This window comes from Sceloporus occidentalis, unplaced genomic scaffold (assembly GCF_023333645.1).
Source record: "Sceloporus occidentalis isolate IW3139 unplaced genomic scaffold, rSceOcc1.0.p SCAF_1, whole genome shotgun sequence".
NCBI classification, from domain to species: domain Eukaryota; kingdom Metazoa; phylum Chordata; class Lepidosauria; order Squamata; family Phrynosomatidae; genus Sceloporus; species Sceloporus occidentalis.
Window position 1 is genome coordinate 83,818,233 of NW_028316981.1, and position 121,896 is coordinate 83,940,128.

A 121,896-nucleotide genomic window follows, 5' to 3' on the forward strand; every position below is an offset into this window, starting at 1 on the left:
TATTTATTTCATTTCTATGTTGCCTTGCTCCCAGAAAGTGACTCAAGGCGGCTCACAAGATAACAAAACACTTTAAAAGCTTCACAATAAAAATGTAAAAAACCCCATGAAAATCAATCATCGATCTTCTAACATTAGTGCGCGTGTGTATTTGGAGAGAGGCTGCTCTGCAGAAAGAGGACAAGGAGCAGTGGGTTCAAGCTACAGGAAAGGATTCCACCTCAACATTAGGAGGAACTTGCTAGTAAGAGCTGTTTGACAGTGGAACACACTTCCTCAGAGTGTACTGGAATCTCTTTCTTTGGAGGTCTTTAAACAGAAGCTGGATGGCCATCTGTTGAGGATGCTTTGATTGTGAGTTCCTGCATGACAGAATGGGGTTGGACTTGATGGCCCTCTCCCAACTCTATGGTTGTCTCTGATAACTAACAAAATAAAGTCCAAAGTATAGACATGAAGGAAGTTAACAACACTCAACAACAAATAGTCAGTGTGGCATAGTGGTTTGAGTGTTGGACCATGACTCTGGAGACCAGGACTCAATTCCCAGCTTGGCTACAAAGCCCAATGGATGGCCCAGAGCAAATCATAGGCGCTGGACAGATTGTCCATAAAGGGCGGTCTCCCAGCGCTTAGCTTTGGTCTGCGGGGAAGCCACAGCCTCCAGACTGTGGGACTTCCCCGTGGACCAAAAAGAACACAGAAAAAGCAGTTTCTTCTTGTGGCGCGATTATGACGCTGCAGTGCGCCAATGGTGCACTCGTAATGTCATAATGGTGCTGCAATGTGTGGATGCTAGGCGTCTGTCACATAATGATGGCGGCACCTATCTGTATATGGCACCGCCATTTTGACGCCCTTGTCGTGTGCGAGGGGTAAGGGGCATCTAGAAGTGCCGCTCCTTGCACATGACAAGGGTATCCTATCGCACCCGTCTGGACTGGACCTTACTCTTTCAGCCTCAGGGGAAGACAAGGACAAACCTCTTCTGAACAAATCATGCCAAGAAAACCCCAGGATATGGTCGCCATAAGTTGGAAACCACTTGAAGTCACACAATAACAACAACAGTAACAACAAAATAACCTCCAAAGCAAGGAGACATGATGGATTCCAAAGGAACCATCTTCTTTGAGTTGCAAATGGACATTAAATTTCCTGGACTGGGGACCTTTTCACACAGGGAAAATGGAAGGTTAAACTGGTCCCAATTCAGGGTCACCCAGGGCATTAGGGACAATTTCGCAATTGCTTTTCAGATGCTGCTGCGCACAAACTGGTCAGACTCCAGACAGAAAGTAAGGTGAATCAGGAAATAAGCATTTCCACAAAAATACCATGTTTTCAAGTCCAGTTCATTCACAAATTCGCTCTCTTCATGTAATTGCAGCAGTCTGAAAACCATGTCCCTGATTCTACCTGATCCCAGATTTCCCAGAGTTCCTTGCTGTGACAATGAGAGGGAGAAAGCCTTGTTATTAAAGGGATACACACCCATACACACACACACCACTTTCCCTTGTGCAGCTGCTCTCTTCCTCAAATGGAGCCTCTAAGCAACCTCTAAGGCAGTGATGGTGAACCTTTTACAGACCGAGGCCTGTTACAGACTGCCAAAATAAAGCTGCTTCAGGTCTCTTTGGAGATGTGCTATTTAAATGATGCATGCATCCTAAGAATCCAGAAGCTGCACCAAAGCTGCACTCCAGTGCTTAGGAATGGAGTGTGACTTTGGCGTGACTTCCGGACTCTTAGGACCCATGCATCATTTAAATAGCATATCTCCAAAGAGACCCAAAGCAGCTTTATTTTGGCAGTCTGTAACAGGCCCGAGTGCCCAAATTGCAACCCAGACCCCACTTATTTATTGCAAAGTGCCATGTCCCTCTGGATTTCTAGTAAGAAACTCTGGCAAACTCTGTGCTAGGGCGACAGCATATGTGCCCACAGAGAGGGCTCTGAGTGCCACCTGTGGCACACGTGCTATAGGTTCGCCATCACTGCTCTAAGGGAACAGATGGTGGAAGAAGGCAGAGAGAAGTTTTAGAATTCCTTCTGTAGAAGAGGGGAAAATGGAGGACATGTCCTGGAAAACAAGGGCATCTGGGAGTTTCAGCCCTCGCTGGAATCAGGCAGGTTTATGGAACAGCCACCTCCTCTTTCTCTCGTGTGTGTGTGTGTGTGTGTGTGTGTGTGTGTGATTGATTTTAAGGGAGATTGCAAAGGGAAACCTCAGCCTGTCTTCTTCTGAAACAGCTTCTGAGGCAAATAAGATTTTCCTCCCTGTTTCCCTTCCCTCTCTGGAGCATGTCTATGTATGCAGTTCTGAAAATGACAGTTTGGAGCATTCACAAAAGTTATTTTCAAGCCAGCAAAAGGATTTGTCCTCATATGTCTGAAACCCAAATTTGTTTTTGACCCACTTACTTGCCTAAGTAATGTGCTTTTAACCCCTTGTTGGGCTCTCTGTGTGATAAGCATTAGCGGATTGGCTTGCTTTTCTGGCATGCCAACATTTTAACCATTTTTGGGATGGAAGTACATAGGTCCCCATGTGAAAAAGTCCTTGGAGAATCTCCCCGTACAGTAATTCATGGCCAAAGGGGGATGTTTGTTGTTCTTAACTGCCCTTGAGTCGATTTCAACTCATGGCAACCCTATGGATGACACATCTCCAAGACCCTCTGTCCTCCACTGCTCTGCTTAATTCCTGCAACCCCATAAAACCCATAGTGACCGCCTTAATAGAGAGATAGAGTCCATCCATCTGACATGTGGCCTTCCTCTCTTTCTGCTTCCCTCCACCTTTCCCAACATTATTGTCTTTTCCGATGAGTCTTTCTTTCGCATGATGTGCCCAAAGTACAGCAGCCTCAGTTTGGTCATCTTGGCTTCCAGGGAGGTTTCTGGCTTGACCTGCTCTAGGACCCATTTGCTTGTCCTTTTGGCTCTCCATGGGATCCTCAGCACTCTTCTCCAGCACCACATCCCAGATGAATGGATTTTCTTCCTATCTTCTTTCTTAACTGTCCAGCTCTCACATCCATACATGGTAATAGGGAATACAGTGGCTTGTATGATTCTAACCTTTGTGCTCAGTTGTATATCTTTGCATTTTATAATATTTTCTAGTTCTTTCATAGCCACTCTCCCCATTCTTAATCTTCTTCTGATTTTCTGACTGAAGTCCTCATTTCTATCAGTGTTTGATCCCAGGTTTGGGAATTCTTTTACTATTTCCCCTTCTTCATTGTCTAGGTTGAACTTACAAAGGTCCTGCAAATAGCCCTTCCTACCATCTGAACTAAGACCAGAAACAGCAAAATTGCTAGCCTAGGACTAACATCTTCCATTTTTTCCCACCTGATGAAGAAGCGAGCGTGACTTCGAAAGCTTGCAACATGTAATTGTACATTTTGGTTGGCCCAAGAAAGGTATCATTGTTGGGATGTTGTTGGATTTACTATATGGCCAACATGACTACCACTAGTTATTCTTCCCCAAAATGTGTGCGTGTGTGTGTTTGTGTGTATACATAGACATTAGGAAGAACCACCTGACAGTAAGGTCTCTTTGACAGTGGAACCCACTCCCTCGGAGAATAGTGGAGTCTCCTTCTTTGGAGGTTTTTAAACAGAGGCTGGATGGCAATTCAAAGTGCTGGTTATGACCTATTAAGCCTTACATGGCTTAGGTCCAGACTATTTGAGAGACCCTATCTCCCCATATGAACCACCTAGAGCCCTAAGATCCTCAGGAGAAGACTTTCTCTCTCGGTTCCATCACCATCCCAGGCTTACCTGATGAGGACATGAAACAGAGTCTTCTCAGTGGCTGCTCCCAACCTCTGGAACTCCCTTCCATGGAAGACTAGGCTGGGCCCCTCACTGCTGGCCTTCCGCAGGCAGGCAAAGGCATTTTTATTGAAACAGGCCTTTGAAGATCTGGCAGTCTCGGTTTTATAGTGGGATGAGGGGGTTGGTTTTAGATTATTATTATTATTTAACTTTATATGTTTTAAATTTTATATTTGTAATTTTATATGATTTTAATTGTTGTTTTAATGTGTTTGATATATGTTGTTAGCCACCTTGGGTCCCACTTTGGGAGAAAGGCGGGATAAACATAAAATAAGTAATAAATATTTGTTGTGGGGGTTGCTTTATGAGTTCCTGCATGGCAGTTTGGGGTTGGAATGGATGGCCCTTGGGGGTCCCTGATAGGATGGCCACCTGTCCCAGGGGTGCTTCGCCTGGGTCTTCCTGCCTGGCAGACTGGGCTTGGTCTGGATGTCCCCTGGGGGAAGCCCTCCCTACTCTAGGCTGCCCTGAGCCTGGGACTCTCTCAGCATCTTCCCTGGCTGCCTTTCCTGAGGAGCTGGGCCCCGGGGCTGATGTGGTGACGTCACCGCTCCACATCTGCCTTGGCAGGGCTTAGGCTGGCTTCCGTCGTGGGCGGGGCCTGGAGGACCCCAGGCTGCCAGGGGCTTTTCTGAAGAAGAGCCAGAGAGAGAGAAGGCGGAGGCGGAGGCAGAGGGAGGGAGGGCATCCTGGGGAAGCCCTGGCTCCTCTTCTTCTTCTTCTTCGCCCAGCAGAGCTGGGGAGGCGGGAGGAGCAGGTCCCTGGTTGCCCTCTCTCTCTCTCTCTGTGTGGCTCCTGCAGGCGCCGAGGGAGGATGGCAGGGAGCTGTCTGCCTGGGGCTGCTGGAAGGAGCCTCCTCTCTGCCCTGCTCTGGCTCTGGCTGAGGCAGGAGGCGGAGGCCGGGGCTGCAGGTAAGCCCGGGAGCAACTCGGGGGACGATGATGCCCTTTCCCCCCAAGGACCCCAGCAGGCCACTGCGGGAGACACCGGCTTCCCAAGTGGAAACACTGCCTTCCTGTGTCAACCTCTGGGCCAAGCATCTTTGGGTTGTGGTTGTGTGCTTTCACTGTCCTTTGTATGCGTGCGTGTGTGCATGTATATATATTATACACATCTATATATCTATATATCTCTCTCTATATATAGTTGTAAGATTTTATATCTCTATATCGATAAAACCTTCTTCTTACTTAAAATAACACACATTTTCTCATTCGTTCCATACCTGACCCTGTCACGCGACACCTCCTAACACCTACATGCAGAAGCAAAAGCATCACACACAAGACAAGGCAATGACCGTCTAAGACACCGAAATGCGTTCATGACAGATCTTTGTCTTGATTGTCTGACCTTGTTGAATTTAGTTTTTATTTATTCATTGGAGTTCCAGAATATAAGGGTTTTTATTGTTGTTATCTGCGCTTTGTTCGTTGCCCTCTGTTTCAGTAATGTCCCCTCTTCTTGATAAGCACATGATATCGTATTAATCAGTTGCTTGGATGTTCAGCCATACATAGCCAGTTCTGACTTATGGATACCCAGTCATGGGGTTTTCCAGGGCTGAGAGTGTGTGACTCACCCAAGGTGGGTTTCCATGGTTGAGCAGGGAATTGGACCCTGGTCTCTTTTATTACTGTTCTTACTGCTGTTATTATTGTATGTCTTCAAGTCATTTTCAACTTATGGAGACTAGCCTAAGATGAAGGTATCACAGGGTTTTCTGGGGCTGAGAGTGTGCGACTTGCCCAAGATCAACCAGTGGATTTCCATGGCTAAGCAGGGAACTGAATCTTAGTCTCTTCTATTGTTGCTGTGTGTCTTCAAGTCATTTTTGACTTATGGCAATCCTATCACAAGATTTTCTTGGCAAGTTTCTTCAGAGGGGGTTTGCCATTGCCATCCTCTGAGGCTGAGAGAGTGTGACTTGCCCAGTGGGTTTCATTGCTGAGCAGGGATTTGAACCTGGTCTCCAGAGTCGTAGTCCAATACTCCAACCGTGACACCACACTGGTTCTCCCAGGTGTCTTTAAGGTTTTTACCTTTTTTGGTTACAGCATGGGATCTTCAATTGGAAGCTTATGCCTTTTGATATGGGAATCTGAATAGGTAGGAAGGTGTTGGCATTTCTGATAAAGAGCCCCCCCCCCACTTTAGCAAATATACAAGATTGTGCTGGTAAATAACAGGTGCCCAATAGATCAGGGTGAATGAGTAGGGAGAAGACAGTATTTTTCACTCCCTAAACTGCTGTTGTTCATTCTGCTTGCAAAGAAGCCTAAATTCAGAGGCAACATGTTTGTTTGTGAAAGGATGTTCAACAGGTATGCCCACAGGGATGTTACAGGAATAGAACAACTGGGTATGATTTTTCTTCTTCCCTTAACAACATGCAGCATCTTGTGTTAGCGGGGCCAGTTAGAGGACCCCCTAATAGGACTAAATGCAGAGCTTTTTTATGGTATGCTATTAATATTTGTCAGAATGCCATGCATGAGACACAGAACGCCATGCATGAGATGAAGAGATTAAAGTAGTATTGAATTAGAAGACCTGGGTTCAAATTCCCATTTATCCCTGATTCTCATTGGGTGGGCTTCAGCTAGTCACAATCTCTTAACCAAAGCTGGGTCTTCAGTGCTGAAGGAAAGGTATTTCCACATATTCAGAGACGTAGTCTAGGACCCAACTCACCCTCGTACTGTAAACCCGTTCTGGGAGTGACTCCTAGCTCCAATGGTTCCTGGCTGGACTGTGATGGAGGTTCTTGGTTGGTTTGACAAGACAGCCTTAATCTATATTCAGCACCCTTTTGAAAGCTGCTTCTGTATGACGGGTGTTAAGTTTTGGCTTAAAAATAGATCCTTCTAGGCTGCACTCCTACACATACTTGCCCATCAGCAACTGCCACTGAAGACTGAATTAAATCAGGCTTACTTCTGTGTACACATATATAGGACCACATTCTTAATTTCAAAACTTAGGACATCGGCAAAAGTGTCTATGAGTAAAACAGACAGAGGTTTCTCAGTCTTGATTCCCTTGTTGACTTCCATGGCCAATGTAAATCTTTCTTAAGTTTTAGCAGAGCATCACAGGACACTCCCTATGTCTTATTCCATTTTTTCCTTTTCTGGCTTTTCTTTCCCTTTTTTTGAGGAGGGGGGCTAAGATATTTTGCTGGGGCAGGCCATTTTTGTGTACATGGATGTACATGACATACAGTCTCTGTTTGATCATCTTGGCTTCCAGGGAGAGTTCAGGCTTCATCTGTTCAAGGACACATATGTCATATTTTTGGCAGTCCATGATATCCTCAGTACACCTCTCCAGTACCACATCTCAAATGAATTGATTTTCTTTTTGTCTGCTTTCTTCACTGTCCAGCTCTCACATCTGTACATGGTAATGAGGAATACAGTGGCTTCGACGATTCTCACCTTTGTGCTCAGTTGCATATCCTTACTCTTTAGGATATTTTCTAGCTCTTTCATGGCTGCCCCTCCCATTCCTAATCTTCTTCTGATTTCTTGAATGCAGTCTCTATCCTGATCAATGTTTGATGCTAGGTATGGGAATTATTTTACAATTTTGATTTCCTCATCGTCTAGGTAGAATATATGTAGGTCCTTGTGGCTATTCTTTTCGTTTTCTTTATGTTCAGCTTTAAGCCTGCCTTTGCACATTCTTCTGTTCCAAGTCCATGATGTTTTCTACTAGTAGCATCATGTCATCTGCCTATCTTAGATTGTTGATATTTATTCCTCCTACTCTTCCTTTTTTTTTTAGCCCAAGTCTGCTCTGGATACCAGGGCATTTTAAAAGTTAGATGACAGAGAATTAATGGGGACTGTTCCTGACAAAATGGGACAGTTGGTAAGCAGACCCTGCTAAGAATGTCATATTGCATATTTTCTGGCATAGCCACTAGGGTTGTCAGATGGCACTTATTATAAAAGGGATGCCCCTTATTTATAGGGTTGGAAAGTGTCTTTTATATAGGCTGAACAAGATGCCAATAACAACAACAACAACAACTATAAATAATACACAACTAGGCAGGAAAGGAACCCTCAGGTTCTGGAGTGATTGCCTCTATTTTGGATCCCAGTGTATGCTCTATAGTGATGTATTCTTTTACTGTTGTAACCCACCCTGATTCTCCATGAATGGGTGGGCTATAAATAAATAAATAAATAAATAAATAAATAGTAGTAGTAGTAGTATTACAGTGGGGTGGGCAACATCAGGTAGCTGCGAGGGCTACATTTGTCTACTATCTATGGGATCTTGGAGAGTTCTTGCTATGCCCCTTAAGGATCATGGGGACTATTTACTTAAAAAAACATTTAAACCAAAAAAAGGTACTGGTAGGCCCTGGGAGGAGTAATGGCACCATGATTTTTTATCCTCCCATGATGTTAAACTGTTTTTTTTCAAACAAACAAACAAAAAGTCAAATTATGTTTCTGTTTTATTTCTTGTCTGGAAAAAAAAATATATCTGGTCCTTAAAAAGCATGAGGACATAGTCAAATTGGCCCCAAACCACCTAGTTGGCACAGGTTGTTTTTTTTTTTTTAAGATCCAAATCCTCCTATTTTTGAAGTGTTGAGACTCATTGAAGATCTCAAAATGGCCTTGGGGGGTCCCAGGTCATACTCCTTCCACCTTTGATATAGAAAGTAACAGTAGAATCTGTAGGGAGCATCTTTTTTTTTTTTTTTTTAGAGAAAAGAGAAATAAAAAATGTTTAATTAAGGTTTGGGGTTATGGAAAAGAATCTGGATCACTGCTGTAACCTTTTTTTTGTTTGTGTGTTATCAGCTATTTTTTCCAGGTGACATGCGTTTTCATGAGTTAAATTTTTCATGAGTTAAATTTTGAGCTGCACCAGAGAATTACATAAAGGATGATGCTGACTGGCAGAGAAAAAGTGTTGTGGGGGGGGGGGGTGCACTAAAAAGGTATGAATAACTAAATGGACCAGATGTTGTTTCACTTTGTGCTGCATTTCTGTGATGACCTTTCAAAAGTTCATGTCAGGGCTTTGAAGAGTTTGCTTGTGTTTCCACAGGGAAGAGGGAGGTAGTCAACATCCAGATGCACCATGAAATCATTATACCTCAGTGGAGAGCATATGGAAGCTCTGGCAAAAATAAGGTAAGGTACTTGTCCTTCCCTCATAAGGTCCTCCAGATCTGATTGTTGGTCGGCATAATTTATCAGTTATTCACTGGCTGAGAAGTACCTCTAAAATTTGTCTTGTCTGAGTACAGTGATGGCCATAAACCCATTTGCATCCCTCGTCAAAACAAGACTGGTGTATGTAATGATGTTCTGCGTCCTTTTGAATTGACATCTGGCAGGAACATTAAAGCTAAAGAAGGAACCCAGCTTGGAATTTCAATGTTCTGGTCTTTTTTTTCTTTTTGCAGTGCTTTTAGAAGAGCCTTAATTGAAAACTGACTTGATTCTAAACATTACTTCCTGTGTATCTGTTGATGGTCCCAGAAACCTATCACATTTTGTGATGTGGATCTGGCGCAAGTACAACATGCAGCTTTAGGTGATACAGGTCAATAAGTCTCACCAAGAAAACCCTGTGAAAGGTTTGTCTCAGGGTATTCATAAGTTGGAAACTACATGAAGGCACACAACACAAACTAAGAAGTATTGGTGGTTGTGTGAGTGTGTGTTTGTGTGTGTTTTAGAACCAGATGGTCTTTTGTGTTTTAGAAACTTCTTCTGTGTGATTGTTCTTGGTGCCTCCTTCTCCTGCCCTAAATTTAGCTGTGGTCATTTGTGGAACAGCTTAACACAATGGTAGCTACTTGTTCTCATTTGGAGCCTTTGATGAAACAGTGCTTTTGATATGAAATAAAGGTTTTATGATAGCTTTAGGAAAACTTTATAAGAATTCTTCATTTGCATTCATTCTGACCTGCAAGGTAGGCCACTATCATTTATTTTTTGAAGATAAGTAAGTGTTGAGACAGATTGTGTGATATGCTTCAAACACTCCACACTTGGGTTAGGAAATATGCAGCCCCCAGTTGTCATTAGACTGGAGGTCTTAGCAGCCTTAGCTTCCAGTGTTTGTGTGTCCAGCGCCAAAATGGGCTCAAACCTTAGCATTTGTTTGAGTCTTACTTTGAGATTGGTTGAGTCCTAGCATGATCAGTGATGCAGGATTATAGGAGTTGTGGCCCAATACATTTAGGGAGCCAAAGATTACTGATTCTTAAAGTAAATTGTGCTATTTGACAAACAAATTGGGAGCAGGTCACATTGTTTTCATACTGAGAGTATCCACTCTTGTGGCAATTGTAATCACATAAATATACATTACTGTAGAAATGAGTAGCATGAGGAAACAGCAGTTCTTGAGGTTGCTGCATCTAGAAAACCTACAGCTGTGGCAATAGTTGCCAGCTATCTCTGTGGGGAGCCTAGCTTTTGTTAATTCTTTCCATTTCTCTGTAGTGTTGGGATGCTTTTGTATGTACAGAAATTTGACTGTTTGAAATGCATGGCTGGAAATGTTCAATAATTCTGTCAGTCTTCCATCTGCCCTGGGCCTCAGTCCAACATTGGGAGTTTCTCCAATCTCTGAAAAGATATTTCCTAAAGGAAAAGAAATGGTACAAATGTGTAGCAGAAATGTCCGAAGAGACAATTCAGTTGTTGTCATTTTTCTCTGTTTTGCTGGGGTGGAAGTACAGACAAGTGTGAAGGTAGGGCAGCCAAGTGTCCTATTTTACAGGGAATAAAGAGGACTATTTAAAGGACTATTCCAAGTTCAGCTAATGTTAAGCAACCATAGGAAGAGAGTGCAGGAGTTTTAAAGCAGTTGGTTAGCACCTTGACAGCAAACTAAGCAGATCGGCATACAGTTCATATAGTATGCTATGACATTTTTTAAAATAATAATAATAGTTTATTCCTAAATTTGCATAGATACATGTAAATTAACATATGCTAGTTTCATATGGATCTGCACCCTCTTTTGTCCTCATTTTGATGACACAGATCCTCTATTTTGATGATGTGTAGGTGGTCACTTTATGTGCAGCAGATCAATTCTAATCAAAGCAAGTACAGGGTTTCCCCCCATTTCTTGGCTGTGTGATGATACAATATGCTCTTGAAAGATGTGGCAAACTTTGTGTAACATAAAGTAACACTATTTCATATTTTTGTTCTTGGTCGCAGAGTGGTTAAGAAGATTGCCCAACAAGGGGACTGTCAAAGTAGGAACTGAACCTGTCTCTTGAGGAGTTACAGGCAGAGCAAACTCCACTAGTGCTCAAATTGCAATTCCATTACCACAAAAGGGGAAATGAGTCCAAATTGTACATCCTACTAAGGATGTGGCATCTCACAAGATTTGATGGAGCCAGTCAGAAGTAGTGTTAGATCTGAATAGCAACTCCCCATGGTGTGAAGGCTCATCCAGACTGACCAGATGTGTCAGGAAGGGGTAGATTTCCTTGCCGAATTTACCACTTTTATTTCAATGTTTCTCTTGCCCCATCCTAATTTCAATGTATACTTCTTGCTAGTTGCTGCAAATTTATACTCCTTAACTAAAGGCAGTACTTTGTCCTGTCTTAGTACAGTCTGGAACACCTTGAATTCAAAATCCACAGGGGCACCTATTGGTATGGTTCGTTTTATTTTGTTTTGCGGTGATGCCTTCCGTGCATGTAACATGGGCTGTAGGTATTTTTTCATGCTCCACCCACAACCTGATTTTCATGCTCCATTTTAAATTAGTTACATTTGTATGAGGGACAAACAAAGAAAAAGAGAAAGAAGGAACTTTGTAGTCTTTCTGGGTTGTGGAGAAAATGGGCAAGTGCTGCAGTCCATAGCCATTTTGCTGACTGCTGACAAGAAATTGAGTTATTGTGGCAAATGGAAAGATAATTGGGGAGCCATCAGGACTGGAATAAATGTGACCAAAGATTTCAAACCTTGATGTCAAAGCAGCTACAGGCAATGTTTTTTCAGCCTCTCTCATGACCCCATTTTATTTCTCCTCTTGACCAGTAAAGGCCCAGAGAGATGCCCTTTCTTGCCATAAAGAGTTTTTTTTTCATTTTAAAAATACCTCTAGAACATAAGTGATAATTCTGTAAACTACTATGGGGGGTATCAGAACAGTGGGCCCTTGATATCCTCTGGGTTTTGTTCCAGGACCCGCTGGGGTAACCAAAATCAGTGGATGCTCAAGTCACATTATATACAATGAAGTTGTAAAATGAATAGCAAAATCAAGGCTTGCTTTTTGGAATTTTTTAAAAAAATACACTTTCAAGCCATGGATGCTTGAATCTGTGGATACAGAATCCTTGGGTATGGAAGGCCAACTGTATATCTGTCCATCTGCCTCTTCCCCATTTTGGCTCCAAATGTGTTTCCACTTTTCAATCATCATGTGGTCTCCTTCTGTTTTTCCCTAGTGCTTCCCAATTGTGTGTATAAACAGTAGAGACATAGTAGTAAACTATAAATTCTATATTGCAAAGTTTGTTTCCTTGGAGCACTAGAGTAATATTGCTGCCAGGAAACAAATACAGGCATAGCACCATTACGGTTTACCACTTTGCCACTATACTTCTATAGTGAGGACAAATGTAAATTGTAAGGAACCCATGGGGGAGAAAGAGAAGACCATGTGAGGAATGCCATGTTTCTGAAGACACATTTGGGATGGGGTGTGAAGGAGCTGGTCACACCCACATCTAATATAGCCCATGTCACAAACAAAATGCCCACAAGTGAACTGAAATATGCCACCTTTCTGCATTTGGATGGAAAAGTGGCAAGAAGTGTTACATGACATGAATCAGCACAAATTGTCAGTCTGGATGAGCCCTGAGTTTTTGCCCCAGCCACCTAGAATGAAGAGAGTGTGTGTTCACATTTCAATGAATGCTTGCTATTTCCCCATATAACAGTGCTTTGACAAGAACTATCAATCCCAGAAGTCCTTCTGCATAGACAGAAGAGAGGGATAGGAGGGCAAAACAGTGTAATAATCAGAAACATTGATCCATGGGACTATGACAGCTAATGCTACAGATTTAAAGGCACCAGATCCCATCTGATCTTGGAAACTAAGCAGGGGTCAGTCCTGGTTAGTACTTGAATGGAAGACCACCAATGGATACCAGATGTTATAGGCAATATTTCAGAGGAAGGTACTGGCAAATACACTTCTGAGTATTCCTTGCCTTTAAAAAAAAACCCCCTATGAACATATTTGGGGGCACCACAAGTTGACTGGTGACTTGAAGGTGCATACACACGCATGCACGCACGCACACACAAATGTTTCCTCAGAAAACATGCGTACTCAATATATTGCCATAAATGCAAATAAAACAGCCAAAAATGGAGAAACCTAAAGGAGCTCATGGTTTGTTTGTTTTTAAAAAAGAGGAGTACGGTGTGACCCGTGTATCTATGGGGGATACATTCCTGGACTTACTGTGGAAACATGGATAACAGCAAATCCTATTGAACTGAATGACTTTCAGAGGAAGTTGACCATATAGTGGCATTAGAGGAAATAGAAATTCCTGGAGAAAACACCTCTCTGGGCATTTCTAGATCCTCCAGTATGAATCTATGGTCAACTTCTGTCAGGAGCATACCATAGAATTTTGTTGGAAGACCTAGAAAATGCCTAGAGAGAACATATTTTTTCAGACGTGAGTAAGTGAAACCACAATAACAATCCTGTGGATATAAGGGTGGCAGGCATACTGTAATTATTCTATATCCTTCTTGTAAAAGTAAAGGGAAAGTTGTGTTTACTGTCTTAGGAAATCCATCCAAGGATAAGAAAGGAAATTTTTAAATAAAATGAAATAGACATGGTTACAGGAACTCCTAAAGCTATCTGTTATAGATGGGCGTAGGCTGGTACCCATCATTCAGGTTTTGATGATTGCCAGCCAGAGAAAGGGAACAAAAATCTGATTATCTTCCTCAAAGGAGTGACAACAAAAGGAAAAAGGGAAGCAAAAGGCCTAAGTACAGCAATTTTTATGTAGATCTAAGAAAAGGTGGGTTAAAAACATCAGGAACCATGTAACTGTCCCTTTTCTCTTTCCACTGAATGTGTGATAACAAGTGTTGATTGTTTAACCAATCAAAACAGACAGCAAACATTGTGGGACTCTTTTTGTGGCGGGATCTTATATTAAACAAAACCTTTGGAAGTTGGAGTAAGTAAAAGTGCAGTAGGAAAGCCTTAGCATGGGCCATGGTGTAATTTCAGAAAGATAGAAAATGTAGTCTCAGAATTAAAATTGTTTTCTTTCATGCCTAATGTAATTTATTGTGTGGGGTGGGACACATATTACAAATTTGTACTATCTGCCACCCTGAGAGCCTCTGTACACACTGATGTTTGGGTCTAGGTTCATGAAGTGCTCTCCCCAATTCCACTTCTCAGATGAATTACTAAATGATTGACACCGAGAAGATGGAATCCTTTGAAAATAGATCAGGAAAGAAAAGTACCTGCTGTGTGCAATCTGAAGGACCATGTGGGTCTGTTAACACCTTATGAAGATGATGTTCCTTATCATATTAATTGCTCCAACCATCTGAGTAGAAGGGAGTCACCAAAATAGTGCAGCTTCAATGGAAGAACCCATTGAAGAAGATGGATCTTGTTGCCCCATGTTGAAGATAACAGCATCCATCTTAGGTTGGTGCAATTTGTGGTTATTAAGTAAGTGTTACTGGGAATCAAAATTACTCATTTTGTTTTCCATTTGGGGGGGGGGGGCGATTAGTGAGAATTTCAATTATTCATTTTGTTTTTTGTTAATTGCCAGTTATGCTATTTATGTCTCAAATGTGTTGGCAGTGGCAAGGAAATGGGAAAATGATTTGTTATGTGTCCGGTATATACCAATTTACATGTTTCTTCCTCCTTAATTGGCCTGTTAGTTAACAGTTGCCAAACATTAGTTGGTAGTTTCTTACACTACAACAACAAAATTATTCTTTTGGTCCTACTCCCCCCTTCTGAGTCAATATCCGTAGCTGTAGTGAAATGACTGTTCTTTTCTTCTTCAAATCATATTTCCTAGTAACTTCAATTGGTCCATACATTAGTGTATTGTAAGAAAAGGCTGTGGTTTATATGAGTCACTTATATTTAATTTCCATGTATTGCTGTAAAAAGTATGGGATCTTAATATCTTCCCTTAATTCACTGAAGTGATACTAACTTGCAAAATTTCTTTTTTAGCCTTCTGCATGTTTGGTATTGTCTCCCCTTATTTATATTGTGGCCACACTGTGGACCAATAAATATGCAATACAGTATATACTTGCATGGGTCCTGTTGAGCTATAAAGAATTTCCATCTAAGTAAAATGCATATTATTGGGCTGCAATCGTTCTGCAGATTATGGCTTTGGAATCACCAAAATACACAAACTCTTGTGTCTGTTTGTTGTTAGTGAATAGATGTTTGCTAAGCTATGCAGCATCCACATCTGCCTGATCCTATCTCAGGCTGTATCTGCACTGCAGAAATAATGTAGTTTGATACTGCTTTAACTGCAATGGCTCAATGCTTTTGAATTGTGGGATTTGTAATTTTGTGAAATATTCACCCTTCTCTGTCACAACAAACTACACATCCTAGTATTCCATAGCATTGAGCCATGGAAGTTAAAGCAGTGCCAAACTGCATTATTTCTGCAGTGCAGGTGCAGCCTTAGTTTTGTTAATAAGCTTTGGTATGAAAAGGCTTTGGGGGAATTACCTTTATGGCAGCAAATAAACAAACAAATCAAAATCAGGGCTAACCTTACCATTAGGAAAGGTTATAGCATCTGCCTTAGGTAGCGGAGTTTAGGAGTCAGGAAAGAGTAGCAAGCAGAGGTGGATGGGGGAAGGGGGGTCCAGACTAAGTACCACCATTATAATGGGGCTTGGGTGCGGTGGTGGGGTGGCACACACCATTCATTGTATCTAACAGAAGGGGGGGGGGTCTGGACCCCATGGACCCCCCCCCCCAACTTGGCTATGTCCCTGATTCACCACCCCAACAACACAGGATCAATCAACTGCCATTAGCAGAAAGTTGTTCATTAGTTAATGTGTTGTCATTGCATTTTGAGAGGTGTTTGAGAAATTTTGTCTCCTGTGCCCAAACAACTTGACTGCCTATGGGCAATAGAGACCCTGAACTGAGTGGAATGCTAATAGCTTTTCTGCCTCAGGCAGCAAAATGCCTTAGACCAGCCCTTGCAGGAAGTCATCCCTTTACTAAAGTTTGTTACTTTAGCTCTGCCTCAAAGCTATCATTAACTGGTAGGGATATGAATCAAAGACACTGTATGAAGCCATAGCTTGAAGCCGCTTACTGTGAATCTGAGGGTTAACTATTATCTTGGTTCACATGGGGCAAGCAAATATCATTAATGGAAGTTTTCTGGTTCACTTCTGCATCAAAGTTTAATAAGCAAAAGGCTTATGTCTGTGAGCACAATATTTATTCATATCCCAGTTTCATCAGCCAAGATATGATTGTTAAATCTGCCATGTATGTGTATTTGTGTGTATGTGTATGTATAACAAAACATTCTTTGCTATTTGCAGCATCCTCCCAGAGCAGAAGTCATTATAACAGCAGAAGGAAGAAACTTCATCTTAGATGTTGAGAAGAACACGTAAGTAAGCTATCTTGAAATTTTGTAAGATAAGAAAAGGTATATGTGTACATGCTGAGTATCCCTTAGTCAGAAATCCAAAGTATTCCAAAATCCAGAATTGCCCACATGGATGGCTGAGATTGTGACACCTTTGCTTTCTGATGGCTCAATGCCATCAGAAGTAGTGTCACGGAGTGTGTGGGTGCAGGCCTCAGTGGGTGACACCCCAGAAGGGCGATGACACCCAGCCACCTCCCTGCCTCCCATGGGTGCTTCTTCACCCCCCGGGCACTGCTCCACCCCTCTGTGGGAGCGCCTCAAGCTATGCTGGTACTGTGCCAGTGCCACCCAGGTCCACACTGCCAAGTGCACCTCAGGCCACATGAGTGCTCCCAGGGCCCACGCTGGCACTCCCTGGGCCTGCGTGGATGCTGCTCATTGGTGTGCGGTGTGGCTCTGGCATGTGGGAGCATGGCTGCAGCCCTCACAGACGTCCTTCCAGCCACAGATTTCCAGAACCCCCACTGGAAGTCCAGGGCTGGAAGTCCCACCCACTCCAGATGTCACCCCTTGTGGGGACACCACTGGCTCAATGTACATAAACTTTATTTCATGCCCCAAATTTTTAAAAATATTACTTATAAAATTACTTTCTTTCTTATAAAACACCCTCAGATGGAACTGATCATCATCAAAAAAGGGGTAGGAGGAAAGGGAATACATAACGTTTCACATGGACATGAATTAGTGTTTTTCTCTGGTATGGACATGTTAGACATCCTGTGGAAGAGACTGAAATTGTCATGGGCTAGATCCTTGATGAAATACTAGTATCAAAATACTGTCAAAACTGGTCAGGTCAGAAACAGTAAATTCTGTGAGAAATGTGAGCATTAATGCATGTAGTTAAGCATCCCCCCCTTGGAATAATTGCAGTAGAATAATTAGAACAAAGGACTGAATATCTAAGCATTGGTAATCAGGTGGTAATGATATTAAGAATACACCCAACATGACACTTGGTCTTTGCTTTACAGCAGGTAGCAGTTGATCTTTCATGAGTATATATATGCATTTAACAAACATTTAGCTAACCAGCTCCCTATGGCAACTCTGTCTGTGTGGACAATTCATAAAGTCATGGGCTCATATTAGAGTCCCTCCCACTGATGCCCTTTATATGCCCTGTTTAAATATTTGAAGGGATGTTATATTGAGGAGGGAGCAAGCTTATTTTCTGTTGCTCCAGAGAACAGGACCCAGAACAATGGTTGCAAGCTACAGGAAAAGAGATTCCATCTCAACATTAGGAGGAACGTCCTGACAGTAAGGGCTGTTTGACAGTGGAACACACTCCCTCGGAGAGTGGTGGAATCTCTCTCCTTGGAAGTCTTTAAGCAGAAGCTGGATGGCCATCTGTTGGGGATGCTTTGATTGAGAGTTCCTGCATGGCAGGGGGTTGGACTGGATGGCCCTTGTGGTCTCTTCTAATTCTACAGTTTTATGATTCTATGATTTATGACTGTATCCCTCAGGAAGAGAACCAACGATGGCATGCTAAGAGGCATGAAGAAAGCTGCCACTCTCCCACTCTATTTTGGCTTTTCCATGTGACAAGGCTCTCAGTCTAATATATAGTTTGACACTGACAAAGGAAGATAAAATGTTGAATCTATTTTTTTTTCTTTTTTTGGTCATTTAGTAATGGAGAAAGCATGATTCACAGATTCTACTTCTTATGAGCCCCTTGTTGCTATGAGTCACTGGCATCTCAAGGTATCATCTTATCATACCTTGTCCTTCAAATAACAATGAGATATTGAGTGAAACCTGTAAAACTCACTTCCCAAATTATTGTGGGAAGAAGAGCAGAAGAAAGAAGAGAAATGCTGTCAAGTTAGGGTTGATTTCTTGAAATCTATACATTCTATGAGTAGAGCTATATACTTAAAAAAATTTCCGTGGTTTTGCTCATAGCTACCTAGACCACTGTTTAAGAATTTGTTTCTCCATTTCTAACAAATCAACAGATGGCATACTTCTTTAGCATCTCATAATTGTACCCAATGCAGTACCATGCCTATCAGAAGGACTTTGATTTCAAAACTTGAAGTATATTGTTACTTTGCTTTGATCAAAGGATGATAATCAGCAACAGGCAGTTCTGGAGCAGAAGACAGCAACTGATTAAAGTGCACAGAAAGTAGTACTGATGAATGGTTTGTAAAATAAGTTTGCTCTGTTTGATTCCAGTGAAAGGAAGGTTTGCACAGGAAGTTCAGGATTGGAATTAAGACATCTGAAATGATTCCCAAATATCATCATAGGAGAGTAATAGAAACTGCACAGTTTATGCAAGCGCTAATTCCCACAGGGCTCCATGTGGTCCCATATTGTATAACATGCCATATAACATTGTATCTCCTTTTGGCAGTGTAAGAATGTCTTGAGGGACTGATGTATGTATAGTGAGAAAAGCAACTATACTCGCTACTTGCATTGGAAATAAAATATTTGTTTCCTTGGAACTAAGGCAAATTTTGTTGACCTCAAAGGAATCCAACTTACATTCTGACTCTAATGAAATACATTTCGTCACCATTGGATTTGGAAAGTGATGGAGCAGTGGTAAATGCATTTAAGACTTCCATGTTACAAAGTCAGAACTAGCTTTAGATCAGAGCCTTTATCAAGAAAAGTCCTAAATCTGTCCCCTTGAGTTGCTTTGGGTCTGCATCCTACTGTAAATAGTACCATTTATGCTTACATTTCCTGCAGCATTTTTGATTGTGCAGAACTACAAAACAAGGTAAGCCTATTAATGGCACAACAGACTGGCAGAAACAGAGTCCTGAGCAAAACATTAGCTGTCGATTAACTCTGAGTATTATGACATAACCTCCTCCAGGTGCCTCCTGGGAACTGTGCTATGCTATTTTCATCTGAGGCCTGCTCTCAACTTACAAAACGGAACACATATATTGTGTTTGTTTCCCCAGTGGGCCCCCCATTCATTCAGACAGGCTCACACTGACATTCAACTGTGTAAGGGAATGCAGGATCAAATGAACTGGATTCCTGATTTTTGTTTGATAAAGTATATAATAAATGCAATCCTTCATCTTTATACTGTTAAGTTCCTAAAACATATATATCTAATACCAGTAGGAATACCTCTATTATTTGAACTAATTTTTATTACGGTAAGTTTCCAAATCATATATCTTTATACCTGTAGGAATAATGCTGTTATTTTATCTAAGTTTTATAGTGTTTGAAATGATATATAATAGTTGTTCTTCACCTGATGGGTAGCACTCCAATCAAAAAAAGAAAAAAAAGAAGGGAAGGTCATGTATCCAATTTTATAATTTCTAGAATAGTATCTTATTGCGGTAATAACAGAAAGTCTTGTAGCCCCACTGTTAAAGACTTAACATTTTATATCACATAAGTTTAAAAAAACAAAACAAGAAAAGGATTGTATGGTTATCCTGAGCCAGAGGACACCAATTTGTATGAAACTGGTTAAAAACTGGTACACATATGGTCACGTTGGCAAAAGTAATTAATGAAAAAGGGCACAAACTTTAGGAAAGGTGCTTTTCTGCCCTTTTTTCTCCTTTCCTCCTGTCAAATTAATTAAATGCAAACTACTTTTTCCTTATGAACTCAATCCTTGGGATATATGTTATTTTTGGGGGTATATATTATCTATATGCAGATGCAAAATTAGACTTTTTTTAAAAAAAATAATTGAAACAGAATTACAATAGATCCTACTCAGATGGGGAAAACTATGACTAGGTGGGCTGTGTGCCTTTGAAGAGGAGCCATTAGTGAGCAACCGATTATAGATCAACCTTACAGTACCATTGTCTAGGTCACATTTTACTAGCTTGTTTGAAAGAACATCATGGGGGGCCTTTTCAAAGGCCTTACTGAAATCAAGATACATAGCATTAATTTAATCTGCCAAGTTTTTAACTCTATCAAAAAGGAGCAATAAGGTAAGTCTCATATGACTTGTTTTTGACAAACCCATATTGACTTTTAGTGATCCCAGCATTCCTTTCTAAGTGCTTACAGATTGTCTGTTTACTGATCTGCTCTAGAATCTTTGTTGGCATTGATGTCAATAATTGTTTGGGTCTTCACTGCCCCCCTCCCCGCCCCTTAGAAGAAGGGAACACCATTTGCCCTCCTCCAGTCTGCTGAAATTTCTTCTGTTCTTCAGGAATTCTCAAAGATTATTGCTAGTGATTCTGAGATTACTTAAAGTCCTTTCAGTACTCTTGGATGTAGTTCATCTGGCCCTTGTTACCCAATCAGGTGGAGAGACTTGTCTTCTTAAATGTTGGGGGAATTGTTTAATTCAGAGGAGGTCTGTGAGAGATTGGGTAACCCAAGGGAAAATTTTCACCTATATATACTAATATTAACTGCGGGAGGACTCCAGGTTTGGTGAATAAAGAAGGTTTTTTTTAAAAAGAAATATAATTATTTAGAGAGCACACAGACACACAGTAAAAAAAAAATCAATCTCAGATATACAAGGCTAACTGAAAGGAAGGTATTTAAAATTGGATAATGGAAGCTTAGTGTTGTAAAGAAGGTGATATTTACCAGTCCTAAAGAGGAATCCATGGAAAGCAGGGTGTGGCTCAGATGGTGCCTGAGGGTAATACAAAAAGAGGAGGCTCTGGACAGTTACACAGAGCTCTTATAGGAGGCAGCTGTATGTGCAGAGTGACCATGTGTGTGTTGGACATTTATATCCTGTTTGGTGCTCTCAAAGGGTACTTAACATGAAGTACAAAGAGTTTGAGTTCTTTCTCACAGAACTGACAAAAAGGGTAATTTCAGGAGATGGTCCTAACTCTGGATTAATAAAACAGTGGTTGGATCTAGGACAACAAAAACAAATGAATAGAGAAGTTGGCTGGGAACATAGTAGGGGATAGATAGGAGGTATAGTTTTACTCAACCATGCAGTTGTCTCCACTGCAAGAGCATATGCAGAAAGTGTGGAGAGAGGATGACGTGACCAACGGACCCATTTAACCTTTATCTTGGTATTACCTGGGTCCTTCACATGTCTTTGGGTCAATGGGCTTTTCCCATGGAAAAATGTCCCAACATTCCAAAGGTCATGACGACCTCTTAAAACATGCCTGGCTCCAGATACGGAAAAATATAAAAATATCAGCTTCCTAAAGTTTAGAATGTGTATCTGACTATGCTTGGCTTCCCACTGTAAAATATACTCAAGAAGAACATAGTCACTTCCATCTGAGGATCCTCCCTCTTCCACCCCATTAACCTGACTATTTCTGGTTAGGAACAGTTAAAATAGCTGATCTCCTTAATGCCTCTTCCACCTTCTGAACAATGAAATTGTCTGCAAGGCAAATCAGGAATTAGTTGGACCTTATATTCTTGGCAGAGTTTGACTTCAAACAAATATCTGAATAGTTGAAATCCTCATTACTACTACATGTCTTCCTTATGAATGCTTGGTCATGTGCTCCAGGAAATCATCATCCAAGTCCTCAGTCTGACATCACTGCTGTTTCTGTCCCCCTAAATTTTAATCCAGATGCTCTCAACCTGATTTCCAGGATTTAAGTCATGGATCTCTTTATAGATTTAAATATTCTTGACATATAATGCTATTCCTTTCATGTTTGGTTTATTACTCTTAAATTGTTGTATATCTCTCTTACTGCTTTGAGTCCCTATATTGGGAGAAAGATGAGAAATAAATAAAATAATAAAACAATAATGTTAATAAATTCCAAACATGAGACTCACCCCGCCAGGTTCAGTGATGCTTATTATATTTGCTTTACTGTTTTAAGAGTTCAAGGTCATCTTCTTTATTTCCCATGCTCTGTGTATTAGCAGAGAGACATTTAAGACAATGTATTCCCTTTACTTGCTGCCTGTGCAAGTTTTTTTTTGTCTCCCACTGTTGGGTCCTTGCACTATTTGCCTTGTTCCCTATATGGCAGTTTGACTATTTTCTCCACTTCCAGACTACTGTCTCCCTCCCCCACATAACTCAGTTTAAAGCCCTCCTGAGCACACCTCTCAGGTCACCAGGGAATCCTCTACCACTACCACACATCTCTGAGAATTGTCAGAGGTCATTTCATGCACTGAATCTTACAACATCACCTGCACATTCTCTGAGGACTATCATGTTGCTCTTCTTGCTGCTGCTCATCATCACTGATATGGGAGAGAACTTTGAATCAGTTCTGTAGCGAAAAACTCACAGAATGATCCCTGGTCCTTCTACTTCTTTGTGTCACATACTTCCAATTGTCTACCTCCTGTAACTGACCTGACATCCCCTATGTGCTTCATGCTCCCTAACATACTGAAGAGTAGATACATGGGCTTCAGATTGCTGGATCTTCTCTTTCAGCAGGACAAACACCTTGCACTTGCTTCAGGTGTAACTACCCACATCCTCTGTCAAGAACCCACATCCTCTGACAAGAATGGTATACTTGTGGTATATCAGGGTGGCAGAGTTTATTACAACTAGCAAATGATTCATTTCCATCTTCAGAAGCTTGAATGAAGTTGAATTTCTTTTTAATCAAATAAATAAATAAATAAAATCAAAATCACAAGCTTACCCAGTGTCAGGATGTTTTTGGCAGCAACAACCATTGTTTTATTATTATTTAATAATGTAAAGTAGATTAATGTGTAAGCTGATAGGCCAAGGTAGGGAGAAAAAACAGTTAGAAAGGTGCACCATATCGGGATAAACATATGCCCGGACTTAGAACTACTTCTGTGTAACATGAATAACCTAGATTGGAAAATCAAAATCCATTGGATGAGCCTTTTCTAGATAAAACTATAGTGCCAGGTTTACACCCAAAATCCTGAGGTAAATTAGTTCTTTTGTGTTGGCATTGTAAGAGTACTGATGCTGCAGTTCAAGGAGAGAAAGTCTGTGCAATCCTCACTAGGCCTGAGGATACAGACCCTACTAAACATAGAAGGTTGCTCATTCAAACATACCCTTTGTGGATGAGATAGCATGCTGGTTGTTTCTTCTTCAAGTCAGAAGACTGCAAACCACGTACCTAAATATGGCTTATTTATCATGATGTTTGAATCCAGGACTGTGGCTTGTTTTCCCAAAGACAAGCCAGAGAAGCAAACAGCAATGAAGCAAATTATGGATTATTCCTCTGCTGTACTGGAAAAGCCAAATTGATGGGTTTATATGTTACAAAAAAGACACAACAGATGAGAAAGTCCATGGTTTGTTTAACCCAGGGATGGGGAAATGTGCAGGTCTCAAGATATTGTTGGACTGTAAACCCATCATCCTTTACCATTAGCTAGGCTGGCTAGGCCTTGTGGGACCTGTAGTCTTAACAACATCTGGAGGATCATGCTTTCCCAACCCCTGGTTTATCTACTCCCAAGTACAGTAGAAATAATTGGGCAGCTTGCATAGACATGCAACCTTTGCCATGACAAGATGTTGTTGTTTTTTTGTGTGGCTTATGTCAGTTTCTTTTGAATAACCACAGTGTTGCACTGCAAGTTTCCAGGTTCTCTGAAATTAGCAAATGAAGTGCTTGGTTTCAGCATGCCTGTAAGCAGAACAGGACAACCTCAGTAACTGGATGCTCTGAGCTTCTCAGAGGTGGCAAACTTCTGTATTTTGAAGGAAACCCTATATGGTCTAAAGACTGTGGTCTGGGAGCCAGAAAAATGTGCTGCCATGCAAATAATGTAGATGTCTTAATGGGAGATAGGCTGCACAGTAAAATTGGCAACAACTGGCAGAAAAGGCTCATCAATTTTGGCATGTCAGCCAGCCACAGTGTGTGCTCTCATATTATATGTATATATACAAAACAAATAGAAATGATGCCACAAAGTGTAGGAAATGTGAAGTTTTTAAAATGCAAGAAGGTTTTCATCTCCTTTCTTGTGAAACAGCAGGTTGACTTCATAACGCATCTCAATTAAAAGTTGGCTAGATTGGCCAGAGCATAGGAAAGTTATTTTTTGGGACTACAACTCCCAGGCAGTGGGATGAAACCCAGAACTGGTTGGAGGAAATGGAATGAGATTAAAAAAAAAAATATGTGTGTGTGTGTGTGTCTATCCTGCAGCTTTGGGCCACTGCAGAGATATAGTACTCTGACCCATCTGACTGGAATCCTCAAGGATTGCAGATTCCAAGAGGCTTAATAAGTAATTATGTAAAACAGTGATCAATGTATTTACATAAATACACATAAATACATAGTAAACAATGTGCAGAACATCAGAAACATATCCCACAAATACAAACATTATAAAATATACTCGTTCCACAATACAAAAAATTAAATAACACAAAAGATTTTAAACATGATTTCCTGCTTTCTTGTTAGAAGTGTGAGTGCATACTGAAGCTAAATACCCGACACAATGTGTTAATTTGCTGTCCCACCAATTTACTACATGAATTTATCTAATTCTCACAGCCTGCTCATTCTTGAGGGTCCAGACATCCTGACGGGGCAGCATTGGTCTGTGTAGCCAAGTGGCCTCGCTAAGCTTTTAGAAAGCATTTCTTTTCATACCTTCTGTGGTAATTAGCCTGTATGTTAGTCTGTATGTATTTTTTGTGACAATGAAGTTGTGGCTTTTTTACTTCATCAGCACTGTCCATCTCTTCATTCATGGTACAAATGCATTGTACTGGGACAAATTGCCAGCGAAAACGAAAAACTGATAGATTTCCTGTAGACTCAAGATGAAATCAACAAGACTTCCTTTCAAGTCAATGTAGGATCAAGTTTTGGATGAGATTACTGGCAAACTTCCATATGTTCTTTGAGAGTTTTTTATTTTTAACATCTGTTTTTATTAGTCTTATATGTTTTTGAATTGAGAACTTTAGACTTACATGATGAACAACTGGAATCTTTAATAGAATCCTAAGTGTGTTTAATTAAAACGAAGTACCCTGGCTTTACAAGCTTGCATGGTGTAGTAGTCTGAGTGTTAGACTACGACTCTGGAGACCAGGGTTCAACTCCCAGCTTGGCCATGAAACTCACTGGGTGACTTTGGGCAGGTTGCATGCTCTCAGCCTCAGGGGAAGGCAATGGCTAACCTCCTCTGTTTGCCACCAAAACCCAATGATCGCCATAAGCCAGAAATGACTTGAAATCACATAATAACAACAAAGACTGACTTTGTTCCTCCCTGCCCGATGTGGCTTTACTCACATGTAAAGCCATGCTGGGCAGGGAAAGAGAGGCCCAGGACACCATTTTCTCCCTGCCTGGCATGGCTTTACTTCAGTGTAAAGCCATACCAGGCAGGCAGGTGAATGCCTGCCCTTTTGACCCTGCCCCCAAAGCCCTTTCCTCTGCACTGGGTGATATCTTGGTGTGGAATGGCACTGGCTAGTAGTATTGTGTTATCTTCATATCAAAAGTTGTTAATGTTCCTTCCTCCAAACTTCACTCCTCCTGCCTCTGAGTCTGAGCCTTTTCTGCGTACAATATTTTCTGCATGTCTGTTGAATAAATGGGGTTATCGAATGCAGCCTTGTTAAATGGGGTTATAGAATGCATACCTTTGATGATTGGGAACCATTCTGTTTCTCTGTCTTCAGTTCTGACAGCATCCTCTTATCCTGAGTACATCAGGGCAATCAAGTGTAGTGACACTCTTGTTTCTTTGAGGGCATTTCATAGCTTTTCATGAACTATGCAGGGAAAGGCTTTGCTGTGGTCAATAGAACATATGTAGATTTTCTTTTGGAATTCTCTTGTTCTCTCCATTATCCATTGTATGTCTGCAGTGTTATTCTTAATGCCTCTTCCTTTCCTGAATCCAGCCTGCACCTTTGGAATTTCTCACTCTATATATGGTAGGAGTCTTTGCTGCAGAATTTTGAGCATGGCTTTGCTTGCACAAGCATTTACTGCAGTGGTACTTATTGTTAGGAATGGGAATATAGGATTGTAGCCTTCTTGTGCAATTTTGTGTATGTCTTGTAATAAGTAAGCTCTATTGAGTACATTGCTGACATTTTAAAGTAAATTCAGCATATACTTAAACTCAATCTCCATACATCCAAGAATATATTGAACTTGTTTGCACCCATTCTAATTTGTTTGGGTGGTTACTTTTGCAATACCGAAGAGATGCAAGCCACATGTAATTCCTCAGGAAGTTGCTCTGTTAGATACCATCTCTTCATAGCTTCCCAAACACTTGGTCTAGTCCCATTTATTTTTATAAAATGAGTTGTTGAGGTGCTTAAGCTTGCAGCTGCAAAACAAAACAAAACAAAACAAAAAACAAGACAGATGGATAGCAAAAGTTTTGGACAGGGATACTAAGAATAGCATTGCCGATAACTCAGGAAAGATCTCAAATGTAAACAAAGGTTTTTGAAAGAATGTGAGCAAGAGGAAGAAGTCATCTTTGACTGAACATTGCAAAGTGTTTTTAAGCAAGGGCAGGGGAAATTCAATTTTGGCAGGTATACTGTTGTTCATTTTGTCTGTTGCAGGTACTTGCAGAGGGAGGGCAAATTACATTATCATTGAAATATCCTTGTATGTTATTTGAAGACTCTTACAAGAACAATGGGTACTTAGAAGTACCATCTGTGTGGCCGTGTGGCTTACTTTCAAGTAAGCATGCATCAGATAGACTGGAAACAGCTTTTATTATTCCTGGAAGGGGTCAACAACAATAGTTGTCTTAGTATTTCTTAGTGCTTGATCATTTTGCACCCTTCTGATAATTCCTTGGGTGGCTCAACAACATAGGAATCATGGCAGTCCAATTTTGTCAGATCATTTAAGGGGGCAGCTTGAGTACTTGCCTTCCAGGGTCCATGGATATGATGAAAACATACAATGAGGTTTTAAGACATAGACCCTTTAGGTGAACGCTAGATATTTGCACAAAGCAGCTTGAGACAAATTTCAATGCAAAATGTTTATTTGGTGAAAAATTATTATAGCACTATAATAATATATTTTTGAGAATGAAGATTATTGCTGGTAATCTAAAAACACCATCTTCTATGGTTCACCCATTTTCCAGGCACTTTACTGGGAAATCTGGATCTAGATATTGGCATGGTGTTGTACTAATGAAAAACAGTGAACAATTTTAACACATATTTTACAAGATTAAGTGCAACACGCTTGCCACAAAGGTGTTCAAGCAGTTATTACTCCCACTGAATCTATGGGAACTTACATAATATACATAGGTTGGTCAACACATATGTAAATTTAATTGATTCAGTGTGTTTTTTCTAGTTGAGACAACTGGATTTTGGTCAAAAAGTCGAGTTCATGCTGATATTTATATACTCTTGCTGAACCAATCAAGAACAAAATAGCTTATATTTGTTTCTGTATGGGCCAGATTACATGTAATGTGGGAGTCTATTGTTGGTTTATTTACCATTGTACTTTTAACTGAAGTGCAATTGGAGTTTGGTGCTTTTAATTTAATCATAAACAGGCAGGAAGAATCAGCATGGTGTAGTGCTTTAATTCTTGGACTAGGACTCTGGGAGACCAGAGTTTGAACTCCTCTTTGGCCATGGAATCCCGGTTGGTGACCTTGGGCAACTCTCACTCTCTCAGACTTAGCGGAAGGCAATAGCAACCCATCTCTGAATAATCTTGCAGAGAAAACCTGGTGATAGTGCCACTGTTAGAGCTGACTTGAAGCAAATGACAGCAACAACAGAGAAGAAAATAAAGAGTGGCCTCTTCTATGTGGGAGAGAGCACTTTGTTGCTTCTGGTTTTGGTCAGAAAAATAGCATGTGTCTAAATCTCTTCTTTGAATTATTTGAAAGGAAGAATTACTATCCCTGCCCCTTCCCAAAAAAAAACCTCAATAAAATGCTGGTCTCGGGAAATGCAGTTGTACTTTGCTTGTGCTGTTCTTTGCCTAAATGAATGAACTGGGCACTCAACACTGATAGCATGGCATTTTGTGGGCACAGTGCCTCTTCATATTTTTGTCCAGAATTATCATTTATACTCATTAAAGAGGAATGTCTTTGTGATCATAGTCAAAATAGGCAGTTACTGGCTTGTTAACACATTCAGCTGCTGCAAAAACTGTCCTGTCTCACAGACCAATTCAGAGATCTAATTTGAGAACTACTGTACTGTACCTTGGAAAACAAAACAGTCCCTGCAAAATGCATTGCACTGTATATTCTTGTGTCAGCGCTAACAAGGAAAACCTCCTGCCTGGCCCAAGAATTGACCTGTTGGATATTGGGTCACTTCCTGTTGCTCCTTGGCTGCCTTATCTAGTTTCCTCTGCAGAGCTCATTTAAAGCTTTGGAGAAGGAGAGGGGAGGATTCATTTTAGCTATAGGTAGGAAGGATGGCTAAGAGCCTCTGCATGGTGGATGGCTGCACTGCCATTATCTAGTTAATGTCCTCTGTGCCTGAATGCTAATAGAGACAAATGGCAGAAAGGAGTGACCTTTTCCTGCAGGTCTCAGCAGAGAGTTTCTTAATGGTTAGAAAAACAGCCTTGGCACCTGGGGAATGTCAGTTCATCTTCCCCTGAAAAAAATGACTTCATTCTCAGAGGGTTAGGGAAAGGAAGTGACTCTCTGTAAGTTATCTCTTCCTTGACTCTAAACATTGGACAATTTCCTAGGCAGGAGGGATGCTTCCTTCCTTCTCTCCTGTGTCCGGTCCTCTTTGTATTTATCTTGCAGGAGGATGTGCTGTCCCTTAGGCCCTGTAACTTCACCATACAGTTCTTTGATGTTTGGATACATAAGAGGGGAGAAGGCCTTAGCTGAGCTTCAGATACCTGAAACAGGAAAACTTTCTAGGCAAACTTTCTCCATAGACAGTAGGGTGGGAAGGTAAACAGCATCCAAATCTCTTGCATCAGCAGGACTGAGAGAGTGGTACAGTAGAATCTGAGATGAAAGACCAAAGTTGGAGCTGTATATCTTCAGCTAGTTGTGCAAATGAATGATGCTTTCAGTTCATGAGTTATATGCAAAATCCTCTTAAAATGCTTTTAATCTTAGTCTGTCGGAGAGCAGGCCAAAGAACAGCAAAATGATTTATAGGGATATGTTATTGCTATGTGCTTTCAGGCTAATTATGATTTAGAGCAACCCAATCATAGGGTTTTATTAGCAAGATTAATTTTGAGGACGTTTGCTATTGTCTTTCTCCCTGGCTGAGAGAGTGTGACTTGCCAAAGGTTACCCAGTGAGTTTCCATGGCTGAGCAGGAATACAAACCCTGGTCTCCTGGGGTCCTAGTCTGACCCTCAAGCCATTACTTTGGGTCACCAAGAAAACACTTTAGTTGTGTTTTGTTTTAAATGGTTTTAAGCTGCCTTGACTTCTGTGCAGGGAAAAAGGTGATGTACAAATAAATACCCACATTTTGAGCTATGTCCTGCAGTTCAGATACTCTAACACTGTTGGCTTCAGGTAAGCCTCATAGTAAACTTCATACAAAGGGATGAAAGTCCTGAACTGTTCATCTAAGAGCTATTGTCTTCCATCTTCTTTTTGACTTGGTGGATAAGCATATTCATATCTGTCCCAAGGGTAAGTGTGGTAAATTATGAAGTAAGTGTGATGTTTAACAAGGCTTGTAAGCCAGCTAAAAATCTCAAGCCTTCATTATTTTTTTCAGGATTTGAATATTACCAGTGTCACTTGAGACTGGTAATGCAAAAAGCTGTTCTGATTGTTACAGCTCTCCTAGCCACGTATAGCATGGGTGGGACAGTTTTGTTTCTCATAACAAATAGTCATTGGAGTCATGTGGCTTGAGAAAGTCAGTCTATCACTTACTTGAAGACATTGGTATACGCTCAAAAGAAATGGCAGCAGAATAGGGATGAGGATTTGATTTGGGTCCTAAACCAGCTGTGTATAAAAACATCACAATGAAATATATCCTTCCTCTATTTCCAAGTCTTCTTGTCAAGCCATTTAGACATATACGTATCTTGTTTCAGATTAAGTGTTTGCTGCCAGAAGGCCTTGGCACATGTGACTCATATTGACATGTCCCTAAAGAGATCTGAGGGGTGGTATTGGATTTTCATAGTAATATTTGTATACACATGGATACAGACATTTTAGAAAAGCATTATATTGAGGCAAAGATATCCTCTTTTAAGAGTTTTCTTTAAAAACAAAAATTAATCTGATAACTTGTTGAGATCATTGGAAGGAAGTATCCCAGTATTTAAGGCCATGTACAAACAACCCTGTGTGTTTTTCTAAGATCTGCATTTAGGTATTGGTAAACAGCACAGGGATGTGTCCTCAGCCTAATCTAGATAAATGATGTCTTAATACCAGATAGGCCAGTGTCCTGAATTTTGTTTTAGAGGCAGTTCCTTGTCTCTTCCTTCCATGTAGATACCATGCACCTGAAAAACTGAAAAGACACTGGGGCAGCTGACCAACACCACCTCTCACATTTACATTTACTTATAACTTTCGTTTGCTGAGAGAAGTAGGGCACCTAGAACATCATTTGCGACAATTCTTGCTGAGGAAAAAAAATCAGAGCATTTAAGCTGGCATTATTGTTGATTTCTGCAATAAGGTCAGAAGCCATTATAAATATATAACATCTCCTTTGACCCAACTCTTTGAATTTAGAAAGATCATGTTTCTGAAGTGGAGCCATCTCTGTTATGCAAGAACAGCTTTCTGTTTTAGATCCCAGTTGCCTCTTTGGTGATTCATGGATCTCTTTCTCTGTGTGGAGTTAAGGTGGAAATAAGTTACATCTGAAACAGACAGCTGAATGGCACCTCAAGAATTTTCAAACACAAAGGAAGGAAAACCATAATTTGATTTTCGCTTTAGGGACAAAATTCTCTTGAACTGGGACTTGTTTCTGGAGAAACAAAAGGGCAGATTATTCTGGGGTATAATCTGCCCTTTTGTTTCTCTAGAAGATTCTTCTCAAACCTTTAAATACAGTTTCCTGATAGATGTTTTAATGAGGCAGCTTTGCTATCACCCAGTTCTTCAGATCTTATTGCTATCATACCTCTTATTCTGTACTCCATGTAAACCTCTGTGCAAGGTGATGACTGAAGAATGGTGACTTTGGTAAATTCTTTGAAGCACAGGTTCCCTTCTTTAATCCCCAAGAGATTATTGTTGAATATTTTCCAGCATAGGATGCTCTCAAATAATATTTGATGGTGGTGTTGTTAGTTGGGGAGTGATAGATGAGGGGGTCCATGGTACCAAAGTACATCTAAGGATAAGCCCAAATAAAAAATGCTGCATATTTCTTCTTTCAGGTAGTTATAATGATTTATGTTCATATTAATAGTCATTATTATTTTTTGAAGGGATGGTACTAATTCAAACATCCACATCCATGTTTTTGCAGCTTTAATATGGGAAGTGTCCGTAAACAAGACAGGATTGACCATGTAGGCATAGTGAAAATTTATCTTTAATATCTTTCTGCATGTGGGCTTTAGCTGTGTGGGAGCTGATGAAACTTCCAGAACAGCCATGCAACAAAGAAGATGTGATCTCTCTCTCTCCCCCACTCATCCCTAGTGCTTCCATGTTTATGACATAATGGTTTTTTCTAACCTAAGGTTCTTTCTGTCTCATTCACAAAGTATTTGACACTCTCGGCCTGTAAATAGTACTTAATAGTGCAACATAGAAGCCCCCTTCACTGTGCAGTTGCTTTCACTGATCAGCTCCATGGCCTTAAGATGGAAGCTTTGTTCGAAACAATGGGATCATTGACGAAGTGGAGTCAGGCCAAGAGCGCACTGATGGGAGCTGGAAAGGAAACGCAGTCTTTAGGACATCTGTACGTTATGGCTGTAGGCCAGGCCCTTGCTCACTCTTTGGATCTAACCCTGCTGCTGAGGCTTTCAGCTCAATGAAAACTGGCAACAGCTGCCCATGTTCAGTCATCAAATACACTTCATTAGAAGGACACCCTGGAAATTAAAGGCAGCAGGCCTTCTCCAATTTGGGAATTTCAGATCTGTTGGACTACAGTTCCAACCAGCTACAGCCAACATAATCTCTGTGTTTGGGGATGATGGGAGCTGTAGTCCAATGCCAGGTTGAGAAAGTCAGGATAAGTGCATGGTTTGTGGAAGTAAAAAGGTCAGCTCTCAGTTGCCCAGATCATGATCTTTGTCAGGGTGCATCCTTAAGGATTGATTCTGCAAATTGATCTAAGAATAAACCATACTGAACTTGATATAATTTAATTCCCAGTAAAAATGCATAAGCATAACCTATGTCGTTACTTGGGCATAATCCCACTGATCTTGCTTCTAAGTAAAAGGGCATACGATCATTCTGTAATGTTCAATGGCCTTGGAAAAACTCAAGTACTTAAGATGTTTAAACTAAACATTTATGTACAGTTACCAAATTTATTCTTTAGAGCATCCTTTCCCCCCCAATTTTTTCAGTAGAAATCAATAGAATCATAGAGTTGGAAGAGACCTCAAGGGCCATCCCGTCCAACCCCCTGCCATGCAGGAAATCTAAATTGAAGCATCCCTGACAGATGGCCATCCAGCCTCTGTTTAAAAACCTCTAAGGAAGAAGACTCCACTACACTCCGAGGGATACTCTAAAGTTACCTTCCAGTGCATGCACAACTGAAATAAATCCCACTGAATTTAGTGGGGCTTACCTGTGTGCTAACATGCCTAAACTCAGATACCTGCCAACTGTACTGACTTTGTAGGGACAGTTCCTATTAAACCTCTGTTGTCCCACTTTTTCAAATATTATTAAAATGTCTAATTTATTTCTCCTTTCCCCACTTTTCCCCTTTGGCCGGAGCTTGCTTCATTTGTTGCAAACTGAGTCCAAAGGGTGAAAGTAGTTTTTATTAACTCAGCAGATGGGATTGAGATAGGGGACAGAATCGTGCCCTTCCTAGGAGGCTCAGGCAAAAACAAACTGCTGCCTAGTTTGTGTGTTCTTCCTCATTAATAACTTTTGCAGTCTTGAACACTCTCTAATGTTGTTTGGCCATGTGTTCCCCAGTTTTCATCGCTAAAATGTTGGAGGATCTGGACTCAAGCTCTGTTTATTCTTACCTGTGCTTTGGGCCTGTTTCACAGATACAGGCAATGCTTATTTTCACTGTGTGACATACCGTATATACTCGACTATAAGTCGACTTCATGTATAAGTTGAGGGCAGGTTTTGGGGCCAAAACTATGGATTTTTGTATAACCCGTGGATAAGTCGAGAGTCAGAATTATGGTCATGTAACAAAGGATCTAAAGGATGAAGCAAAGGTAGACAATGCCAAAGAACTAACAAAATTGCAAGAGGCATGACTGTGTTCACACTGAAGGATGGATGCATGAAAGAGTAGAGGGAGGTCAGTGCTTCCAGAAGAGATTCTACTCTTGCGTTTCACCAGGAGATGGTTTCTGTTTTTATGAGAGTTAAGGTATACTTTTTATGAGAGTACTTACACTGGCCCGTGGATAAGTCGACTCAAATTTTTTGGGTCAATTTTTTGACTAAAATTTCTAGACTTATGCATGAGTATATACAGTACACTCAATGCATGATCAGGTCGAAAATGTTGTATGTGAATCTGGTAGAAAAAGAGAGTCAGACCCAATCATTTCTGTGATCACACAGCAGCTGGGAAACATTGCTTCAAATTTGTAGATTAACCTTATCTACACAAGCTGCTTCCTTTCTGAAGCAGTGTAGATAAAATATTAGATTGAAAACAGAACCCAGGAAAAAAAAATGCTGCTATCAGCACTTCACAGAGTTGGGCTAATGCTCAAATGGCCTTTCTCTCTCTCTTCTTTTTGTAATTATCTGAGTAGTCTCCTACAACAAATCCTAATCTATCCGCTTTGCTGCCAGGTATTGTGTATTTGGGTGCTTTTGCACTACATTATTTGTTACTGTAAACTTTCATTTTTTGTGAGGGTTATTAATTGTGAGAGTTAAAGAATTAATCAGCACATTACATAGCAGGACAACTCATCAAAGTTCAGGACTTTAAGCATGAAAAAGTATCTGAGAGAGATCTGAAACATTTTCTGTTATTTATTTTAATATGGTTTCCTTAAATAATAATAAAAGAAGATAATAAAAATAATATTCTTTTATATCCTGCCTTTCCTCCCAACATTGGAACTCTTTATCCATGGGTTCAACCATTCATGGCACGAACATATTTTTAAAATATATACATTCCAAGAAACAAACCTTGATTTTGCCATTTTATATAAGGGACACCATTTTACTTCACCACTGTATTTAATGAGACTAGAGCATCCATGGATTTTGATATCCACAGGGGGTCCTCGAACTAAAACCCAGAAGGGACTACTATATCAACCCAGTACAGATTAAAAACATACAAAAACATCAGTAATATGTTCATTGTTGTGTACCTTCAACTCATTTTCAACTTATGGTGACCCTAAGTTGGGGTTTTCTTGGCAAGATTTATTCAGTGGGGGTTTGCCATTCCCTTCTTCTGAAGCTGAGAGAGAATGACTTGCCTATGATCACACAGTGGTTTTCCAAGGTTGAGTGGGATTCAGACCTTAGTCTCCCAGAGTTCTGGTCCTGGCCAATAATAACCCATGAAAAGTTGACCTTAAGTATACCATAAGCTAGAAATGACTTGAAGGCACACAACAACAACAACGGTACCTTGAGCCTCCATAATGGAGCAATATCGGGATGTGTGGTCCAATAACATTTGGAGGGCAACACATTTCACAGCCCTAGTCTGCAACTACATCCAACCATCATCTACCACAAATTGCTCTCCTGGCTTCTGCCCCACTAACCTCAATGGACACCAGCAGTCATAGATCTAAGGATAGCTCTTGTCTTCATTAAGAGTTCATCAATTGCCTTCAACAGATGTAGAGGAAAGGTGGAATAATGTTCCTTATATTATAATAAAGGACATTCTTTATTCTCTTGAATATGCAGTGTAATTGTTAGCACACAGAACTAAATGTTTAACCTTACCTTTGTCAACATGGACATTGATAACCATTGAAAAAACACACACAAGAGTTTCTTTTTTCAAATTATAACTAATAGCATTTACAAAGAATTCCTTCTTCTGAACTGGCATTGGCCAGGCTTCAACAGAATTATATTGCCATTTCAATCAATATTTTTACCTTGTCTTGCTTGAAGAATAGATCTCTGTTTGTAGCCATTAAACACTTCTTCCTTGTTATGGTTGCTTGATCCCTGTTCTGGACAATACATCTTTAATCTGAAGATTAAAGAGGCATTTTTTTTAAAATAAAAAAAAATAGATTCCTAATAACCTTAAAACAAAAATGTTCCACACAGCATAGTGACACATGCAGCTCCTTGGGTGTATCATGTGCTTTCCTTCTGACACAATAGCAGCCATTTTGGAGACATTTATAGGCATGTAGCCATAGTCAAAGGTAAAACACGTCTAGTTAGGAAGGTACAAAGGAAAGACTATAATGTGTGATTCACTTTGTTTCAGAAAAGTTTCTTTTTGCATCTGCCTTCCATCTGGCTTAGCCCACACTCGTTAGTCATAAGAAGAAACCTTTAGTGATGTTTATAGGGTGGGCTGACACATAAGGAAATTAATGGATTAGTGTAACTGGAATATTCATTTTATTTTTAGAATGTTTTATCTTGCTTTTCTATAAAAGATATCATATGATTGCCTGTATTGCAGCCACATGTATGACTCAGATTGCTATTATGATTTGGCTTGTGGTTTTCACTTAAGGTACAATCTATGCCTATTTTACTTGGAAGGAAGTTCAGTAGGGCTTGTTACTATGAAAGTGTGCATAACCATTGCAGCTATAACTGGGGTCATCTTGATCGAATGCAATATGCACAAAAGATATGTTTCTTACGGATTAATATCTGTAGGCTATAATCAACCTCAAGAGCTGTGGGGTTCTGGAGAATGGCTTTCTAGGTGAATTTTCTTATCCAATAAGAGGCAAGACATACTAATGACGAATTCTCTTAAACTACATCTGGGTACACTGTTCAATGTGGAAATAAATAATAGCACTGTTAGCGATGGGCCTGCGCAAGGTCTGCAGGTCCTGGCAAATGCCCACCTTTGCTAGTCTTGTAAAAAACAAATAAATAATAACAAGAGAATGTGGGTCTATGAGTCTAGACATCTGAACCTTGACACTGATGCTAAAAGAATCCTAGAGCATGCACTATTTTATATTGAACTGGATTTGTTAAAATCTTTCTGTACTTTGTAGTACCACCTTCAGTCACTAGTGTCAAACATTTCTAATTTGCCATAGAGATGAAAATAAAAGCAGGCTTGGAATATTCATTCTCTTCCCCAAAGCACCTGAGGCTAGCTCTCCATAGTAATTCCCTTTGCCCCTTCACATCCAGCTCTTCAAATGTTTCAGAAAAAGTGAGCAAGAGAGAGAAAGAGAATCTCCAGAGAAAGATTGGGGTTGGGGGGATGAGGAGGAAAAACTTCCCAATGGTAAGTGGAACGTGCTGCCTTAGAGTGTGGTGGAGTGTCCTCTGGAGATTTTTGAACAGAGGCTAGATAGCCACCTGTTGGGAGCACTTTGACTGTATAATCTTGCATGGCAGAAGGCTGGACTGGATGGCCCTTGGGGTCTCTTCCAACTCTATGATTCCAAGTGAATAAGAGAAGAGAATGAGCATAAAAGAAAGAGCATCAGTAAGCATTGAGGTGAGATTAGGAACTATTGTGCTTCTATTTCATGTGCAGTTGAATACTTCTGCCAGCAAACAATAGCATACAGTTTGTAGAGTACAATAGATTGTGAGATTTTGTTTGTTCATCGTAAATACTTGCAATATTTCCTGTTCCTTTGGTATTCTAAAGAATGGCAACATAGGTTGGGAAACAATAAGGGGAAATGGAGTGAGAGGCAAACAATAAAGTGAATTCATAAACAATATTCACTGAGTGTACAGTGCTCTTAACATACTTTGCTGGAGTGTAAATTGTAATGGCTAGTCAGATATCCTCTTTTAATCAGAAGCTTGGTGGTGGAAGGAAATCAAAGATAAATTCTTATACAGCAAAATGAAGTTCTGGTGTGCAAGTACCCAAGTGCAATGATATAGCTGAGGATAAATGGAGGATGTGGTACACTAGGATATGCAGAAGATGCAGGTTATGATAGTCTTGATGCACTTTGATGTGCATCCATTAATCTAATGAAGAATGATGTCCTCTCTCCATAGGAGAGCAATGATTCTATAGTGAGCTATATCTCATGTGACCATATTCCAACTCCATGTTCCCTGATAACTCTTTAGGTCCCTTCACACTGCACAATTATAGCACAAATATAAACTGATATCCTATGGGATCCTAGGATGTGAAGTTCAGGGACAGGTAGTTAGAATTCTCAGCCAAAAAGCCTGCATAGTGCATTAACCAAATTACCAGGGAGCCCTGGTGGCGCAGTGGTTAAATGCCTGTACTGCAGCCATTCACTCGAAACCACAAGGTTGCGAGTTCAAGACCAGAAAAAGGGCCCAAGCTCGACTCAGGCTTGCATCCTTCCGAGGTCGCTAAAATGAGTACTCAGACTGTTGGGGGCAAGTTAGCTTACTTGCTAATTAGCTTACTTGCTGTTCACCGCTATGATCTTTGGAATAGCGGTATATAAATAAAACAAATTATTATTATTATTATTATTATTATTATTATTATTACAGAACACAAGATTTCATAGGATGGAGCCATAGGAGTTAAAGTTGAATATAGTGCTATAATGAAAGGGCCCTACATTTTGTAGAAACAAGATTTCACACTGGCGGGATACAAACCGCCGCTTTGCGGCGCTTCCCCGCCGCCGCCGTTTGCTCCGCGCGGGAGCTGCAGCAGCCAAACCGCGCGGCTCCCGCGCGGAGCAAAAAAGAAGCTCCATTTCGGAGCTTCTTCTTGCGGCGCACTGATGACGTCGCGAAGCACCACTGGCGCATTCGCGACGTCATAGGCGCCACGACACGTCTGGACGCTATGCGTCCAGTACGTAAAGATGGCGGCGCCCATGTGGAAGGGGCGCTGCCATCTTGTACGTAGGGGATACGTACTAGGGTTAGGGGGGTGCGGAAGCACTGCCCCTTCCTAACCCTAGTACGTATACAATACGTACTATATGGCGGTTTGTATCCCGCCACTGTCTCAAGTACTCAAGATTTTGTCAACTTCTCTACATGTGTGGATCATGGTTTGCACTTTTTATTCATTTGGGATATGTTTACTTTAGAAGCCTATCTGCCTTATACCAGTGTAAGTATTACAGCTCCCCCCACCAGAATACTGGAAATTGTAGTTTGATGAGGTTCTTGAGAATTTGGTTGATTTCAACTTGTGATCCATACAGAACTAAAGTTCCTAGGGAGAGGTACTTACTATTATTTCTGTTTCCATTTGTTTTACAGACAAGTTGCTTTCAGGTTCTTGTTGCCAACCCAGGTTCAAGAATTAAAGTTTAGTTTAGTTTTTAAATGGCCAAAGGAGGATGGGATAAAAGTGTATGAAGTTGTGGGCAGCATGGAAAAAATAGGTAGTGTTAGTTTTTTCTCATAGTATGTATGTATGTATGTATGATTTAACTTGATTTAATTGGATTTATTTCTCTCAAAATGAAATTCCAAGTTCTAAAGGAACTTGGAGTCACTTCATAAAACTAACTGACCAAAAAAATGTACTATTACATCATTTGGTACATAGTAATAAAAATAAGTGTGATACCCACTTTTTGAATCACAAGAGCTTTAGTGAAAATGAACTGGAAGAGCTCACTATAATCTATTTCAGTGATGTGGAAAGTGTGGCCTTCCAGATACTATTGGACAACATTGATTTTCTTTGTCCTCTTTTTATTCCCTACCCGAAGGGAGAAGCGGGAGATATAAATAAAATTTATTATTATTATTATTATTATTATTATTATTATTTAAACACATTTAGAGCCCCCCCATACCAACCTGCCAAGGCCATTGTTTACTCTGCGTCCCTTCTTACGCCATTTTCTTGGAAGTTAATGCAAGTAAAAATGGAACATGTTACTTGAAGACTCATATTCTCCAGGTCATGATAGCAGAGCAGATAAGATAGGCTTTCTTTGCAGTTTCTTGTAGCTGCTATCTGTAGGAACAGATGCAAGGCCTAAGTGACTTACTGAATTACTGAATGATCTGTAGCAGTGAGAAGCAAAATTAATTTTGCTGGAATACATAAAAGTAAAGATGAAAACTGGCATGATGGCATCAGATAACTTTCATTATCTCTATAGCACATTCATTGTGCTAAGTATTTTTCTGATTTGCTGAAATAACAGAAGCCACTGTTTTGTTTTCCTGGAAGATTGCTTGTCCTTCCCTTCTGCAAAACACCCTGTGGTCTAAGCCAAAGGCCATGGGAGGTTTTGGATTTACCCTCTCAGGACAGTAGAAAAAGTCCTACTTCAGGGAAGGAGATCTTTCAGCCTTCCCCATCCAGCCTATGCGTTTCCATATCCTTTGCTTCTTGAATATTAGAACATTGATGGTGGTGGGGAGGCTGTTATAATGATGTTTACAAATTATATCCAGAAGTGTGCCCCTAGTATTTTATTATATGGCCAGTACAAGAATAAACTTTAATTCTTTTAAACCCACCTTGCTCCACGCTTTAGCAAAAGGGTCACATATCTAGTTACTCCCTAGCAGTGGTGTCCCCACCCTGGTGCCACCCAATGCTGAGGGGGCTACTGAGGGGCAGCAGCCAAAAAGGCATGCTTGCCCTTCTCCTTTGTCATGGTGGCAAACTCTGTCAGGGATGATGGGAGTTGTTGCTCTTCACCTCAGGCTGTAACTCACCACCTTGTTAATGAAGCTGAGCTGACCAGCTTTGGTCAGTGGTTATTGCTTTCTCCCAAAGCAGCAGAGTTTTCTGAGAATAGGCTGAAGACCCTGACAATCTTCTCCAAGCCTTCTCACTCTTCTTCTTCAGATGTCTCCAAACACCATCAGGATTCTGCTGGTTCTTGTATCTTCACTCAAGACACCAACACAACTCAGTAGTCTTAGATAAAAGATCTACTTTATTCTACTATATACAGTTACTATCTCTATATGCCCAACAATTCACAATATCTCTACACTCTACCAATACTCCTCAACTACCCACAAGTTACATTAGTAAAACTAGCAATTATTATAGCAAATGTTTGTTACCACCCACTAGACAATTACCACCCAGTGGGTGTGTACATTCACAATGATTGGTTGACTTTTGTTCATCCCATACTCAAGTCCAACCCATGAACATCATCTGATCACCTTGTACATGTAACAAGTCTCAGGTTTTACCAATGTACATTCCTTAATTTTGTCTTTGGCTCCCAAGACTTCTAAATTATATCATCCTTTACACCTGTGTGATTTCTTAATTGTTCATGCTTAGTCATTCTGACTCTCACATACATATTTTATTTCTATAACTGCATGTCCCATGTTGCATTTCCTTGACAAACTCCTCCTGAGGAGGACACTGTCGCTAAAGTGAATCCAGGAGGGGCACGCTCACCTTTCTCCTTTGCTACTGCCGTGGCTTCTTTCTCCTGGGAGGAAGTTGCCACTTCAGTGAATCTGGGAGGGGTACACTTGCCTCTTCTCACCCCACAGCAGAAAGAGGGCTGAACCAAGTGCCACCTCTCTTCTGTGTTGTCACCTGGTGTAAGCCACACCTCCCATGTCCCCTAGTGATGCCACTGCTCCCTAGTGGAGGGGAGGGAAGCTCTCCAGGAATTTGGAGTGGCATGGGACTCTTTTCTCTTGGTAAAGAGAGAATGGAAGACAATCCAACAGGAATCTCCTTTGCCTTTTATGGGTAGGGGAAAAAAAGAGGCCAGAGAATGAGGAGATTAGATGGGCATGTCAGAGGTACTAGGGAAAGGCTATGGATGCCTCTCACAATTCACCCTTGGATTTAGGAAAAATGAAACTGAAATGGAGTTGGCATATACAGTATAGCTTTTTGTTGTTTTTTGTTATTTGTCATCAGGTTGACCTCGACTGAAGGCAGGAAAATGTGGTGTAATCTTCTGCTAGGTGAAACTATGCAACATATTCTACCACACAGTCTCCAAACTATCATTTAGCTACTAAACCTCCCACCTCGAAATGGCAATTTCCTGTTGGAAAGTAGGGGAGGTGGTGGAAAAGCTTCAGCTACCTGTAGGATGGCATGCTGTGTGTAGGAATATAGCTGGATGCTTCTCCATCATCCCCTGCTCTATACTGGCTGTACTGGGGTTGGGGGAGGTTCAGCAGCTGGAAGATGGGTTTGTGGGGAAGGATGAGTAGTTTTGCCTGGAGGAATTTTATGCTTCATCTTACTGCCCCAGGATCTATTAATATTAAAGGTGTGGATGCCTCATCCCATATTTGAATTGGCAACCCTAATAGGCCTTCAAAGCCTATCTTTTACCTATTGTTTATTTCTTTTATTTCACTTCTTGCTATGTGCCTTCATGTTGTTTCTGGCTTCTGGTGACCCTAAGACAAATCTTGTTTAGCAAGTTTTATTCAGAGGAGATTTGCCTTTGCCTTCCTCAGAGGTAGAGTAGATATATTAAGCTATATCGATATTACACACACACACTCAAAACAGTATATATACTATAAAATACTGTGGTATATCTTTTTAAATATATATTGTCCAAACCATCTCAAAGTTTACTGTTGCTGAACATATTTAGGTAGAGACAACTGAAACGGCAAGCAAATAAACTGAAGGAGTGTGTGTACATTTTTTGTCAGATATTGGGGTAAGCCCATGACTGGTTATTATAGCACAATTTCATAAATGTGGCTTATAGTTTAGAATGGGAAATACTGTGTAACATATAATTCCTCCTTTACTCTCTCCTTGCAGGGACCTCTTTGCACCAAACTACACCGAAATTCATTATACCGAAAGTGGAATTCCACAAACTGTCACACTGAACAATACAGTAAGTGTTCCAGATTTGGGTAAAACAGATTGGGTGCATAAATCCTAGTTTGGACACTTGGTGGATACCACTTAGGACATTGTAAGAATAGTATCCAGCGGTAACTGCAGAAAATCTTGTTTGGGGGAACAAGGGAAAGAAAGGGGAATAAGATTGAAACTGGTACAAATATACTTTGAGTGAACACTGGGGAGCAAATGGGGGAGCAGGAGCTATTGTAGAGGAGCACTTACAGCTCTGGAGAGTCATCCCAGATGAAGCCATAGACAGGTTTGTGACCTGATCGAATCATGTGACTGGGCAGTTGTATGATCTAGCAGCTCTATGTGGGGATCGTAGGTGTGGCTACTTCACAAGGGCAGAAGCCTTTATTCAAACTGTTGCAATAACACTAAATGTAGGGGCTGTATCACCTCTGGTGGAAGAGGTGCTTAATACTATTCTTGCCACATTGCAAGCCTGCTGTTAGCCCTGCATTCCCTGGAAGCCTGACAAGTATAGAAGACTGATGGACAAACACATTTTCTGTGGTAATAAATACCTGTGACTAAATGACACTCAAATCAGTTTTGGCTCTTAGAGCTCTGAGATGGCAGTCCCCTATCATTGGAGGTTTTGTGCTGTGTTCGGTCTTTAAAGTAGGGACAGGACATCTATAGTCTTTCATAAACTGGAAGACTGTAACTCCCATCATCCCCATCCAACATGGTCAGGTGTGTTACAGTCCAAAAACCATTAGATAGGTAATGGTTTTCCACTTCTAGTTTGGATCGGCAGCTCATCTTAAATGAAATGATTAATGGGACAATTAGGATGATTTAATATCAAAAGAAAATTTTAGGACAAATTTGGAACATAGCTTGCTCATATATACAGATCATATATCTTTCAGTTTCAAAATGTAGACAGGCACAGAGACTTCTGGTGTTTGTTTACCTCTGAGAACTCAGCTTTCCTTGCATATGGGGAAGACTTTTCCAAGATTCAGTTCACTTTCATTTGGGGAAACTGTTTAACTGGGCACAGCCTATTTGTTTAGATGAGATTGGTGGAAAACCCCTGGAGATCATATAAGCAGGACTGCCATGCTTCCTCTTCCCATACTTTCCTTTGTATGCCAGTACTAAAGCCTCTTTAAAAGGATATATATATTCCTTTTCCTAAAAGGAAATTTTGGCATAGCTATTTAGGTTTGATAACAAGGGAAATTGCCTAGTTGTTTGGTTCTCCAGCACATTGCTCCTTATGAACAAATGGTGACTTTTGAAAGAATACAAAAACTTATGTACTTTTTTTAGTTTTCCTAAAGCTGTTTCAGATGTTTTATTAAATAAGACTGGACTTTGCTTTTCTATGTAACAAGAAATGGCACCAGGCACTTATTATTAAACCATTGTGATTCATGCCCACTTTATAGTCCTTAATGTCCACTGCAAACTTCCTACTTCAACCTTTGTTTTACTAAGTAAAACTTTCATATCTGCAAATGTCAAGCTCTAAAACTAAGGCATCTGTATATGTGAATATGTGTGCATACACAAACGAATGTCTCTTTTCTAGCCATGGAAGGGCATGGATCTTCTCTAGAAGATCTGTGAATCTAAAACTAAATATCCATGAGTCGTCTGCTCTGTTCCACAGCTAAGAGGATCTGAATGCTTGTTATACTCCCAGTTCTTTGCAAAGGCTATGCCAGCTGGCTCATGCCCAGCAGGTTGTTCGTTATGAACTGCCTGTAAATTCCTTGATTGGTTGTCACTTTGCTGAAATGGCACAAAAATGCACACAGCTAATTATACAGATTTTGAAATAAAAGCTAGTAGAAGCTGAGATCATCCTCCTTGATATTGTTTGTCCTTTTGTTTCTTCCCACCAGGAAGTTTCTTTGGATTGTTGATTGTGATGGGATTTCATCAGTGACTGGATTGTAAAACTCACTTTTTTTGACAATTGTTTTGTTGGAGACCCATCTAATAAGAGCTTTATCACATTGTGCCTTAAAAAAGTGATGATATCACTATCACACTCAGCCCAAGCCTGGCTTAGTGCAAATACTCACAGCCTAACTTCTAGCTGTTGAATGCAACACTCACAGTCTCTAGCTGCCAAGTGTGGGTTCAGAGGGTATGAACAAGTGAAATAATCACTCAGTTCTGGTCTCAAGAAGGTTATTTATTTAAGAAAATGAGGTAGAAAGAAGTAAAAAGCATAGATCCATAGTTTCAAGCAGGTTAACATAAACAAAGACAAAGACATACATACACAAGGCCAGGCAGTCCTGCACATGTGATCTGCAAGGAGGAAAGTTTATTTGTGTGCTAGCACCTTATATATTGTAATCTTTTCCTGCCAACTTAGCATATACTACGTCATCCTGTATCCTACATAGTCTGCACGAAGGGACAGAGGGGGAAAGACATTTGCATGCCCCTCAACAAGGTGTTTATCAAATCAAGGGTCCAAGATGAGCTGGGGACTGTTTATCTCTCCTTTGCAATGTCATTTGGCCTCCCCTCCATACCATCATGGCTAGGGAGAACTTTCCTGGACCATTCTCCTGGCAAGATACATGAAGCCTACTTATTTTTAAGAAACCAAAGTTTTGCTAAAGCTATAAACCTCAGACCATAAGATTTCATTTATAAGGCAAAATGTGCAATGTTACCAGTACTACTGTGAACTCAATAAGCCTAGCCCAAATTATTCTACTTCTTGAGGCAAGCTGCATACCCAACAACTTTCCCAGTTTGGCAGAGAAAGTTCTGATTAATCCTCTGTTGTTCTACTTTTCCAGATTTTTAAAAAATGTCCTGGTTTCCATTGCCTCCTCCCTCTTTCTCACTTTGTACCCAGTTTATCTCAGATGCTGAAAGCTGAGTTCAAAATATAAAAACAGTTTGCACTTAATTAACATGGCAGAGGGGAGAGAAGAGGCAGAAGCTTGCCCTTTCCAGTAGACTCAGGCGAAAGCAAGCTGCTGCAGCATCTCCTAGCTTGTATGTTCTTCCTTATGAATAATTTTTGCTATCTTGACCACACTCTGATACTGGGGAGTTGTGTTGCTTTGACGGTCTCCATTCTCTCCTTACAGGATCATTGCTTTTACCATGGCATAGTGAGGGGGATAGAAGACTCAAGTGTTGTACTCAGCACCTGCAGTGGTCTACGGTAAGGTCCAAGCTCCTTCTTACAAAATTTTATGTTAGTCTCAGTCTTGTATAGTGACCTCCTTATTATGTCATAATCTACTTCTGCAAAATGGGAAGACAGCCAACAGTTTATATGCTTCCTTAAAAAAAAAGTGGACAAATTCATGGTGGAATGATAATGGAGTTCTATGATACCTTTTAACCATCACCTTCAAGTTCTTCTTGTGAACATTTAAGGCAGGGCTGATCAATGTATGCCATCCAAATGTTGTTTCACTTCAGTTCCCAACCTCAGCAGTCAACATACACAATGATGAGGGCACATGAGAATTGCTGTCCAATAATGTTGGGAGGGACAGAATTGCCCATCCTTAATTCACAGGGCGTTTTAAATGTTTTACAATCCAAGACATATCAAAAGACGTTAGTGTGGGATCCCTAGAACTGTACACTCCAAAGGCTATTACCTGCATTTTTGTTTTTGAAATTTCAAATGACAAATGAACAAATGCACATTATGTATCTAAAAACATGGCTGCATGACTTACTATGCCAGTCAGTTGTGGGATGGGGGAGAAGCAATGGTGATGGTGGACCTCCCTAACCCTGCCAGAATTTCCTTCCCATGTGGCATGTGCATCTCCATGTGCCATCAAAATACTTCCATTCTTTTTCCAAAGGAGACAGTAATAGCAATATGCCTTTTGTCACACTGGAAAAATCTATTTGGCAAAAGGCACATTCTTACAACCATCTCTCTGAGGAAGGAGAACGGAAGTGCTATGACAGCATGCGGGGAGGCAAAGAGAAAGAAGCTTCTCTGCCGCTATGTTTTGGCTTTCTTTTATCAAGTGATAAGGCTCAAAGAAAGGATGAATTTATCAATATTCCTTTCTCATTTTCCCAGTGTTTGTTTCTGTCAAATTTTTATTTAGAGTCATAGAGTTAGAAGAGACCACAAGGGCCATCCAGTCCAACCCCCTGCCATGCGAACATCTGTTTGAACTTTAACAAAATATCCACATGAAAATACATCTGTGTATGTCTTTGAATATATATATATATATATTGTGCAAATTTGCTTAATAGCCTCATCCTTGCAAGCAGATTTTATATTTTTTTTTAAAAAAGAAAAAAGCTCTACTATACATACTTTTGTATGCATTTTCCCTTAATATTTTTGTTTCTTGAACTGGGCCAAAAAATTCTGAGAAATGCAAATACCAAAGGATAATTGTGATGTCTTTTGCATATTTTTAAAAGAAACATAAGTACCTTCTTATCAAAATGCATACCAAACAAAATCTCCACCTCTACCACTGTTGGGGACTCACAACAGTTCTCCAGAGTTTCAAGCATCGGTCTTCCCTAGTTGCACCTGGAGATGCCAAGGGTTGAAGCTGGGAGGTTCTGCATTCAAAGCTAATGCTCTGCCATTGAGTTTCAGACTTACTTTATCTTGACTTATTTCAAGATACTCAGGAGTCATCTGTGCTATTAAGTTATTTCAATTTCATACCACTTTAATTGCTTCTGCCTGACACAGTTGTGGGATTTATAGTTTCATGGGCTACTTAGAATTCTCAACTGGAGGTTTCTAGGGCTTGTCTACAGAGAATTCTCTGATGCATCAAATTGCCAGTCCCCAGAATTCCATGAGACAGTATGAAATTGCTGTAAATTGTGCAGTTTTGAGTTATATGCACATTTCTGTGTTCTTATAATACACTTCGAATCTGTTCATTTCTTGTGGTGTCTTAGCATCTGTAGATACTTTTAAAAACACACTTCATTTGCAAAGCTGTTCTCATTTATCCCTTGAGACAATGGAATTCTTCAACATTACTTGTTAGTTATGAGTCTTCAGTGTAGATGTGCACACATTTACTCCATAGTCGGAAGATTTAACCTCCAAATACAATAAATTAAACATAGTGCTTTCATAAACAGGACGCATTGGCTTTTGGTCACCTTTATTCAAAGTCATTTGAAAGCTGGGCTTCTATCCAGTCAGGAAACAGTTTTGGCCAAACTTCTTCTTCTTCTTTTTTTATAAATCCCTCAGTGACCTCAATTTACTTTACTATAAACAAACTGTGCAACAGTGTAAACAAAGTAAACCATGGCCCTTTATGGCTGACAGAATCCACATGGGCCACACAAAATAGGAAGCAATGCAGGTGCAACCTGACCCACTTTCATTCTCCCCATCCTCGCCATTTTCCGGCTTTTATTCTTGGCAGCAATATTCTCATCTGAAAGCTTATTTTTCATTTACAGTAGTGTCTCTCAGTGTAAACTAGTATCCTTCACATTGTCTTAATTTGTATTTTGGGTTAATAGAAGCATTCAGAAGCAATGTGCTTGCAGATGTTTGTACTTCTTCAGTGAGGGAAGCAGGTGGGAAAAGGGGTAACTTTATCCCTACAAACCAGTCCTTCTTTTCCTTCTCCTGAACCTGCCTGAGAAAATGTTCTCAATTTTCTGCATAAAATACAACTAAATCAGTCAGTATCATATATGCATGTTTACACCCAAATGCATTGTCTTGTTCTTCACCGTGCCATACAGACCTTCCTGCAATCTGTGAGTTCCAGTGGATGAGTGCCTTTTCAGTATGTATGTGCCTGACAAGAGTTTTTATTGATTTAATATATTTTAGTCCTCCCAACAACAAAGGTTTTCTGGGCAGATTGCATGATATTAGAAGAAATTTTAAGAGCACAATGCAAAATAAACAACCATGGCACAGAAGATTTTTTTAAAAGACACAATATAAACTGAAGAAAGTCATGGACACTTGTGATGATCCCTGTGGTCCAAGCACCCATCCTGTCTTGGCCCAGAGACCCAGCGGATCCCTTTAATTTCCCCTAGAGTCTCCTAGGTCTCTGTTCCTGCTCCCTGCTGAGCTGAATGAGCCCCTTGAGACCCTCTAGTCAAGCTGCCACCACCCAGTGAATCTCCAGTGAACTCCCCTTAGCATCCGAACACACTGGAACTTGCTAAGGACTTAGGTTCCTTCCCTTGCTAACCTAAGCAAGCAACAACTGAGCTAAGGCTCAGTTGTATAGGAGTATAGAGACAGCAGATACTTTTAAAGAAAGTATTTACTCTAACTAGACAGAATAGAGCAATAAGGTATCATTCATGCAAGGCCTCCGTGCCTTGCAGGTACAGAATACATAGTTACAAGATGTTCATTTCAGGCAAGCCAAAAGATAAACATAACAAAAGCCTAGATGCTCTAGCTAACACATTTCCTAAGCTACTCACACAGAGATGGGATTTGCAGTCCTTAATAGGTTTTGGATGCAAGGAGCTGGCTCCCATTGCCTAGCTCCAACCACATCTCTTAAGTCTGCCCTTTTAGCACAGGCCCAACAGCTGGGCCTCCAAACAAAAGAAGACCCAAAAGGCCACATGGCCTCACAAGGGAAAAGACTCAGACGTATGGTCTCAGAGGCCTTTTTAAAGACCTCTGTTGGAAGGTTCTTGAAACTCCCAGTCCTGCTCAACTGATTGGCCAGTTTGCCAGCTATGATGTAAATCTCATTAGCGTATGATGTAAACTCTCATTAGCATGTACCTCCTCCAGCTTAACCCTTTGTTGTCTGAGAGAAGTCCTCAAATGACTGGTGCCAGTCATTACAACACTTAAAAAACCATAGTTAACTATTAGATCTAACTTCCAAAGCAAAAATGTCCAGGTGAAGAGGCAAGTATTTGTTTGGTGTGGAAAAGATAACCATGTGGACATCAGGCAAACTTTGCTAGGTGTTCTAAAAGAGGAAGCACCACAACCAAGAAGGGCCTTCTCTCTCTCTTAGCCCCATGTCTAACTTAATTTGGTGGGGAAGCCAGAGAAGGACCTCTGCAGTTGATGTAACTGTCAGGGTAGATGTGCAAGGGTGATGGGGTTAGCTACTTTAGACCAGAAGAAGGCCAGCTGTGGTCGTCCAAATGTTTTTGGCCTATAGGCCTAGTTAGCATAGCCAGTGATAAGAGGTTATGGAAATTGCCACCTCAAAACACCCTGCCCACTCCTCCTTTAGATATTCTGGGCCTGATCTATTTGGGGTTTTAAAGATCAGCAAGATCAGCAACCAAGAGGGAGATTATCTGATGAAGCACTGGCACCATATGATCACTTACCATTCAGCCCCTGTTAGTTAACTAGCAGTTCTATTACACAAAGTTGCCAAAAGTATAGTGTATTGCAGTTTTTCAAGATAGTATATTCCAGTAATCCAGTTGTGAGGTTAAAAAGGTCTGCTGTGATGCTTTCAGTGACTTCTTTGCAGATAAAATCTTTCAGATAAGGGCTGATCTTGACACCGGCATTACAAAAGAATCGATAAGAGAGATATCCAGTGATTCCGTGGACGGAATTAAACTGGATCATTTTGAGTTTGTAAATACCAATGACATGAACAAGCTCCTTGGAAGTGTAAGGAAGACGACTTGCCCTCTCAACCCATGCCCATCCTGGCTGACTGTTCAGGGAGGTGATGCAATGAAAATGTCATTACAACTCATAATAAATGCATCCTTTCAGGATGGGATATTTCCATCTTCACTAAAACAAGCTATAGTGAAACCGATATTGAAAAAGCCCTCCCTAGATCCCCAGTTGAGAAACAATTACAGACAGGTCTCCCTTTTACCATTCTTGGGCAAGGTGATCGAGAGGGCAGTCGCCTTCCAACTCCAAGTGGTCTTGAATGAAGCTGATTATCTGGACCCATTTCAAACTGGCTTCAGAGCGGGATACGGAGTTGAGATGGCCATGGTCACCTTAGTCGATGATCTCTGTCTGGACATCGACAGGGGAAGTGTGACCCTGCTGGTGCTCTTGGACATCTCAGCGGCCTTCGATACCATTGACCATGGCATCCTTCTGGAATGCCAGGGGTAGGCAACCTTTTTGAGCCGGGGGCCGGGTTGCTGTCCCTCAGACAACTGGGGGGACGAAGCCAATAAACAAACAAACAAACAAACAAACAAACAAACAAACTGGGACAAATGTAGGACAAAATTTTCAAATGGGGGACACTTTTTTTTTAAAAAAATGGAGGACACGCAAAAAATGTGCTGATTTATAAAAAAAAATGTTAAGATAAATGCATGTTTCTGAGGCTTCTATAGCCAATTGCCCCACCATGCCCCTCCGCAAGAGGCCAAAGGCCCCGGCGGCAATCAGCGGCAGGACCGGGCTGGGGCCGGTCCCAAGGCCTCCCCGGGCCGCATCCGGCCCGCGGGCCACAGGTTGCCTACCCCTGCCTGAGAGAGTTAGGTATTGGGGGCACTGCGCTCCAGTGGTTCCGTTCCTACCTCTCAGGCAGATTCCAGATGGTGAGGCTGGGGTATAGTTGCTCCTCTAAGAGAGAACTGACATCTGGTGTCATTCAAGGTGCCATTCTGTCTCCCATGCTATTTAAGATTTACATGAAGCCACTGGGAGAGATCATCCAGAGACATGGAGCACGGTGTTATCAGTACGCTGATGATATCCAGATCTACCTCTCTATGTCTCCGACTGATACAGTGAATAAGGATAGCATCTCTCCTCTGGATGTCTGTCTGGGCTCAGTAATGGGCTGGATGAGGGAAACCAAACTCAGGCTGAATCCAGAGAAAATGGAGGTACTTGTAATAGGTACCCCAAGTCCAGGGACGGAGATTTGTCACCCAGTCCTGGATGGGGTCACACTTACGCCTAAGGACAAAGTTTGCAGTTTGGGAGTACTCCTGGACCCATCACTACAGTTATCATCTCAAGTGGATGTGATGGCCAGGAGTGCTTGGTACCAGCTTAAGCTGATACGCCACCTGCGTCCCTACCTGGACCGAAAGGACCTTGAAACAGTGGTACACGCATTGGTAATCTCTTGTTTAGATTTCTGCAACGCACTCTACATGGGGCTACCTTCGTACCAGGTTCGGAAGCTTCAATTAATTCAAAATGCAGCAGCCAGATTGATCATTGGAACTTCCAGGTCAGACCATATAACACCTGTCTTAAAATCTTTACACTGGCTACCAATTATCTTCTGGGCGCAATACAAAGTGTTGGTTGTTACCTTTAAAGCCCTACATGGCTTCGGCCCGAGTTACTTGAGGAAACGCCTCTCCCTACACAATCCGCCCCGCACCCTCAGGACGACAGGGAAGAATCTATTAGACTACCCAAGGGTCAGACTAACAGCTACTTCTAAAAGAGCATTAGCCCCCAGGTTATGGAACAATCTGCCAGAGGAGATCCGTTTTATCATGACCCTAGATGCCTTTAAGAAGGGACTAAAGACGGATCTTTTCCGGCGGGCATACCCACCTGACCTTCTATAAAGAATGTGAGGAAACCCCCACTTCTGGTCACAACAGTATAACTTCCTGCTGCCCTTGCGATTATTGTAATTGAAATTTTTATACTCTTTGATGTTTTTATGATATGTATTTTAGACATGATTGCCGCTGTATGGAGATTTTTGGTTGTAATCCCGCTTCAATCTGTTGGAAGAAGCAGGAAAATACAAATAAACTTATTATTATTATTATTATTATTATTATTATTATTATTATTATTAAAAGGTAAAGGTATTCCCCATTGACAAGGTTGTCAAGTCATGTCCGACCATAGTGGGTGGTGCTCATCTCCATTACTAAGCCGAAGAGCCAGCGTTATCAGAGACTACTCTGTGATCTTGTAGCCAGCATGATTGCACAGAATGCCTTCCAACCAAAGCGGTACCTATTTATCTACTTGCATTTGCATGCTTTCAAACTACTAGGTTGGCAGAAGCTGGGACTAGTGATGGGAGCTCACCCCATCATGTGGCACTTGGGCCTTGAACTTCCAACCTGCCGATCTTGCAATCAACAGAGTCAGCGTCTTAACCACTTGACCCACCAAGTAACTATTACCAAGCTATTCAAATACAGTTGTAACTGATATTATTAGTACAAGTTGCCCCTTGGTATCTGCTGGGTTTTGGTTCCAGACCCCCCTGTGGATACCAAAATCTGTGGATATTCAAGTCCCATTAAATACAATGGCATAGTAAAATGGTGCCCCTTGTATAAAATGGCAAAACCAAGCTTTGATTATTGGAATTTATACATTTTAAAAATATTTTCAAGCCTTGGATGCTGGAATTCATGGATAAAAAAATCCATGGATATGGAGGAATGACTGTAATGTATTATATAGCTGTAAAGGCTGCGCCAGCAACACAAATGGCGAAAGGAGCTCCAAAACTGAGCTCCTTCTGGCGCCGCTGAAAGGGCGCCACAAACGCCCTGCAGTGGCCCATGGGCGTCACGCCCGCAGCGCTCCATTTGGAGGTGGCGCGGCAGTGACGTCGTAATGGTGGCACCCATGTAGACAGGGCACCGCCATTACAATGCCAAGGGTACGTGCTAGGGTTGCGGGGTGTCTGGAAAGGACACCCTGAGGCAATCCTAGCATGTATCCAGGCCGGCGCTTTGCGCCGGTCTAGATACTGCCTTAGAAAGTCTCTGTCCAGGAAAATCTCAATTGAAATACCACACTCATGATGTATATAAAATTTTGAAAGCTTGCCAAGATTCTACCTTAGTAAAACACTCCAAATATGTGAAATGGACCTGGGAGTCCAAGTAGACCATAAATTGAACATGAGTCAACAATGCGATGCAGCAGCTAACAAGACCAGTGCGATTTTAGACTGCATCAATAGAAGTATAGTGTCTAGATCAAGGAAAGTAATAGTGCCACTCTATTCTGCTCTGGTCAGGCCCCACCTGGAATATTGTGTCCAGTTCTGGGCACCACAATATAAAAAGGATGTTGAGAAACGAGCTTCTCACCATCAACGAGGGTGACTAAAATGGTGAAGGGTCTTGAAACCATGCCCTGTGAGGAAAGCCTTAGGGAGCTGGGGATGTTTAGCCTGGAGAAGAGAAGGTTAAGAGGTGATATGATAGCCCCGTTTAAATACTTGAAGGGATGTCATATTGAGGAGGGGGCAAGCTTGTTTTCTGCTGGTCCAGAGAACAGGACCCGGAACAATGGATGCAAACTGCAGGAAAAGAGATTCCACTTCAACATTAGGAGGAACTTCCTGACAGTAAGGGCTGTTCGACAGTGGAACACACTCCCTTGGAGTGTAGTGGAGTCTCCTTCCTTAGAGGTCTTTAAGCAGAGGCTGGATGGCCATTTGTCGGGGATGCCTTGATTGAGATTTTCTGCATGGCAGGTGCTTGGACTGGACAGCCCTTGTGGTCTCTTTTAACTCTATGATTCTATGTTTCTTTTATTTCTTTTCCTTTAGAATTCTTTTATATTGCTCAATTAACCACACTATACTTAATCTCTCTTCCCTTATAACTATTCAAAATGTAAAATAGCCCAACTGGTTAGCTGCATGGAGAATCAAAGTCAGATGTATTTCAGGACCTGTTGTCTCTTTCCTTGCTTGCTTCAAGTTTCAGTATTTTCATCTAGATCCTTACAGTTTCAAATCCCAATTGTACTATGTTCAGTTTACAGCTTCCAACTTTATCTTATGCTCAGTATTTTCTTAGGACGAAGATCTTAGGACCTTCACACTATAAGTTAAAATGTTGTATTAAAAGAATTTGCTAAAATTTACATCTGCCATGTCATTTAAAAAAAAGAAAACATTGCAAGTGAAAAAGCCTTGCATGCTAACCACAAAAAATGAGAAACAATTGTATTGTGGCCATAGTTGGAAATAATTTCCACAACATCTTCTGGAAAGAAATGACCAAGTCCTACTCAAAGCCAGTAAAGACACATCTGTGACTTGTTGATTCTCCGTGCAAGTGATCCACAGTTCCTGCTGGTACACCTATCAATAGTAAGCACAGGCAGGTCCTGAGAAAAACAGCACTTTCATGGGATACTTCTGGTTGCTGGTTTGAATGCTGCACTGATGGGCAGTAGAATCGGAAGTTACCAGGTGTTATATTCCTAGTGCCTTTGGAAGCCTTCCCTCAACCTTATGCTCTTGAGATGTGTTTGGAATACAAAGTCCCCCCTGCCCCACCATCCATAACAAGTATGATGGCTGGTGATAATGGGAATTGCAGTTTGAGCTAGAGATGGAAAGAATGTTCATATTTATTCATTTTCACATTGAAAAATAGGGTTTCTGCTAGTCAGGAAACTCCACCAGGAACAATAATAGAGCAGCAAAACTTTTGTGCAGAATCCTCCTGGTATTTGAATGTTTTGAAGTACAACAGAGGAATTATTATACAGATAGAAATGTGTGGTGCTTTGTGTGTGTGTGTGCAAAATATGGGCTTCCTGTGGAGAAAGCCATTTCCTCAACAGAAAACACATTTTCTGTGCAGAAAACACACACACAAAACCTACCATGTGTTTTTCTCCTTGCAGTAATTCATCTGCAGCATATGAATATGGAAAAGATACTGTAGAGACATATTTACTTTCTCTCACAGGAGGGAAGAAAACTATGGCAATTTTTCATCCTTGCCTGTGAAAATTAAATGATGATTTACATCACTAGCCTGAGCACATCTGGATAAGTGTTAGGTTGCTGACTGAAGATATATTTTAGACTGGCATACTATTTCATAATAAGTCTAACTAAGGATGATCCATCCTACATTAACAGGTAATGAAAGTGGAAGCCAAAGAAGTGTATCATGCAAAATATGCACAAGGGACGATAACTATTGATGTATGGTCAAATTGCTTCTATTAAAAAAAGTCATGAAAAAGTATTTTTCTTCTACAGCTTCTCTTATTGTTTTTGTTTTTAGTGGCCTTATAACATTAAGGAACAACTTGAGTTATATCTTGGAACCACTTCCTCACAGCCTGGAGCAACACTTGATCTATAGGTCAGAACATCTCAAGATTCCCAGGGGGAGCTGTGGAAACCAGAATTCAGGGTCTATGGCCATGGACTGGTTTAATGAGTTGACAGGCCAAGCTGAGCCAGGTTATCACAGGGTGAGTCCCTCTAAATTATTTTTTAAGGTGTCACAGAACTCTTGGCTGTTTTCCCATTACATCCCATAAGATATATTTGCTGGGATGCTTAAGAAATTAATACAAACCTCTTTCTAAGTATTCAGCCTGGTTCACACATTTTACCTCAATCTTCCTGACAACAAATATATGAGATAGGATAGTTCATTGCACCCTCGTTGCAGATGGCAGATTGAAGACATGGGATGAAATCATACTGAGGTCATCTCTCAATTGAGAACTGAACCCTGGTTTTCTGTCTCGCCCTAAACATTAGAGAGAACTTTCTGACAGTAAGAGCTGTTCTACAGTGGAACACACTCCCTTGGAGTGTAGTGGAGTTACCTTCTTTGGAGGTTTGTAAATAAAGTTTGCATGACCATCTGCATGGCAGGGGTTGGCTGCATGGCCCTTGTGGTCTCTTTGAACTCTAGGATATTGTGATTCTATGGCCACATGACTATGACTGCTATGTGAGATATTTTTCTGTTACACATTTATTTTAATTATCTTACTGAAAGTTTAGTCACTAATTGTTTAGCTGGGAGAAGGACTGATCAGGTTCAGATAGTTTCAAATTGCTTCACTAGATCACAAAATGCCATATTCTAAAACAGACTTTAAGCCTTGAGAATTGGTATGACACAGCTGTTCATATACCCAAACTTTTCCTTGAAACATTTTCTAATGATCTGGACATTTTGTTTTGTGCGCCTCCAAGTCATTTCTGACTTATGGTGACCCTAAGGTGAATTCTATCATGGGGGTTTCTTCACAAGATTTTGAAGCCTTTTCTTGGAAGGCTATGCCTTTCTCTGAGGCTGAGAGTGTATGATTTGTCAAAGATTATCCAAGGTTTTTTTTTTAAATTGTACCTTTCAAAATGAGGTGTGTGGTTTTTTTTCCTCCAGAAATTATAATTTGTATTTTGACGAGCCTCATAAAATAATTCAGTATGTGTGTTTCTATGCTTCCATCATAGGTAAAGAGGGATGATCAGCAGTCTATGAAATATGTGGAGCTTCTGTTAGTGGCTGATTATGCAGAGGTAAGAACTGTGTGTGACTTTATGCCAGATCATAATCAAACAAGTATCATACAGCTGGTGGACAGTTCAGGACCAAACTAGACATTACACAGGAGATCAGTACTTGGAACCACTTCCAAGTGTATATGTAAGTTTATGTGTGAATGCTAGTGAGAAATGTATGAACAGTGGTCAGTAAATTCTATGTCAGAGTGTGATGGAAAAACCATTCTGGGTTTTATATCAGATTTTAAAGGAGCTCTCCAAGTTGGCTGATGCCCTTCCCCAAACTGGTTCAACACCTTAGACAGCTCCTCCAAAATCTGGAGTTAAAATGTACTGTACTCCTGAAATGGAAGCCACTAGCCACAATCTGTATGTGTCAATATATCTGTATCTGTGTTTTTATAGTATATAGAAATAAAACATTATCTCCAAAAGGGCTGATAGTAAGTTGGAGATGGGGCAGGACTTTTAATAGGCTTGGAGAGAAAAGATCTGAGTCGCAACCTCCAGTTAAATTTGTATTTGTATGTGGCTGTTTTTATCTAAAAATTGTGAACTGGGAGAAGCTCAGGTCATGAATCACTCATGCAAGATATTTTTTGGCCTTGGTGAGCTACCAGCAGTGTCAGTATTGTTTGTTTCAATGCATTTTCGAAAGCCAGCTTTGCAGTGGTGGTCAGCCTAGATTTGCAGTCACCAGTCTCCTTTCCAGTTCATTTAGCTACCAACCCTTCTTCTGAGACATGTACTAAAAGATGAAACTGTGTTGAGACCACCCTTTTGTTTCACGTACTGCATGTAAGCAATTGACAGAGATGTAAAAAACATTCTGTCTTGAAAATGCCTGAAATCTGTTTCTAATCAAGTGACCTGGAACTGGTTGCACCCATGTCTAGCTAACTGTTCCCAGGCACATGAGATCATTTTATTTTGATGGTCCCTCCTCCCTACACACTTCTGGTTCTAAGACATGGCTGCTGCTCATATGACTTATGTAAAGTAACACAAGCCTCTCACTGGGTCTCTTTGTAACATTTGTTTTCGCTTTTCAGATTAGCAATTGAGAGGAGAGTATGTTCTCACCAGGATCACCCCTACCACAAACACACTCACATATGCAAAAATACACACCAGACTTTGATGATGCTATAAATTGTGTCCCTGAGTTTTCTGTGCATAAAATGTTTGCTATCATGCCTAATAATTTCTGATTCCCTATCAAGGAGAGAATAAGCTGTTTAATGGCATACGTCTTACAGGCAGATGGTGCAGACTCTGCTGAGCTGCTGGCTATAATTTATTCTGTGTCAAGGGTGCACAGTGTGAGGCCCTGGGGCCACGTAAACCTTTGTCTGTTGCTTGTGTGGTCCCCGATGTTGATAGGGCCCCCTCTGCTTTCCCTTGAAGCTCAGGGGATCAGAGGTATTATGGAGGAATGGTGGTGACACTTCCTCTTGGCTTCTGAAATCACAGGAGGTTGTCGAAAGTAAAGCTGAACCCACTATGTTCTGCTAGTAGCATATGTGGCCTTGGATGTGCATGGGTGACCTGCAGTCAACCCCAGATGTGGCTGTCAAGGTTGAAAAGTTTTTGCCCCTTTCCTCTAATTGAGACTGGAGTAACATGGCATTTGTCTCTTCCAAAATCATTGAAAAGCTGTGCAAATGTTGTGGCCAAGATATGGCAGATCTTTGTTTAACACAAATCTTAGGCTTCTGGGATTTCCAGATGTCTGTTTTCCTTATAACTGTACTAAATAAATTAAAATATAACAATTTATTTAGGGATCTTGATGAGGATGGGCAAAGGAAAACAAATAAATATCTCATTTTTTTTAAAAAAGAGTGGACAGCTCCATTAATATAGGTATGGGGAAACTGTGGCCCTCCAGATGATGCCATGCTCAAAGGCCTAGTAGTTCCACCCAGCAAGGGCTGTGCTCTGAGATTACAGTTCCTTGGTGTATGGAGGGGCACATATTCCTTGCCTCTAATAATAGTTCCTGGGGTGAAGCAATATACAGTTGGCCCTCCACATTTGCAAATTTGACTTTTGCAGATTTGATTATTCATGGATTATTTGCTTCCACCTCCACTGCTGCCCTATGCCATTTTTAAGAGGGACTGCAAACCACATGAGACTGCAAATGTGTAGCAAGGCTTGCAAATCCCTATTTAAAATTGCATAGGGCAGCAAGTAAGGCAGCGGTAAGCCCCATGAGCCTCCTGCTTCTGCTTTGCGAAGGAACCTTACCACTTTGAAGGCATCCAAGGTGGGTTGAATCTGCAGAGGGCTGACTATATGTTCCATTAATGAACATGCCATTAACACTACTAGTAGATGATATATTTAAAGGGAACTGTGAGGTGTCTATATCTTTTTGCTGTGCTTCTCTCACAGAGGCTGCAAAACTGAAACTTCATCTGTGCTTGTTAGAGTCATGAATTATGGCCAGCATTGTAAATTGCCAAGGTTGCTAAGCAAACAGCTGGAGAGAATGAGTCGCCCTGAGGCTAGTGGGGTGATGTCACTAGATGAGCAGAAGGGAAAGGGATTTAGAACATTGTTGTATATAACACATGCTGTGTGCATGGAGAGAATCCAGGTAATCTCAGCCAAAAACTTCCAGATTCCATGTTCAGGATAATGTTACAACTGTTCTGCATTATGCAGAATGGAAAGATGCTCCCCTGTTGATTTATTTACTATTGTGTATCCATCTGATTCAGATGGATAATTCACATTGATTAATGAGCAATAGGCAGCGGCAGGAACCCTTTAGAATCAGGACCGGATAACTTGCAATCCCCCAGGTTTTGATAGACTACTGCTCCCACCATCCCTCTGCATTGGCCAAACTGGCTGGGACTGGTGGGAACTGATGTCCAATAACATCTGAAGAACCATTGTTTTCAGATTTCTAAACTACTTTGAGCATACATTGAGTCCCACTAATCTGATTTGCATGGACAGTAAAACACCAACAGTTAGGCACTGTGGATGGAGGGTTTGGTGTAGGAGCAATCCAGAATTAATGCTCTTAAGAGATGGTTTTAGAGTTTGGTATATTGTGCTAATATTGTGTACATGGGCATTTCCTGGGTACTCTGTGTTTTTTTTAAAAAACAAACAAACAAACAAAACAAGCCATGTAAAGACTAGCCTGACCTTCCTACCATTCAGGAAACTGGGAGAGTGAAATAATAAAATCAGCCAATGGAAAAAAAGTATGCACGTGATTACTTTGAATAATTTATTCTGATTCATTATTTATCTTAAAAGTTTTCAGCATTTGATTTAAGCATGCTCTGGAAGTGTAGACATCAGTGGCAGAAATTTGTTAGCTGTCTTTTTAAAAACAAGGCATTCACTTGTAAAATGTCCATGGAATAAACTGACATTTATGCATCGTCATTAAATAGCCAGATGCAGTGGATGGCCAGGATGAGGAGAGCATCTTGAGAGAATCAGCCCAGAATTCTACAGAAATTTATTTTTTGTAAAACATAGGAATGACAACAATCTGTTTCAGAATGATTCTGAATTGTTCCTTAATTTTCTTTTCAGTTTCAGAAGAACAATTATGATATCCAAGCAACCAAGAATAAATTAGTGGAGGTTGCAAATTATGTAGACAAGGTGAGATCAGATGTGTAAGTTTAACAAGAAGACTGGCACCCTTAAAAGGGCAAAAATTTAAAAACCTCAATGTCAATCTTATTTTCTGAGAAGACAACAGGTTGGTGGAAAAAAGCAGTCATTGGGAAGGGTGCTTAGCCCTTCCCTTCTCATCATCCTAACACTCTACTATTTGTGAAGTTGAAGGCTTTCATGGCCGGCATCCATAGTTTTTTGTGTTTTTTTGGGGCTATGTGGCCATGTTCTAGAAGATTTTCTTCCTGACGTTTCGCCAGCAGCTGTGGCTGGCATCTTCAGAGAATGCTTGGCTGGAAAAAAGTGGGTATATATATATACTGTGTGAGCCTGGGAATGCAGGAGTGATTTGCATGTGTATTGTTCTGTGCTGATGGCAGGCCTCAGGCTGGGAGGCTAATGCAAAAGAGGATTAATGTCTGCTAATTGGTGATCGTTATCTGCTGGGAAAGCCCCTGACTCTGAGTGGTTTCCCATTTGCATTTTCTGAGTCCTTATTTTGCTATTCCTCAGGACTGGTAGCCAAGTTTTGTTCACACAAGAGACACTGCAGACTGGGCCAGCCAGAAAAATCAGCAATAGCAGAACATGCCATAAACCATCCTAGGCATAAAATACTGTTTGAAAACACCGAAGTTCTGGACCTTGCCAACCATTACCATGTCAGGATGCACAGGCAAGCCATTGAAATCCACAAACACCTGGACAGTTTCAACCGGAAAAAAGAAACCCTTAAAGTGAACAAAATTTGGCTACCAGTCCTGAAGAATAGCAAAATAAGGACTCAGCAAATGCAAATGCGAAACATTCAGACTCAGGGGCTTTACCAGCAGATAATGATCACCAATTAGCAGACACTGATCCTCTTTTGCATTAGCCTCCCAGCCTGAGGCTTGCCATCAGCAACTGAACAATACACATGCAAATCACTCCTGCATTCCCAGGCTCACACAGTACACACACACACACACACACACACACACACACACACACACCTTTTCCAGGCAAGCATTCTCTGAAAATGCCAGCCACAGATGCTGGCGAAACGTCAGGAAGAAAATCTTCTAGAACATGGCCACACAGCCCGAAAAACCACCAAAAAACCTCTACTATTTATATCACTTTTCACTTGTGGACATCTTAGGAGTGCAGCTACATGCTGCATGCTCAGATGATTCTTGGAAGCTGCCCAGATGTGGGTAACTTCAAGATGCTCTGATGGCCTGGCATTTACATGCCACATGCTGCCAGAGCATCTTGAAGCCACCCTGGGGTTGTGGTGGGGCTGGGAAAGCTGGCTCTTTCCCAATCCAAATAGGAGCAGATCTTTTCCGTTCTAATTTGCGCTGGGCTCAAGGTGAATTGGGGCCATGGTATGTTTTTGCCACAGCCCCAATCTGTCTTTGGCAGGGGCAGCTTCTTGCCTGTCTGTTCCAGCCCATAGTTTAGTGGTTTTGAGTTACAGCAGGGTAGATTTTGATTTAACATTAGAAGGAACTTCTTGACAGTGAGAGTAGTTGAGCAATGGAACCAATTCCCTCGAGAGGTAGTGGGGCTTCCTTCTCTGGACGTCTTCAGAAGTAGGTTGGGCAGTTACCTGCTTTGGATGCTCTAGCTGGAAATCCTAATTTAAGTGGGGGATTGGATCTGATGGTCCATAGGGCCCCTTACCAACTCTATGATTCTGTGGTCCAAAAGACACTGCAGAAATAATCCAGTTTGAAACCACTTTAACTGCCTTGTTTCGGTGCTAGGGAATCCTGGGAAGTGTAGTTCTGTGAGACATTTAGCCTTCTCTGTCAGAGAGCTCTGGTGTCACAGTAAACTACAGTTCCCAGGAATCCCTATCACTGAACCAGGGCTGTTACAGCAATCTCAAACTGGATTATTTCTGCAGTGTGTTTTGGACATATGATTCTAACCAGGGCTGGCCTGTTTAGCTTCCAAGATCAGATGGGATGTAGTGCCTTCAGGGTATTTGTGGCTTTAAATGGTTTTATATGTTTTATACTTTAACATTATTTTGAATTGTTTTTAAATGGTTTAAAGTGGCTTTGGTGTCTGTATTTCACTTAAAGGTTTGTGTTATAGTCTGGGATAGATAGACAATTAACCACAGCTCTTCCTTTTGGTTTCAACCTCTCAGTTTTACAAATCTCTAAATATACGGATTGCTCTCGTTGGACTTGAGGTCTGGAATGACCACAATAAGTGTGAGATCTCTGAGAACCCACATTCAACCTTGTGGTCCTTTCTTTCTTGGAGGCGAAAAATACTCAAACATAGGAAGCATGACAATGCCCAGCTGATCACGTAAGTGATTTTAACACAAATACTGTGGCCTTTCTTCTAGTTGTAAGAAATGATTGAACTTATCCTGTTGTTGCTATGCATTATGCTTTGGGTTTCAGTTGAATAGGCTGCAATTATGATTGTAAATCTAGGAGCACTTTTTTAAAAAAGAAAACATTAATGCATGTCTGCACATAAAGAAATGCATCTGAACATATGCCACATCATTTGTTGATTGTAAATGTATTGTAGAGTTATATACCACATTTACAGTGGGTATTACTTCCACAGCCAAGGGAAATAGTGATGTTGTATTCATCTCCAATTGTGAATATGTGTATAATTCCCACAACCATTTATACAATGGTTCTGGAGTATATGGTTTATAAAGAAACAGCCATTGTATACATCCCTTAGTAATTTAACAAAGAAGAGGGACAGTGCTAAAAACTATGTAAAGCTTTTTTCACTTCACCTCAAGTATACTTGAAGTTCTCAAATAGCTAAGTATTTTTCATCTGTTTTTTAATATGTGTCTCGTGAAGGCAAATCAAATAATATTTAAATTTTGCCAAACGGTGAAAGACCTTCTTCCTTTTTTGAGACAAATTCATTTCCTAGAGGTTCCATGAGACACATTTGATTTCCACCATCAGAGAGTAGTACCAACAGAGTCTGTATCTGTTTCATCTTTCTTTGGTGACAGGGTATTCCTTTTTTCTTCTTCTGAACTTGCCTCTGAACTTTGATCAGCTGTAGCCTTAGTTTTGTCATTTCAATTTCCGCTTCTGGAACCATGCAATTCCTTACCATATTTATGCAAAAAAATCAGACCAAACCAAAACAAAACCTTTTGCCTTTTGGATAGTGTTAAGAGTGAATCTTTGCTGAAAATGAAAAATTACTCCTTCCAGTTTCTCCCCCTTCCATAATGCTTAGACTCTGTGAAAAAGTTACAATCCTTTATTTTCTTCAAAAATCTTGCTGGTATGTCCTTGTAAATAAAAAAAAATGTTTTGAAAAAGACCTGTAGCAGCACATTCTTCTGTAGAAATACTCAGTGGCATGTAATTTTCGAGATCAGTGGGAGGGGGGCAGTGACATTCATCTGGGGCTTTATTTCCAGATTTGCTTTTAAAATGTAACTTTTTGATTAGCTGGACATACATTTACAGTGGGAGAACTGATATGGTGTAGTGGTTTGAGTGTTGTACTACAACTGTAGGCAGTTGTGGAGTCCTCTTCTGAGGTTTTTAAACAGAGGCTGGATAGTCATCTGTCAGGAGTGCTTTGATTGTGCTTCCTGCATGGCAGCGGTTGGAATGGATGGCCCTTGAGGTCTCTTCCAACTCTGTGATTCTCTGATTTTAAGTGTCATGATAACCAGCAATGGATTCAAACTACAGGAAAAGAGATTCCACCTAAATGTTAGGAAGAACTTTCTGATGGTAAAAGATGTTCAGCAGTGTCTCAGAGAGTGATGGATTCTCCTTCTTTGGAGGTTTTTAAGCAGAGGCTGGGATGTCATCTATCAGAAGTGCTTTGATTATGTCTTCTTGCATGGCAGGAAGTTGGATTGGATGGCTCTTGTTGTCTCTTCCAACTCTATGATTCTATGAGATCAGGATTCAGTTCCCCACTTGGCCATGAAAACCCACTGGATGATCTTGAGTGAGTCACACACTCTCAGCCCCAGAAAACCATGTGATAGGGTCACCTCAAGATTGCCATAAGTTGGAAATGACTTCCAGGCACACAACACCAACACCAACAAGGCTTTGTGTGAATCTTTTAATGTTCAGAACTGTAATACAACTCTTAAATTTGAAATTTCACTCTGTATTTCAGTGGCATGTCCTTCCATGGTACTACTATAGGCTTGGCCCCTTTGATGGCAATGTGTTCTACCTATCAGTCTGGAGGAGTGAATATGGTGAGTTATTCTTGATCAAATAATAAGAGAGCAATTATTGTTCTTATTTTTATGTCTCTCCAGATTGATTCTTACCTATGGCAAGCCTGTCATAAGGTTGTCCTTGCTTTCCTCTCAGGCTGAGAAAGTATAACTTGCCCAAAGTCACCCAGTAGGTTTGCTTGGCTGAGCAGGTATTCAAACGCTGGTGTCCCAGAGTCCTGGTCCAGCAGTTTGATTTTAACAGAACTCAAGATTGTCCAGTGAAATTGAGTGACAGTGGATTTATGACTATTCCACTATTTTGAGCACCACAAAAATAACATATAGAATTGGTTCCAAATGATGTGATGATGGCCACTAGAACTGGATCTACCATTAGATAGGTTTCAGTGCTGCCAAAAGGCAGCAAATTCTTGTTATTTTTGTATGACAATTGTATTTTTTGCTCCCTAGAAGAGAAATTTGTGGGAATCTGGTTAGCCTTTGGTGGTTTATGCTGCTTGAGTCAGGGAAAGATATTTCATTTGCTGCTCTGGTTCAGAGAACACAATATCTTGATTGGCCCTGACAGCTGATAAACTAGACAGCTTTGAATGGGATTAAACAAATTCATGAAAGATATGTTTATTGGCTAGCTACTGGAGAAAGATAGATACTGTTTACAGTAGCTAAATAGAACTACATCTGTCTCTCTCTGTTCACGGACTTGGAGTCTGTTGTCTCACTCCATCATGGACGGCAAGCATGGAGGGACAAAATGGTGCATGTGTTTGAGGCGCACATGCCACACATGAGAGCGTGCACCCATTTTAACTAAGGGGCTTTGCATTCTGATTTGCGGGTGGGTGGTGTGTGTGTGTGTGTGTGTGTGTGTCCATAATGGATGCCCCACGAATCAGAAGGGATGACTGTAATTTCAAATACCATTTCCTGAGACAACAAACGGTCAAAAAGGGCTGTAGCCTACATGCCTTGCCAGTGAACTGTCCAAAAACATGTGGTTGGCCATTGTCAAAGATAAATATTTAATTCCGTGTTAGGCAACTTTGGCTATTCAATCGCTGTTGCTGTTACATAATCATCATCATCATCTTTTTTTCTTTCCTGCCTCTCCTCAAGGCTTGAGTCAGGGTACAACACATTAAGACACAATTAAAAATACATAAACCCACAGTTAAAATACAATACTTTTCTTCATTCAGCCCATTACCTCTTCTAAGCATTCATTCAGAAGAGACACACTATCCTTAGGTGAAGCTGTTTTTGAAAACATGGAGAAGTATATTTGGGTGTCGTCAGCATACTGATAGCACCCCATCCCCTGCCTCCAGATGATCTCTCCCAGTGGTTTCATGTAGATGTTGCATAGCATTTGGGATAGGATAGCACCTTGTGATATGCCATATAACACCTCCTTTTTAGAGGAGCAGCTATCCTGAAGCACCATCCTCTGGAACCTGTTTGAGAGGTAGTACTGGAGCCATTGCAACACAGTGCCTCCCATTCCCAACCCCCTTGGGCATTCCAGAAGGATACCTTGCTCAGTGGTATTGAACGTTGCTGACAAGTCTAAGAGCACCAGTGGGGTTGTACTCTATATCCTACCTTTTCCTCAGTTTGGGACTTAAAGACAGCTTACAAAGGTTACAGCAGGTACCACTAAAAATAAATAAATGAATAAATCACATGCAAAAATTGATAACATAACTAAACTTACAATAGTATTAAAAGCTTGACTATTAAATAGAAAACCACAAATAAGCAGGACAAGCACATTCTGAAAGCCCCCCCCCCCCCCCCAAGAAATCAGTCATCTAAGGCCTGCTGAAAGAAATAGTTCTTGCCTGTGTTAGTATAGCAGGGAGGGTGCTAGTAGAACCTCTCCAAAAAGTGAGTTCCAGAGCCTGGGGACAGGCACTGAAAAGGCCCTCTCCCATGTTCCCACCAGATGTACCTCTGAGGATGGTGGAACAAAGAGAAGGGCTTCCTCAGAGGACGTGAAAACATTTTCGTGCTCATATGCCAGAATATGGCCCTTCAGATAACCCAAACATGGGCCTTTTAGGGCTTTTTAGGTCACAGCCAGAATTTTGAATGTTTTTTGGAATATAACACTTATACTCTCCTGCCTGTGTCTGTGATGGCTCCAACTGATGGAATTTAGAACCCAGAAACACCTAGTAGCCCATGGGTGCCCCACTCTGGATTAAATGAACGATGACTATAATCTAGCAAGGTGGCTCTTATGTTTTTTAACAGCAGATCACCCCATAAAACAATAAATCCATGATTTTATGTTTTTTAATCCTAGTGATATGACTTTGAGGAACAAGAAAATATAATAGAAGCTATATCTTCTCATTTATTTCATGAATTAGGAGGCAGTGTTTTTTTTTAAATATTTTATTAGTGAATAAACAAATTGTTAACTTACAGTAATAACATTGGTGAACATACAATTAAAAGAAAAAGAAAAAAGAAATAGAAAAAAGAAGAAAAAATAAATAAAAAATTATCTGAAGATGCCAGCCACAGATGCTGGCGAAATGTCAGGAAGAAACTCTTCTAGAACGTGGCCACATAGCCCAAAACCCCCACAAAAAACTATAAATAAAAAATATTTCCTCCAAACCTAAAACTAAATTCTTTTAGACTTCCAACCCATATAATTGACAGTTGATTACATCTATCATTATTTTCATTCATCTCTGTATCAACTCATAACTATTATACTCAGAAAGAATAATCACATTGACAAGTACAAAGCAAATAAATAATTATTATATATTGAATCCTAAAGTAGCAACATTCCCTCTCAAATTATTCAGGAGGCAGTGTTTTAAATTGTTTCTAAAACCACATCATCATTGCCAGGATGGATCAGTCCCTACCTTTATCAAGCTGAGCTTCATGTCATCTAGTTTAGCTGGTAGTAGTATCTTTAGAGAAGAAGTAAATGGGGTTAAGTAGCAGAGAGAGAATCCAAGTGTTCTCAGTATGCAGGAGAAATATGCATCCCATAGCTTCCCAAAGATGCTGGCAACATTGATCTATTAGAAAGCTTAGTAATGAAAACTACTACTGCTACTACTACCACCACCACCACCTATAGATGTTGTACAGTGAGCCCTTGGTATCCACTGGGGTTTGGTCCCCCCCCCCCCCCAAGATACCAAAATCCATGGATGCATGTCCATTATATACAATCACATAGTAACAATGTGTCCCTTATATAAAATGGCAAAATCAAGGTTTATTTTGGGAATTTTTGTATCTGAATATTGTCAGTATTGTCAAATACAGTGGATGGTTGAATCCACGGATGCAGAATCCGTGGATACAGAGAACCCACTGTATAGTAGTAACTCCCCAGGAATAGAACTACTTTTGAAGAAGTTGGCTGATACAAAGCTCTGTAAACAGATGGATAGATTAGAACTGCAGTCTTATGTATATCAAACTGATTATACCTGATTATGTTTGTCTGATTTTGGAAGCAAAGCAGAGCCATGAGGCTGGCAAGAGCGAGAGGCTTCTCAGTCACTGCTCAGCCAGCTGCTCAATTGCTGCTCCCAAGGTGACTGGATGGAAAAGGGAGCAGTGACCAAGATTGATTGTTTTGAATTTGCAGTAGAACAGTAGACCTAATATCAAGAAATACACAGTGATGAGTGGGTGCTGGGATTGTCACCCAAGAGACAGTTTGGGGACCACTGTTATAGACTGATAGATTACAACTACAGACTTAGGTAGTATCATACCACTATGATCATTCTTGATTATATTTGTCTGATTTTGGAAGATAAGCAGGGCCTGGTTGATTAATTGATTTTATACCTTGTCTTTCTCCCAGCATGGGATTCAAGACAGTGAATTGGTTAGTACTTTGATGGAGCACAACCAGGGAAATACCAGAGATCCACAGGTAGAGCTAAGAAAGAATCTTGCCTGAAAAACGGAGCCTTTGCAGTTTTCAGGTCAGATAAAATACTGGGCTAGATGAACTAATATTCTGACTCGGTATAAGCTGGTTGCCTAGTACACTCACTTGAGTGTAAGTCCCTTTGAACGCATGGATCCTGTTCTTCTAAAGCATGCCTACCTACCCAGACTGTTAGCCTAGACCACTGTGTCAGATGACTGCTATCCTCAAGGGGAGAGAGGAGAAGTAGACAGTGGTGGTATTTGATGCCTGCAGATGACACACCTACATTCAGATTGCATTTTCATGTTTTACACCATCAGCCATGTCATTTTCTTTTCAGCTGGATGGTATACATTTCCATCCATACTTTGCTACACAGCATATTGACTTTTACCTTTGTTTTTCTACCTGGACAGGATCACTCTGAAAATGCAATTGGAGTTGCTGCCACAATGGCCCATGAAATGGGTCATAACTTTGGGATGAGCCATGACTCAGCTGGCTGCTGCACTGCCAGTGCTAAAGATGGAGGGTGCATCATGGCTGCTGCAACAGGGTGAGTTTCCTCCCTCCCTCCCTGCCTAATACATTGTTTTCATTTTAGGCTGAATTAAGATCTGTTGCTAGTTGGTATCTTTGTTGTTATGTGCCTTGGAGTCCTCTTTGACTTATGGCAACCATATCATAGGGTTTTCTTGGCAAGATTGATTCAGAGGAGGTTTGCCATTGCCTTCTTCTCTGAGGCTGAGAGAGGATGACTTGTCGAAGGCCATCCAGTGGGTTTCCATGGCTGAGTGGGGATTTGAATACAAGCCAGTGTAACATAGTGGTTTGAATGTTGGATTATGACTTTGGAGACCAGGGTTTGATTCCTAGCTCAGCCATGAAACCCACTGGGTGACCTTGGGCCTCAGGGAAAGGCAATGGCAAACCTCACCTGAACAAATCTTGCCAAGAAACCCCATGATAAATTTGCCTTATAAATTTGCCACCATAAATCGGAAATAACTTGAAGGCACACAACACACATGCACATTCCTAGTCCAAGATATATTCACACATGCAGAGCAAGCAAGTATAGCCTAGTACATCAGTGACCTCCTCTGGGATGTAAAGGCCAGAGAGATCTTTGGGGTAACCAGTCAACTATGCCCTCTTCCCACTGAAAAGGGCATAGTCCTTTTGGAAGTCTGACAAAGCAACAGAAATTGAAGAATGGAGAATGAAGCTGTTTCATATGATGGAACTAGATTTATTATCACATAAAATGGAAAATCAAGATAGCTCCAAATGGAGGATAAGCTGGGAATCTGTCATAAGATTTATGGAAAGAAAATGGGGGGAAATGGCTAATTGGACCTCAAATATGGATGAAATTGTATAAAAAATTTATGATACGAGATTAGAATTTGTAAGGATAAAAGAAGGGACATACTACATGTCAAAGGAATTTTTATTTCTTTTTTTACTTATCTTTTACTTTACAAATTCGAGCTGATAGAGATCGATAATCCAGAGTAAGTGAGAACTAAAATACAAGAATTGAAAATGAGGTGTAAAGGGGCTACCCCCTTAAATGGAATAATCAAAATACTCAGACTCACATTAGAAGGTGAGGTAAAGCGTTACATATTTTGTTTAATTTGTTTTTCTGTATTACAATTAAAATAATAAGGATTGTTGGAATAGGGCGTGGGAGATAAGCGAGTGTGCTATCTGTATTATGTGTCAGTGTCACAAGAAGTTATGTGTATTAATAATATTTAAGATCATTCCGGGTTTCGTAGGGGGATATAGGGAGTGGTACTAAATCTACAGCCCAAATCCAAAGTAAGAAATGTAATATAAGGGGGGGGGGGAGATTTGGGAATGCATTTTGTAAAGTATAAAGTTGTGATTATAATAAGAGATATAATGCTTGATGGATAAAGAGTATTGAATTTAATAAAATATATGGAAAAAAAGAAAGAAAAGGGCATAGTCAACATACTCTTACTGTACAGGGAAGAATTCCATCACAACTTCTAGAGAAGTCTGAAATGTTAAGACTAGCTGTCTTTTGATCTGCACACTGCTCTGGGTAGTGTAGATCAGGTTGATTTGCTTTAATATACAGCCCAAATGGAAACCTTCATTATCCCTAGTTACAATACGTGATGATCAATTCAAATAATGCATACCCTTCCCCTGCTTCTTAACAGGCACCCATTTCCCAGGGTTTTCAACAGGTGCAATAGGAAGGAGCTGGACCGATTTCTTCAGTCTGGTGGAGGGATGTGTCTCTATAATATGCCAGATACTAAGACTTTATATGGAGGACAGCGGTGTGGAAATGGCTATCTGGAAGAAGGGGAAGAATGTGATTGTGGAGAGGTGGAGGTAACTCCCTTTTGGTTTTCAAAGAAGTAGCCTTGTTAGTCTCTTGCAGCATAAGGTATAAAGCATATCTGTACAGTTGTGGGAGTGGGATAGAATGCAAGTTTAATTAATTAATTATTACATTTGCCACCTTGAATTTCAAGATGGGAGAGAGGCAGGATTAATATCTGACCTTTCTCCTATCTTGGGATTCAAGGAGGCAAGTGTAATAGTAACTGTAAAAATATGCTGTATACCTAATACCACTCAATATTGTATCTGAAGAAGTGTGTTTATATCCTCAAAAGCTCATGCTGAGATTTAAAAAACAGTCTAAAAGATTGTGCCACATTTCTTTTTTTCTCCCTCTCCTTCGTTTCTATTCTGATTTGGTTTGTTACATAGATTTCCTAATTAGTGGCATTGCCAATAACATCCTCTTCTATTGGTTTACTACAACTCTTAAAATGAAAGCTAAAATGTGTCCAGTGTAGACAAAGAATGGGGAAAATGAAACTATGAGGTCTCTGGTTCAGTGAATTCAAACTATTATCTCTAGATCCTACTTAAAAGCCTCCCCCTGCCCCAGTGTTTTTCATTCTCTATAATAACTCCTTTATGTGAACCTGGAAGTTTACATTGCCCTGTCTCAGTCACAGACTTTTGCCATTAATCTTTCATTCCTATCTTTTTCATGTTTTCGTTCCAAAGTTCACAAGGAAGAAAAGTTGAAGGAGATATGCATAGGTTTTTTTTATTGGCAGCAATAGGAGAGGTCCATTTGGGATATCCTAAAATCTCTTGCTGTTCCTTCAGCCAAAACCAATTCCACCCTAGTTTAACACTAAAAGTGTTGAGATTAAGCCTTATCATTCTCTATAACGGGGTTTGATTGTACAGATTATAAATTTTCTAATCCTATTAATTTTCTAGTCCATCAAGAATTGAATAAGCTGTAACATAGAAAACTGTTTTGTACCACATTAGACTACAGTATTTGCCCTTCTGTCTTAGTATTGTCTATACCAGTGCTGCTCAAAGTGGTGACCTGGACATTGGTGCCAGTCCATGAGCTATTGGCTGCTGGTCCATGCTGAGTTTCCAAGAAAGAAAGAAATAGTTGTTATAGTCAGTTGGTACAAATGTGCGGGTCCCTGGCACATTAAATTAAAAACAAAAACAAAAACCTATCAGTCTCCCACATCAGATAGCTTAGGAAACATTAGTCTACACCACTCATTTCCACCAACATAGCACCCCCCCACGCACACATCATGTTTGTGCAATACAGGCTGGAAATAATGTGAGTTATAGTCAAGCACCTCTGAAGGTACTGTGGAAAGCTGGTCTACATTGACTGATGAAGGATCTCAGATGTCCAGCATGACCTATATCCTGATCTTTTAAACTGGAGATATGAATATCTGAACCTGGAGCCATTGGCATGCAAAGTGTGTGCATTCAACTGAGTTATAGTTGAAAGGAACTCCCAACCTCTGAAAATGTCCATATTTTATTTTTCCATTGAGCTACTCCAGGACTAAAACTCCAAAAAGTACCAGCTTGAGACTGCCAATGCAAGTTGAAATTGAGGGTCCTATATGTTCAGTTGACTATAGAATGTCAGAAGAATGATTAGTTGCTTTAGAGGGCAATCCTTTCCCTAGTGCTTGTTTTCTCCCTTTTGCCCACTGTGCAGATAGTCAGATGTCATCACAGCCCAAGGGAATAGGTCTTCTAAAATGGATCCACAGTGGTCAAGTATTTGTACTAGTTGTAACATAAAATGGGAGTAGTGGCTCTGGAAAGAAATTCAGAACAGACAGTAGTACTTTGATCCACATTTATTTGAAAATTGTAGGGCGATTAGAAAGTATGCTATGGTGGCTTGCTCCAGATTCCTTGGTATGCTTGGGTTGAAGACTGAGAGCATGTGCAGCTGCAACACTTTTACAATCCAGCCTGACAGAAGATGCAAATGCTTTCCAATGTTTTTAGCTTCAGAACATTTGTCCTGTGTCATTTCTCCCATTTGTTTCCCAGGAATGTAATAATCCTTGCTGCAATGCTGCTGATTGCTCTCTGAAGCCTGGTGCTGAGTGTGCCCATGGAACTTGTTGTCACCTGTGCAAGGTAAGCTTATTACCTGGTTACTCTCTGCACAACACACAGAAAGAAAGGTTTGACTCATCTGTCTATAACTCAATGAATGAGAAGCAGATGGAGGAATCAGTCAATTTGGGGCCAGTGTGGAGATTAGGCTGTGTCGATTTTAGTCATCACAGTTCTCTTCAGAAACTCAGGTAGTAATGTTAAGTGGAAGAATACATGTGCAGCACTGTAATACTAAACATTGTACATTTATCTCTTTGTTTGCCATCTTTATATCCCACCTTTTTTGAATGAGCTAAAGTGGCATATATATATCTCCTTTCCCACTTTATCCTCACATCAACTCTGTTAAGTAGATTAGTCTGAGAGAAAGTAACTAGCCTATTGTAAGTTTCATGGCTAAATAGGGATGGCAGACTCAGCCTACTACAGTCCCTGTTCAATTCTCAAAATTGCTATTCCACACTGTCATACATACTGTATATTAAAATGCTTGTGTTTTCTTGTAGAAGGGTGTAGACTGTTATAGTAGCAATCTGAAAATGAACACACAGACCTTATATCTGGACTTAATCCATGGACACCTGGCTATTTTAACTATCCATGTGCCAATGATATTAGACAATGTCAGATTTATACTCCCTATCTTTTGGGCAGATTTTGCCTGGCATGTCTTCTGTTACTGCATGTTTTGTGACAGTCTGTGGACTGAAATCTCCAGGTGTCTGTAGGCCCAAGCACAACTGTGAAAGAGCCACTTATTTTATTCTCTTTTGTATCACCCCCTCCCACACCAGCTGTTTTGGCTTATACTGGAGACTGCTGGAGATTATGGGATTTAACAACAGCAAGTGGAGAGCTTGTCTTTCAAAGCAGGCCACTGGCTGGGTGGGGATCAGAGGAGAACCTTCCAGCTTGATTGTATTACTAGTTTACCAGTGTCTCTTTTTGTGGGCTGCTGTTGTGTGCCTCACTGACTGCACAGACAAAGCATGCACTTAGGAACACAGAGGGTGTTCTTCAGGGGGATTAAACTCTCTTGGTGTGTTGGCCAATGGCTGACTATTCTCTTGCATATTGCAGAGCTGAATTTTTTTTTACCAGTAACTTTAGGTTAGGGTTGGGCTGGCTCTTTATGGAGGCAAGTGATGTCTGCATCTCAGTTTACATCTCAGATTTCCTAGGAAAATGTAGTTAAAATAGTCTTGGTATGTGAACTCCTTCCATACTCCTCCCTGAGGGCTAATTCCAGGTGCCTGAAGGGTGCCTAAAATCCTTGCACATGTTGGCTTTGTGCTTGTGGCAAACCAGTCAGACAGGACCACTTTGTCAGCAGGATTCAGCTTCTTGCTTCTTGCACACCAGTGCCAGCCTATATTTTTGGTTGTTTGTGATGGCATGTGGCACCTTAATGCTCTACATGTTAGCAGCTGCATACAGCTGTCTGCATACTGGCATAGAGCCAACATACACAGCAATTTCAAGCGGCCATTGCTTCTCCAGTGATGGTGAGAATCGGTTCCAGAGCTTGGACAAGTTACTTTTTTGGACTATATCTCCTTGACATCCCAGTTAGGGGAGTCTGTGAGTTATAGTCCAGCAAAGTATATTTTCTGAGTTATCATTAATTCTTAGCATTGTTTGGTTTGCATATATCCAGGTTTCCGTTTGATTTTACAAACACAGAAATTGTTTTCTTTTTTATCACTCTGTTGAATCTTGGTAGAAAATGCTACAGATACCATTGGTGTGTCACTTATTCAAGCAAGTAGGGATCACTTGATGGTACTAGCCAGCAGCTTGCTCAGCTAACAGAATATCACTGATGAATCTAGAACCATGGACTCAAAAATTATCACTAAATAATATACCAGGCACTGCCAAGAATGCAGAAACTGTCTGGTCCCTTCTCTGTCTATCAAGCCCAGCATTATCTACTCTGAATAGCAGAAAAAACTGAGCTATGTATCAGGAACAGGTCTTTCATAGAATCCAACAAAAAAGGAACCACAAAATAGGCTACTAAGAGTAAAACAAAACAATGGAATAGACACATTTTCCCAGAGAGACAGTGTGGTATAGTGATTTGAGCATTGGACTAGCATTCCAGGAGTGCAGAGTTCAAATCCCCATTCATCCTTGGAAACCTACTGGATGGCCTTGGGCAAGTCACACACTCTCAGCCATAGAGGAAGGCAAGAGCAACCCTATCAGCACAAATCTTGTTAAGAAAACTCTGTGATAGCGTTGTCTTAGGGTTGTCATAAGTCAGAAATAACTTGAAGGTATACAGCAACAACAGACAATTTTATTCATTATTCCAAAGCATTTTGGACTCCTTATCTTTTCAATGGTCCTTAACCAAGATAATTCTGAATAATGATGTGATGGGAGTTGTCTGTTTATTACAGGTCTCTCTTCTGTGCTATAGCTACAAACAAATCCTGAGTTATGTATATGTACATTGCCTCTTCAGATTGTGCTATAGTGAGGCAAAGTGGTAAAGCACTTACCAGGAAGGATAAGTAGCTGGACACTGATAGTAATCTTGACAAGAAGCTCATTGTTCAAAAGAAACCACTGTTATTTAGGCTAGTACTTCAAGTGATCCAAAGAGCTGCAACCAGATAACTAATGGGTGCTCATTATAGGGAGCCTCTAACTATGTCTAACCACTATTTCCAGGCACAGTTTAAAAGTGTTGGTGATGTCCTATAAAGCATTGTGCAACTCAGATCCAGGCTGTTTGAATGGCCATTATGTTCCCACATGAACCTGCTTGAGCTTTAAGATCTCTGGGGGAGACACTTCTCTCTATCCCATACTTTCACAGGTGGAAACATGGGAGAAGGCCTTCTCTGTGGCTGTTCCCACACTTTGGAACCCTCTCCCTGGGGAAGTTAGGATGTCTCCCTTTTTGCTGTCTTTTTGGTTGCTGATTAAGACCTTTCTGTTCCAGCAAGCCTTTTGGAATTGATTATTAACAAGAGAAGGGCTTTTTATTTTGCTGTTCTGTGTTTAATATTTGTTTTTAAATTTTACTTTAAAACAAATATTAAACACAGAACAGCAAAATAAAAAGCCCTTCTCTTGTTAATAATCAATTCTGCTAGTCTAATCTTGACTCCCGTCTGTTTTTAACTATATGTGCTTTCATTGTAATTTTCTGCCTTTTATAAGCTTTTTGTAAGCTGCCTTGAATCCCAGTGGGGAAGAATGGCAGGATGGGATGGATAAAGGGATGGATGGGTGGATGGTGTCCTGTAGAATCAAATTAGTATGGAGAAGCCACCATAGGCCAAAAAAGTAGCCTTTTCACTTAAAACACCACCTTAGATTCCACCTAAGTCACCCAGAAGTCAATGAAATCACTATCTGAATCCTTTCTTTAGTTGATCTCCCCAGGAACTCTTTGCCGGGACCAGGCTAGACCGTGTGACTTGCCTGAATATTGTACTGGCAGATCGCCATTCTGCCCTGCAAATTTCTACCAGTTGGATGGCACTCCATGTGTGGATGGGAGAGCCTACTGCTACAGTGGAATGTGCCTCACGTATGAACAACAGTGCTTGCAGCTCTGGGGTTCTGGTAAGTTGTTCTCTGAGAAGGAGAAGTGCTCAAATGGCAGGGAGAGGACTTTCATTTTGAAGGTTACCGGGAATTAAGAAACAAAAGGTTCCTCTGCTGCACTTGCAGGACTGTAGTTTTATTCATACTGGAGAAAATGGTAAAGAGAGAGGCTGGGATATGGACTTGAGTCTCCATACTTTGAGACTACTGTGACCAAATACGATCAAGGATGGGATTTGTTCATTTTATTAGAAGAAGGAGTTGTAGGAGAGGTAGCTAAATTAAGTGGCATGGGCTAAGAAAAATAGCATCTCTTGAAATTCCATCTATACCTCAGCTGTTAATGGCTGTCTGCTATTGCATTGTAAGAGATCCAGTGTGGTGTAGTGGTTTGAGCATATGATTCTGGAGACCAGGGTTTGAATCCCCACTCAGCCATGGGAACCCACTGGGTGACCTTGGGCAAGTCACATTCTTTCAGTCTCAAAGAAAGGCACAGGCAATCCCCCTCTGAACAAATCTTGCTGCCTTTGGATCACCATAAAGTCAGAAACAACTTGAAAGCACACAACAAAACCTTATTCCCATTTTGTTAAATTTCCAAACAGCTGGAAGCTGAAAAGAGAAGTAATTCTGCACACTCCTCCAGTCTTACCAATGGTGAATTTTATCCATTTGGTCAAATCCTCAGGTGTTTGAAGAGTATACCAGTGGATTTGAATTACACACAAATTTAGCAGATTTATAATCTGGCTCAATTTCTTTTCTTCTTTTCATTTTGCGTCTAGTCTTGGATAATCTCTTTTCAACTTATTTTTCTAAAACATAAGGACTAGAAACCTTCATCAAATAAATTCTGTGTGATTTTTATCACAAATTCATGTGCTAATACATGTTGTTTGCTAAGCTGCAACATTGGTTACATGGTGTGTATTTTTCAATTCTGCCTGTGTCATAAGAAGAGCGATGCTGTCTCAGATTACTGTCTCAAGTGGTACAGTCCCTTTTCATCTTCCTGCTTTTTTTTTAATCTGAGAAGAAGAGTAATGAGCGTGGATCCAGTGACATGGATGAAATTAGATGGGCAGTGACAGCTCATGGCTTCTGTGTCACTAAACCACTCCAATTTCAGTCTGCATTTTAAAGGAGTTATCCAAGGTGCTGAAATCTACCCTCTCCAAAATAAGTTCAGCACCATAGATAAATTTAAACTACAGTATATACTCAACTATGTCGCTCTCATGTATAAGTTGAGGGGAGGTTTTGGGAGCAAAATTATAGATTTCGATATGACCCATGGATAAGTCGATCATAAGACTTAAGATCATGTAACAAAAGGATCTAAAGGATGAAACAAAGGAAGATGATGCCAAAGAACTTACAAAATTTCAAGAGGCATAACTGTTTGTGTTCACAGCGAAGGATGGATGGATGAAAGAGTAAAGGAAGGTTAGTACTTCTAGGACAGATTATATTCTTGCTTTTTGCTAGGGGATGGTTTCTATTTTTATGAGGGTTAAAGTACAGTATTTAACCTTGACCTGTGGATAAGTTGACTCAGATTTTTTGGGTCTGTTTTTTGACAAAAATTTCTATATACAGTAAAATGCAGAGCAGGTTCACCACTCTATGGCATGGAAACCATATGTTGCCACTGCAGATGGGTGATAGGTTTGGGTAAACAGCCCTCTTCTACAGAGACTAGTCATATGAATCTCTTCCATACAGGAGCAAGGCCTGGACCTGATATCTGCTTTGAGCGGGTTAATGCTGCTGGAGATTCTTACGGAAACTGTGGGAAGGACATCAATGGCAGATACAAGAAGTGCAACACAAGGTAGAAAGTAGTCCAAACTGTTCTGTGTAGAATGAGATCCTTCTGTGTCCTTAGAAGCTAAAAGCTGAAAAATTAAGGAAAACTATACAGGCTACAAATTAGTGCTGATTCTTTAACAATGTTGTTAACCTATTTAAATGGAGTTCCTAATTTTGGTGACACTTTGGTTATATTCGCTTCTTTAGGGCTAGGGAAACTGTGGTCCTCCCACAGTCTGCTTGACTCCAGTACCCAACAGCCTTAGGGAGCCTGGCCAGTGATAATGCATGATGGAAGTTGTAGTTCAGTGACCTCTGAAGGACAACAGATTTTCCACCTATGCTCTAAGATATGTTCACACCATGGGGATTCCTGTTGAGGAAAAGGAAAAAGGAAGGGAAGCTCCTCCTCAGGTCACCTTCTCTCAGAACTTTTCTCTGCTGTTCTTTGTGAGTCTATGGTTCACAGTAAATAAATAAATTCAAATGTGAGAAGAATGGCAAAAGAATGCTTTGTGAGGAAGTACTCAAATTGCTGTGCAAAATAGCAAATATGGGTGCCCATTCTGAGTAGATTTGCCAATTGTAGCAGAGCTTCTTCCCAGCTGGTATAAATGCATGCAACCCATGATCCCAATTTTGTGGGCCTTCAGGAACCTCCATTTTATTTTTTTTCAGATGAATTTCACCCCACAATTCTCCCAAAGACAACAAAACTTCTAAAATGTTATGGTTTTATTTTTCTCACTTCTAAACAGAACATTAATCTAGTCTTGAATTTAACAAACTTGAATTATGGTTGTCAGCCATTGATACTATAGAAGACTCTGACTCCTAGTCATCCCCTCAAATCTCCTGTTTTCATAATAAGGAAATAATCATGCATTTGTTCTGCAGAAAGCTGAAACATCAGTCGGAATGCTAGCTTTTTAATGTATAGTGTCTTATTTTACCAGAGATGCTAAATGTGGCAAGATACAGTGCCAAAGCTCTGCTTCCAAGCCTTTAGAGTCCAATGCTGTTGCAATTGACACAACCATCATGTTAAATGGAAGGCAGATCCACTGTCGTGGAACTCATGTATATCGAAATGAAGAAGATGAAGGGGATATGTTGGACCCTGGATTGGTGATGGCAGGAACCAAGTGTGGAGACAGTCATGTAAGTGCTAGTTTCCTACTGGACCCTTATGCAAAGGGATCTTATACACCTTTGAGACTGTGTGCAAGATGTTGTAGCATAAGCTTTCATAGACTGGGTTTATTTGCAAGCATCTGAGGAAGTAGTTAAAACTGAAACTTTCACCTCATCACCATATCCCCAGGTTTTTCATTTCTATGGGTATTCATACAGTCTAATTATAGAGGTCCTCCCTGGGCATCCGTTCATTTTATTCATCTGAGGAAGTAGACCAAATCTATGAATGCATATTCTTCAACTTGTTTTGCAGTTTGTTTCCAAGGTGCTACAAGATCCCTTTGCATGCTGATATTCCAGACTAACATGGCTGTGTCTCTCATATCTCTACTACACTCTGACATCTTATCCCCCGTGAACACTTTAAAGTGTGGTTAAGTGTAACACACTTTTGTAATATTTGTAATATACAACTTCACAGTATCATCCATTTCTCCACTGTAGTTTTGAATGTCTGCTTTTCCCCTGTAGATTTGCTTTGAAGGACAATGTCGGAACACCTCCTTTTTTGAGACTGGAGACTGTGGGAAGAAGTGCAATGGCCACGGAGTAAGTATCTTGGCTTCTGGCTTTCCAAGAGGGCATGGTGTGGATTTATGCTTATTGCTTGCCTGTTTTATTAGCTGCTCTATTATTTGCGTATTTGATGTTTTGGTATTCAGAAAACCTAACCTAAATAACAGCATTAACAACAGCAATAGTAATGTTTATTATTATTAATATTCTTATTGGTAGCTGTAGTAGCAGAAGTAGTAATACAGTTGGCCCTCCGTTTGCATGGGGGATCCATTCTGGACACACACCCCCAGCAAAAACGGAGACTCACAGATATTCAATAACGGAGGTCGCCCCTCTGAATATTCAAGATCACGTATCTCAAGTCCGTGATAAAGGAGGGGCAATTGTATTTACCTGCCTCTCCCTATGAAGAGAGATGAAGAACAACCTCTATTCATTTTTTCACTTTCAATCTTTCAAAAAACAAAAAGGCTTCAAAAATGGGTGAAAAACTGTTTGTTTGTTTTTTAAATCCCCTTGCCAGGCTTCCATATTTCTAGTCCTGTTATAGAAATGCTTAGTTCAGGGATAGCAAAAATGTTCAGCTGCATGTGTTTTGGGTGAAAATGTTTAAATGAGTTTGTAGCATGATACTGGCCCAAAAATAGACACTGAAGTTTAAAAGTCCTCTTTGCTTTCTGTCCTGGGCTACCAAAATGCAGGTAAAGGGAATAATCTTTTTAGTGTGAAAATGCTCTTAGAGTAAATTGAAAAATCTTAAAGGACTTTAGATTTTGACATACATACTTTTCATATTAAATGATGAGAATGGCAGGCAAATTAAATAGTCTATGCAAACCATGATTCATTCAAAGTTTTCCTGTTAGACGGTTTTTAATCATAAAATCCCCATGCAACCAGATCTTCCATTGGACTTTGCAAAGTCAGCTGTTAGAGGTGGTTGGATGCTGAGGCACCAGTTGCAACACAGAATGTTAGGGAATAGTGTCCTTCAGGAAGAAATTTAACTGGAGCTTGCTGGAGTTTCCCACAGAACCTAACAAAGGCATTGAATGAAAGCATTTAAAGATTTGTTAGGCAGAGAAGAATAGACTACAGTGGGTGCTTGGTATCTACTAGAGTTTGGTTCTAGGACCCCTTGTGGACATCAAGATCCGTGGATGCTCAAGTCTCATTATATACAATGGCATCATAAAATAGTGTCTCTTATGTTAAATGGGAAAATCTAGGCTTGCTTTTTGGAATTTATTTATTTCAAACTGTGGATGTTTGAATCCCATGAATACAGAATCCATGAATATGGAGGGCTGACTATATTGAGTGTTCCTGAGCATCAAATGAGCATCTTAAGCTGCATTGAGAAGATGCTGTTCCCCACCTGTTACAGCTAGATAATGTTATGGAGAAATTATGCTGAGAGTTTAAAAATAGTGGGGAGCTGTCTCCAGCCCACTTCAGGAATGTGTTTTGGGCCTGAGAGACTTTTCAAGGGTAGAAATATATCCTCTGGAACTTGGATAGCATTTGGTAGCAATGAAAAGAATGTTCAAACCTTGCATTTCTGAGGAAGGCTGGTTGATATGAACACTGGTTCTTAGGGCAACATTCTTCATATAGATCTAGAATTTTACAAGTCTTGTTCACCAACAGATGCCAATGGATGATTCAAGTGCTTCTTATTCATCAAAGCATTTATGTGTGGGTGGGGGTTTGTGGAGGGCTGAAATGATCCCGGTGTTTGTTTTAATTAGGAAATCCCATCAATGTCTTCTCTGCAGGTTTGCAACAACAACCAGAACTGTCATTGTTTCAGTGGATGGGCACCTCCTTTTTGTGATAAACCCGGGAATGGAGGAAGCCTGGACAGTGGCCCCATGCCTCCAAAAAGTGGGTGTAATTCAACCTTATTTGTGGGAATAGCATGTGAATGGAGGGGGTAGTTGGGGCTGGAGATTAAAGTGACCAGATGCAAGAGAGGACATTTGGACTGATATAGCTGAATGGCAGTGGGCATTAGACAGGTAGAGTTTTTCTCACCCATGTGACCAAAAAAAAGAAAAAGAAAAAAAAAAGGCACTTGCTGAGTATTCCACTCAGCTATTAAAAATATAGGATACCTGTCTTCTGATTTCTTGCATCTGATCACCATGGGCAAAGAAGCATGAAAGCAGGACATAAATAACATCATTTCCCCTCATTTTTTCATATCAGGTCCACTTCCAATCATAGCAGGAGTCCTGGTTTCTATTGTACTTTTGATTGTGATTGGAGTGGCTTTTTGCTGCTATAAATGGAGAGCCAGGCTTGTACCACTAAAGCAGATGATCATAACACCAAAGAAAACACAGCAATTCCGGTGAATATTTATTGTATAATGATAACTCGTATACGTTCAATTCTTAATTTAAACAGGCCTAGGACTGAATGTGAACTATTTTGTGGCCCCATGCATACCACTCAAGTTTCCTGGAGAAAGAGCAAGCACCCATGTGTGTTTGTGTGTATACTGTATGTGTGTGTGTGTGTGTATTTCCCTCACATTTATAATCACAAAAATATATTTAACAGTGTCAGTACTGTGGCTAATTTCTTTATTATATGCAAACATTCCAGTTATGTCCTCTTTCAGTTCATTTCAGTTCATCATTCAAAGCTTGCCTGCTTCAAAATTTAATGTAGATTTATTAAGTCTAGTTTTGGACTGTGAGCCTAATTCACCAACATGGCTGAGGGCCAGCTGAACTGACTTTGGGTTTACTGAAGCGATGTTGAATCCAAATCCCTCCCAGCCTAGAAATGCTGGAAATTGCTTAGTACTGCTCTGGTCTCGGCCTATCCTAACATAGAGTCAACTGTGGCCTGTTACAGACTGCCAAAATAAAGCTGCTTCGGGTCTCTTTGGAGGTATGCTATTTAAATGATGCATGGGTCCTAAGAGTCCGGAGGTCACGCCAAAGCCACACTCCATTCCTAAGCACTGGAGTGCAGCTTTGGTGCAGCTTCCAGATTCTTAGGATGCATGCATCAGTTAAACAGCATACCTCCAAAGAGACCCGAAGCAGCTTTATTTTGGCAGTCTGTAACAGGCACATGTCTCTAAGATAGGTTTAGTTCTCAGCCCCTGTCTTTCTCCCCACCCCACTTTTATATCCTCTTTTGGGCCTTTCTGTTGGTTCATCTCTAAAATAAACCAGCAGGAGGTGGTTGTGCTGGTTTCTATCTGTTTCTAACCCACTACAGCCAGCACACCTTTGAATTAAGGGCTTATCTACACATACAGTAAAATCCAGAGTGCCCCAGATTTTCCATATTTGCAGTGACCCTAGGGATTGTCTATACTATTAAAAGTGACATTGAGGCTATTCGCAACAAATTCGGATTAAGCAGCCACAAGTTTCACCATTAAGAGGTTGCACTGATTTAAAATGGTGATATTCCTCAGATTATTTTCAGCCACACAAAAGTGGCTGCTCTGCATTATTATTATTTTTATCTGTCAGTCAAGGATGAACACATACATATTTCCATGGAGATGCAAATTCAGAGGAGTGTAGGTAAAATATATCAGGCAAGCAGGTATATTTATATGTGGCTATGCACAAAGGCAGTAACTTTTTCAGGTGATCATGCCACTCAGACCTTCCAGACGTTTCTTGGGGACTTGTCACTTCATGGTGGGAATGGTCCTGGCATCCTGCCCACACAGCCCAGGTTCCTCATCCACCACCAGGGCAAATCTACTGATCAGACTTATCACAGAAAACCATTATTTCCCCCCCAAAACTATGAGTGGTGCTTAAAACGTCACACACACTGCAAATTGCAAAGAATGCCATGTTTCCAGATCACCACCAATTCAGGGTGAGTGAGTTTTTTTTTTAAAGTGTAGACAACCTCTTAGATTGTACTGTTATTGTAGGTTTATTTTGACCATAAGTGTAGATTGGTCTGTCAAAACATCATATTCATCCATTTGATATGTCTCTTTGCAGTTCTTATCTAGGTTAGCCTACTCTGTTTTGTCTGTCTAGGGAATCTTAAGTTTAAATAACAGGTAACCATTAAGCATATGTATTGGCAAACAACTGTCAATATAGAATATAGAATGGTTTGTAATGTTTGTTTCCTTGTGTTCATCTAAAACAGCACCCCTCCTCCTATTCAGAATGTTGCTAATGGTCATGCCAACCCAGGCTTCAAACTGAAAACCCCACAGGAACAGAGGAAGGTACTTGAGACAGTGTTGAATGTTATGAATAAGCCTCATCTCCAGTATTGCTCCTTGTTGATGGTTCCCTCACACTATGAAACATATGACTCAAAGCCAAGATGTTGGTAAGGGTATTGTTTGGCATTATGACTCCCAGACTCCCACAGGGCTGGGGCCTCTGTAAGGTGTAGACTAAAAAGTTGTTTTCCAAAGCTTTACAGGGCTGTTGTATTCTACAAACACATGATCAAACAGATTTCTTGGTGGAGAATTCTGGGCTTTCCAAAGGACCAATTTTCTGCTGCAAATTTTGCTTGTAAATTTCACTCCATTGCTATTTTTCATTTTTTTAAAAAAATTAACTAATTGTTTTGAACTATGAATTAATATTGTTCATATTTTAGACATAAGCCACAACCAAGGGCCCTATGGAGGCATGCAGTGGGGCAGAAATGTCAAATTTAATAAACAAATATAAGGAAGATGTACATGGTAACCGAGAACCAGCATAGTGTAGTGATTTGAGCAATGGACTATGACTCTGGAGATCAGGTTTCAGTTCCCCAATCAACTATGGGAACAGACTGGGTTTTGGGTGAATGAGACACTTTCAGCCCCAGAAAACCCTAAGATAGGTTTACCTTAAGGTTGCCATAAGTCAGAAATGATTTGAATGCACACAACAACACAATAACAACATGATAATACCATTTAAATTGGCAGCCAGTACATAAACATGTTGAATTGGGTTCAGGATATGCAGTCTGAGGTTGGAAGGGCTTAGCTTGTGAGAGGTACCTCCTCCTGATTTTCAGCTTCCACCAGTAGAGTCTTATGACCTTTTAGTCATGATTGGAGGGACTGTCATGGGGAAAAGGGAGCTGGAGTATCTACTTCTGCTTGCCCAGTTGCCGTCATATAAAATCCAAATCCAACCCAGTGCCAACACTTCTCTTTGGCTATCTGAAGTCTCAAAGAAAGAAAGCTGAACAATGCCCACACAGCATATAATCTTTTGTGGTTTTCATGTAGGTTCTTGGCATACAGAGTATCCCTCCTAAACCAGAAGTGCTTTATTGCCAACCGCCTCCAGAGGTTGGAGTCCATGCCCAGCTTCCACCTCCTCTCCCAGCTAACTATACAAGGAAATCTCCCATTCCAGTGTGTCAGAGTGAGGTAAAGAATTTGCCCAGACGGACTCCACCAAATAGGCCAGCACCTCCAGCTCCTAAAATCACTGTTCCACAGGTAAGAATGTTTCTGTAAGATGAAGGACCTCTCCAGCAGTGGACACTTGCTTCCCTCACTTGCTGGGAACTCACAGGAGATTATCACATGGGGGTTATCCCAAATTTGTCCCATTCCCGTTTCATCCTTTCTGCGTGATCGCAGGAAGGACTTTCAAACGACGTTCTGCAGATCCCATCATTAACCTGTCTGAAACGCGTGATTGACCATGATTGCACAAAAGACTTTCAGATGACATTGTGCAGATCCCATCATTAACCCATCAATAACCCCCATCCTTATCCTATCATTAACCCATCTGGGACTACGATAGCAGAAAAGGCTTACAAATAGTAGTGCCGATCCTGCCATTAACCCATCATTAAAGCAACATTGGCCAGTGTTTTGCATTAATGGAAGTTTGCATTATTGCAAAGCCACTGGGTTAATGACAGAATAAGGACAGGGGAGCAATCCTGTCCCTATCCTGTCTGTGTGTGATAATCTCCACAGAGAAAATGTATGCCTTCAAGGCGCCTATGACCTGCTTTTGACATCACTGCTTGTATATTAGTAAATGTGTACAATGACGATATTAGGATAGCAGTGTCTGCTTTAATGTTTAAATATCTGTTTGGAAGAAATTGGGAAAATATTTTTGGGCTTTCAGAATCCCCCAGGGAGCATGACCATGCTGTTGGCTAAGGTGGTTGTTTTTTTTTAGAGTTATTGCTGAAAAAAGTAACATTTCGATGTTGTAGTTTTGTTAGTGCTGCTCAGCAATCACTTTTGTCTGCTAGGTTATGTACATCAGCCATAAAGGTTTGTAGAACCAAATTGACAGTACAGTGCTCCCTCCATTCTTATGGATTTTAGATCCGCAGGGGCCAAACAGAGGGAGTTAAAATGGGGCATGGCGCGCAAGGCATGCATCTGCACACCCCCATGGGAGTTCGCCTCCATTCAAGCCAATAAGGCTTGAATAGGCATGTTTTTTCATTTTCGTGGGGTGGTGGTGGTGGCCTGAAATGGATCTCTCGCAAAAATGGAGGGAGCACTGTATTTTCCTTGGCACTGCTGATGCACAGAGTTCATGCACTGGCACTGAACTCCCTGCAGGGGGTGACCTTGTATCAATTTTCCTAATCCAGTTTTGATTTCTGGTATCCTGTACAAAGAGCTAGTTGGAGTAAATGGAGAACATCAAGCAAGAGACCACCTGAGACTGATGTAAAGCTTGTAAAGATATCCCTCCTTTCCCAAGTTATCTTGTTTCTGGGCTACCAACAGACTTCCTGTCGTTCCTCATCTGCTGAATGAAGCACTCAGCTTAGCATTCACTGCATTCAGACTTATGTATATAATGTACATCCTTCTTTTGTGATTCTCAGATTGTATAAGTGTGCAAGGTGTAGCCTTCCAGATGCTGTTGGACTGCAACTTCCATGAACCCTAGCCAGCACAGTCCATTGTGAAGAATACAGGGAGCTGCAGTACGATATCTGGAGGGCTGCACTTTGCCTACCCCGTTTATAGGATGGAATTGTTTTCCTCTTTGTTCCTTATAGTGAGCCTGTGGGGTATTCTAGTTTGGTACAGTCAGCCTTCCATATCCAAGGATTTCTTATTCATAGGTTCAAGCACCCACAATTTGAAAATATTTTAAAAATATATAAATTCCATAAGGCAAACGTTGATGTTGCCATTTTGTGTAAGGTACATAATTTTATCACATGATTGCAGTTAATGAGGCTTGAACATCCATGGATTTCGGTGTTCCCCAGTGGGCCTGAAACCAAACCCCAGTGGATACCAAGGACCCACTGTATATACATCTCTGACAGAGAGATTGGATTGACTGAAAGCCACCCTGTGTGAGTGTAGGCAAGGAAAGAATCAAACACTCCCCCCTTCCTCTAGTGCTATTTCATTCCCCATTGGTACCAGGGATGTTTCTGTTATCCAACAACCATTTTCTGAATGGCCAGTGCTAATAAAGCTCCAAAAGGTTGGTACCTTCTGTGCTCAATTTTTCTTTCATTTCCCTCTCAACAGTCCAGCCCCCTGCTTTGTGTGATGTATTTATACTTCACCTTCTGGATGGTAGAAATCCTGTCATGCATAAACATTATGTGGGCAGAATGCCTCTCATTTCAATCTACCCACCGCAGACTCACTACTGAGTCATTGCCACCCCACTCCCATGGTCATTCAGTAGCTGGTGGAGAGTAGGAAGAATTAAAAAAAGCCTCTGTCTATGTCCTCACAGCCAGACCCTGACTAACTCCTCCAGAGTGCACAGCAGATGATGTAATTATTCTGCATCTAGCTATGGAGGCATAGCCAAATGGTTCTTTGATCCTTCCCAGTCTCTGCCAGCCATGGAATGGCCATGGGCAGGAAGGCAAGTAGATTGTTACAACAAAACAATGAATTGATGGGGGAGTTGGACATTGTGGAGGGAGGAATAAAACAATAACCCCCAAAAGGATGTATGCAGGCATATGCTAGATTTAAATTTGCATGTGTCACTAACAAGAAGCCAACCCGTGTATTTTAGGAAGTGGGTTGAAGTCAGGAACAGCTCATGCTTTAAACTTCAATCTTTAGGTTGCCACAGGACACTTCCCAGTTTTTCACCCACTAGAAATATATGTTCCTACTCTGAAGGGCCATTCAGGTATTGCACGTTAGCAATATAGCTTGTGCCTTGGGTCTGTACAGCCTATTCTCTGCACAGCCTGTTCTGCACAGAAGATGCTGTTTTCTGCCTAGAACAATGACATGTTGGTTTGTTTATTTTTGCTCAGAATAAGTCACAAATAGTCTTCAAGAACTGCACAGCTGTCAATGTCATTCTTGCAATGAGAAGAAAATTGCAGAAATTATTTGTTGCTTCCTTTGAGAAGAAAACAAGCAAAGAGTTGCATACCTAGTCACTCCTGTTTTTATACAGTTGTCAAAAGATCTTAAGAAAAGGGTCTTAATGCTAGATGTTACTCTCTTGTCCTAGAATCCTTCCCGACCCCAACCACCTCAGAAAGCTCTTCCTGCTAATCCAGTTCCTGCAAACAACAGAGCTGGGATGCCTAGGATAAATACAAGCACAGCAGCAGTACCATCACATGGTTCAAGGAGTGTGGGACTACATCAGACCTTGACACAGGTGAAATATATAAGAGGATAACTATAAAGGACAACCAGTATGGCAATACAGTTTGAGTGTTGGGGTGTGACTCTTGATACCAGTATTTGCTTCTCCACTTGGCCAGGAAACCCACTGGGTGACCTTGGGCAAGTCACATGCTCTCAGTCTTGGGGGAAGGCAATGGCAAACCTCCTGTGAACAAATATTGCCAAGAAAACCCCATGATAAGTTTGCTTTAAGGTTGCCATAAGTTGGAAATAACTTGAAGGCACACAGAAACAATAAAGTACAGAGAAGCATGAAACAAAACAGTTTTCCCAAAATGCTATGATTAGAATATTGGACTAGATTTGGAGAATTGAGATTTGAGTCCCCCTCTGAGCCATGACACTCCCTGGATGATGATGATGATGATGATGATGATAATAATAATAATAATTATTATTATTATTATTTCTATACCGTTTTTCCACAGTGATCAAAGTGGTGTACATAGTAAAATTATTAAAACAACATAAAATTAAAACCACATTACATTAATTACAATATACAATTAAAATCCAATTCATAGGTGTATGTAAGTGAGAGGGAGAAAAGGGGATCGAACATAACTTCAGTGTACATGGGGGAATGCTTGGTTAAAGAGAAAGGTTTTAAGTCTCTTTTTAAACAGTTCAAGGGAGGTAATGAGACGGAGCTCCTCGGGAAGGTTATTCCAATGCTTGGGGGCCGTTACTGAAAAGGCCCTCTGAGAAGTAGTAACATATCTCGAAGTAGGTACTTCGAGCAAGTTCTTCCCGGTTGTTCTGAGAGTGTGGGGTGGATTATATGGGGAGATGTGATCCTTCAAGTAACTCGGGCCCAAGCCAAGTAGGGCTTTATAGGTAATTACCAACACCTTGTATTGTGCTCGGAAGCAAATAGGCAGCCAGTGAAGATCTTTTAAGATTGATGTTATGTTGTCAAACCTGGAACGACCGGTGACCAATCTGGCGGCCATGTTTTGTACTAATTGAAGCTTCCAAGTTTGGTACAAGGGTTGCCCCATGTAGAGCGCATTACAGAAATCCAAACGAGAGGTTACCAGAGCATGTACCACCGTTTCAAGGTCCCTTTGTCCCAGGTAGGGTCGCAGTTGGCGTATCAACCGAAGTTGATAACGAGTGCTTCTGACCATCGCATCAACTTGGGATGACAATTGCAGGGATGAGTCCAGAAGCACTCCCAAACTGCGAATTGAGTCCTTCAGGGGAAGTGTGACCCCCTTCAGGACAGGGGGATAAATTTCCTTCCCCGGGCCTGGGGAACCTATAACTAGTAATTTTATCTGGATTCAAGCTGAGTTTGTTTTTCCTCATCCAGCCCATTACTGACTCTAAGCAGGCATTTAGAGGAGAGACACCATCCTTAGACACTGCAGCAGTCGGCGACACAGAGAAACATCTGGGTGTCATCAGCGTACTGATAACACTGCGTCCCGTGTCTCCGGATGATCTCTCTCAGCAGTTTCATGTAAATGTTAAATAGCATGGGGGACAAAATAGCTCCCTGAGGGACACTGGATGTCAATTCCCTCTTAGAGGAGCAAATGTCCCCCAGCTGCACCATCTGGAATCTGCCCGAGAGGTAGGAACGGAACCACTGGAGCGCAGTGCCCCCGATACCCAACTCCCTCAGGCGTTCCAGAAGGATACCATGGTCAATGGTATCAAAAGCCGCTGAGATGTCCAAGAGCACTAACAAGGACACACTTCCCCTGTCAATGCCCAGACGGAGATCATTGACTAAGGTGAACATGGTAGTCTCAACTCCATAGCCCGCCCTGAAGCCAGTTTGAAATGGATCCAGATAATCGGTTTCATCCAAGACTGCTTGGAGCTGGAGGGCAACCGCTCTCTCGATCACCTTACCCAAAAATGGCAGCAATGACACTGGCCTGTAATTATTTCTTATCAGGGGGATGATAGATGACTTGGGCCACTCACTCTTTCTCAGCCTGATCTACTTTAAAGGGCTGTTATGAGAATATCGTGGAGAAGAGTAGGCCCTTAGGTTTTTTGGAGGAAAGGCAGGATATAAATGTAAGTAATGAATAAATATAAAGAGCCAGTGTGGTGTAGTGGTTTGAGAATTGGACTATGACTCTGGAGACGAGGGTTGACATCTCCGTTTGTTCATGGAAACCCACTGGGTGACATTGGGCAAGTCTCCACCTCAGAGGCAGGCAATGGCTACCCCACTGCCTGGACAAATCTTGCCAATAAAACCTTGTGATAGCATTGATTTAGGGTTGCCATAAGTTAGAAATAACTTGAAGGCACACAGCAACAAATGTGTTAGTATATACTGTATTTATGGTATTTTTTTATCATGCACCTAATAACCCAATTCTCTGTGGCTCACAGAGTTTTTTTTAATACAATAACATCATAAAAATTGAAGCATAAAAGTGTGCTGGAAACTTTTCTTCTGCAATTGTATGATTTGTTTTCATAAAGTACACAGATAGTGATGACTGATGACTATGAACTACACAGAACTCTTGTAAAGCAAAATAAAAAATATCCTAGGCCCAGATATTCCAGTTAGCTAATTGTGAAGGTGAACAGTACTTAGTGGACCTTATTTCTGAGTAAACACAGGTCAGACTTTCACTCTTGTTATATTAAGAGAAAATAGCTACAAAATATGTTCTATAAGTTATATTATTCACTGTCCACTATGCCATCTAGGTTGAAGAACTATTTATTGCTCCTCTTATCTCACTTTGCATCCATTGCTCAAATACTCACAGTCATTTCCTCTTTCTTAGAACTCAGCCCTCAAGAGTGTGGAAGCAGTGAATACACTAAAGTTTAGAAGCTGAATTTCACCTTTCAACTTTGATATTCACATCGGCATCTTTCTGGTTTGACCTGGGATTTCCATGGGCTTTCCCCCCTGGGAAGATGACATATGAGAGTCACGTACAACTCTCAAATTACTCTCCCGCTTCTCATGTGACTCACAGAAGCCAGTTTCAGGGATGGCTTTAGCAAAAGGATCTACCAATCTTGGCACAGGTAGATGCAGCTCTCTTGAAAATGAGAGGAGATTCCATCATTACACACCAATTGATTTCTGTATGTTTGTTTCTCCTTCCTCATTACAGGATTTACATGCTTTAAATGGCACTTACAGGTTATAGTGCAATATGCTGAAATGAGAGAGCGAGAGGCCTCAGTTTGCTCCCAGATGACAATCTTAACCAGCCTCTCATCATGAGCCAGTGCATTCTTCTCAGTTTTCCCAGAACACCAATGTACATTGCTAAAATCATAGTCATATGAAGAACACAAAACTCTGAGGCCCTTGCTGTTACCTTGTGGCTAATAAAATTGCCTCCAAAGTACTTTACAACACATGGAAGCATTTCCAAGCCTTGCTTAATTTTGCAAGATAGAATCTTTGGAGGAGAATTTCCCCCTTCTTCTAAGAGAATTCTCCACTTCTCAGTCTTTTATTTGTGTATTTTCCCACTGTTATGGATTTTTCTGTTCTTCTGTGGGGTGAGCCATCCACTTCTCCCAGTCAAATATTTCCCTGATTATTGATTTCAGGTCTTGGAAACATTAGTGGCATCAGTGCAGCGAGCCATTACTCAGCTTCTCTGGTCCTTTGAAAGCTATGCAGCCCTGTTCCCATTTGGGATCTTAACAACAGGGTCTGTTTGGCTGAACAGAATGGTGTTGTTGGTTTTTTGTTTTGTTTTGTTTTGTTTTTTGTAGGGGGGACACTATTCTTGCAATAGCCTCCATGGATCTGGTATTTTAGAGACTCCACACTGGGCTCCAGTTGTCCCTTCCTCTACTCTTTTAGTCTCAGCTGTGTTTGTATCAGATCTAAAGTCAGATGTCTGCCATGCTCACTCCTGCAGGTGAGAGGTTGGAGGTGACCAGCTTGTGCTTCATTAGTATTAAATTCCAAAACATATTACTAGAGGTATACTAAAGAATTGGGGATGCAGTTGAGGAGAATAATTTCCTCATTGGAAATATTAGGACAAGCAGGACTATTCCATCACAAATACAGACTCTTGTCAGATGTATCTTTTGATCTCTTTTTCTCCTCTGTAGAGTATAGGATCACAATGGTGGGGAAGATGTTGCTTCTCCAGATGTTTTGAACTTTTGCTTCCAAAAGACCCAGACAGCAGGACCACTGTAATGGTTTATGTGAGCTGCAGTGCAAAACAGCTCTTTCAGTTCCTGCTCTGCCAGACACATTGTATACTTTGATGTATTCATACTTTTCCCTACAAGGGCATTATATCCATATGGAAGCATTTCAATGTATGAAGCAGCATCAGATTTTAATTTCTGGGTTATTGAGCAATCAAAGGAATTGTGAGAGAGCAATTATTTGGGCTCCAGATAACCCAAGTTTTGATCTTATGCTGGTGTTTAAGAAAGAAGTACCTTGTCAATCAATCATTAGTAATTTGTTTTCACATAATTAATGGCATGTAATGATCAGTTCTGTCACTTATCATTTTGTTTACATAATCAGTACACTCAGCTTGAGTTTTAGGGAATTTATCTTTCATTTGGACTAGACTTGTGTACTCAGGAAATTTGCTTCATTTGTTTACTTCAGGGTATCTACATTCTTGACCCATAACCTTGGTTATTCCAAATTTACACTTACCCCTCTCTACCTAAGTGTTTGTTTATAGCTTTTAGTTAATACCAGTTATTGCCAAGCAATTTGGAAATAACTTTTGATTAAATCTCAGTGGATCCAAAATGCTCTTTGTATTTAGAAAAATTCAATCCAAATCTCTCTAAAAACAGCTCCAAATTAGAAATGTAATCTCTTTAGTATTCTTTGAGGAATTGAAATAAATAAATAAAAGGTTTTTTTTAAAAAAAATTGTAATCTCTTGGAAACCAGCTTTAAATTAGAATTAGAAAAGTAGAAAGATCTGAAGAAATTAAAAAGAAAATGTTAACAAATCTGCGATAAGACAAAGAGGCAGTATAGACCATCATTTCGTGCCAGCCTGACTGCATTCTAGGGGTGAAGAAGGGCTGAGTGTTTACATACTCAAAGCCCTTCTTCCTCCCCCGGGGTGCCGTCTTGGTACATGCCTATTTACATGGGGTGCGCCACGATGAAATCCCTTGTGCACACCTAAACAGCGCTGTGCACAAGGGGCATCATAACCACAGCAGTTATGGCACCCCTTCTATGGTGCAAAAAGAAGCCCCTTTTTGGGACTTCTTTTTGCTCCATGCACAGGCTGAGGTGTGTGGTTACCGCGGCCTGCTTCTGGGGCTAAAAGGGGTGGTGTTTGAGAGTCGAGTCCCAAAGTCTTCAGACAAGGTAATACAAATGAATTCCATAAGCATGGCATAATGGGTAGTTAGCTAAAGGTTACCCTGTTACCACACTATTTTGCTGCACATCATCTCAAATGAACAAACAGCTTCATTTATATACAGCTTCATACTGAACTAACAGTATCTAAGCAGTTTACAGCTGTAAGCCAGTTGCCCCCAACAATCTGGATACTCAACAGACAACCAAAGCTCATAAGCTTTGTGCCATCCTTCTGGGTCCCTTGTTCCAATTAACTTGTGGTTACTTAAATCACTCATCTAATTTGGTGTCCAGTTGGCTCAAAAGAACAACTAATTTGCTTCATGGTGCTTTAATTGTTGGGCAGGTCATTATATTCAATGTTTGTCTGCAACATTACTGAATGGAGGCTTTACGTATATTCTCTCAGGTTTTAAAAGTTTGTCTTTTCTTCTTCTTTTTTGGTGGTGTGGTAATCTTTTTTCCTTGTGAATCCCCCCCTCCAAATATGCTTTGCAATATGCTGGTGCTAAAATATGGAGGAGCTGTTTGTTTTCCTATCTTGAAAAGATGGAACTTGAATAAAAACAATGTATCTAGGTGCTGGTAATACAGAGAATATTGTGTTTTGAAATTGTTATTTTTTTTTAAAATTGCTCAAGTGTTGTCTTTAGGTTTGATTATCTTCTTTCTCCAGAGCAATGCTACGTCATACAGGCTAAAGACCAAATGGAAGCCCAACATCATGGTCCTAGAAACATGTTCCAAGCTGGGTATCTACAATTCCTACTTACATAACCTTGTGATTCTTAAACTTTATCTTAACTTTGCACCTATGTTGCTGCCATCTTATTGAATACGATGTTTATTTTCTCCTGTGGAATATCTGTAACCAAGTGATTTTGAACAGGTTCTTTTCCAGGTTCTTTTGAGCAGGTTCTTTTCCTGATCCTCAAATAGTGCTCATGACTTCCTGCCAGTGGCCACACTAGTTCTGTAGCTATTTCCAAGATGGGAAATGTTTCTCTAGAAGATGAAGGAGCCATCAGAGCTGGTCTCTGTCCTTTAAATCCTAGGCACTATCAGGGTAATGTGGCCAGTAATATTTCATTTATAACTGTGACAAATGAAGAGGCAAGAAATGTGTGCTGGACTTAATGTAGTATTTTCTGAGTTAATGCTACGTCTTGCCATTGGCTTTATGAAGCCTTGGTTTCAGCCGTCACAGAACGTTGCAAAGAAAAGTTTCCAAAGAAGTTACCAGGTCTCCCAAGGGACTGCTTACAAACTCCACAATGAAAACATTAGAACTCTGTTTCCCCTTCAATGCTGCAAAAATATGCCTATGTGTATCTTGAATACTTATCTTCTGTGGTGTGAAAATAAATTCTCCCTGTGCTATGAGATGCAGAAGAATTGCAGCCTCATGGCTGATGCACCATAGAGGGAGCCTAGATTTACTTATTTTTTCTTTATACAGAGATTTTTTTTAAAGGAGCCCTTTCAGGATTGGGGACTGGCAGCCTTACCTCAAACCAATATGTGCTTCATAAATAATTTTGTCTTTTTATGTGTATGTTGAAAGGCTGGATTGGGAGAAAATTCATTAAATGTGGGGCAGTTCTGTGCACATTTACTTAGGTGCAAGGCTCACTGAACAACAGTGGAACTTGCATCCAAGAAACCTGCACAGTATTATGCTGTGAGGTTCTTATTTTTCTGATTTTGGGAGAGCCTATGCACCATGTGTTGGCATTTTATGTCTTGCAAGTTTACAATACGATATCTGTGCATCTATGCAAATACTTGAATAATGCAGTTTGTTGTGCCTTTTGCCTTGTTATATTTAATAAAATTTCTGATTATTATTGCTGTGATCACTTATCAAATCTTTGCATGTGAGTTATGCTTGAGAGTTGGGAAAAGAGAGAGACAAAGACCTTGAACCACTACGAAGTGTTACCATTGTTACTCAGCAGGCAGATTGTTCTCAGAGGTGGGGAACTATGGTTTGGTTGCAAATTTATTTCCCATTCTCTCCTCCCCCCCCCCCGCCTGAAGAAAACATAACACAAATAATAATTTTCCATTGTCTGAAGAGGGTGCTGCTTTTGGTAGGCTGGCCACTGACCATAAACCTTATGTAGAGCAATACAAAAGGAGTAAACTTATAGTAGAGACCCAGCTTGAAGAGTTTATATAAAACAATCTTTATTTTCCTTCTCAAAGTATAAATGAGCAGTACTGAAATATCATATACTCAAAACTAGGTTGACAAATCCCAATAACCCCCCCCCCCATCGAAATGATGTACAAAGCTGCATTGCAGTTGTTCAATTGTAAGATACATTCATTAGCAAGTTTGAACAACCATTTGTGGACATTGAGGAGTCATGGGCATATGTCACCAAGTTGCAACTATTGTTCTCTCAACTGAGTTATTTTTATTTGCTCTCTGATCTACTAGAGATACCTCTTCTCCTCCTGTATCTAGCCAAATGGGGTTTGTTAGTCAAAGAAAATGGCATGTCTGCCAAAAGTGAGTTGTCTGGCTGATACTAACAGTGGTGCATGTTGTAATTCCACTGAGATGATCTTGGAAACACGTCAAATCTTTCTACAGTTCCACTTGTCAGCCTTCCCACCAATATTGTATTTGCATGGAGATAGCCAGTTGTGTACTAAAGAGTCATGTTCCCAATATCCTGCATCTGGAGATGTATCTATATCTCAAGTAACTTTCCCAAGCTTTCCTATCTCTGGTAAGGTTAGGCTGGCTGACTGCCCCACTACTCATCTCCCACAAAACCTCCCTTCCTGCACCAGGCTCCTATAGTTCCCAAGTGCTGCACATGGTCTTGGAAGACTATGGTTCCTATGTGCTGCACATGGTCTTGGAAGAAATATCAGTCCATGAACACTGCAAGCAGCTGCTGTGCATCAGTTTGGTCCTACCACTATTGCAAGGAAACATGTTATTCCTGCTTCCTGACATAGAAAAACAGCATTTACCATTTAGCCCACTGGTTCTAAATATCCAGGATGTATCAAAATATTTACTCCAGTCTTAAAAGTTAAGATGAAACTTCAGTTTAGAAGTATATAAATGCTTCTTACCTGATATCAAACACATGTCAAAAGTTCAAAGGCCAACAAACGTCAGCAAAGCTAAGTGTGCAGCAGAATGAAAACATCAAATAGAATGAACTGGGAAGAGGAGTGAGAAAGTAATTCAGTTCAATCAAAATGCAAAAATACTAGTAAGCTTAAGGGCTCTTGCCATCAGAAAGAACATCTTATTTTAGCCATACAGGCAAAAAATTGTCTGGAATAAAAGATACTGCATTAAATGATGAGAAAGGGGAACTGTCTGCAGGGTTCCAAGGCACCTATGATCATAGTAAAGCATGTCAAAGTGGCAGAGTGTGTATGTTTTGACCAGATCTCCACACCTTTTAAGTCTGAGGAGGGTACTCTTTTTAAAAGTCTCATGTGGCTATCACTACTATTATTAAACCACACAGAAGTACAGTTGTGAATGTAATAAAATTTTATAATACAAATTTATCTAAATTACACAATATCAATAAAATAATACAACACATGTACATAATAAGAAATATCTCAAACACAAAAACATTGTAGATGGCTGATCATTCATACTAAAGTCCATAAATCCTTCCGAAATTGCTGCAACCTTGATCTAACTCTCTTAGCACACACACTGCATAAAAACCAACAGAAATGTATTAAATCTGGCTGCAGAAAGCACTTCTAAGCTGCAAGCAGTTGAAAGAACAAATAGCTAGGATAAATGGGGATGTATTCAACCCACTCAAAACTACTGTGTGCTGCTGAAGCACAGCAGAACAGCATGTGAGCTATTTCAATTTCATGGAAATCGACTCTTCTGGACTGCTCTTGAATTCCATTCCTTTAAAGCAATGAAGAAGGGAAAAGTATACTGAAAAACAGGATTTCTAAAAGCACATGAACTAGACAGTATATATTAAAAACAAACTAAAACTAAAACAGCTCTTGTTGGGGTCAACACACTCCTGATGCTGAAAGACTGGCCTTCTAAAAAAATAGCTTCCCACGTTCAAAGACACTGCTGTTTACAGAGATTTTACCATTTCTTGGACATCCAGACTAGGAGACAAGACTTTCATTGACCAAGGAAAGGAGCTAATCATTCAGGAAGCTTGTGATGATCACAGGAACCAATCCTTAACTCATTCAGCCTATCATCATACAATAAATCCCAGAGACTTTGCCAGCCTTGATCCCATTTCACACTGCTGTGATCATAACCGGGATCTGAGCCTTACAGAAAGATATATGGGTCAATATACACATTACAATTGAACATTAGGAAGTTAACATTCCTAGCATTATTGTATCTTATCCTCTGCTTAAAGAAGGCATCTAGAAACAGTCAGTCCCAACTTATTAAAAATGTCTACTCCATTAAAATGTGGCATAACCACTCTAGTGGTTATTCCTAACAAGAATTTACTCAGTTGTTGAATGGTGATTTAGCAGGTGGGTAAATCTCATTGATTTAATGGGTATATTCAGATTGAGAATATAGGGCTGTACAGATGGGTGACATGCAGTCACCCCTTTACTGGCCGGATCAGGGCCGTGGCAACCCCATGCTGTGGCCCCTATCCTGCGTCTGGAGAGTGCAAAAAGGAGCCGCAGAAAGCTTTTTGCACCCTCCAACGGGCACTATAGCTATGGTGGCATGGCTTTATGACACCTCTTTGGTGCTGCACTCCTTCGGTGCTTTGGCAGTTCCTTCCTCTGAAATATAGCCTACAGCACCTGAATTTCATTGGTCTACCATCCAAGTACTAACCAGGCATGACTCTGCTTAGCTTCTGGTATCAGGCAGGATCTGATGCCTTTAGGATAGACAGGGCCAGCTGATATAATTAGCCCCTTAGAAATAAATATAATTTCTTTTCCATAACAATTTCAATAAATCATTGTGCACTTAGGGGCACAAAAGCTTCCTCCAAAGTTTCACTGAACATACTTTAAAGCTCTTCTTGGCCTATATCATGGCTCAGAAATAGCCTTTCTTTCTAATCTTAGGAGAAAATCATCCTCTATAGAAACTGAGAAGCAATTGCAGCCACCACATTTCTTCAAATAATCAGTGAAAACTTGCTTGTTTGAAACAGGCACAGTCAGAACAGCCATGGTAATTCCATGTAGTGGAAAACATGTGCTGCAGTTCCAATGGATAAAAAGAAGGGATCACTAAGCAGGGAAGAGGGAAAGGAATGGCTCATTATGTTCAAATTGGTTGTTCTTTTCAGAAGATACAGAGTTGGCCCTCTGTATCCACAGATTCAACCATCCATGGCTTGATTTTGTTTTTTAAATCTAAAAGGGAAACCTTGATTTTTCCATTTTATATAAGAGGCACCATTTTACTACCCCACTGTATATAATGGGACTTGAGCAGCCATGGATTTTGGTATTCGTGGGGGGTTCTGTAACGAAACCCCAACAGATATCAACACCCACTGTATATGGCAAGTTTTCATTTAATGCAAATTCTTTGTGTACATGCATACACAGCCCTTTGATTCCAGTCCCTGCAGCTGCAGGATTGCTGATTTTAGGTTTCAACTGTAGATCATGAATACTTTGGGTTTCCCATCATCCTTGTTACCTGTGCTATCCAGTTCTATTAGGATGTTCTTGTCATCCTTAATTGCTGGGGTCTCTTCAGCATTCTGAAGCGTTTGTGGTAGATTCCTCAAGCTGAAGTCCATATCTTTGAAGGCATGGAGTAAAAACACTCCTAAAATAATAGTGAAGAATCCACATACAGTTCCAATAATGTCCACCACAGACATGGTGACCCATTCCTTAAAGAGGATGACTGATGTAGTGATGACAATGGTGGTAAACAGCACATAGTAGATGGGGAAAACCATGGAGGTGTTGAAAATGTCAAGAGCCTTATTAAGGTAGTTTATCTGTGTGGTGATAGAGACCACTAATGTGAGGATAAGAATCCAGGTCAGGGGGTGCTGCAGAACAGGCCGGTGAGCGAAAAAGCCCTTGATGGCAATGCCCAGCCCTTTGACTGAAGACACGGAGAAAGCTCCAATCACAGAACAGATGGTGAGGTAGACGAGAATATTTGTCTGGCCATAGCGTGGGGCTAAGAAGAAAATCAGAACTAGACAGATCACCAAGAGAATGCCAGCATAAACAAGAAAACCTAGAAAAGAAAGAACAGTGACGACGTCAGAATTAAATCACATTGGAATTTCACTGGTAGAGTACTTGGTTGGCATGAAAAATAGCCTAGGCCATGGTTCCCAAACAATGGTCCTTGAGGTTTCTTAGAAAGAAGGCCCAGCTAGCTTGACCAACAGCCAGGAATGGTGGAGCTGAAGTCCAAAGCATTTAGAGGACCAAAGTTTGGGAATCACTGGCCTAGGTTCAATCCTTGGCACCTCCAGATAGGATTATGAAAAAAAGTCCTGTCTGAAAATCTGGAGATCTACTTCCTGGCTGTGTCAATAATATTGGTTTCACTGAGTAGTAAGGACATTTCCTGTGTTGTGGCAGTTACATGCTATTAGTTACTGAACAAAGGGCAGAGCAAAGCAGCAATGCACAAGTAACAGAAAATAATTAGAAATACTCTTAACTGAAGCATCAAGGGGAAGATTTGGGTGCATGCTCTATATGTGGAAGTGTAGTTTGCATTTCAGAAGCTCCATTGCAAATACTGTTCTAAAATTTTCCTAAGTTCAGAAAAGAAATGTGGCATAAGAGTTTGTTTTGTTTTTTGAGGAACTGTTATCTCCCATGAAAGAGCAACACTGGTGTGGTAACATTCCATACAACAGAACTGTACAACACTATGTACAAATAAATTGGCCATCCTGCTAGAACTCACCTTCTGTGGAAGCCATTTTTGAACAGTCAGTGAAGCTGCTCCAAGACATACTGATGCCTGAGGCATAGGAAAACATGATACCAACTCCATTCCCTATAACAAAGATTGACTGGAATGGCAGCAAGGATACAACTGGGGATGTGGAAGTACTGAGGACTTTGCATCTCCCAAAGAAGAAGTTATGAAGGATATGAACAACTATAGGCCAGTCTCTTTGCTACAATTCTTGAGCAAGGTAATCGAGAGGGTGGTTGCCGTCTTGGATGAAACCGATTATCTAGACCCATTTCAAACTGGCTTTAGGACAGGCTTTGGGGTTGAGACTGCCATGGTTGCCTTGACCGACGATCTGCGTCTGAGCATCGACAGGGGCAGTGTGACCCTGTTGGTGCTCCTAGACCTCTCAGCGGCTTTCGACACGATAGATCATGGCATCCTCTTGGACCGTCTTAGGGGGTTAGGAATCGGAGGCACTGCATTGCAGTGGTTCCGGTCCTTCCTCTTGGGCAGATCCCAGAGGGTGCTGCTCGGGGACAGCTGCTCCAGTAAAAGGGAGCTCACCTGTGAGGTTCCACAGGGTGCTATACTGTCCCCGATGTTATTTAACATCTATATGAAGCCGCTGGGTGAGATTATTCGGAGTTATGGAGCTGGGTGTTATCAGTACGCTGATGACACCCAGATCTATTTCTCCGTGTCTCTCAATGAATGTCTCCAAGCAGTAATGGGCTGGATGAGGAAAAACAGATTGAAACTGAATCTGGACAAGACAGAGGTGCTTACGGTAGCAGCCCCAAAACCAAGAATTGGGTTGCAACCTCCAGTCCTGGATGGGGTCACACTCTCCTCTAGTGACTGTGTTCGCAGTCTGGGGGTGCTCCTTCACTCATCGCTCCTCATGATAAATCAGGTAAATGCGACAGTCAAGAGCGCCTGTTATCAGCTTCGGCTGATACGCCAACTGCGCTCTTTTCTGGAAGTAAGGGATCTTGAGACAGTTGTACACGCGCTGGTAACCTCACGTCTAGATTTCTGTAATGTGCTCTACATGGGGCTACCCTTATACTTGATTCAGAAACTGCAATTAGTGCAGAACATGGCGGCCAGAGTAGTGTCAGGAATATCGAGGAGGGACCATATTACTCCAGTATTGAAGTCCCTCCACTGGCTGCCTATTAGTTTCCGGGCCCAGTACAAGGTTATCATCTTTAAAGCCCTAAGTGGCTTGGGTCCAAACTATCTCAGGGACCGCCTCCTCCCATACAATCCTCCCCGCACACTGGGAGGAATTTGCTGCAGCCTCAAAGAGCTAGGCTTTCGGCTACCTCCCAGAGGGCTTTTTCTGTTGTCGCCCCCAGATTGTGGAACGACCTGCCGGACGAGATCCGTCAACTGACATCTTTAGACAGCTTTAAAAAGGCTGTCAAGACGGATCTCTTCCGGCAGGCCTTTCCGGAATAAATAACCCTGGCCTCAGGAACCCTGTTCTTATGAGAGTCCCCAAGGTCCTCCTTGGAAATGCTACTGTAGTTTACTGTTTTATTTGTTTTGTTCTGTTTTGTTTTTGTCTTGTAATAATGTGTATGTGTTAATGTTGTTTAATTAGTTGGTTTTAATTATAATTGATTTAATAATTTTTTAAGGGGGGGAGGGAATTTTGGTCTGCAATGTATTGTATTTTATTGCTGTTAGCCGCCCCGATTGACCTCAAGGGGCGGGATATAAATAAACTTTTATTATTATATTATTATTAAGAAGTTGGCCTCTCCAAATGAAATTTTCCTTCAGTTCTCAAATTTATTGTACTACATAAAATTTTATTGCAGAGGGTAACATTCTTATTTGGGAAAGCAATGCCCTCATTTTGTCCTCCTTAGTTTCACTCTGAGTAGTTAATGAATTTTACCAAAACATCAGAAACAGCACAGTGTCCTCTAGAACATCTGAGGACAGCTTAGGGGGCAGAAAGCTGACCATAGTGGTAAACACCTCTGCCTGCTCCTCGCTATTTGGCATAGTAGCCAACTCACTCTGACAAATGAGAAGACTAGGCCAGCTATGATAACACAATCATCCACTTGGATACCAGATAGCCTACAGTTTCAGTCAAATTGTTCACATTTTTGAACAGCATCCAAAGTTGCTCTGCCTTGTGGTTACCTGGCTCTTTCAGTTTAGAAGACATTTCATCTAGAGTGTTGACTTCTTCTTCCTCTGGAGCATGAATCACAAGAACTGTACTACCTACAATGCTCAGCATGCAACCTAACTTGCCCAGCAGGTTGAGACGCTCTCCAAGCAGATAGGAAGACAAAATGGCACTGGAGATAAAAGAAAAAGAAACCAAGAACATATCTATGAGATAATGAATTTAGAAAAAATTAACTTGTAGTCAGAAAGTCAAGGCTTGTCTGATTGATAACAGATTTACAAAAATTTATTTCAGATACAAAATGTATTTGCATACTCCATAACAGGAATCAGCCATCTGACACTGGCTCTTCTTGGAGAAATGTAGACTTTAATTCCCAAGTAATGCTAACGTACAATATGGCAGATTCTAATAATGGTCTATGCCAATGAAAAGAGAGGTATCATTACTTGGCAGTGGCAAAAAAGTAAAACGATGAAAGTTTCTGTTTGTAAAATGAATGCTGTGAGGAAGTCACCCCATGGCCAAAATAACTACTACACTCAGCTTTGTGAAAACTACAAGGAACCTGGTTCCCTGTACACTAGGACAATGTTATCAAACTATTTTTCTGTTTGCATGGCAAATCATATCACTACCAGCTGGAGATTTTCAGATATCAGAATAAATATGGGAGGACAAAGTAGAAATGAAAAGCAATCACCTTATGAGCACACTCAATGCTCCAAGTGGAGTAACAATTGTTGCAGGTGCAAAGGCATAGGCAGCAAAATTGGCAGCTTCTCCTCCGCCCACTGAGTAAACAGCCAAAGGACAAACAAAGAACAAGTGAATTATAATAAGTATTATTCGTGAGCAAATCTTGCTAGTCTTGTTTGCAGTAAAGTTTTAAGTATTCAGGTATTAGTGTACACAGTCCTGATCAGCAGCCCAAGGACTGCTTTCCCTATGGCTCATCTACCTTGGATTTAAGATCAGGTGAGGCAACTGTGTTTATGTACTCCAGAATAGTGTGCTCTGGAAAGTTGCTACTTGTGACAGGGCCTTCCCTGGTAGCACCCTTGTTATGAAACTCCATTGTGTTAGAGATCTAATTCTTTCCTTTCCCTATTCCCACTTTTGTCTTAATTCGTGTCAAAAATGTGTGGGTGGGGGTGGGGTGGGGTGGGGAGCAAATGTTTGATTTTTCTTATGCTTCTCTGGCACAGTACAGACCTCCCCAAAAGGGAGGCCTGCTCACACCTTTTTTCCTCCACAGGGAAGCTGCAGCCGCCAAACTGTGCGGCTTCCCTGTGGAGGAAAAAGAACCCAAGAAAAGCAGGTTCTTTTTACCCCGTGGTGGCGGTATAATGAGTGTGTCACTGGTGCACTTGGTATGTAAGCAAAAATATATTAAATGCCAATTATATAACTATTTGCCATCCCTTCATAATATCCAAAATGTGTTGTCCGAGGCAGCTTCCACATTCTGCCTAAGAACACAACTAGACAGGCAAAGGTGACTATAGACAGTTTTTCTAGACACACTCGCCTGAAATGACATCTGCACAGTAGCTGTAGTATACAAAGCAGCACTCAGCACAGTGGGAAACAGTGAAGGTGGCTCATTGCTCATGAAGGTGCATGTAAATCAGACTACTGTGGAATAATCATACTTACTGGTAAGCAAACCAGCCCACCATAGCCAGTCCTTTAGATAGCCATGTCCTCCATCCCCTGGAAAAGCAAAAAATACATGTGCTTAGGGACTAACAGAAGGAAACACATTCATATTGCCCATGACAAAACAAAAACAAATACTGTAGCTAGATAGCAGACTAGACTATATGGCCAGTTGTATATAGAAATATAAATATAAAATATAAAACAAAATAAAACAAAACTCTCAAAACTCTGGTTTAGAAAATCAGTGGTTTTAGGTATAAGGATTTAGGTATTTTCAGCTGGGGAAGAGGAGATACATTAGCAAACAAAAAAACAAACAGCTTCATTTATATACTGCTTCATACCGCCTAAGCAGTGTCTAAGTAGTTTACAACTGTAAGCTAATTTGCCCCCAATAATCTGGGTACTCATTTTAGCGACCTTGGAAGGATGCAAGCCTGAGTCAAGCTTGAGCCCTTTTGCTGGTATTGAACTCGCAACCTTATGGTTTTTGAGTGAGTGGCTGCAGTACAGGCATTTAACCACTGCGCCACCAGGGCTCCATGGCAACATTTTAAACGTCCTTTCAAACAAAAATAGAAATAGTACGTGGTCAAAACAACCACATGGCAGTTTTTTGGGTGGTGATGGCACACATTCCTTGTATATTCAGCCTCTTGGTATAACACTGAAAATATTGTTATTCTTTTTTTTTTTTTTTTTTGCATGTAATGCTAAAGCATAGTTTGGTGCTACCAGAATAAGCTTCAGGATTACCTGTCCCCGTGTTTCCCTTTCTTCTTCTAGCATATCTATAAGGAGAAGACTGGAAGCTTTTACTTCCATTTTCAAACTAGCATTTTCCCAGTCCAAACTGAAAATAAATGCTGATTAAACCAGGGTGACAATCATGTGACCCACAGCCAGATGCAGCTCTGGGGAAGGGCTGCGAGTCCACCTACTCACCAGAGTAAATTGTGAAAACCATGGTTTACTCTTGACTGTTTGAAGAACCCATGGTTAAATTAACCACATTTTTATGAGTTTGGTTATTTCAGGAAACTATAGCTAGTTTCAAAGTATAAGCAGAATGACCTTAAGAGATTAGAAAGCTGGGCCAAAGCTAACAAAATGAATTTCAACACAGAAAAATGTAAGGTACTGCACACTTAGGGCAAAAAAATTGAAACACATAGATATAGGATGGGGGACACCTGACTTAAGGAAACTACGTGTGAAAGGGATCTAGGAGTTCTAGTAGATCACAAGTTGAACATGAGCCAACAGTGTGACGCAGCAGCTAAAAAGGCCAATGCGATTCTAAGCTGCATCAATAGAAGTATAGTGTCTAGATCAAGGAAAGTAATAGTGCCACTCTATTCTGCCTTGATCAGGCCTCACCTAGACTACTGTGTCCAGTTCTGGGCACCACGATTTAAAAAGGATGTTAACAAATTGGAGCATGTCCAGAGGAGGGCGACTAAAATGGTGAAGGGTCTGGAAACCATGCCTTATGAAGAAAGACTTAGGGAGCTGGGTATGTTTAGCCTGGAGAAGAGATGTTTAAGGGGCGATATGATAGCCCTCTTTAAGCATTTGAAGGGTGTCACATTGTGGATGGAGCAAGCTTGTTTTCAGTTGCTCCAGAGACTAGAACATGGAACAACGGATGCGAGCTCCAGGAACAGAGATTCCACATCATCATTAAGAGGAACTTTCTGACAGTAAGAGCTGTTAAGAGCTGTTTGACAGTGGAACACACTCCCTCAAAGTGTAGTGGAATCTCCTTCCTTGGAGGTCTTTAAACAGAGGCTGGATGGCCATCTGTTGGTGATGGGGATGTTTTGATTGTGATTTCCTACATGGCAGGGGGTTTGACTGGATGGCTCATGCGGTCTCTTCTAAATCTACAATTCTATGATTTTATGATTCCTTTTCAGACAGAACTTAAAACAATGAGAAGGAAGGGCATGATAATGTGATCCATTCTCGTGGCACTAAATACACCCTAGCAGTACGTGCAATACAGCTTTGTCATTCAATCTTTAACTTGCCATCAGCATAGATTTGATAATTGAGCCATCAGTACTAAGAACAATGTGGCTGTCTTTCCATCTGGTATAGTCATGGAACATGGAACTGGATGGTATAAAAATTGTATCCAGATGACACATTTACGCTCATCCAGAATTTCAGACCACTAACCAAGTTCATATTAGCAAGTGACAGAATAATTACTCTCCCATATGAAAAGTGGGGTATAAATAGGATCATCATCATCTTCATCATCATCATCATCATCTTCTTCTTCTTCTTCTTTCTACCCTTTCTAATGTAGTATTGCTTGGTGATAATGCCTACAAAGACTAATGGGGATAATGAGAGAGATAATGAACAATTTCCTTATCAAAGCTGTTATCCTTTTATTGCATTTCACCTTGCCATGGACAATGCTTTTCATGAAATCTGTCGATTACCGAGACAGGTCAACAGAAGACAAAAGATTGGGGAAGTCTGCATGTTTTTAAAAAAATATAAATAAAGCATGTTTCCAATATTTTATTTTCATATAGACATGTGCTATTGTGTCCTTTCAAGTCATTTCTAACTTATGGCAACCCTAAAGTTTTCTTGGCAAGAGTTATTCAGAGGGGGTTTGCCTTTGCCTTCCTCTGAGGAAGGGCACCTAATGGGTTTCCATGGCTGAGCAGAGATTTGAAGCCTGGTTTCCAGAGCCCTAATCTAACACTCAGACTATTACGGCACACTGGCTCTTCCTACAGGCATGTATATTGGCTCAAATTTGTTGAAAGAGAGTGAAAAGAAGAAAAAGCAAAAATAATATAAACTTTATCTATTTCTGATAAATAGTAACAAACTATGTGTATAACAAAAGTTTTCAAAACAAATACCACAAAAGATACAAAATGAAGAAGAGCAACAATGGCAAGCAAAATAATACAAACTAGCAAACATACAACAATAAAAATACACTGAAGTAAGGTAATACAAAATATAGTGCAAAAGGAAAAAAACTGCTTAGAGAAGGGGAGTTACAAAAGAAAGCTAGCCTTATAAAGGCTCAGCAGCTGATTTAAGATTGATACATACAGCTGAAGGCCATTTCTATCTCAGCAGCTCACCATTAACCCTCTAATGACCAAAGTTCTAGATCTTGTACAGATTTCAACAAAATCAACACAGTGAATCCTATTATATTAGTGGAAAGCTAAGTGAAAATAACAATGGCCACAAAAACAAAGGAGATGGTGGTCTGAATCCTAGTGTTTAGTCCCAACTAAATTAGATCATTTAATCAATAACTGAGTAGATATTGTGCTGGTCTATGATGGTAATAAAGATTCATTCTTTCATAGGTAAATCCCAATCATTTCACAGGTCTACTCTTGTCTGGATTAACAATAGGATTCAGGCCATTATAAAATATGCCTGTTTAGCAATGAGTATTTTGTAACATTGCATCATGAGCAATATTTAAAATTGATGATGTGGAAACACTGAGATTATCAGCAGCTACACGCAAAATTCCTCATTCTATTCCAGGGTTTAATTAGGAGCAAAAAAGACTTTAGACTGGAAATATATAGTGGCAGAGCAGGAAATGCTATCTATCAATGCATGTCTGACTGATAGGAATGTAAATGGGACGCACCAAGCTACAACAGCAGCATATCAGCCTTGGATGCCTAGATGAAGTGATTAGATGGCTATCATAAACAGCAGAACAGGGTGTTTCTCAGTCCTGAAAGAGTAACCACACCTGCATATGTTCTTGTCCAGAGGTTTCCTATATTTTAGTTTGGATTGAAAAATTTTCTCTAAGGCAACCTTCTTCAACTTAGTGCCCTCTGGATGGATTTGACTACAACTTCCATTAATACCAGGCAGCACATCCAATGGCAATGTTATTTGGAGATGATGGGGACTGTTGTCTAACACATCCACAAGGAGTCAAGTTGAGCAGCCTTTCCCAAGTACTCAGTATTTGGATCAGTCAGTCTTTTCAGAGCTGGAATCCACCTTGACACACAGCAAGCATGTGGAGATGCATTTGTTAGGGAGGCAGATGGAATTACTGTATGTGCCTCTCCAGATGCGACTGGACTGTAATATCCCTCAGATCTATTCAGCATAGATATTCAATAATTCCCCTCCCTATCTTAAGGGTCCATCTAACCTTACTTTTACTTAAAAGAGGCTCATTGGAATTAGTGGGATTTGCTAAGTTACAAAGGGGAGGAAAGTGTGTGTGCGTGTGCACATGTGTGTGCATGTTTGTGTGTATTAATACTAGTGATGGGACAGTAGCCTCTATGGCACCTGAGGGCAGGAGGCTAGTGTAGACATGCAGGCTATGTGTCAAATGTGTTTCCATTCCCCAAGAGAGGGGAAAGGTGAGTGGCTGAGGAGGAACATACACAGGGAACATTCACTGCTGACTGCAGGATCAGATGCATGAAAGATTCTTCCATTGGTCTGCCAGAAAATACTTGATGTTCTATTACACTCAGCCAATGAAAGCATACCAGCTCTGGTGCCTCCTTTCTCCACCAACCGGCACAGTCCTTTCTTCTTCAGGATGACACTGCTGCCAACAAGGAAGCTGGAGATGATGGCCAAAGCCAAGCCAATGTAGAAGCCATATTTGTTCTCTATCTGCACTGTCCAGTCAGTGTTTAAAGTGAGATTCTTGGAAGGTGAGGCTGCAGAGCTGATATTCTCAATAACCTGACAAACAACCTGATGAGACAGGCAAGTCAGGGTGAACAACGAACCTGGGAAAACAAGAGCAGGGATGGAGGGGGTGGGGGAGAAAGGTAATGAATATTTTAATAGATAGTTACTATCTGATAGTAGTTTCCTCCTTGTTGTCTGACAGGTCACATCTCAAAGTTAAACTATTTGGCTTCTTCAATTTATTTCTGCATCCTCTAAAAATGTGATATTTAATATTTAAAAACAGAAACATGAGAATGAAATATTGTATGTTTTGAACCTTGTCAATCAGCCAATCAATCATTTATTTATGGTCATAGACCAAATATAAAATACATAAAAATACATACCAAAACAACTAAATACAGCTAAAATTCATAAAACACTAAATACAGATAGCTGTTTCTGTCTGAATTTCCTAAAATCAAAAGCCAAGGAAGGTAAAATGTTAACGTTTCATAGCTAAGACTAATGAGTCTGTGTTAAAACCAAATCTTGTTAAAACTGGGACTGTGAAAAATTATTGCACCCAGAAACAGAATACACAATGGTCGTTCCAGCATTTCTTATTTCTACCATCTTTGCTAAAATGAATTAATATTTGCAGGAGATGACTGGTCCATATGACTCTGAACAAACCACACTTTAAATGATTGTGAGATAACCTTTAATCTGTTGATTCTAGCACAAAACTAGTAATGACATCTTTTATGGCAAGAAACCTATGCATTCAATACAAGTATTTGTTGCAATACAAATTTCTTGTCACTACCATTTTACTGGGAGAAACTCAATTCATTGATGAGACAGTCATGAAGTGAATAAAGACACAGTGGCTCTACCAGCAAAAAGCTGACACCCTTATGTAGCTCAGTGAATGAATTTTGGTCTTACTCTGCAATTCTGATTTGAAGAGAGCAATTTTACCACAGTCATACCTCAGCTGACAAAACCTCTAACAAATCAGCCCTCAGTATGCTAAAATGCATAGATCTTTAAGTTTGGCCACATGGATGCGGTACATGTGTGATGTCATTGACGCACACACCATGTGGACAGCACTGCGTAAAGATGGCACCACTGTGACGTGCTAGGGTTCAGGAGCGTGTGGTTGCTGCGTGACTCTGAATCCTACAATCGGCACCAGCATGCCGCTTCCTGCCCGTCTGTACTGGGGCAAAGTGAGTAGAATTCAGCTGTTAGAAACTGGAATCTGTTAATTCCTGGAATCTTTATATTAAATGGAATTCCTGGACCTGGCTTCATTTTACAGCTACAGAGGACCCTTGGTATCCACTGGGATTTGGTTCCAGGACTCCTCCATAAATACCAAAAATCTGTGGATGTTAAAGTCCTGTTAAACACAATGGCATAATAAAATGGTGTCCTTTATATAAAATGACAAAATCAAGGTTTGCTTTCTGGAATTTATTTTCTTTTAATATTTTCAAATCATGGATGGTTGAATCCATGGAGGGCCAAGTGTACTTTATACTTTTGTACATGGTACTCAGTGAGCTCTCATTGGATTATCAGATAAGAAGGATGTGATATCTTTGTTCATCTTGAAGAGGAATATACGTAGAGTTGCAACCTTTTTTTCATGACAAACTTTTGCTCAGCTGGAAATTCAATCAGATAAGTGTTTCCCAATATGAAGTACTCTTTTCCCACCTGCTTATTTGAACTCTCTGCCTTTGAACATGTGTGTGGTAGAGAGAAGCCTCTGTATTCTCTGCTGGTAAATATTTATCTGGCTGAATTTCCACTGGAGCACCAGCATTTCTGTGATTAAAAATATTGCAGGCCTAAGAAGTTTGCTTCTTTAAAATATTACAATGCCTTTTCATTTTCTGAAAGATCCCTTTTTGCCTTAGTGGTGAGAAATGCAACAGATGCAAATTCCCTTTCAGTGTGCATGATCAGGAAAAGCAATACTTGTTGAATTTGTCATCATTGTGCAGGCATTGGGGGCACTTGTCAACATTTGTTAAGAAAAGAGATTGATGTCCTAAAGACAAAACATGGATTGAGTGAGCAGTGGAGCAGAGCTTTAATCTGTACTTATACTGCATTTGTGAGGCTGGGCAGAAGTGGGAGAGAGGATCTGTGATAAGGTGTGGATTTGTTTGCTGCAAATCCACACCTCCCACCATTATGCAGATTTTCTCATCTCTCACCTGCCTCACCTCTCTTGCTTCTCTCTCCAGCTTCATGCCTCTCTCCAGCATTGCAAATACAGTACATACTACACTACGCATGTATTCCAAAATCCAAAATATTCCAAAATTGAAGCCCCAAAGTGTCATGTCAGTGCTTAAAAAGTTTCAGATTTTGGAGCATTTAGGATTTTGTATTGCTGAATAATACACTAACTCATATTCTCTCTGACTACATACTTTTGCGAAATGAAATATTCTTTCTAATGAGAAAAAAACACAGCTTTTCATCAAGTTATATCAGATAATAATTTACTATTAACATGCACAACTAAGATGTGTCAACCAAGGTAGAATAACTGTTGAGCTTCTGTGATTCCCACACACAAGACAATTATTCATTTAGATCTTCAGATAGGATAGGTGGAGATTACTGAAAGCTCTTTAAGAAGTCGATTGCTAGAATTACATTAATTTAATGAGTGGTTAAAAGCGGGGATGCTAACGACTGGGCATAGGAAACCACAAAATTCATAGGAATAGGTGGGGAGTCTGGATAATGATTCTTACAATTAAATGGCTCTTGCAGTGCTTGAGTGTGCTGATCTCCCTACATATGGATAGTCTGCAACATTAACTGCTACAAGCAAGCAGAGAGGGAACTGGGCTATTCTTGTCCCTTTAGCAATATGGTGACTAAATAAATGAGTAGGTCAGCACATTTAAGTGCCCAGAGATATATATTTCCTTATGATTCCCCCAACCATTTGAAGTATGATGGGTCACTCTAAGGACTTGACCGCACTGTCCTTTTCCATCCTTCCCTCTCAATGTAGGCACAGGATGAAAACGTTTAAGCATGGATTTTATTGCACACCTCTGTGCCCAGGCTGGAGGCATCCTGTACTGGATCATGGTATCCTGTAGCTGATCTGGACTTTTCCCTCACGTTTTGAAAGAACGGGGTTTTCCCATTCTTTGCAAAGTATGGGAGAATTCCAAATTGGGTATGGGATTCCGCTGGCCTGGGCATGGAGGTGTGCAATCCAAGCTTAAAAGTTTTCATCTTGTGCCTAGGTTGGGAGGGAAGGACAGAAAAGGGCAGTGTGATGAACTCTTAAGATTCACCATGGCTGAACCTCGACTATGGAAAGGATGCAAAAGGTTTATTGGACATCTTCCTGATTAGCTTTCAGGGTGGAGGTGAAAATCTATTAGGTCAGATCTGGAGGAGGCCAAGTGGATCCAGAATTTTCTGGTTCTTTCCTACTACTACAGCACCTTCTCCATCTATTCCTGGGTGTCAAGTGATCAAAAAGTGATATCCACTTGTAAAGTGATGTAGTAAGGCAGTGGGGAAACTGGTGGGGCTGCTATGCACAAACAGATGTGCCTTTTTGTCTGGGTGAGCCATTCAAGCCACAGATCCAAGCTTTTTATTTCAAGAAGTATTTAGAGGTTGAGGGGCAGGACAAGAGCTGGATTCCTTTGTTTTTCATCCTAGGCTCTTATTTGTTTCTACATTTTAAGTGATATTGTATCATAGGTCACCCAGCTGTGGCACTGTATTGACATTAAATAAATAAATACAAACACAAACTCTTATGGGCACAGGAACCCTGGAAAGACAAACTAAATTTGTGCATAATCTGTTTGGTACAGCTGTGTAACTGTAGGATAAGAGGGATGTAGCAGATTTCCTGAGAAAACAAGAAAACCAAATCTACCTATGGACAGATTTTTCCCCATCAAATATAAATACTCAGTTAAGCAGCAAAGAGAGAAATGCAAATGTGGCATGTTGCTTAGACCCTGGCACTTTGCCTGATACAGGCCAGCCTTTGTGAACCAGAAAACAAAAAGTGAATTCTTATCTTAGGAACAATGTCTTAATGTCATCTAAAAGCTAGCCTTTTCCTTCCTCAGTCATTGACAGTACCACTAACATACACAAAAGCAAAGGTCTCCTAGCAAGAAAAGAGAAGGATGAGGATGGGCACCAATCATACTTATTGATTATCTCCAATTCTGTGAGAAGAAAACCAGTAAATCTGTAAATGCAAAGCTCTTTGAAGGGACATAGCTGTAGGCCTTTGCAGATACATTTTTTCTCTCATGTGTAAATTTGCTCATTTTTACTTGCTAGAAGTTTAGTATACATGAGATGTAGAAAGGAACATCTCCACCACCTACTAAGCGATATCATCTACTCTTTGTACCATAAGAATTTACCACTTCAGGTTCTTCCAGATGGGTCTGTTTAGAGATATTTGTAGCTTTCTTTGTTCAGCATTACTTTTTCCTTGTTTTGTCTTCCAAACGCTGCCCTTTTGTTCCTCTTAACTTTAAGTCTCAATGAGTGTAGGTCATAAGAGTGGGGCATTCTGGTTCATTTGTGGGAATCTTAGCTTATGGGCTGTGACTGTGGATGTGTCCAATCTCCCTGCCTGCCTCCTGATGGTCACCTCCTTTCCAATCCTCACCTTCTCCTGTTTCTCCTCTAGTGCTTCCTTTTGTTTAGTTTACAAATTTTAAAACTTGTTATTTCTAATTCAGCAAGCGTCATTGATGTAGCAACAGGAAGCAAATAAATTCAATACACACACATACACACACCACCCTGCTTTATGTATGGACAGGGCCTCAGAAGTTCCTGGTCAGGGTACATAAAAACCACTGAAGCCAAAAATAAGTACACAAATGTATCACTTACATGGAAACTATGATATATAGGCCCCATACAGACAGGCCAAAATAAAGCTGCTTCGGGTCACTTTGGAGGTATGCTGTTTAAATGATGCATGTTTCCTAAGAGTCCGAAAGTCATGCCAAAGCCACTCTCCAGTCCTAAGAATTGGAGTGTGGCTTTGGCACAGCTTTGGACTGTGCATCATTTAAACAGCATACCTCCAAAGTGACCCGAAGCAGCTTTATTTTGGCCTGTCTGTACAGGCCCACAGAAAGATGTAGGTCGTGTTTACTGTAGGTCATGTTTACTGTCCCACCTCCAATTGGACTCACAGACAAAATGCCTGAAAGAATCACAGGCAGTTGATCTAAAGTTTACTCACTTCTCAGTCTAGGGACTGAATTTGTGACTCTTTTTGGAGAAACAAAATGAGAGCATTACCCATTCAGTGGTAATAATTTTGTACTCCCATGACATTTCTCTCTTCAATCCCCAAATTTTCAGAATTTCAATAACTTAAGATCTTAGTTGAGCATTTAGAAATACAGTTTATGCAACTAAAACAAAAAGGGATGGACAAAATTATCAAGGGAGTACAAACAAAGCAAAGGTAAGAGTTCTAGGAGTGAACAATTTTCAACATCTCATTTTCTGAAATGCTAGAAATTTGAGAACTGAAGGAAAATTTTACTAGGGCACAGAATTGCTATTTGGAGGGACATTTTCTGCTCCCATAGTTACCTTTTCAGAAAGCGAGATTTTGAAAAGTGTTCACTCCTAGAACTCTTATATTTGCTGTGTTTGTATTCCCTTGGTAATTTTATACATACTTCAATACAAGACTTATTTACCCAGTAAATTCAGTTGCAAAAGAGTTTTGGGGGGCAGGAACCATCTTTTATATTCTTTGTGCCTGATTGAGTATTCCATTTTATAAATTTTTAAACACTGATTAAAGCACATATACACTGTAATTTAAGGAGCACACATCACTCTGTAGAATTTACAAGTCACTCTCATGACATGGCCTCTCAGGGGTTGTTCTCAGTAGGTGAAACCCCGCGTTCTGAATCGAATCCAAGGAGTGGCGTTCCTATTAGGATCCGATTTAAACCTAGAACGGTTCTAGAGCAACCCGCAATCGTCTCCACTACAAATCGAATTGTAGAGCGGAATAAAATTTTGATTCGAGTTTTCCTCATTTAACGCGTGTTAAAAAAACACTAGGGTCTGACCTACGTTTTTCCATTGATTCGATTTAGGAACCGGAGCATTTAAATAGGAACGATAGCCTTTGAAATTGCGTTAGATGAATGGGAGGAGCGGAGTGCGATGGGGCTGTCCTTGGGGGAGTTGCCCTTTCTGTCCCCATCCGTCTGGCTGTCGCCATTTTTGCTTCCCTCACCCCTTTGTCCGCTGTGGTCTTTCAATAAGAGATAAGGATTATTTTTTATTTTAATGGTTTACAGGCGCTTAATCTCTTCAGCGCTTTAAGCGCCTGAAGTCCCGGCTGCTCAAGCGCCTGCATCTGCCAAAGGAGTACAAGGCTTCCCCCGGTGGATTGCAACCTCCCCTCTGTGTGGGGAGAGCCCATTTCTAATGGAGGAGAGGCAGGAAGGGAAGGCTCCTCTCAAAGAGGCATTCCCTGCCCGCTTGGGCACTGATCTTGCCCAGGCAGGGAAGGGAAGCCTCCTCACGAGGAGGCATCTGATCTCACCCAGGCAGGGAAGGGCTCTGATCAATGGGGGGGGGGGGGATAGAGCCTTTCTCCCTCCATTTCTCAAATGGAATCTGCCTTCTCCTCCAACCCTGGAAAGAGAATCTTTGGGAAGAGTGCTCCCTCCCTGCTTTTCCAGCAGCCTCCTTCATTGATCTCTGGGCTCTCTGAAGGGATTCTCCCTGGCTGTCTTGGGAGACAGGATGCTGCCCTCCAAAACCTATCCCATAGTTCCTCTGGAAAGAGCTTCGCTTTTTGCCAGAAGCCTCTCCCATTGATCTCTGTGCTCTCTGAAGGGATTCTCCCTGGCTGTCAATGAAATGGAAACAATGCCAAAAGATAAATCGCTTCCAAATATTCCGGATTAACGTTACGTCATTCTGACGTACTCTTGATTGACAGCTCCAAATAAGGTATGGAGGAGAAGAATCGCTTTATTTAAACACCGATTTCATGCCAAGTAGGAACGCTTGCAGGTAAAAACTTCGATTTAAACAACCAGATGGGAACGATGAACAAAGCGATTCGGATAGCGGGATAAGAACAGTGTTATTTTGAATCGATTTTATTAAAAACGTTGTATTTTAAATCGTTTCAAATCTTAAGTGGGAACAACCCCTCAAAATATCTTCTGCACCAGCTTCTCCTGTCACCTTAACTCTGACTCCACCCTCAGCATAGGTAGAAGTGGAATCGCCTCAGATGGCTATTATGGCTTTTTAGCATATTTAAAATTACCACTATAGTTTGAAGAAAACCCCCCACAACTGATAGGGTGGAGAGAAGCAAACAGCAACGCACAGAGTGGTCCTAAAAACAAACAAACAACATACATACCCAGAAACCTACAACTGGCCATCATTTTCACGCCCCTGGAGCTCTGTTTCAAACCCAGAGGACAGGGAGGTTTTTTTTCCCCCAAACTGGAAGTGATCAGAAGGTTTACCACCACACACCTTTCTTTCTTTTTCCTATGCCTTCAGAAAAGGCCAGAAAAGAAAGAAGGGGCAGGAAAGAGAAATCCTCAGACTCAATGCTCCCAAAGGCTTCTCTGACCCCCTGTGCCTATGGTGGCACTTGCACTGAGCACTACCCCTTCTGAAGGCAGGCAGGGAAGTTTGCAAGCAAGAAGAGGCAGCAGCTCCTCCTCCCTGCACTTACTTTTCTTGGCTTCCTCCCTCTGGGCACAACAGCATGGATTTGTTCTTATGTGCCTTCCAGTCAACTGACTACTTAATGACAAACCTATTATAGAGGGTTTTTTGGCAAGATATTTTCAGAGGGTTTTTTGTCTTCTGCTGAGGCTGAAAGAGGATGACTTGGCCAAGATTATCCAATAGCTTTCCAGAGCCTATTAGGATTTGAATCCTAGTCCAGGAGTCAAACAATTACACCACATTAGCTCCCAGCAGGGACTCTTCTACTGCCTAGAGTGGGAGGATGAGCATCTGCCTCAGCCCACTCATTCATCCATTGGACAGTGCAGGATAGGAGGCCAGAGGAGCAGTAACCTCAGCCTCGCATTCACTGACTTGTGCTCCTCCTCTGAAGTTTTTCAGGTTATGTGACCATGTGGATTTTTCGGGTTATGTGACCATGTTTTAGAAGAGTTTATTATTGACGTTTCGCCAGCATCTGTGGCTGGCATCCACAAAAAACTATGGATGCCAACTATGAAAGTCTTCAACTTCACAAGTAAAATAATGCAGGGACAGAGCAAGCAAGATAGAGAAAATACTGAGTTCCCCTCACTCTTTCCTATGTACGCCTGTCTGTCTCCTGCTTCAGCCTTCCTCCATAACCAGGGAAAGGCAGAGACACAGATGGATGGACGGACACAGAGAGAGATTTGTTGTGGTCTACATGTGAAAATCATTTGTGCATTTGATCACTTTTTGGGATATATTATCATTATTGGGATGGAAGCACATTTGGTTCCATCAATCTGCTCATAAGTGCAGATTGATCTTAGATTCTGCATGGGATAACATCACTTTACAAGTGAAAACCATTTGCACATCTGTGAGTTAATAATGGGTTCTTACCATTTTAAACTTCCAATTTCTCCCCGTGTGATAAACTCCCTAGATGCAGAAAGGCTGGGCTGGATTCTGAGGTACCCAGGAATGGAGGAGTGATTGCCTCTTCCTGATAACCTGCAAGGGTTGCTGATCTTCTTCGTTTTGCACAATTAAGGATAGGGCCTTGTGGGTCAATCACTTCTGTGTCTGGAATGGAAGACTAGGACTAGTTGGGCCCAATCCCTGTATCACACCTTTGAAGAGGTAAGAGGGTTGGGGAGAAGTGGATCAGGCTGAGATGGCGACTCTTTCTATGGCCATTCCTCCAAGCTGATGTAAGGACAAGCAAGCAGGAAACCAGGTCAGAGCAGCCACTGCCTTCTCTTCCATACACACTCCCTAGTTCTCTCCTAGCAGAAGAACTCAGAGGAGGACTTATGAGCCAGGGGGAATTTTCCAGGACTTTTCTGGAAGTAGGTGAGGCAGACTGTTTCCTTTTCTTTGTTTCCACCCTGCCCAAAGTTTAGAAAGGGGCTACAACTTTCAAATTCCCAACCAGCATGGCTAAACTGGCTGGGAGATTCTAGGAGCTATAGCCTTCCAAAAGCAATTTTCCAGACTTGGAGCCAGCCTTTATAGGGTAGGGCAAAAGGGAAAAAGTAGTATTTACTTTTTGATCACCTCGCTTCACCAATGGTCTGCTTTTCCTTCAAAATAAAAAGTTGGAATGTAGAAAGAATTCTTTTCAAATATATGTTTAATTTCATATTAAACATATCCCAGTTAATGTCCCAGTCTGGGGGGAAAAGGTGGATCATACATCAAGGCTTGGAGGGTGGATATCAGCTTTATAGGCATAGCTGAGAGGAGATGTTAGGTCCTTAGGAGATCATCTCACTGGATTTACTTTTCTGATTTCTGACCAGCCTCTGTGGACTTTATCACGATTAAAAAGGACTTATCCCAGCAACAAATAAACCAGCAACAAATCATAGGACCTTATCACACTAGGGCAATCCCAAAGAGAAATGGGATTTAAACAAAATTTAAATTAGAAAAAACCCACAAATGTGGGAAATTTATCATGTGACATCACTGTTAACGTGAAATAATGTGAAGTTAAAGTGAAGGTAAAATGGAGAAAAATGACAGCTTTTTTACTTTTGGAACTTCCCAAAAGTAAAAAGCTGCTGTTTTTCTCTGTTTTACCTTCACTTTAACTTCACATTATTTCACGTTAACAGTGATGTCACATGATAAATTTCCCACATTTGTGGGTTTTTTCTAATTCAAATTTTGTTTAAATCCCGTTTCTCTTTGGGATTTCACTAGTGTGATAAGGTCCACTACCAGGATTTCTTCCCACCTTCCTGGGTGTGTTGCTGGGAGTGTTGGATCTCCCATGAAGGCCTAACAGAAACCTCAAGAAGGAAAGCTTCCTTCCACAAAATCTTCCATTTCTCACAAGCAGAAGCCTTTCCTTAACATAAAATACAAAAGAAAGTGAGTACTGGTCAGGCTAAAAATTTTAATAGCCAGCACATCTTTTTTCCTCTTTAAAGGATTAAGGCAGGGTGATGGGATAAAAGTCCTGTAAAAGTCTACCCTTGCTTCTAGTATGACCTCAGAATCACCGCATGGGTTGCAGTAAAGCAAATGCTTGTCCTCAATCCCCCTCCTCATGCATTGCAGAGGGAGAAAAGTGGGAAAGGGCCCTCTTGCAAAACCAGCAGCTCCTTTTGGCTGCTCTTCTCAGGTGCACTTTTACCAAACTCCTGGGAAGCCAAGGAGAAAGCTTCCATTCTTGCCTTTTCCAATCATCTAGATGTGCATACCTGTGAAATATTACGTGTTGAGAAGGTGACTAGAGGTCCTCCTTTTCCCAGACAAGTTCTCCACTTCAACCTTCTGTCCAGAGGTCTGGGAGGAATTCTGAAATATCTTCCATTTTGAAAGTGAGAAGGGGAGGCTCAAGGGCTTGTAGCTAAAAAGGTACAATTTGAAGTATTTGTCTTGCTCAAGAGTAGACAGTGGTTTGAGTGTTGGACTATGACTCTGGGGACCAGAGTTCGATTTCCAGTTCAACCATGAAGCCCATTGGGTGACCTTAGGCAGGTTACACTCTCTCAGCCTCAGGGGAAGGTGATGGCAGACCCTCTCTGAACAAAACTTGTCAAGAAACCATAGGTTCATCTTAGGGTTGCCATAAATCAGAAACATTGTGAAGAAGGCACACAACAACAACAAAAGCTGACAAAGTATTTTAACAAAGATCTTCATCAGAAAAATACGTTTGATTGTCCAATCAACTATAGCATAGATAATCTAGCTGTGAAGAAACCAGATGGAATGAACGTAGATTTAGATGAGTGTTTTCAGCTTTTCTCTTGTCATGTCATTTTTGTCCCGTGTCCGACATTTTATGGTGCCCTGTCCTTCCTTGTGCGTATTATGCCTAGCTGCCCTTGCCTCTTGGGCCCCAGAGGGGCGGAGGGATGCTGCCAACTACAATCCCCCCAAAGGAACTTCCTGGGGCTCCAAGCAGCCAAAGCGCCTTCGCCTTCATGGACCAGCAGCCTGAGGGGAGGGAGGGAGAGGGGCGTAAAGGAGGACCGGGCTTGGCAAAATGGAGGACCTTCAAGAAAGATGGGGGGACACGACCAAGGAAAAGCTCAAAACACTCCTGGAAAGAGAAAGCCGTGCTTCTTAGTCCTGCTCCAAATGAAGGACATTCCTCTTGGACAGAAGACTAAAGTGTAGGACATGTCCTGGGAATGGCTCCGCTCTGGGCTCCACAACAAACTCCAACTCCCGGAATCCCATAGCCTTGAGCCAGACAAAGACCTAAAGCGCTGCCAAACTGGGTTATTTCTCCAGTGTGGATGTAGCTCTTGGTGCGCCTCTAAAGGGAGGAGGGGGGCATGTTGTCATTCCTCCCGGGCAGAAGGCGGGGAATGGGGACATGTCCTCCTGGAAAAGGAGGACCCCCCCAGCCCCTCTTCCCGCGCTTTCCCTGCCTGCCTCACCTTCGGCACAGCTTCGGTTCAGCGCCAGCGGCAGCAGGGGCTCTGGGCGCTCCATGGAGGGGCTGCTGCTGCTGCTTCTCCTGCTGCTGCTTCCTCTTCTGCCCGAGCTCAGAGCATCCTCCAAATCTGCAGTCGGAGGGGCAGAGGCTGAGGGAGAGGGGCCCAGGGACCTGGGGGTGGCTTGGTGCGTCCCTTCCTTCGTCAGCAGCGGGAGGGAGCTGGAAAGTGGCCCCAGGCCAAAGTTGGCAAGGAAGAGGCTCACCTGTCGCCTCAGCCAGGGCAGCAGGCTCCACCCGAGGAGGCTGAGGCTGCTCCGCCTCCTCCTCCTCCTCCTGGTTGCCCCGCGAAGACGCCAGGAGTGTGGGGCTAGTGGGCCTCCAGGTCGCCTCAGGGCGGCCCCCTCATTTCCCTTTCATTTCATGGGGTTCTCTTCTTTAGGGAGGAGGAGACCCAGAGGCTGAGGAGTAGTAGGACTAAGGAGTCAAGGAGGAAGAGGTGGAACAGGGGCAGGAGGAGGTATGCCTTATTCTTGTCTGCACAGTGGTTCAATGCCAACTGTGGGTCCGTACAGACAGGTCAAAATAAAGCTGCTTCAGGTCACTTTGGAGGTATGCTGTTTAAATGATGCATGCGTCCTAAGAGGCCGGAAGCCATGCCAAAGCCACGCTCCAGCCCAGATTTGGTGCAGCTTCTGGCCTCTTAAGATGCGTGTGTCATTTAAACAGCATACCCCCAA

General features: G+C 41.0%; 2 protein-coding genes across 2 annotated transcripts; one reads left to right on the forward strand and one right to left on the reverse strand.

Moving 5' to 3' along the window:
* The first annotated feature begins 8,946 nt into the window (after window positions 1–8,946).
* ADAM19 (ADAM metallopeptidase domain 19) lies at window positions 8,947–93,260 on the forward strand. Its single transcript, XM_089501272.1, has 22 exons — window positions 8,947–9,022; window positions 16,499–16,569; window positions 42,536–42,614; window positions 45,706–45,782; window positions 55,556–55,748; window positions 56,749–56,814; window positions 60,367–60,438; window positions 62,600–62,766; window positions 64,594–64,678; window positions 69,002–69,141; window positions 70,787–70,964; window positions 72,987–73,076; window positions 76,448–76,643; window positions 78,354–78,462; window positions 79,397–79,601; window positions 80,109–80,186; window positions 81,935–82,043; window positions 82,368–82,512; window positions 84,303–84,384; window positions 85,399–85,614; window positions 88,607–88,759; window positions 91,554–93,260. The coding sequence occupies exons 1-22, from the start codon at window positions 8,963–8,965 to the stop codon at window positions 91,605–91,607; spliced, it is 2,625 nt and encodes an 874-aa protein (XP_089357398.1). The 5' UTR covers window positions 8,947–8,962; the 3' UTR covers window positions 91,608–93,260.
* Window positions 93,261–96,308: 3,048 nt separating this feature from the next.
* Window positions 96,309–121,215, reverse strand: LOC149321740 (magnesium transporter NIPA2-like). Its single transcript, XM_089516965.1, has 6 exons — window positions 121,161–121,215; window positions 109,359–109,607; window positions 104,827–104,883; window positions 103,871–103,961; window positions 103,176–103,336; window positions 96,309–100,328 (listed from the first exon to the last, which is right to left on the reverse strand). The coding sequence occupies exons 1-6, from the start codon at window positions 121,213–121,215 to the stop codon at window positions 99,724–99,726; spliced, it is 1,218 nt and encodes a 405-aa protein (XP_089373091.1). The 3' UTR covers window positions 96,309–99,723.
* Window positions 121,216–121,896: the final 681 nt, after the last annotated feature.

Coding starts and splice junctions, on each gene's coding strand:
- LOC149321740 (XM_089516965.1), bottom strand. CDS start 121,215: ATGGAGCGCCCAGAGCCCCTGCTGCCGCTGGCGCTGAACCGAAGCTGT. Junction 104,884..109,358: donor GAAAGGAGGCACCAGAGCTG/GTATGCTTTCAT, acceptor TTGCTTTTCCAG/GGGATGGAGGACATGGCTAT. Junction 100,329..103,175: donor TTCTAAACTGAAAGAGCCAG/GTAACCACAAGG, acceptor TTTCTTTTCTAG/GTTTTCTTGTTTATGCTGGC.
- ADAM19 (XM_089501272.1), top strand. CDS start 8,963: ATGCACCATGAAATCATTATACCTCAGTGGAGAGCATATGGAAGCTCT. Junction 73,077..76,447: donor CTTGTTGTCACCTGTGCAAG/GTAAGCTTATTA, acceptor TCCTTTCTTTAG/TTGATCTCCCCAGGAACTCT. Junction 84,385..85,398: donor CCCCACAGGAACAGAGGAAG/GTACTTGAGACA, acceptor GTTTTCATGTAG/GTTCTTGGCATACAGAGTAT.